General features: G+C 43.7%; 1 protein-coding gene across 1 annotated transcript; it reads left to right on the top strand.

The window, feature by feature from the left end:
• The first annotated feature begins 58,176 nt into the window (after positions 1–58,176).
• LOC144493649 (ammonium transporter Rh type A-like) lies at positions 58,177–107,052 on the top strand. The gene is made up of 10 exons (XM_078212930.1): positions 58,177–58,526; positions 74,010–74,196; positions 76,598–76,748; positions 84,042–84,189; positions 87,705–87,871; positions 89,242–89,379; positions 94,981–95,114; positions 98,021–98,130; positions 101,042–101,115; positions 104,364–107,052. The coding sequence occupies exons 1-10, from the start codon at positions 58,352–58,354 to the stop codon at positions 104,439–104,441; spliced, it is 1,362 nt and encodes a 453-aa protein (XP_078069056.1). The 5' UTR covers positions 58,177–58,351; the 3' UTR covers positions 104,442–107,052.
• The last annotated feature ends 502 nt before the right edge of the window (positions 107,053–107,554 follow it).

The raw sequence follows: 107,554 nt of genomic DNA, 5'->3' as shown, positions 1-107,554 counted from the left end.
TGTTCAGGGTTATAGAAGGTGCTGATAGTGGCATAAATGCAATGTGTCAATGGAGAGCAAAGGTCAGTGATAAGTGAAAGCAAAACATAAGAACAGTGACCCGATGGGGGTGGAGGGGTTGCGTTTGGATGAAAACTTTTGGATTAAACAAAAGGGGTCAAGATGGAGGAGAAAGTTCACTGATTAAAACTGTTGTCCTCAATGTTGAGAATAGAAGGCTTACAATCAGAAGATTAAGTGTTGTTCCTCCAATTGGGTGGCATAGTGGCACAGTGGTTAGCACTGCTGCCTCACACCTCTAGGGACCCGGGTTCAATTCCGGCTTCGGGTGACCGTCTGTGTGGAGTTTGCATGTTTTCCCGTGTCGGCACGGGTTTCCTCCGGGTGTTCATTAATGCCCTTTAGGGAAGGAAATCTGTCATCTTTACCTAGTCTGGCCTACACGTGACTCCAGACACAGTCCAATGTGGTTGTCTCTTAACTGCCCTTGGAAATGGTGTGGCAAGCCACTCAGTTCAAGGGCAATTGGGAATGGGCAACAAATTCTGGCACAGCCAATGATGCCCACATTCAATGAAAGAATATATTTTTAAAATCAATCGGTGCCTTGATTGTGAGCTTGTTCACCCAGGCCCATCATACAGAATAAGTCTGCACTGCGATAAAGTCAGGAGTATAAAAGAATGTGTGAAACTTTTATTAAATAATGCCTTTGTACTGCAGTGAAAGTCATTTCTCAGAGTTCCCTTGTGACTTTGCCATTTAAGACAGTGATTCACATAGTCGTACACGAGGAACCACAGGTTTCTGCTGATTCCGCTGGGATGTGAGTATTGCTGCTACAATTGGCTTCGCTAACCCTGCACCAAAGAGGGGAATATTGGCAACAGTTCCCATTCCTTCCTATCCAGTGACCTTGAGGGCAGTGCTTGTGTAAGGATGTTGTGTGACCACAGCATCAACTTGTGATGCCTCATGTGCTGCCCACACCCAATATCTACTGACATGCACAAAAAGTGATGAGTTGAAAGAGGTTCTGGAGATTGACTGGTTACAGTGGAGCTGTGTCTGACACACGTCAATATCTCAAAGAGGACAAAGTTCACACAGGAAAGGAGTAAATAAAAAACCTATACTCTGGTCAACAAAATTTAAAATGCACCTTTTTCAGTCCATTCTCTGTGAATTTAAAAAAAAACTGAAATGTTTAAAACCATTTGAAATTTAATGAGCCTTTTCTAATAAGTATGTAATGGAATTTACAACCGAAAAGCAAGTTATTCAAGGTGTAATTGAAAAAATACCCTCCATTCTGGTTGTTGCGAATTTATGCAGTTTTCCTGGCACCTATTACATAAATGCACATATCTTTAGCTATTTAATTTCTATCTAGAATCATAGAATCCGTACAGTGCAGAAGGAGGCCATTCGGTCCATCGAGTCTGCACCAACTCTCTAACAGAGCATCTTACCCAAGCCCTATCCCTGTAACCCCACATATTTACCCCACTAGTTCCCCTCACCTATATATCTTGGGTGCTAAGGGGCAATTTAGTACAGCTTTGGACTGTGGGAAGAAACCGAAGCACCCAGAGGAAACCCACGAAGACCAAGGGAGACTGTACAAATTCCACACAGTCACCCAAGGTCGGAATTGAATCTGGGTCCCTGGCTAACCACTGTGCCACCGTGCCACTGGTGTCTCCCTGTCAACAGATTGGCTGAAGGTTATTATCAATTATGGGGAGGCAAGTTTTACCCGATATGTTAGCTTCAGCAGTGCAGAATCACTCCCGCCTCTGCATCAAAATGTCAAGGGCTCAAATACTATCCAAAGTACTTGTGGACATAACCTTTCTCAATACTTCAGTGTATTAATAAGAGAGTGCCACAGAATTGGAGATGCTGTTCCTTAACTGAGGCATCAAACTGAAGTTTCATCTGCTCTCTCGGGTGGATGTAAAGGATCCCATGACACAATTTGAATAAAACCCATTGTGTCCTGCCCAACATTACTAAGCAGATGATCTAGTCATGTATTTCATTGCTGTTTGATGAATCTTGCTGTCACGCTGTACATCATAACAGTGAATGAAACAGCAATTCTCAAGGTTATATGTGGGTTTGTGATACTTGACTTGTGCATCATATTCACCAATGCATTGTCAGTCATTTTCACTGCCATAATCCACAAATTCTCTCCCGACACAGTGTCTTCATTGTCCAAGGGTCATGGCCCAATGATATCGCAACAGGAACAAGAAGAGGAGGCGGGCCCCAAGAAGTATTTAACTGGTGTAGGGATTGATCGCATATTGTCAGCCTTATCAACACCATGCATGAACCAACTCAGCTAACCAGCCATGCAAAAGCCAAGTTTCACCACATTAACTTTCCAACACAGAGTAGAACTACGTCATGGTTCAACCTCAAAACTGTTCAGAATTTGTAGCTTTGAAAATTTTTAGTTGAACTGCCCACATTCTACTTAAATAACTAGAAATTGATACTTTCAGCTCACTGACACAAATACTTAATCCTACAGTGAAAAATATAAAGTAGCAGTCTGTCAAATCCACTTCACAGAAATATTTTTACTGTTTACCTTTTTTCAAAAAAATAACTGGGCTGTGTAAGAAACTACGCTGCAAATGTATAATGAGTTAGTTCAAAAGTAAATGTCAAAACAGACAGGAAAGCAATTAGTTACTTCACATGCATGTTTTCTGATGCTTCTTAAAGAGCAGTGCTGATTTTGAATTTTGCAAGTGACATCCTTTTTGATATTTTCAAAGGGTGAACCAGTCGAAGGAAGGTCAGATTGTGACTTGAATATTTATGGTTTTCCAAATTCTTGTTAACACACAAACTAACGTATCTCTAGTCAGATGAGAGTCTGAAAAGCACTCGCATCACTTTGACCCTTCAAATAAGAGGAATGTGCCTTTTCTTTTTAATTGGCAACGGATAACTGATCCCTGTTTCACAGTGATAAAGGTTTCCTGTCTCGGCCCTCCCATATCTCGAAATACCATTTGCATTTCCCTCATGTTGGGCAGCAGATCAAATCTAATTATGCAACTCGAAGGTACAACAAAGTAACGCGTTCATAAAGTTTCATTGCTTAAAAAAACCCCAGCAAATCTGTTTTCACAAAGAACCTTTCTGAGAAATACTGAACCATTTCTAAATTCAACAATTATAGATTCCACTTAGATGTGCATCAGTTAGAATGTCACCTTGTGTTGAGTTTATACTGAGATGAGGCTGGGACTTGGACTCTGGGCCTTTTATTAATATATGCACGAAACCATTATGTGCTCCAGCTTTACAGAAGTTAATTGCATGCAGACTCTTGTACATTTTCCCACAGGTGAACCACCAGAAACGAAATGTAAATATGTAATTTCCTAAGAGTGCCAAAACGCAATGGAAGCGGAATTAGAAATTGGCCAAACTGGCCAATAGAGAACCAGGAACTTATTTTACACACATAAATAAAAATTAGGCGGGTGTAAAATAGGCTGTCAATTCTTTATCATCCATTTTACAGTATCTTTGAAAACCAATATTACTTTCAGTAATTTTAAAAAAAATTAATTTTCTCCTGTCCTCTCCTGAAGGCATGAGTTCCCCTCAAATTGCCAACATTCATGGTGCTCTGGTACTTCGTAGTTGAGCTTTGACAGTGAGTGCCCGCAAGCTATCTACTGTGGAGGGCAGCAGAGACAAGCCCTCATCTAATGTATACATGGGTGAAGATTTAACTGAGAACATTTAGTTAAATAAGAACGTTGGGCAGAATACTCCGCTCTGAACTCTAAGTTCAGTGGTGCGTGGAGAAGTTGGATTTTGATTGGGCAGAGGAATGGCTAAACACAAGCAATCTTGTGTTGTTCAGCTCATTAGTTATGCATCTATGTGGAGCACTGCCAATCACAATGCAGGACAGGCAGGAAGTCGCTTGCCCAGCCTTTACCTCATGGGGTCGAAGGTCCAGACACTATATTTGAAAGTTTCCCGGACATATATGCGTTCACAGTAGGCCAGGAGCTTGGAAACCAACATGGTCCAAGATATTGAAGAGGCAAAAGCAACCCTGCAGCCCCAGAGGTTAGCAGTGACACCCTGGAGAGTCTCCTCCAGGCCATCCAGGAAAGACAGCAGGTCCTGTCTCCCCAGAGTGGAAACAATGTGATTGGCTCTTAAATGCCCTTTGAAATGGCCTAGCAAGCCACTCAGTTGTATAAAGCTGCTATGAAGTCTGAAAGAAATGAGAGAATCAAACCAGATGGTCTCTGGGCATCAACCTAAACATCAGAAACAACAACAGCAAACTCAGCCCTGTTGACCATGCAAATCCTCCTTCCGAACATCTGGAAGTTTGTGCCAAAATTGGGAGAGCTGTCTCATGGACCAGTCAAGCAACAGCCTGACATAGTCGCACTCATGGAATCATATCTTAGTGATAATGTCCCAGACACCACCATTACCATTCCTGGGGGCATGTCCTGTCCCATTGTCAGAGGTGGCAGCACAGTGCTATACAGTCGGGAGGGAATTGTTCTTGGAGTCCTCAACATCAACTCTGGACCTCATGAGGCCTCATGTTATCAGACCAGACATGGGCAAGGAACCGTCCTGCTGATTGCCATCTACTTCTCCCCTTCAACTGTTGAATCAACACTCCTCCATGTTGAACAACACTTGAAAGAAATACTGAGGATGATAAGGGTACAGAATGTACTCAGGGTGGGGCACTTCAAAGTCCATCACCAAGAGTGGCTCGGGTAGCACCGCCATAGACCGAGCTGGCTAGGTCATAGCTGCTAGACTGGGTCTGCAGCAACTGGTGAGGGAACCAACAAGCGGAAAAAATAGCCTCACCAATCTGTCTGTCCATAACATTATCAGTAGGAGTGACCACTGCACAGTTCTTATGGACACGAAGGCCCGACTACACATTGTGGATAAACTACATCGTGTTCTTTTGCATTACCACTGTAGTAAATGGGATAGATTTCGAACAGATGTCGGAACTCAAGACTGGGCAGCCATGAGATGCTGGGGATCAATCAGAGGAGCAAAACTGTACTCAATCACATAGCCCGGCATATCCCTCACTCCACTGTTACCACCAAACCAGGGGAACAACCCTGGCTCAATGAAGAGTGCAGGAGGGCATATCAGCAGCAGCACCAGGTGAACCTAAATATGAGATGTCAACCTGGTGAAGCCTCAAAACAGGACTACTTGCGTGCCAAACAACATAAACAGCATAAACAGAGCTAAGCGATTCCACAACCACCGGGTCAGATCTAAGCTCTGCAGTCCTACCATATCCAGTCATGAATGGTGGTGGACAATTAAACAGCTCACTGAAGGAGGAGAGTTCACAAATAGCCCCACCCTCAATGATGAAGAGCCTTGAACATCAGTGCGAAAAATAAGTTGAAGCAATTGCAACAATCTTCAACTAGAAGTGCTAAGTGGATGATTCACCTTGGCCTCTTCCAGAGGGCCTCAGCATCACAGATGCCAACCTTAAGTCAATTTGATTCACTCCACGTAATATCAACAAACAGCAGAAGGCACTGGACACGACAATGGCTTTAGGCCCTGACAATATTCTGGCAATAGTAGTGAAGCCTTGTACTCCCTTAGCTGTTCCAGTATAGCTACAACTCTGGCACCTATCCAGCCAGATGGAAAATTGCCCAGATATGTCCTGTACACAAAAAGCAGGACAAATTCAATCAGCCAATTGTCACCCCATCAGTCTGCTGTCAATCATCAGCAAAATGATAGAAGGGTCATCAACAGTACTATCAAGCGGCACTTGCTTAGCAATAACCTGCTCTCTGACACTCAGTTTGGGTTCCACCAGGGCTACTCAGCTCCTGACCTCATTATAGCCTAGGTTTAAACATAAAGAGCTGAACTTCAGAGGTGAGATGAGCTTGACTGTCCTTAACAGCAAGACCACATTTAACCAGTAAGAAATCTCACGACACCAGGTCAAAGTCCAACAGGTTTATTTGGAATCACGAGCTTTTGGAGCACTGCTCCTTCATCACCTGTTGGACTTTAACCTAGTGTTGTGAGACTTCCTTACTGTGCCCATCCCAGACCAACGCTGGCATCTCCACATCACATTTAATCAGTATTAGAGAGTATTAAATTCTGGCTCAAAGTTGATTATCCTGAGCCCTCAGATGAGGGGAACATTCGATGAAGAGAGTGAAAACATTTGGCCTATTTCCCCTGGAGTTTAGAAGAATGACTAGTGGTCGAATTAAAATATATAAAATTCTTGAGGGACTTGACAGTGAATGCTGAGAAAATGCTTCCACTGGCTGGGGAGTCTGGACCTGGGAGTTCACAATCCCAGAATATGGGGTTGACCATTAGGAGAGGTGTTTTCACTCAAAGGATTGTGAATCTTTGGAATTCTCTACCCTGAGAACTGTGAATGCTCAGTTGTCAAACATATCCAAGACAGCGGTCAACTGATTTTTGGGTACAGAGAGAATTAAGGAATATGGGATAATCCAGGAAGGTGGAGTTGTGTTTGAAGAGCAGGCATGATCTTGAGTGGTGGAGCAGGCTTGAAGGGCCAAATGACCTTTTCCAGTTCCTATTTCACATGTTCTTACATGGGAAATTTGAACATGCAAGTTTCCATCTACCAACAGGTGAGGCTTTCCTCCAGAGATGAGCAACTTTAAACAGCCTTTAATATTTCTACTTTACATTGGTGCTTTTATTTAATCTTTCAATTTTGTTACTCATTCAGGTCTTTCTTTAGATTAACTCGGTGTTCCTCACCTCTATTCATAGTCCAATGCTTTCAGTCTTTTTGTACATTTGGGAAATGTCCTAAATCCCCCCCAGAAATGTTTTTGTGTTGCTCCACAATTGAATCCAATTATGGAAGGTTTTATGGATAAAATGTAATTTATGTTCTGTGTGCTACTGCACTATTTTCCAATCTCATTGTACACTCCAAGTTTGGACAATCAAACTTTACTATATCTAAATGTTGAACTGCCTGGTTTGTTGTTGGAGCAGTGTTAAAGATGATTATTGGAGAGGTTGTCATTCTTCGTTCCTATTAAAGAAACCGCAATCTCAGGGATGTGGCTTTGAAAATTATGTTCCTGATTTTCTTAATTGTTGATTGATGTCTACAACATTAGACAATAAAAGTATAAGGCCCTTCATCCACAAGATAAAGGAAGGAATAGTTAAAACAGCAAAACGATATGGTATTTTTAGCCAGAAAAACGGAGAATCCAGGAAATACTTGGCAACTAAGCTACATAAGTACAAAGCAGTGCAGTGTCTTGAAAAGTACCGTGTAATAAGAAACTACAAAGGGTTGTGAACGAAGCCCAGTCCATGATGCAAACCAGCCTCCCATCCATTGACTCTGTCTACACTTCCCACTGCCTCGAAAAAGCAGCCAGCATAATCAAGGACCCCACGCACCCTGGATATACTCTCTTCCACCTTCTTCCATCATCCCAAACGACTCAAGAACAGCTTCTTCACTGCTGCTATCAGACTTTTGAATGGACCTACCTTATATTAAGTTGATCTTTCCCTGCACTCTAGCTGCGACTTTAACATTACATTCTGCACCCTCTCCTTTCCTTCTCCCCTATCTACTCTGTAAATGGTATGCTTTGTATAGCGCGCAAGAAACAATACTTTTCACTGTATGCCAATACAATAATAAATCAAATCAAGGTTTGTTCTGGAATAAATAACACCTGTATGCAGCTGGGCAGCAATTTTTAAAGGGGCAGTGTACTAAAAAAAAGGAAACACAGCAACTAAATTTTAAAAGGAACGTTACTCGCCAGGTCAGGAAGCATCTGTAGAGGGAGAAATAGAGTTAATGCCACAGGTCAGAATTTTGTATATTAACAAACTCTTTTCAGCCAGTTCTATAGAATATAGAGTCTTGCAGAATAGAATTTTTTTTTTATTGGAAATGCAATATTATGCTTTGCACATAATGGAAGACATACTGCTGTGACCGCTGGGGCTTCTGGGAGTGAATAGCTGTTGTTTTTATATTTCCTTACGATTACATTCAATTGCTTATTGCCCTTATCTAATCACACACAATTGAAAATAAGGCAGTTCTTCCTAGTTCCTTTGTTTCAAATATTGACAGCTTTGGGTTTGTTTTTCATCTCACTGCAGAAAAAATATTAACAAATATTTTCCAAGTAATGCAATTCCAAAACATAGTCCCATGTGGGGCCACATTACCAATTTTGCTTAAAAGTTACCACTGGCAATAATCCAACGTTTCTGTAATTTTAAATATCCATCAAGTTCCAAACTGAGTCTGAACAGAAAAGCACAAGTTGACTAAAATACCAAATAAGAATGTATTGGGAGGGACTTTTCTTTGGTGAGATGTGGGCATCGCTAGCAAGGCCAGCATTGTTCCCATCCCTACTTGCTCTTTGAACCATATGTCTCATCGGCCCATTTCAGAGGGTAGAGTAAACCACATTGGTGTGGGTCTAGACTCACGTAGGCCAGACCGGATGAGGATGGCAGATTTCCTCCCCTAAAGGACATTAGTTAACCAAATTGGTTTTCACAGTTGTAATAACACGGGAAGCCTGACTGGAAAGGAATGGTATTTATTGTAAAACCCAAAATAAAACCACTGCTCCATGGCATATATACATAAGTCCCTACCGGGACAACAGTTCTGCAGACCCTTCCTGGTGTCTGCCTTGTAAAGGGCTCAGGTGCTGAGTTCTCTATGGGCAAGCCATTGGCTGTTAGCAAGGGAACTCACACTCAACAAGCCCCACAGGGAGATCAATTAAAGATTTCCCATGGAACTCATGGAGGTTATCACACCCCCTCCCCCTCCAAGTTCAAGAGTTCCCCCTTGCTCCTATGGTGATGGGGCCATTTTTTGGCATTTGGCCTCATTTCTGTCATTTCAACGGTATGGTCGGGGGGCATATACTGAGTGGGCAAACATCACTTCCTAGTGGAATGTCGAAGGGCCACTGTAGGAGGGCTCGTCCTCAGTGACAATCTCTGACTGCGACTCCACTGTCTCCGTCTCTATTTCTGAAGCTGAGTCCTTGTAGACCTCTCTTGTGCTTTCTGTGGGTGGAGTTCCCTGTCCGCAGGCCGGTGTATAAGGTGCTAATAGTGGCATACCTGATGCAGTACTTGCTCTCTCTGGAGGGTTCACAATGGCGGAGGTGGTTGACTTGTTTTTTTGTAGTTTTCTCCCTAGTCTTTACTGTGTATGACATCAGTCCCGTTTTTGAGAGGACAATTTCTGGGATCCATGGGAAGCCATCTCCAAAATTCCATTCTTGGATGGTGTCTCCCAGTTTGAAGGTCCTGTCAGGCTTATGTTAATTGTGGCTTCTTGTTTTTCTTCGATTTTTGCCGCCCACGTTTGGGAAAGTGGTCCGAATGTGTCGGCCATGGTGAGATTCGAATGCATGCCCTAGAGCATTAGCCTGGGTTTCTGTAATACTCTATTATACACATCGTCCACTCCTTGCAGCATGGAGCATTCACGTCAATTCCCCCCCTTCCCCCAGACTGCTACCTCCATGGAGGCTCACAACAAAATGCTGGTGAGACTTCAAAGTCTTTCCTAATTAGGGCCTTAACCATGTTAATTGGCCTGCCTCCATTAAGTGGACAGCCATCCCATTTTCCAACCACCCCATGGGAAACCTTCCCAGCAGTGGGAATAGGTCGGAGAGTCATCCCAAAGTGGCACCCTCCTATTTTCCAAGCTCTTTCCCCTGCCTCCCCCGCCTCACCCCCACTCCACTCCAACTCCAAACTCACTCTCATAGGGGCAGGGAAATTCAGCCCTTTATTTCTAGTCTATATAGCAAATTGAAATTTTTTTTAAAATGTTGTCAGGTAAATTATCAGCGCAGAACGCTGCCAGAAAATGTTGGAGATAATCAGTGCCCTTGGAGAATAACTGTTGATAGAAATCTCTGTTTAAGTCAAGTCCAAAGATGTGCATTGCAGATGGCCTTACAGTGACCTGTGGCTTAATCTAACACGAGGAAAGTCAAATGCTGCAAAACCTGCAACACTGAAATCTGATTTTTAGAATGAATACTGATATTTTTTAAAAATGTTGTGAATAACTTTCCCGGTCTAGGCCTGTTGGCGGGAGCAGGAAGTTGGAAAGACTTCCACTGGAGAGCAGGGTGGGTGAGCACGATGGATCATGCACTGCTCACCTGATTAATTCACCAGCACAAGGCCAACCCAACTCACCACAATGTCCTGGGAGGAGGTTGCTAGGATGGCCAGTGACATTGGGCGCTCTGCAGTACAGGAAATATTAGAATGATTTAATCCGCACCACCAGTGTACATAAACCCTCTATTCTCTATACTCACCTCAACAATTTCTGAATCTGTCATGGGTCTTGGGCATCAATGACAAGGCCAGCATCTGTGTTGCCCATCTATAAGAGCCCTTCAGAAAGTGCTTATTGCCCCACTGCAGACCACATGGGAGGCAACTGTGGGTTGCTGACCCAACCACACTGAAGGCACATCCATTGTGGGGGGGTGTAGGGAGGAGATTGGAGTAGAAGGCAACTTTCAGATGCTGCTGATCCTATGCCTCTACTGCCCTCGTCCTTCTAACTACTAGAGCCCGCGGGTCTGGAAGGGGCTGCCAAAAGAGCCCTGGGTCTAGCAGTAGTGCATCTTTCACATTACACACACATCTTCCAAGGATTGTGCAGGGATTTGCTGTTGATGGTGCTGGATGGGGTGCCAAATAAGCGGCCTGCTTAATCCTCCAGCTTCCTGAGTGCTGTGGTTCTGCAGGTGAGTGGACGGTATTCCCTCAAACACCTCACATGTGCCTGGTACACAGTGAACAGACATGGGGAAATCACAATATCACATTTCAGTCACAGAACTAATAGCATGTGACCTGCTCCGACGTCAGAAAGATTCCAATTTGCATAAAGGCAGTACACAGCAGGCGAGAGAGGGAGAAAACAGGAGAGGGCATGTCTGACATCGGCCCCTCACACAATTTGAGGAGCAGGTTGCCGAGTTGATGGTGGAGGATTGTGACCGGGCCTGTGCTGAGCGTCAGATCAGCCTCCCCCAGCCATCCATTGATGAAGTATGGTCGCATTGGCCTTCTACTGCCAGTACCCAGGGTTCGTCCTTCCCGCAAGATTCCAGCATCGACACCACTGACCCCTCCCTCTGAACTTTCCACCCTTTTCAAGGCTCCCTGATTCCCCTCCCCCCCCCCCCCCAACAACCCCTGTCTTCCGACCACTCGCCTCCCCATATCTTCCAGCAACCTCCAATTTCATCCTGTGTACCCACCACCCCAACCGTGCCTCCCAGCACGCATCCCACCCTAACCCAATCATTTCCTTGGCATGTGCCATACCTGGGGCTATGGGGTGCTCCAGGCCTGCCTAGGCTTCTCAGGTAGGTGCCCTTTCGCCACGCGAACCTCTCAATTGTCTGGCCATGAATCGGACCAACATGAATTCCCAGTGGAGGATATGCCAGCAGGGGCGGGTGGTTGGGGATCATCCCGGATTGTTGCTGATTTAAATAACATTAAGCACGTGCAAATCCAGTTCCCCACAACGTTCAGTGAGAATGGCGATCCGCCATTATTCCGCCATGACAGTCGTGACTGCAAATTCCCGTCGTAATTTCTCACCGTCAGGAAATGATCTTTTTTCCTTTGGGTCACATTCTCCAATCCGCCCACCATGAACACTGCCATTGTCGGGAAGGGAAAATTCCAGCTGTTCGAACTGAACAAAAGTTAGTATATTTGTTCATGTACAAAGGAAGGGTTTGGTTTTTATTATTCTCCAAGGTTTATTCATGTGAAAACTTTGGAATGACAACATTATGAAGTCTGGCCCTTGTGGAGTATATTTCAGTCGGGTAATGTTCTGCTGATGCAGAAGTGACTCTTGCTGTTCAGTTCAAAGATATTTTGTAAAACTGTTTCATTCTTGGGTTTTTGTTTGTGGCATCGGATGAAGATAGGAAAAGTCGTCAGAAGTAAGATTGCACAATAATCAAGTAGTGCTGATACTATTAATATGAAGGTTTTTTTTGAAAATATAGAATATTCATCACACTGCACTATTCAGTACTTTTCTATTTGTTTTTGGATGTCAGTGACATGGAGAACCCTTCATTTATTGTTCATTTCTAGTTCTCCAAGAAGTTGGTGATGGTTCCCCAATGATAGTAGTGGGGGTAGAAGATTTAGGAAATTGACCCAAAGATGAAGAGTGAACTGTGATATTTGTCAAAGTCGGCATGGTGCTTGACTCACAGGGGAAATTGGAGGGTACCTTGTTCCCACAACATTGTTATTCTTCTCAGTGGTAAAGATCATGAGACCCGTTGGAGGACGGAAAAATTGAACATTAATGACCTCAAAAACTGCAGAAGGAATCTGCTCTTTGATACACTAGATGCTCAGCAGCAGATGGAATGTATTACCCTGAGAAGTGATTTAAATTACTGTAATGCACAATATTAATACTGGGAAAAGACAACAGGTGTCAGCATGTGATCTAGCATGATTTGACATTACAATGCTTTTCCCTGTTGTTTTAAACAGGAACTTCCTCTGCTTACCATAACTGCACGTAATGCATAGAGCAAAGCTTCTGATTTATGGGCCTCTTCCCCATTTCCTCATCACAATATTCTAAACAGGAATGCATACAGGGCTAAAATAAGAACTGCACAATGGGAATGAAATTCAACATCAGGTGGGGTGAAAAATGGATGGTAGCAAATCCATAATACATTCTGCCTGATTTTCCATGTCATTGACTGCAGCCCTCCATCTTTCCACGTCACCCCTGCTCCTCTACCATCCCTCAGATGTTACCCACATGACTGTTAGCCCAGGTGTGTCATCCTGAAAATCCTTCCAACACACTACTGGTTGGTGGTAATAGTACAAAAGACTCCTGATCAGCCGCACTTGATGTGGAGAGGCGCCCTTCAAACTATAAACCCCTGGTGATAGACTAGTGACCTGTTCCGGGAATTACTAGCTGTGGAATCAGACAAAAGTCTGCCTTAGTGCACCACTAGTTGCGGGAAGAGAATTGAAATGTCTGTTAGCCCCTTTTTAAGGAGACAAAAAGATTCTTGGTGGGATTTTCCAGCCGCGCTTGCTCTAAAACTGGAAAATCCTGTCTGAAGTTAACAGACTTTTGCAATGGTCTGCCCCTTGCTCACTGCGATTCCCAAGGCAGGTGGGATGGGAAAACTTCCCCCACAATCTTTAATATCTTTAAGGACGCAAGGTCATGAACCAGTGTACTTGCTTTCACTTGGTGTACCAGCTCAGTACCCATCTACCTGGTGAAAAAAACATTCAGTTTGGGGATTAGATTCTTCCCAACCACTCCCTTTACAGTAATCTCCTTGTTGGAGGCAGGTGGAGGCTTCGTTCCGAAAGAGATCTTGCAGGAACTGCTGTAGAAGATAGGGACCCAGTACACTCAGGTTCCAGGATATGACTGATGCTTCTGGCTAACTTCTGCTAGAGTTAGGGCAGGAAAATAATAGGAAAATCCAAAGTTTTCTTTAATAACACTATTCCCATGGAGATGGCTGGGTAATTCTACCAACTTGTCTGGAGCTAGCATTTCTATAAGTGACTGGAATTGGTGTTCTTTTCTTTAAGGATATGAGTGTCACTGGCACAGCCAGCATTTATTATCCATCACTAATTACTGTTGAGAAGGTGGTGATGAGCCACCTTGAAAAGCTGCTGTCCATGTGGAGTAAATGGATCCGGAGTGCTGTTAGGTAGGGATTTCCAGGTTTTAATCCAGCAGCAGTGAAGGAATAGTGATTTTGTTCCAAGTCAAGGTGTTGTGTAACTTAGAGGGGAACTTGCAGGTGATGGTGTTCCCATCTGCCCTTGTCCTTCTAAGGCTTAAAATTTGGAAGATACTGTTGAAGGAGTGTTGGTGGCCGGAATTTTCTAGCTGTTCATGTCTGGTCCTGCCAACGGCACACCAGGGGCGTGGGGTGCAGTCAATAGGAAATCCCATTGACAGCTGTGAAGCCAGAAGATCCTGCTGCTGGTGAATGGCATGCCACCTTCCCTATGGGCGGCACGGTGGCACAATGGTTAGCACTGCTGTCTCAGCGCCAGGGACCTGGGTTCAATTCCCGGATTGGGTCACTGTCTGTGCGGAGTCTGCACGTTCTCCCCATGTCTGCGTGTGTTTCCTCCGTGTGCTCCGGTTTCCTCCCACAGTCTGAAAGAGATGTTGGTTAGATGTATTGGCCATGCCAAATTCTCCCTCAGTGTACCCAAAAAGGTGTCAGAGTGTGGCGACTCGGGGATTTTCACAGTGATTTCACTGCAGTGTTAATGTCAGCCTACTAGTGGCACTAATAAATAAATTTTAAACTTAAATACCATGAGAAACATGCTGTGGGGAGGCCAGGAAATCCCCCCTTGTGAGTTACTGCTGTGCATTGTTATAGGCACATAACTTATAGTAAGTGTGGTGAACCATCGTTGGTTCCCACCAGGTAGTACTGAGCCAGGGTCTGGCCAGTACTATGAGTCTGTATATATGTTGCTGTTGGGGTTAGGGTTGGGTTGTTCTACTTGTTACTGTTGGGGTTAGGGTTGGGCTGTTCTACCTGTATTATAGTTATTATGGTACATCCCAGTCGGGCTCCGCCTCCTGGGAGAGGTATAAAGGTCACTGCTCTGTCTGGGACCCCCTCAGTCTGGGATCGTGTACTATATATAGTAGCTCTATTGTAATAGTTAATAAAAGCCTTTATTTCCTCGAGCATCTCTAGCCTCGTGAGTTATATCGCGCATCAATTTTATTAACTATTAATTGAACTCTCGTCGTTGGAACAAAAAAAGGAAAACGATACAGAGAGTATGGAGCAAATGTTAAAACCCGAACGTCTTACGCTGGACCCACGTGCGGCGGGTGCCTCTAACACCTTCAACCACTGGTTGAAATGTTTTCAGGACTACCTCGCAGCCTCCGCAGCGGTCACCACAGACGACGACAGACTCCGGGTCCTCCACGCGAGGGTAAGCGACGCTGTATATTTAGCGATCCGTGCGGCCACCGACTACAAAGGGGCCCTCGAGCTTCTTAAGAAGCGCTACATTAAACCGCCAAACGAGATGCATGCTCGATATCTTTTAGCCACTCGACGACGGCAGCCCGGCGAAACGACGGAACAGTACGCGTGCGAGCTCCTACAGCTAGCTAGGGGCTGTAACTGCAAAACAGTGTCGGCAGACCAGAACATGAATGACCTCGCTCAAGATGCGTTTGTGGCGGGAATCGGATCGTCTTATATCCGACTCCGACTGTTGGAGCAAGGTAATCTCGATCTCACTAAGTCTATAGAACTAGCGGATACGCTAGAAATGGCCTCCAAAAGCCTAGCGATGTATCCCGAAGACCACGTGGAGACAGCATGGCAGGAGCAGTCGCAGATCCCACCTCGTCCCTCGGGTCCGAAAAGCTGCGTGATGGCGTGCCCACACTCAGGCCTGACGACGGCAGCAGCTCCAGGCGGCCCGCGGTGTTCCTTCTGTGGGGGAGTGAAGCACACTCGGCTAAAGCGGTGTTGTGCTCCACCTGCGGAAAGAAGGGGCATTATTCGAAGGTAAGTCGATCCAAACTTACTTCCAGGAACAGCAGTGCGGCCTGCGACTCCCCGGAGCCGGGTTCCTCGTTGTCGGCGTCGTCAAGGGTTTCTTCCACGTGCGAGGCCAGGACGTCGCCATTACAGATGACGGAGTCGCAAGAGACGCGCGACCACCAGAGGTCACTGATTTTGGCGCCATCGCCCACGTGCGACCTATGGGAGCAGCCATTTTGGTCGGCACGACCGCGAATGACCAGCAGGGGTCATCATCATCCATTTCAGCTGCCTGCAGTGGCGCTCACGAACCAACGGTGGCGTCGATCATCCTGGACCAGGCAAAGCCTCACAGACTCGACAAGTCCATGATGGACATACAGGTAAACAAACGCTTGATTTATTGTCTGTTTGACAGCGGGAGCACGGAGAGCTTTATTCACCCAGACGCTGTGAAGCGGTGTGGCCTCCAGATCCAACCTGTCAAGCAGACGATTTCGATGGCATCAAGGTCCCGGTCTGTCACCGTGCTAGGGAGTTGCGTGGTAAATCTAACGGTGCAGGGCACGGTTTACGAGAGCTTCAAGCTCCTGGTTTTACCGCACCTTTGCGCGCCAATACTCCTCGGACTAAATTTCATGGTCCACTTGAAGAGTGTAACCCTACAGTACGGTGGGCCACTCCCTCCGCTTTCAGTGGGAGAACAGCAGCCTCCAAATTGCCCAACGCGCTCCACCTGTAGCCTCTCGATGCTTAAGATCACCACACCCTCCCTATTCCAGAATCTTGTGCCAGGCTGCAAGCCCATCGCGACTAAGAGTAGGCGTTACAGCGCTGAGGATCGGATCTTCATTCGATCTGAGGTTCAGCGGCTCCTCGAGGAAGGGATCATACAATCTAGCGCTAGTCCTTGGAGAGCGCAGGTCGTGGTGGTCAAGAGTGGGAACAAACCCCGGATGGTCATTGACTATAGTCAGACCATTAATAGATACACGCAGCTGGATGCGTATCCCCTCCCGCGCATATCTGACATGGTCAATCAGATTGCGCAGTACCGGGTGTTCTCCACCATTGACCTAAAGTCTGCCTACCACCAGCTCCCCATTCGCCCAGAGGACCGACAATACACGGCTTTTGAGGCGGATGGTCGCTTGTACCATTTTCTAAGGGTTCCTTTTGGTGTCACCAATGGGGTCTCGGTCTTCCAGCGTGCTATGGACCGAATGGTGGACCATAATGGACTGCGGGCTACCTTCTCGTACCTGGATAACGTCACCATCTGCGGCCATGACCAGCAGGACCACGATACCAATCTCCTTAAATTTCTACGCACTGCATCTCGCCTGAATCTGACCTACAGCAGGGAGAAGTGTGTATTTCGCACGCGCCGCCTAGCTATCCTCGGATACGTGGTGGAAAACAGGGTCATCGGCCCTGATCCAGACCGTATGCACCCCCTCCTCGAACCTCCCCTGCCCACTAGCGTAAAAGCACTGAGAAGATGCTTAGGCTTCTTCTCTTACTACGCACAGTGGGTTCCCAATTACGCGGACAAAGCCCGTCCGCTCATCAAGTCTACCTCTTTTCCCCTTGCACCAGAGGCTCGTTTGGCCTTTGAAAAACTAAAAGCCGACATCGTGAAAGCCATGATGCACGCTGTCGATGAGTCCATCCCCTTTCAGGTGGAGAGCGATGCATCTGATTTCGCCCTGGCCGCCACACTTAACCAGTCGGGCATGCCCGTCGCCTTTTTTTCTCGCACCCTCCAAGGCCCCGAAATTCGACATTCAGCGGTGGAAAAGGAGGCCCAGGCCATTGTGGAGACCATCAGGCATTGGCGCCATTACTTGGCGGGAAAACGGTTCACCCTGATCACGGACCAGCGGTCCGTGGCGTTCATGTTCAATAACACGTTACGGGGCAAGATCAAGAACGATAAGATCTTGAGGTGGAGAATCGAACTCTCCACCTATAATTACGACATCATGTATCGTCCAGGGAAACTCAACGAGCCCTCGGATGCCCTGTCGCGTGGAACATGCGCCAGTATGCAGGAGGACCGTTTGCAGGCTCTCCACAATGACCTCTGCCATCCAGGGGTCACTCGGCTCTACCACTTCGTAAAAGCCCGGAATCTACCCTACTCGGTGGAGGATGTCAGGTCCATAACTAGAAGCTGCCGGGTATGCGCGGAATGCAAACCGCACTTTTACCGACCTGACAGGGCACAACTCGTTAAGGCCACTCGTCCCTTCGAAAGACTGAGTGTGGACTTTAAGGGCCCCCTTCCCTTGACAGATCGGAATGTGTACTTCCTCAACATCATTGATGAGTACTCAAGATTCCCTTTTGTCATTCCCTGCTCTGATACAACCGCTGCCACGGTTATCAAGGCATTTCATGATCTTTTCACCCTGTTCGGGTACCCCTGTTACATCCACAGCGATAGGGGCTCGTCGTTCATGAGCGATGACTTGAGGCAATACCTGCTCTCATACGGGATTGCCTCTAGTAGAACCACGAGCTACAACCCTAGGGGTAACGGACAGGTGGAACGTGAGAATGCTACAGTCTGGAAGGCTGTCTTACTGGCGTTGAAGTCAAAAAGCCTTCCAGTCTCCCGTTGGCAAGAGGTACTCCCTGATGCGCTCCACTCCATACGCTCACTCCTGTGTACGGCAACCAACGCTACTCCCCATGAGAGGCTGTTTTCATTCCCTCGGAAGTCTTCCTCTGGGACCTCATTACCGTCTTGGTTGACGTACTCAGGACCTGTCCTCCTGCAGCGACATGTTAGGGCCCGCAAGTCCGACCCTTTGGTTGAACAGGTCCATCTCCTCCACGCCAACCCTCAGTATGCCTATGTGGCATACCCTGACGGGCGAGAGGACACGGTCTCGATTCGAGACCTGGCGCCAGCAGGGGACTTGGAAACCCCTGTCGCTCCCATACCTCCTGTTAGAGACCCCCCAACTATTGTTTCCCCTCCTGACACGGCGCGGGCAGCATCGGGACCATCACTTAACCCTTTTACTCCCGTGTACAGCTTGCCTGAGTCCAGGAGATGGTCGCCACTTCAAGGCGTATCCGAGCTCAACGGATTGTCGTCACCTCGGGGTCAACCGGCCCGTGAGACAGTGGAGGAGCCGTTGGACACCGCCTTGGGGAGAACGCCACCGCGAGTGCCTACTCCGGTGTCATCGCCGGTGTTGAGGAGGTCACAACGACGGTGCAGTCCCCCTGACCATCTGAACTTATAGACTGATGACCAATTATTCTGAGTTTTTTTTGTACCCCGCCGGCCTTTGTCTTCAAAGGAGGGGTGAATGTGGTGAACCATCGTTGGTTCCCACCAGGTAGTACTGAGCCAGGGTCCGGCCAGTACTATGAGTCTGTACATATGTTGCTGTTGGGGTTAGGGTTGGGTTGTTCTACTTGTTACTGTTGAGGTTAGGGTTGGGCTGTTCTACCTGTATTATAGTTATTATGGTACATCCCAGTCGGGCTCCGCCTCCTGGGAGAGGTATAAAGGTCACTGCTCTGTCTGGGACCCCTCAGTCTGGGATCGTGTATTATATATGGTAGCTCTATTGTAATAGTTAATAAAAGCCTTTATTTCCTCGAGCATCTCTAGCCTCGTGAGTTATATCGCGCATCAGTAAGTAACTTCTTCACTCATTGCATTTTGCTAATGAAATTATAAAGAAGTATTCTTCATTCGGTGCATGTTGTCATATAGACAAATAAATTGTCTTTGTATCATTCATCTCTTCATCACTGGCATTTATCAAAAGAAGTTGCTGCAGCTTTGGCCATCGAATCATACAATCACGTAGCACAGAGCTTATTGTGCCTGTGTCAACTGTTTGAAAAAAATATCCAATTAACCCCATTCCCCTGTTCTTTCCTCACAATCCAGCGTTTTTTTCTCTCTTTCATGCATGAATTCTGTTTGCTTCAGCTCATGCAGACTCTTTTTAAAATAGTTTTTTTTTGTTTTGCTGTAAGTCCATCATAAGTCCCATTCCTTCTCCAACTCATGGGCTGACACAATGGTGTCAACAGGCACTCCAAACTCTGGGTTTTTAATACTTTTAATAATGAACACCAGTGCTTCTTCTGAACATCAAGTCCACAAATTCACCCCCACAATCGTTTATCTATCGATGATTCACTTCTCTTACATTATTCAGCTTTCAACAAATATAATGTATATTTGAGTTTCAAATCCTGAGGAACAATGGATGGTTAGCAAGACTTGTGAAGCGCAGAACATAGGCTTGGCAACGTGTAAAATGACATGGATTCAACGAAAAGATATTTGATTTTGGAGGGAAAAGAACAGGTGGATTAAAAGAACCACACATCACCGAACTGCCAGTGGAAACAAGGTAAATGTTTTTTAAAATGCCTTTGTTTAAAAAAAGCAGCCAATGAACTGTTAACATATTAATAAGCTTGTTACAAATATGTCTCAGCATGATTTCGGGTCCTGTGTATATCTAAACATAAACAGCTGCAACATTCGTAAGTAAAGCATTATCTATCACATGCTATATTCTTTTCAGTGTTATCTCAAATTGCAAGAATCCCTTGGAAAAACACTGCAGAGGAAAGATATAATAGAAAAATCCTGTGCTCCACCCACAAAATATGATGCTGCAGGGATCCTTCATATTTTTTATTAATTCATGGGATACGGGTGTCACCGGCAAGGCCAATATACTATCCATCCTTAACTGCCCTTGAGAAGGTATAGTGAGCTCCTCATTGAACTGCAGTCTATGTGATGCAAGTATTCCCACAGTTTGTTAGGAGTTCCAGGATTTTGGAATCTTTCAGTGACTATGAAAAAACACTGAAAAAGTTCCAAGTCAGGATGGTGTGTGACTTGGAGGGGAATTTGCGGTGTCCCCATGTGACTGCTGCCCTTATTTTTGTAAGTATAGGTTTGGCTGTTGCTGTCAATTATGAAGCCTGATATGATATATATCTAATTAAGAAGCCTGCCATGCTTCTTGTAGATGGTACACCATGTAGCCACAGTCTAATGATGGTTGGGGAGTAAATGTTGATGGGGGTGGATGGGATGCAAATCAAGTGGGTTGCTTTGTCCTGGATGGTGTTGACCTTCGTAAGTGTTGTTAGAACTGCACTTATACAGGCAAGTGTAGTGTATTCCTGTCACACTCCTGACTTGGGCCTTGTAGATGATGGAATGGCTTTCGGAGTTAGGGAATACATCACTCACCAGAATTCCAGGCCTCTGACCTGCTCATATAGCCACAGTATTGCATGGTTGGTCTATATGTTTTAGGTCATCCACTTTGGTAGGAATAGCAGCAAAATGGACTATTATTTAAATGGTAAAAAATTGCAGCATGCTGCTGTGCAGAGGGACCTGGGTGTCCTAGTGCATGAATCAGAAAAAGTTGGTTTGCAGGTGCAGCAGGTAATTAAGGCGGCAAATGGAATTGTGTCCTTCATTGCTAGAGGGATGGAGTTTAAAAACAGAGAGGTTATGTTGCAGCTGTTTAAGGTGCTGGTGAGGCCACACCTGGAGTACTGTGTACAGTTTTGGTCTCCTTACTTGAGAAATGATATACTGGCACTGGAGGGGGTGCAGAGGAGATTCACTAGGTTGATTCCAGAGCTGACAGGGTTAGTTTATGAGAAGAGGCTGAGTAGACTGGGACTATACTCATTGGAATTCAGAAGAATGAGGAGAGATCTTATAGAAACATATCAGATTATGAAGAGAATAGATAAGATAGAAGCAGGGAGGTTGTTTCCACTGGCAGATGAAACTAGAACTAGGGGGCATGACCTCAAAATAAGGGGGAGCAGATTTAGGACTGAGTTGAGGAGGAACTTCTTCACCCAAAGGGTTGTGAATCTGTGGAATTCCCTGCCCAGTGAAGCAGTTGAGGCTCCCTCATTGAATATTTTTAAGGCAAGGATAGATAAATTTTTGAACAGTAAAGGAATTAAGGGTTATCTTGAGCGGGTGGATAAGTGGAACTGAGTCAGATCAGAAAGATCAGCCATGATCTTATTGAATGGCGGAGCAGGTTGGAGGGACCAGATGGCCTACTTCTGCTCCCAGTTCCTATGTTCTAATGTTAGGTTATGTCAATGGTGACCTTCAGGATATAGAAGGGGGGAAATTTGACATTTATAATGCAATTGAATATCCTGGAGAGGTGGTTAGATGTTGCCTTATTGGAAATATGTGGTGCAAATTTTACCTGCCATTTGTCAACCCTAACCTGAATATTATCAAGGTCTTACTGCATGCAAGCACAGAATGCCTCATTATTTGAGGAGTTGCAAATGGAACTGAGCATCGTGCAATCATCAGTGAATATTCCCGCTCCTGATCATAGAAATCATAGAAACCCTACAGTACAGAAAGAGGCCATTCGGCACATCGAGTCTGCACCGACCACAATCCCACCCAGGCCCTACCCCCATATCCCTACATATTTTACCCACTAATCCCTCTAATCTACGCATCTCAGGACACTAAGGGGCAATTTTAGCATGGCCAATCAACCTAACCCGCACACCTTTGGACTGTGGGAGGAAACCGGAGCACCCGGAGGAAACCCACGCAGACACGAGGAGAATGTGCAAACTCCACACAGACAGTGACCCAAGCCGGGAATCGAACCCAGGCCCCTGGAGCTGTGAAGCAGCAGTGCTAACCACTGTGCTACCGTGCCGCCCCTATATGATCTTGCAAAGGAGGAAAGGCCTTTGATGAAGCTGCTGAAAATGATTGGGATGAAACGTTGCCCTGAAGAACTCTGGCAGCAATATCCTGAGACTGAGATGATTGGCCTCCAAGAGTCACAACCACCATCTTTTGTGCTAGCTATGATTCCAGTCAGTGGGGAATTTTGTCTCCTGATTCCTGGCTGTAATTTTGCCTGGGTTCATTGATGTCACAGTCAAGGACAATCATTCTCACTTCACCTCTCAAATGTAGCTCTTTTGTGCCTGTGTGGAACATGGTTGTAAAGAGGCCCAGAGCTGATTGGCCCGAGTAAGTGTCATTTGCAATTTACTCCCCCCATCATCAATGGACTGTGGCTGCAGTGTGTACCATTTACAAGATGCACGACAGCAACTTGCCAAGTTTCTTTGACAACACCTCCCATTCCTTTGCTTAGAAGAACAAGGCACATTAGAATACCTTAATCTCCAAATTCCCCTCCAAGTCAAACACCATCCTGACTTGGAACTATGTTGCCATTCCTTCACTGTGAAACTGCCAACATCTTTCATTATTTTGCTGATGATTGAGAGCAGCCTGATGCAGAAGTGATTAACTGGATTAGATTTGTGCTGCTTTTTGTGGGCAGGGCATATCTAAACAATGTTTTACTTTTTCAGACAGATGCCAGTATTGTAGCTATACAGGAACAGCCTGACAAGGGGCATGGTTAGTCCTGGAGCACAAGTCTTCAGCATTACAGTTGTCCGTAGCCTTAGCTGTGCCAATGCACACAAACATTTCTTGATATCATGCAGAGTAAATTGAATTGTCTGAAATCTGGTTGCTGTTAGTGAATAACTTATGGGAAGATCAATGCCATGCTCCTTCCAGGTAGTTGTCAGGCTTGTCTATAAAAAACACCTGATAATTAGTTCAGCAACTGTAAATCAGATATAGTTGATGCGGTATTGAAGCTGTTATTATAGCTCCTACTTTACTCCGTAAGAACGAGTGCAGTGATAAGGAATTTGAGCTCCACATTCTGTCCATAACTCGGTCCTTTACCTGAAGAGTCTGCAAGGCGCCCACGCTTCTCCTTTAAAAAGTCAGATTAGAATCTCCAGAGTACTTTATGGAGACTGCCCGAACCATAAGTTTTGCATCTTGAATTTGGCTAGAATAAGCATGCTATGTTTCATTTCAGGTATGATTCAACAACCCACTAGGGAGCTTTTATCAAACAAAGTTTATTTAAGAATATAGTTAACATGTATAGAAAGAAAATTAGCAATACCTTTTAATAATTACAAACAAAGAAAAAACAGAAAGTAAACCACAATAATATATTAACCCTTAATTGAATTTTAAAGCTGTTCCAACAAACCAAAAACCTTTCATAGACAAAACCCTTTATGCAGGTTTAACACAGCATAGTTTAAAATCTCACTGGACTGGAATTGAGTCTTTTCGAAGCCTGCACTTTCCTTCCAGAAGGCAAAACGTTGCCTTGAGATAACCAGCAGAATTTCCAAACAGAACAAGGAGACAGAGACTTCAGCTTGATGCCCCTGCTAAAACTAATAACTAAATTACAGCCTCAGAACTCTCAAAATTGAAACCTTAAACACACTGGGGAAAGAACTGTCCAAAAACACATGACCTTTTCTCCTAACAATGCAGGATCATAAAACTAATCCCTGAGTAAACATAAACAACCCCATTTAAACCACTTAAGCAATAAAAGGACAATTCCCATCAAATCGGCAATAATGACATCACTAAAGCTGTAAGCTAAGAAACCACAAACTGTGAGAACTGCAGAAATCATGATTTTAAAAAACCTTTCTTAAAGGGACACTAATGTCACAGAACCAATCCCCACCCTCCTAATAAGCATCCGCTGTCTGGCTGAACTAGTTTTGACATGTAACTTTTCCTTTAAATCTATTCACTTCCTCCAGATAAAACATGGCGCAATGGGAACCCAGATGGGTTTTACCTATGCCTGAACACTTTCTGTTCCAGTTCATCACAGGTCCCCTCCCTCACTTCTTTTTTTTCTTTCCATCAATAATGTTTCAGTGCTGATTCCTGCTTTAACCTTAATCTAGAGAAAAACACTATTCCTTGACATTTTCATTCATATCTTATCCTTACGTAGTTTATCCCTCACTCTTATCTTCCCTTCAAGGACATCCCACTCTATGGGCAGGATTCTCCAATCTTGTTCGCCCTGCCACTGCAGCCAGTGAGAATGGAGAATTTGGCGCTCAGCCAAAACTCCATTCCCTGTCGCAGTGCCGGAGAATGTCAGCCACAGGCGATGTGAGGGATTTCCGGGGTTTATTTTTTGAGATTAGCTTTCCACAGAGCTTCCAGAAATGTCCACGCTTTTCCCAGTATTCCCCACCATTGTGGTAGACAAGTGCCTTGACAGGAGTTATCCAATTTCCATGGCTTCTACTGCCAACCTTCTTCACCCAACAATAGTAATAGAGGCCAAAGTTTTACCAGCCCGCTCACCATGGAAATCGGAGCAGGCAAGGGCCGAAACGTGGGAAGGTCCATTGACCTCGGGTGGGATTTTATGGTTTCGGGACAAGCAAGGCTGGAAAATCCCACCCAGAGTGTCCCTCATCCACACTTGCTTCCACATCCGACACATCAATTTCTACTATTTCCACCATCTCAAACATGATCACATCACCAAAAAGATTTTCTCCTCCCATCCCCTTCCAACATTTCAAAGGGACATATTGGTTCACCTTCCCATTACCCATACCACCAGCTTTCTTTCACCTAGCACCTTTGCAAGAGACCCGTATTCCAAACATTCCTTCTTTGTGAGGCAGCAATTTATGTATACTTCCAGTTATACTATATTCTTGGTTCTGTCTGCTCTACATAGGGGCAATTAAATGCACACTTTTAAACATGGACATGGCTCACATGATGGCTTTTATTGTTTCTCCTTGAATGTTGCGATCCGTGTGGTACTCTTTTTACGTTACTAAGTGGCTTGATAGACTACTTTAGAGAACACACAAGAGTGGAGCTGGGGTTGGATATAAACTAGACTGAGTAAGGAGGGCAGGTTTCCCTCCCACAAGCACATTGGGATTTCCTGAAAATTTGACTGAACATCGGCTGCATTGAACTGGAAAGGTATGGATGCCAGTCAGACATTCCAAAGCAGCTCACTGGACAGGGCTACAGGAAAATCAGCTGGCTCCAATACCCAGTCAGCCTGCAGGCAAGCCCTTGAGCTTAATGTGAGGAGATGCCTGGGTTAGTAGCGTCCTTCATTGAAAAAAACTTGACCTTTCACTCAGCCTAACAGGCTAAGCATGCTCTGTTCAGGTTATGCCACATTTTGCAGCGGGGTTTTTAAAGAGGTATTAAGTTTTAGGACACTGAATAGCATTTTGAAGATGCCTAGAATCTGTTTCATGGGGGCGCCCTTGGTTTGAAAAGTAGTGGGCTTCCACTTCAATAGTTATCAAACATGTTGAGTAAATGATGACAAATTTCCCCCCAAAATTGCTCAAGAAACAGGTACAACTGGGACAATTTGTGCCTGCCTAAATCTTCTATTTAATGCACATACAAACCATAAGAAAATCAGCTGCTTTGGCCCTGTTGTAATCTCCCTTTGTTGTATTCCATGTAAATACGCGATTGCCGTCATAATGGTTTTACTGCTAACAAACCAGAAATCCTTGCACAAATCATGGAAATTGCTTTTTGTTTCTTCACAGTAGGAGGCCATCAGAATTTCAGAGTTATTGCCAGGAATGAAACAAGTACACAGATTTTAATGTGCAATTATTTGCAATGTCAGGTATTATTACCATGGGTATGCATCTCTTTTTAATGTCTTTCAGTTATTTGCTGTTTTGGAATTGTAATATAGCACAGCACAGATGGAGGCCAATCAGCCCATCAAGTCTACACCAGCTCTTTGAAGAGCAATTTATTTGGCCTCTCTCCCCTGATTTTTCTCTTTATTCCTGGAACCTTTTTCTTCTTCAATTATTTTTCAATTCCCTTTTGAAGGTCACTATTGAATCTTTATCTACAATGCTATAAGGCAGCATATTCCAAATCCCTCATATCACCTCTGGTTCTTTTACCAGTTGCTTTAAATCTCTGTGCCAGGACATTGACCCTTCAGACAATGGAAACAGGTTTTTTTCTTTATTCACTCCATCTCATTCCATCATGATTTTAAACACCTCTACCAAATCTCCTCTTAACCTTCTCTACTCTATGGAGAACGTGTTCAGCTGACTCAATTTCTGAAGGAGAAAACGCTGGAAAATCTCAGCCGGTCTGGCAGCATCTGTAAGGAGAGAAAAGAGCTGACGTTTCTAGTCCAGATGACCCTTTGTCAAAGCTAAGAGGCATAGAAAGTGGGAGATAAGTGGACAAAAAGGATTATCCTGGTAGGCCCATTGTGTCAAAATGCTCCTGCCTCACTGAACTTATTTCCTCTTACCTTGACTCCATCCTCACCCCCCTGGTCCATTCCCTCCCCACCTACATCTGGGATTCCTCTGATGCCCTGCGTCATATTGACAGCTTCCAGTTCGCAGGCCATAACCGCCTCCTATTCACCACGGATGTGCAATCTCTCTACAGCTCCATCCCACACCAGGACGGCCTGAGAACTCTTCGCTTCTTTCTTGAAAAGAGGCCTGAACAATTCCCATCCAGCACCACTCTCCTCCGCCTCGCTGAACTCGTTCTATCTCTCAACAACTTCTCCTTTAACTCATCCCACTTTCTCCAAATCAAAGAAGTAGCAATGGATACCCGCATGGGTCCTAGCTACGCTTGTCTTTTTATGGGGTATGTGGAACATTCCTTGTTCCAGGCCTATTCATGTCGCCTCCCACAGCTCCTTTACCGGTACATCGATGACTATTTTGGTGCCACTTCATGCTCTCGTCCAGACTGTGAAAAATTCATCAACTTCGCTTCCAGTTTCCACCCCTCCATCACCTTCACCTGGTCCATCTCAGACACTTCCCTTCCCTTCCTTGACCTTTCTGTCTCCATTTCCGGCAATAGACTATCTACCAATATCCATTACACGCCCAATGACTCCCACAGCTATCTGAACTATAACTTTTCACACCCCACATTCTGTAAGGACTCCATCCCTTTCTCTCAGCTCCTTCGCCTCCGTCGCATTTGTTCCGATGATGCCACTTTCCAAAGTGGTGCTTCTAATATGTGCTCCTTTTTCCTCAACTGTGGATTCCCATTTACAGTTGTCGACAGAGCCCTCAACAGCATGCAGTCCATCTCCCGTGCCATGGCTCTCATCCCCTCCTGTCCCTCCCAGAACAAGGATAGAGCCCCCCTTGTTCTCATATTTCACCCCATCAGCCTCCGCATGCAAAGCGTAATCCTCCACCATTTTCGCCAACTCCAGTGTGATACCACCACCAAACACATCTTCCCTTCACTCCCTCTGTCAGCATTCAGCAGAGATCATTCCCTCCGGGATAACCTAGTCCACTCCTCCACTATACCCAACACCTCTCCCGTCACTCATGGCACCTTCCCATGCAATCGCAGAAGGTGTAACACCTGCCCCTTTACCTCGTCTATGTTCACCATCCAAGGTCCAAAACATTCATTCCAGGTTAAGCAGTGTTTCACTTGCACCTCTTTCAATTTGGTCTATTGCATTCGCTGCTCCCAATGTGGTCTCCTCTATATCGGAGAGACCAAGCGTAGACTGGGTGATCGCTTTGCAGAGCACCTTTTGTCTGTGCGCAATCAGGACCCTGATCTTCCGGTTGCTTGCCATTTTAATACACGATCTTGCTCCCATGCCCACATGTCTGTCCTTGGCTTGCTGCAATGTTCCAATGAAGCTCAACGCAAACTGGAGGAACAGCATCTCATCTTCCAGCTAGGCACTTTACAACCTTCCGGTCTCAACATCGAATTCAACAACTTCAGATGATTTGCTCTACCCCACCTCAACCCCTTTGTTTTCATTCTATTTTATTTAATTTTTTACTGTTCTCTATCTTTTTATTTCTTTATGGTCTTTCTTCATTTTTCTTTCCCTCCCCTCCCCCCATTCTTTCCTTCCCCCTACTTCAGCCTCCTTCCCTTACCTTCTCTCCGCTCTGCTTATCCTTTTCTACATTCTACCTCTGTCCTATTTCCCCCCTCCCCCAACATCTTCATCTGTCGCAGCTTCCAGCTTCTCTGCTGTTTGGCCATTCACACCCTTTATTCTCTCTGTGGACAGCTATTAGCTGTCTTTTCCCCTGGTTTCTATGGCTATGACTCATCCTTCATTCCCTCACCTGCAGTATAAATATCTCCCACTTTCTATGCCTTTTAGCTTTGACAAAGGGTCATCTGGGCTCGAAACGTCAGCTCTTTTCTCTCCTTACAGATGCTGCCAGACCTGCTGAGATTTTCCAGCATTTTCTCTTTTGGTTTCAAATTCCAGCATCCGTAGTAATTTGCTTTTATGACTCAATTTCTGGTCGGGCAGGCTGTAAAACAGGGAGGTCCCATAACGCATCCAAGAGGGAGGAGGGGTGCCAACCAGCTTTCCTGGGAGCATCCTCACAGGGCACTTCCACAGTTAACAGCTTCTCCTCATTCCACTTCCCCCTCCCCCTCCACCCACTGCTGGTCGTGACCCCAGATCCTCCAGTAGGCAAGGCCGAGGAGGCTGCCATGGCACCCAGTAGGCCGAGATCTCCAAAGCCTCAGGCCAACAGAGGATGTCCACAAAGGTCCCCACATACAAAAGGCCATTGATTTCAGCATTCTGCTTCCTGCTCAGCTACTGATGTTGGAGTCACACCAAAACAGAAACAAAAATGTTCGGACTTTATGAGGCCACACTAGTGGCACGGGCGTTCAGACTGCGTAAAATTATACACATATATGTATATATATATATATATAAAATGTCACAACTGCATGAATCTTCCAAGCAGTGACAATGACAAGCAATTTATCACTGAGCTTATAAATTCCCCCAGCTTGACGCTGCTGTGAGTTTCTTCCAGGGTGTTCTGTTCCCAGCTTTCACAGAAATACACAGCACAGTGTTTCTTGGGGGAGCTGTGCCGAAGTGGAGTGGAGTCGGGAAGACAGGACATGGTCCCTTTTTAACAGCTCTAGCTGCCACATGAAAAGTTTAAAAGTCCAGTCATTGAGTGTTAGTGAATGGATGAGTGAATGGATGAGTGGGTAGGTAGGGAGATGAGTAGGTGAGTAAGTGGATAGGATCTGAGGAGGATGAGGTGGGTTAAATGCGTAGGGTGGGCAAGTGAGTCGATGGATGAGATGCGTAGGTGGGTGCATGGGTGAGGTGCATAGGTGGGTTAGTGGGTGAGGTAGATAGTGTGGGGAGGTGGGGTAGGTGGGTTGGTGAATGAGTGGGTAGTTAAGACGGGTCAGCTCATGGAGTAGTCAGGTAATTGGGAGGGAGGAGGGGTGCCAACCAGCTTTCCTGGGAGCATCCTCACAGGGCACTTCCACAGTTAACAGCTTCTCCTCATTCCACCTCCCTCTCCCCCTCCACCCACTGCTGGCCGTGACCCCAGATCTTCCAGTAGGCAAGGCCAAGGAGGCTGCCATGGCACTCAGTAGGCCGAGATCTCCAAAGCCTCAGGCCAACAGAGGTTAGGAAGTTGGGAGGGGTTACAAGTCGTGGTTGTTGTCAGGTTAAGTCAAGGGTGGTTGGTCAGGTTAGGATGGGGGCTAATTGAGTCAAGGGGTACCCAGATTGTTGGAGGGGCAGCAGTTTTATTGGGTTAAGAGGGTGGCCAGCTTGGGTCAGGGAATCCGTCACGGGGTTGGAGTTTAGTCAGGTCTGGGGATAGTTTGGTCAGAGGGTTAGTCGGATGGTTGGGGTTTTTTGGGTTGGGGTGCATCAAGAATCAGGTCATCAGGGGTAATTGGGTTGGGGAGTGGTCAGGTCAGGGGGCCAGTTGGGTGGTTGGATGTATCAGGTTGGCCCTAGAAGCTAGTGGGATTGGGGGTTAGCCAGGGGTTCAGGGGAATAGTCAGGAGTGTCAGAGGATAGTCGGGGGTAAATGGAGGAAGGGGGTCAGTGTGTGAGTGGGGAGGCAGACAAGAGCATGGGAACTCCATCACCTGCAAGTTCACCTCCAAGTCACTCACCATCTTGACTTGGAGATATATCATTGTTCCTTTATTGTCATGTGGTCAAAATACTGGAATTCCCTCCCTCACACCATTCTGGGTATACCTACACCATGTGGACTGCAGCAGTTCAAGAAGGCAGCTGACCACCACCTTCTCGAGGGCAGTTAGTGATGGTCAATCAATGCTGGCCTAGCCAGCGATGCCCACATCCCGTGAAAGAATAATCAAACTCTGCTGCTGCATGAGGAAAACTGAGCCAATTTGTGCACCTAAATGGAAATCAGAACCATGTACATCAATGCTAACTATCTCATCATCAACCACAACACCTTTAATTCTGCGGCAATCAAATTATTATTTAAATTACATTGGGAATTCAAAGGTGCTGCTGGAACACCAAGGATCCCCTTGGTGTTCCAGCAGCACCTGACAGGTACAGACAATCACAAGCACCATTATCAAGCATACCACAAGGATTCGGAACAATAATCAGTGTTGCTTTGAACAGTCAGTATACTGCCAAGATTTTCCAGCATTTTGCGTTTTTGTTTCAGATTCCAGCATCTGCAGTATTTTGCTTTTATAAGACCTCCTTGGAATTTGATTCTGGACTCTGGCATCCATGTGAAACAATAATTATTTTCTCTGTGGTCTCTGTACTGGAATTCTTTATTTTCTCTATTCCTTTACTCCCTGGATACAAGGGAGATGTTGTGAATCCTCATTTGCACTTTGAGTATGTGCAAATAAACTAACCCTTTGAGTTCATCCTATATCAAATCTGTTGTGGGGTTATTAATAGAAAGTTGGATTGCACCAAAGCCAAGGGGTTGGGAAATAGGCTACCATTTAAAAAGAGGGAAACAAATCAAAACCCCTTTCTGTTTACAGAGGGGTGATGAGAGGAGAAATTTGGAATGTATGAATTTACCCCCCTTGTTTTGATTGTTTCTGTACATAGGGTTTTCTCTTCAATGGGCTGGCAGGAAAAGCAACTTTTTCCCCGCTGACCACAATGACACATATTTCTGCCCAATTGTCTGCCTCAATAAATATGCATCAATGGAAACTTAATGCTTAGCCTTTGGGCAGACTGTGATTCACCTGCCCTGCTGAGGTCGCAGCAGTTGGAGACCTTGGGACATCCACCCAGGTGATTCCAGGAGTATCCAGCCAATTTTAATCTCCTCTGCCTGTAACCTCATCACCGCCAGCTCCACAGGCCGAGGAGGGTGCACCTGCCCTACATCTGGACACTCCAATTCTCGGCCCTCCAGAGGACACCCGCCAAACTCATCACAGACAGGAGGGCATAACAGTCAGCCGCTGTCTCCACCTCCACTGTGGATGTCGGGGATGCACCAAGTTGTAATGGTAAGGTTAAGAAGATAAAGAAATATTAGGAGCACAATAGTGACATGGGTGTTCACCACATGTATATACTTTCCACCAGCGTAAATCGAATCTCACCCAATAACATATCTATTGTTTATGCCTTCTCGGTATGCTGAGTTGTGTTGTGTTTGATCAGATGTCACACCATATTTCTCCTCACATTTATTGCTGATTTTTCATCATGTGCCTCAGGTCGATGTGGTTGCAGGCTCCTCATCACAGTGTATGTCCCTTCTTAGTTGATTATTGACATCAGTGATGCCTCACCCTCATTGTAAAGTGTGCTTGTGCAAGACATGTATTGCAGGTTTAAGTGATGATCATTCTTGACTGTGTAAGATGGAGGGTCATGTAGTCCCCCAATTCACCCACATTGTGGAGAGGTAAAGGTATAGTGTCGAAGGAGAGATGTAGATGCCACATGTAGAAGGGTAATCTTTTCTTGTACTCCATTAAAAACAACACCCCAAACTCAGGATTCCCAGCATTGCTGGTTTTCTCAGGCCCTGCCCCGCCAGCCTGATGGCGTGGGCCACACCTGCAAATTTTGTTTGCACCAAGTGCTGGATTATCTGGTGAGAAAAGCCGACTGTGCAGCTGGACATTGCTTTTCTCTCCCCAGCCAGTGCTTGGTCCAAAAATAGGAAATTCCGTCCTTGGTATTGAGAAGCACCAACATGCAGCATTTCTGTGAGCCTCATCCCCCAGGTCCAGAGAGGGTTCTATTGCCATTTGGTGGTCAGGGTGAAGCTCGTTCCTTTAGTGAGCCTGGCACTGTGGGAGTCGAAGCTGGTCTGGAAATAAAACCTGAGGACCACCATCTTGGAATCTCAAGCAATGGAGCAGCAGGAAGTTAAACTATGAAAACATGCTGTTGGGGAGTCAGTTTTGGCTTCTGGAAGGAGCGGATCACAGTCCTACGGTCGGGGGTGGGTGGTGATTAAATGCACACTTGTATTATCACATGAGGAGGAGTGCACATCTGAGACATGTCAGTAACTGATAGGGTAATCTGGAGTCGCACATAATAGCCATATACACGTGAGATTAATTCCAATGTGTTCCAATCATCAATCTCCCTGCAATAACTCATTGTACCAATTGTGCTAATTCCACAGTGTGTGATAATGACTCCAAAAACAGGTGGGCCCTCCTGCCTGCATGTGATGATGCAGGCACATTAAATTCACCCTCCATCTTCCTGAAAGTGTCCTCTCTGCAGAAACATTGAAAGAAACACATGGCTAAGCATCAGCCTCCAAGGTTTTCATTCTGTCGCTGACTCCTGAGTGATTGTGGATTCAAGGACTTGGTTACAACCTAGGCAGCTATTAGCCAATACAATTCTACCCATCGCAATGACCGAGCTCAGCGTCACAGTATATTTCCTCCCCCCACCCTATTTCTGTGGACCTACTGGTTTGCGGTAGGTCCACAGGCATTTGGATGCCCCACATTTATTTGAGATGCTAAATTACTCATTCAGTGGGCTCTATGACTACATCCATTGGAATGCATAGGAGGACACATGCTCTGTGAGGGATGGGATTCTTTTAGGGGATCTGGGAGTTTCCATCTCTGACCTTGACAGCTGCAAAGATTTGAGGTGGGTTTCCAAGATGCTTTTCCTGTTTGTCCAGGTGCCCACCTGTTTTTGGAGTCATTATCACACACTGTGGAATTAGCACAATTGGTACAATGAGTTATTGCAGGGAGATTGATGATTGGAACACATTGGAATTAATCTCACATGTATATGGCTATTATGTGCAACTCCAGATTCCCCTATTAGTTACTGACATGTCTCAGGTGTGCACTTCTCCTCATGTGATAATACAAGTGTGCATTTAATCACCACCCACCCCCAACCGCAGGGCTTTGATCTGCTCCTCCCAGAAGCCAAAACTGCCTCTCCAACAGCATGTTTTCGTAGCTTAACTTCCTGCTGCTCCATTGCTTGAGGTCCCAAGATGGTGGTCCTCAGGTTTTATTTCCAGACCAGCTTCGATACCCCCTCCCCCCCGCCCACCATGGAAATCCTTCCCATCATCCTGGAGGGGCATAATGTACAGATGTCCCTCCTCTCACACTCGGTCCTCTCCCTGTGATCCTTGATCCCATTGTAATTGTGGTTGATTTCCCTGTGTTAACCCCTGAGTTGTTTGAGGTGAATGTGCCTATGCTCCATGAGGACCTTACCCCTCCCTACCTTAAGGCCTACTGCACCATTATATCTAGGGACCACTCCACCCCAAGCCCCATGAGACCATTGAGTGCCTGTCTCTACACTATCTGTTCCCCATCGCAAGATGCAGCTCTGCACACTATTATGAAATGATTTAATCATTAAGTTATCACTTTATTTACTATTCAGTAATGGGCGGCACGGTGGCACAGTGGTCAGCAATGCTGCCCCACAGTGCCAGGGACCCAGGTTCAATTCCTGGCTTGGGTCACTGTCTGTGTAAAGCCTGCACATTCTCCCCATGTCTGTGTGGGTTTCCTCCGGGTGCTCTGGTTTCCTCCCCACAGTCTGAAAGACATGCTGGTTAGGTGCATTGACCTGAACAGACGCCGGAGTGTGGCAACTATGGGAATTTCACAGTAACTTCATTGCAGTGTTAATACAAGCCTTATTTGTGACTAATAAATAAACTTTTTTGAATGATTATATAAACTATAATCATAGAATCTGATCAAATACTATAACACGAGGGTGTAAGCTTAACATATGTCTGTATATATATTTTTAGTAAGAAGTTTAACAACACCAGGTTAAAGTCCAACAGGTTTATTTGGTAGCAAAAGCCACACAAGCTTTCGAGGCTCTGAGCCCCTTCTTCAGGTGAGTGGGAATTCTGTTCACAAACAGAACTTATAAGACACAGACTCAATTTACATGAATAATGGTTGGAATGCGAATACTTACAACTAATCCAGTCTTTAAGAAACAAAACAATGGGAGTGGAGAGAGCATCAAGACAGGCTAAAAAGATGTGTATTGTCTCCAGACAAGACAGCCAGTGAAACTCTGCAGGTCCACGCAACTGTGGGAGTTACAAATAGTGTGACATAAATTCTGATTCTAGGATCGCATGATAAAGACTCAGGAGGAAAAAAGCAGAAATATTTATGTGAAATAGTGTGACATAAACCCAATATCCCGGTTGAGACCGTCCTTGTGTGTGCGGAACCTGGCTATCAGTTTCTGCTCCGCGACTCTGCGCTGTCGTGTGTCGCGAAGGCCGCCTTGGAGAACGCTTACCCGAATATCAGAGGCCGAATGCCCGTGACCGCTGAAGTGCTCCCCAACAGGAAGAGAACAGTCTTGCCTGGTGATTGTCGAGCGGTGTTCATTCATCCGTTGTCGCAGCGTCTGCATAGTTTCCCCAATGTACCATGCCTCGGGACATCCTTTCTTGCAGCGTATCAGGTAGACAACGTTGGCCGAGTTGCAAGAGTATGTACCGTGTACCTGGTGGATGGTGTTCTCACGTGAGATGATGGCATCTGTGTCGATGATCCGGCACGTCTTGCAGAGGTTGCTGTGGCAGGGTTGTGTGGTGTCTTGGTCACTGTTCTCCTGAAGGCTGGGTAGTTTGCTGCGGACAATGGTCTGTTTGAGGTTGTGCGGTTGTTTGAAGGCAAGAAGTGGGGGTGTGGGGATGGCCTTGGCGAGATGTTCGTCTTCATCAATGACATGTTGAAGGCTCCGGAGGAGATGCCGTAGCTTCTCCGCTCCGGGGAAGTACTGGACAACGAAGGGTACTCTGTCCACTGTGTCCCGTGTTTGTCTTCTGAGGAGGTCGGTGCGGTTTTTCGCTGTGGCGCGTTGGAACTGTTGATCAATGAGTCTAGCGCCATATCCTGTTCTTATGAGGGCATCTTTCAGCGTCTGGAGGTGTCTGTTGCGATCCTCCTCATCCGAGCAGATCCTGTGTATACGGAGGGCTTGTCCGTAGGGGATGGCTTCTTTAACGTGTTTAGGGTGGAAGCTGGAGAAGTGGAGCATCGTGAGGTTATCCGTGGGCTTGCGGTACAGTGAGGTGCTGAGGTGACCGTCCTTAATGGAGATGTGTGTGTCCAAGAATGCAACCGATTCCGGAGAGTAGTCTATGGTGAGCCTGATGGTGGGATGGAACTTGTTGATGTCATCATAGAGTTGTTTCAGTGATTGTTCACCATGAGTCCAAAGGAAGAAAATGTCATCGATGTATCTAGTGTATAGCACCGGTTGAAGGTCCCGTGCGGTGAAGAAGTCTTGTTCGAACCTGTGCATGAAGATGTTGGCATATTGAGGTGCAAATTTGGTGCAATCATGGTGAACAATCACTGAAACAATTTGGTGCAATCATGGTGAACAATCACTGAAACAACTCTATGATGACATCAACAAGTTCCATCCCACCATCAGGCTCACCATAGACTACTCTCCGGAATCGGTTGCATTCTTGGACACGCGCATCTCCATTAAGGACGGTCACCTCAGCACCTCACTGTACCGCAAGCCCACGGATAACCTCACGATGCTCCACTTCTCCAGCTTCCACCCTAAACACGTTAAAGAAGCCATCCCCTACGGACAAGCCCTCCGTATACACAGGATCTGCTCGGATGAGGAGGATCGCAACAGACACCTCCAGACGCTGAAAGATGCCCTCATAAGAACAGGATATGGCGCTAGACTCATTGATCAACAGTTCCAACGCGCCACAGCGAAAAACCGCACCGACCTCCTCAGAAGACAAACACGGGACACAGTGGACAGAGTACCCTTCGTTGTCCAGTACTTCCCCGGAGCGGAGAAGCTACGGCATCTCCTCCGGAGCCTTCAACATGTCATTGATGAAGACGAACATCTCGCCAAGGCCATCCCCACACCCCCACTTCTTGCCTTCAAACAACCGCACAACCTCAAACAGACCATTGTCCGCAGCAAACTACCCAGCCTTCAGGAGAACAGTGACCAAGACACCACACAACCCTGCCACAGCAACCTCTGCAAGACGTGCCGGATCATCGACACAGATGCCATCATCTCACGTGAGAACACCATCCACCAGGTACACGGTACATACTCTTGCAACTCGGCCAACGTTGTCTACCTGATACGCTGCAAGAAAGGATGTCCCGAGGCATGGTACATTGGGGAAACTATGCAGACGCTGCGACAACGGATGAATGAACACCGCTCGACAATCACCAGGCAAGACTGTTCTCTTCCTGTTGGGGAGCACTTCAGCGGTCACGGGCATTCGGCCTCTGATATTCGGGTAAGCGTTCTCCAAGGCGGCCTTCGCGACACACGACAGCGCAGAGTCGCGGAGCAGAAACTGATAGCCAGGTTCCGCACACACAAGGACGGCCTCAACCGGGATATTGGGTTTATGTCACACTATTTCACATAAATATTTCTGCTTTTTTCCTCCTGAGTCTTTATCATGCGATCCTAGAATCAGAATTTATGTCACACTATTTGTAACTCCCACAGTTGCGTGGACCTGCAGAGTTTCACTGGCTGTCTTGTCTGGAGACAATACACATCTTTTTAGCCTGTCTTGATGCTCTCTCCACTCCCATTGTTTTGTTTCTTAAAGACTGGATTAGTTGTAAGTATTCGCATTCCAACCATTATTCATGTAAATTGAGTCTGTGTCTTATAAGTTCTGTTTGTGAACAGAATTCCCACTCACCTGAAGAAGGGGCTCAGAGCCTCGAAAGCTTGTGTGGCTTTTGCTACCAAATAAACCTGTTGGACTTTAACCTGGTGTTGTTAAACTTCTTACTGTGTTTACCCCAGTCCAACGCCGGCATCTCCACATCATATATATTTTTACACATATATACATATATGTATAAAAATAGTTCAGCCCTCTGGGTTCAAAGGTAATTGGAAGAGACAAAATATATAAGGGACCCAAACTATGTCAACGGAAGCACCAGACAATGGGGGTAAAGGTTACAGGATCTGAAACAGGAAATATTTGACTTAAGCTTTCTCTATCACAATGTTTTGGAAAATGCTGATTAAAACAGACTTGTCAGTACATTTGTGCTCCAGGAATAGCTCCCTGCTGCTTCTGTTTGTAGCTGCCCTTGCCGGCAGATCTGCTGTCATGGTGTATTACGCTCATCTATCTTGGGACAGCTCCAGAAATCCATTATAGCTTGACTGCAACAACTCTGTGACATCCATCATCTAACCATGGTGAAGTCGACCCCTCTTTCTGCTGCCCTCCACTTTTCTCTCTACAAGAGATCCATGTAGCTTTTCAGCTCTGGTCAATTGGCCATAATACTCACATTTTCTTTTCCAGATGACATTTTGTTAGGGTTCTTTTCATTCTTGCTATTTCAAGTTGCTCTTCATTTATCTTTGGAATTTTTAGAATGCATCTGAGCATCCACATCTCAAAGGCCTCTATTTTCTTCCATATTTTATTTTTGCCCAAGTTTCTGAGCATACAGGAAAGTGGATAGAATTTAGTGTCTTATGAGTTTTTCACCTTGTTACAAGCTTGAGTTTTCTTGTTGTCAATACATTTTTCATTTTCACAAAATTACTTGTGGCTATCTCTATCCTTCTTCTAATTTTTGCATCACACCTGCCATTTTCTGGTCTCATTTGTCCTAATTATACTTATTCCAGTGTGACACCAGCTACTTCAATCTTCACTCTAGTTTCCTCTAATATATTCCTTCTACCATTGTTTTTGTGTTTTGGTGTACATCCATATTCTACTTCTGATTCTGTGTCATCAGCATACCACAAGTTTATGTTCTTTCCTCCAATTGTTTATCCCTGGAAGTACATCTAATTTTCTGAATATTTGTCCTGTGTACGGATTGAATGATGTTGGCAATAGCATATTGACTTGTCGTGCTCCTCTCTTCACTTGAAATGTATCTGATTGTCTCTCTAGCCTGATGCTTGCTATTTGGTCCCAATATAGGCTCTGGATAAATCCCACATCTTTACTGTTAATGTCACATTTTAGCAAAACATCTATCTACTTTTGGTGATAAAAATGAATGAACTATTTTTCATCGTCTATGAAGTATATGTAAATATTTCTGTTTACTTCTGAATATTTATTGAAGATTGTTCTTGGGTTAAAATTCTTACAGCATTCTTACATTACCATAACCTGTTCATGCCACAAATTGGATCTGTCTCATTTACTAGTTTTGTGTGTGTAGTTTTCTGCTTTTTAATTGTGGCTGGCACGGTGACTCGTGGGCAGCACGGTGGCACAGTGGTTAGCACTGCTGCCTCACAGCACCAGGGACCCGAGTTCAATTCCCAGCTTGGGTCACTGTCTGTGTGGAGTTTGTACATTCTCCCCGTGTCTGCGTGAGTTTCCTCCGGGTGCTCCAGTTTCCTCCCACAGTCCAAAGATGTGTGGGTTAGGTAGATTGGCCATGTTAAATTGCCCCTTAGTGTCAGAGGGACTAGCTAGGGTAAATGCATGGAGTTATGTGGATAGGACCTGGGTGGGATTGTTGTCGGTGCAGGCTCGATGGGCCGAATGGCCTCCTTCTGCACTGTAGGGATTCTATGATTCTATAGTTGCTTTCTGGTTTGATTATTTTACCCATCACATTTCACAAAAGATATTGGCCGGAATTTACCAGCCCATCTTCCACGGGAATTGAAGTGGGCGAGGGGCAGACAATGGGAAGATCCATTGACCTCCAATGGGATTTTACAGTTTCAGGATGAGCGGGGCAGTAAAATCTCGGCCAATAAGCGGAATTCTCTAGTCTCCCTGTGGCATGTTTCTCGCAGTGGGAGGTGGCAGGCCGTTGGTCGGCAGTGGGATCTTCTGGTCCCGCTGCTGTCAGTGGGGATTCGAGTTGAATCCACCCCACACCGCCGGTAACATACGGCAGAGGATGCACCACCGGAGGAACCAGAAGATCCCACCAACATGAATAGCAGGAAAGTTCTGCCAATGAATTATATAGTAGAAGGAAAAATATTAATCAAGTTCTACAACTAATCATGTTCTATGGAAACCAATCTATCACATATTTGAATTGCATTCCATACATCCCTGTGACACAGTCAACCCCCATCTTTTCTGTTCTCAGGTTCCAGCTTCCTGGCTGTCTGCTCCAGCTCCTCATCTCGAGCCAGCACACCCTAGGATCATGTTCTCACCTGGCTTCAGCAACAGATTTTAGGCCCAATCTCTCAACTTCGTTCTGCCGGTGGAGTTAAATAAAGATAAGTTATTTAACTAATTTATCTTGCACAGTGGTTAGCACTGCTGCCTCATATCGCCAGGGAGCCGGATTCAATTCCAACCTTGAGTAACTGTCTGTGTGGAGTTTGCACGTTCTCCCCGTGTCTGCGTGGGTTTCCTCTGGGTGCTCTGGTTTCCTCCCACTGTCCAAAGATGTGCAAGTTAGGTGGATTGGCATTGCTAAATTGCCCCTTAGTGTCCTAAGATGTATAGGTTAGTGGACCAAAAGAGAAAGACTTGGTCAAAGCTTTGACAAAGGGTCATCTGGACTCGAAACGTCAGCCCTTTTCTCTCCTTACAGATGCTGCCAGACCTGCTGAGATTTTCCAGCATTTTCTCTTTTGGTTTCAGATTCCAGCATCCGCAGTAATTTGCTTTTATTTATATAGGTTAGGGGAATTAGTGGGGTAAATGTGTGGGGTGAGGGGTTATGGGGATAGGGCATGGGTAAGATGCTCTGTTGGAGAGTGGGAGGGCGGGGGGGGGCGACTCGATGGGCCGAATGGTCTCTTTCTGCACTGTAGGGATTCTATTAAAAATTACCTCAATGTATATGGAGGTAGAGATGACCCAGCAAAGGCCAGTCATGACTGGCATTGTGGGAGGAAACCTGTTGTGGTCGATTAGGACCTCGGTGCTGATTTATTTCTAGCCTTCGATTCTCAGCTTGTATATTTTTAGTCAGCTTGCACCTAGCTCCAACATTAGCCTAATTAATCAGCTGAATTTAATGCAAAAATATCTAAAGGCATAACTAACATAATTCAATAATATTTGTGTTATCTTCGCTCATGTAGGTGATGTTCTGATTTTGAATAAGAACAAGCCCAGCTCTTAAATGAACGTGCTCTTAAACAGCTTTGGAAGAACTATTTTATAGCATGTAAAGCTCTTTTATAATGAAATGCTTTACGTCACATAAAGCCCATAAAATAAGCTGGGTGTAAAAATATCAAAATGCATAACTAACATAATTCAATAATATTTGAGCGCTTCTTTACACTCTGTGCACAGAATGGAAATTTCTACCCGATGCCTCATCGTGAAATGGTCCCTGATCAGAAAGCAGAATGCGAGCTGACACAAGTCTTCTAACCTCACAACAATCATACGTGTTAGCTATATTGCTGTAGCATTTGCCACTTTATATGCTGAGCTATCATAATAATTGCATACAGAAGCAGTACCTGAAAACCAAAAACATTCAATGCCTGCAGACTCTGGCTGTCCCAAAGACCTTTACAGCTAATGAGGTACATTGTTTTGAAGTATAGTCACTAATTACAGCAGTCAAACTGCGCCCAGCAAAGACTCCCAAATTGCAATATGATAATGCAAGATATTTTGTTTTAGTGCAATTGTTTGAGTGTTAAATTTGGTCAGGACTGTGATGGGATTTTTTTGCATCTATGTGGGCGGATAAATAGTTTAGTTAATATCTCAACTTAAAGACAGCACCTTCAATGGTGCCGCATCCCCTTGGCAGAGCACTCAAGTCTCTGGATTTTATACTCAGCTTTACTGAGGTATGGCTGCAGGTGTACCTCATGTCAGTATCCAGCGCCTAACATCTTCAGCTGCTTCATGAATGATCTTCCCTCTGATGTAAACTCAGAAGTGTTTGCTGATATTTGCGTGCTGTTTAATTCAATTTGGAATTCCTCAGGTAGTTAAGCAGTCTGTGCTGCATGCAGCAAAACCTGGACAACATTCAGGTTTGGGTTGATAAACGGTAAGTGATGGTCTCTTCAGTAAGTATCAGGCATGACTATCTTCAATAAGGGAGAGTCCACCTCCCCCTAGCATTCAATGGCATTACTATCAGGGCGGCACGGTAGTACAGTGGTTAGCACTGCTGCCAGGGACCAGGGTTCGATTCTGGCTTTGAGTCACTGTCTGTGTGCAGTTTGCACGTTCTCCCCATGTCTGCATGGATTTCCTTTAGCTGCTCCGGTTTCTTCCCACACTCCAAAGATGTGCGGGTTAGGTCGATTAATAAATCAATGATAAATTACCCCTTAGTGTCAGGCGGACTAGGAGGGTGAATATGTGGGGTTGTGGGGATAGGACCTGGGTGGAATTGTTGTCGGTGCAGGCTCGATGGGCCAAATGGCCTCCTTCTGCACCGTAGATTTTATGATCATTGAATCCCCCACCATCAATCTCCTGGGGGGTTATCATTTATCTGAAACTGAACTGGACCAGCCATAAAAATACTGTGGCTACAAGAGCAGGTCAGAAGCTGGGAATTTTGTGTTGAGCAACTCATCTCTTAACTCAGCAAAGCCTGCTATACGGCTCAAGTCAGGAGTATGGTGGAATATTCTCTGAATTCCTGGATGAGTGCAGCTCCAACAACACCCAAGAGGCTTGACACCATTCAGGACAAACAGCCCACTTGCTATCATCCCATCCACCACTTTAGACATTCACTTTGACCACCCCAGCGCACTGTGGTGGAAATATATATCATGTACAAAATGCACTGCAGAAACTCACCAAAGTTTATTCGACACCACCTCCCAAATTCATCTTGTCTACCACCTCCATAACAACACTTTGCCTACCTTCACTTTACAGACTGTAGCGGTTCAAAGAGTTTATTTATTAGTGTCACAAGTAGGCTTACATTAACACTGCAGTGAAGTTACTGTGAAAATCCCCTAGTCGCCCCACCCAGCGCCTGTTCGGGTACACTGAGGGAGAAATGAGCATGGCCAATGCACCTAACCAGCACATCTTTCAGACTGTGGGAGGAAACCGGAGCACCCGGAGGAAACCCATGCAGAGACGTGGCGAACGTGTAGACTCTGCATAGACAGTGACCCAAACCGGGATTCAAACCTGAGTCCATGGCGCTGTGAGGCAGCAGTGCTAACCACTGTGCCACCGTACCGCCCGTTGTCTTTCCAATTAGTTCTCAAGGGCTATTGTGAATTGGCAATACATTTTAGCCTTGACAATGACCCCCTCATCCTGTAATGATTTTTTAAGAATCATTTGATTAGGATTTAAACATACAACCTTATGACTCAAAGCAAAAGTGCTGCCAACTGAGCCATGGTATAACAAGGCTAATTACCTGTTAGAAATTCTGCTGAGAGCTTAAAGCTCCCATTTTATTTATGGGCACAACTATGTTTGTGGATAGAGCTTTCTTCAAACTTGTGAATTTGATGTGTGATCATTCTCAAACAATCTTAAAGGCGTAAAAGCAAAATATTGCAGATGCTGGTATCTGAAACAAAAACAGAAAATGCTGGAAAACCTCAGCAAGTCTGATAGCATCTGTGGGGAGAGAATAGAGCCAAAGTTTTGAGTCTGGATGACACTTCGTAGGAGCTTCGGCCGCTCTGACAAAGGGCCATCCAGACTCGAAACATTAGCTATATTCTCTCTTCACGGATGCTGTCAGACCTACTGAGGTTTTCCAGCATTTTCAATCTTAAAGGAGCCTCTGTTGCTCCCAAGAGCACAGTCCCCTTCTGTCCCACAAAATCAACTGTTGGAAAATTAAGCATGCTAGGAATTTAAAAAGTCACTCGTTTAATTTTCTAACCCAGGCCTGATGCTTGTGAGACACCAGACAGTCAGAAAAACCTTGTAAAATTGAAGTCTTTCTGGATCTGTGTACCAGCAGAAAGTTGTCTAAACACCCTTAAGAGTTGGAGATCAACCGACCCCTGCTCACTCAGTTTCCAAACATTCTGGCAACCTCAAAGGCTTTTGGGTAATTTACATCTTTAAAGATAAAGAAGGAGCAAATCAAATTAGCTCAGGAATGATCGTATCTCGCCCATACAATGACAATATCCAACTGTTTTAAAGCGGGATTTGCTTTCATTCTATGAATGTTCAAACGTGATGAATGATTATCCTGATAAATCTTTCTTTGCACTAACACATGTTGTATATTTCAGAGATTAATGGAGTAATCTTTATCTGAACTGTTTGCAATAAATAATGATTACATTACCACTGCATAATCAATAACCAGCTAATAAGCACAAATCATAAATCTTTACATTTAAGCTTCAATGAAATCCTACTTTCCATAAATTATCCCCCAAGCTGTTATTTATTGTTTATATTAAAATTCCAAAACATAAAACATTTTTCACGAGAATTATTTTAAAAATGGAGTGATCATTCATTCTCCAGATGTTGAAGTTCCTCAGTAATTCTCCCCACCACATCACATTATGGTTACTGTTGGAGCGTAAAGAAGACATTCCCATAGATCATCAGTGAGAGGTTTTTAACAGTAAGTAAGGCACCCAATGTGTAGCTGATTGCAAAAATTCCAATCCGCTCTGCACTACCACTCATCCCCAACTAAAAGCAGCACTTGAGGCGTTATAATACATATTAACAAATACAAGTAAACATGACAACACACATTGCTGCAAGAATACAAAATGGACTCCAGAAGGAAATCATACACATTTCTCACAGTCTGTGATGGTTTTCTCATTTGCTAAACACCAGACACTTTCCCAAAGACACCAGGACCAAAAGAAATGCATGAACAATGATAACAAAACCATTTAAAAAGTATCCAATTCTTGACATATGACACCAGATCATTGAAAAATAATCAGTGGCTTGAATGAAAGAAAAGTAGAATATTTACAATAACAGGACTCCCTCCTGTAGCAAACATAATCCAGTCTTTCTAGCATTGCTTCTGTTATTCTTTGACAGGAATGTTATTGAGAGTTTGGAAATAAAAGCCTGCTGCAATAATTTGTGAATTTTGGGGGGTTTAACAGAAGCCAATACTCAAAAGGCAAAATAATATTAATCACTTGCATGCATATAGTTTTGAAATGTCTCAAAATATTTGACATAATGATATATTCCTTTAAAGTGACTGGTATTAATAAAGCCACATTCTGTACAGCAATATCTCTGAACACCCATTAAAATCAATGTAGTGAAAATCAGGAGAGATGTAAAGCGTGTTAATTTGCAACTGGCCATTTTACACTACGTGCGAACATAAGGACTGGGATTCTCCCAGTCCATGGTGCTGCTTGGGCAGGAAACCGGTGCAGAGCTGATTATCAGGCCTGGGCCCGGGACGGCATTCTTCGTCTCCACCACCACCACCACGAGCAACCCACCCCCCAGGCCCCGTCCCCCATCCCCCTACCTCGGCCGGAAGTGGTTCCCACCAGCGAGATTTACAACTGCTCTGCACTAACAGAGAGCAGGCGTCCTCACCCCTCTGGTGGGGACAGAGGCCATTGAGGCCCCCTGGGAGGTCGGCGGCAAGAGGGGAGTGCCCCTTGGGCAGTGCCAGGATGTCAGATTCAAGCTAGGTGACAGAAGGATTAGAGGGGACATGAGGAAAAACCTTTTTACACAGAGGGTGATGGGGTGTCTGAAATTCACTGCAAACTCCACACAGACAGTCACCCAAGGCCACAATTGAACCTGGGTCCCTGGCGCTGTGAGGCAGCAGTGCTAACCACTGTGCCACTGGGCCGCCCTCTGCTTTAACTGTTCTATCTCTTCCAAATTCATCACTGGGTTGTACAATAGAATTCCCATACTGAATACAATACAGTGATTGCTGCTAATGAAGCTTCTGGTGTCAACAGCAGTGCTTTTGGAAAATGCAGCAACAAACAGCAAAAGTAATGCATTAAAGGTAGTAGGATATGAACATAGCAGCTGGCCATTCAGCCCTTCAATCTCCTCCACTGCCATTCAATGAGAGATCATAGCTAATCTGGTTGTGTTCTTGTGGTAAACCACTGTTAGCTTATTCCCTGTAGATGTGACATGCCTGGACACATCCCTGCCGGCCCTACCCGAGACACCTCCCCCCACCCCACTCCCCCTCTCTGGTCCAGGTATAAAGACGACTGCTCCCCACCCCCCTGCCTCAGTCTGGACCAGTTCATCGGCATGGGTGTGCTCCAAGTCTTTTGCTAATAAAAGCCTATTTGTTCTTGCATACAAACTAGTCTTTGCTCGATTGATGGTGCATCAATTTTATTAGCAAAAGTTTTGGGATGGAGCAGATACTGAAACCCGACAAACTCGAACTGGACCCTCAAGCTGTAGGAGCCTCTAACAGCTTCGATTACCGGCTGCGCTGTTTTGAAACTTTCCTCACCTCCTCCTCTGTCGTCCGGACCGAAACTGACAAACTACACGTGCTCCATGCCCGGGTAAGCGATCAAGTATTCTCAATGAGTAGAGACGCTCAAACTTACAAGGATGCGATCGAACTTTTAAAGGCCAGTACAACAAACAGTCTAATGAAATCTACGCCAGACATCTTCTGGCTACTCGCAGACAACAGCCAGGAGAATCGGGTGATCAATTCCTGCGTGCGTTGAAAGCACTTGGCAGGGCTTGCAACTGCAAGGCCGTAACAGCCGCCCAAAACACTGAGGACTTAATCAGAGATGCCTATGTCACGGGTATCAGGTCAAACTATATCCGACAACGACTGCTGGAACAGGGTGGGCTGGATCTACAAAAGACTGTGGCGCTTGCCGACTCGTTAGAGGTGGCCTTCCGTAATCTCGAGGCCTACACCTCCGACCACGGGGGCGCATCGTGGACACCGCAGCCGCCGCCACCTCTGTACTCGGGATGGCTGCAGGCCTACGCCACGTCCCACCAATGACCCGACCGCTGCGGCAGTCTCCAGAGGCCCGAAGTGCTACTTCTGCGGCCTGGGGAGGCACCCCGGACAACGCTGCCTGGCGAAGGATGCGATCTGCTCTGGGTGTGGAAAGAAGGGCCATTATGTGAAGGTATGCAGAGCGAAATCGACCTCCAAGCCCAGTAGCGCTGCATGCGGCCCGCGGGGGGCCGGTAGCCGCTTGTGAGCCATGCAGGCCGCCATCTTGGATGCCATCAGCCGCTGTGGGCCGCCATCTTGGACGCCGTCAGTCGCGTGCAACTGCTCGCACAATCCAACGGTGGCTTCGATTACGCTGGACCAATCCAGGCCTCACCAACTCGCCAGGTCCATGATGGACATCGAGGTAAACAGTCACATTACAAACTGTTTGTTTGACTGTGGGAGTACGGAGAGCTTTATTCACCCTAACACAGTGAGTCGCTATGCCCTTTCAGTACTGCCAGTGAAGCAAACGATCTCCATGGCTTCAAAGTCCCACTCGGTAGATGTCCTCGGGTACTGCGTGGCGACCCTGACTGTACGGGGCACAGTGTACAAAAATTTCAGGCTCCTCGTGCTGCCACAACTCTGCGCTGCCGTACTCCTGGGGCTAGATTTCCTGAGTCACCTTAAGAGCGTCACCATGGAGTATAATGGGCCTTTTCCCCACTCTCCGTTTGCAATCCACAGTTCTTAGATCGCCCACTGCACACCACCTGCAGCCTCTCAACCCTTAAAGTTGTCCCTCCCTCACTGTTTGAAAATCTCACCCCCGATTGCAAGCCCATCGCCACCAAGAGCAGACGTTACAGTGCTGGAGATGGAGCTTTTATCAGGTCCGAAGTGCAACGGCTCCTAGGGGAGGGGATCATTGAGGCCAGTACCAGCCCCTGGAGAGCCCAAGTAGTAGTTGTTAAAACTGGGGAGAAACATCGCATGATCATTGACTACAGTCAGACCATTAACCGATACACGCAGCTGGACGCGTACCCCCTTCCCCGCATATCTGACATGGTTAATCAGATTGCGCAATATCGGGTGTTCTCCACCATCGACTTAAAATCTGCATACCACCAGCTTCCTATCTGCCTGGAGGACTGCCAATATACTGCCTTCGAGGCGGATGGCTGCCTCTATCACTTCCTTAGGGTCCCCTTCGGCGTCACCAACAGGGTCTTGGTTTTCCAGCGTGAGATGGACCGAATGGTAGACCAGAACGGGCTGCGGGCCAACTTCCCATACCTGGATAATGTCACCATCTGCAGCCATGATCAGCAGGACCACGACGCCAACCTCCACAAATTCCTCCACACTGCCACACTCCTAAATCTGACCTATAATAAGGAGAAGTGCATATTCCGCACACACCGCCTCGCCATCCTTGGTTGTGTTGTGGAAAACGGGGTCATCGGTCCCGATCCCGACCGCATGCGTCCCCTCCTGGAACTTCCCCTCCCCACCAGCCTCAAAGCACTGAGGAGATGCCTGGGCTTCTTCTCGTATTACGCCCAGTGGGTCCCCAATTATGCAGATAAAGCCCGTCCGCTCATCAAATTAACCTCTTTTCCGCTGACGGCAGAGGCCCGCCTGGCCTTCGACCGCATCAAAGCAGACATCGCGAAGGCCATGATGCACGCTGTAGACGAATCCATCCCATTCCAGGTGGAGAGCGATGTGTCTGACTTCGCCCTAGCCGCCACCCTTAACCAGGCGGGCAGACCCAGGGCCGCCTTCTCACGAACCCTCCAAGGCCCTGAAATTCGACACTCCTCTGTCGAAAAGGAGGCCCAAGCCATAGTGGAAGCTGTACGGCACTGGCGCCACTGCTTAGCTGGTAAACGATTCACCCTACTCACGGACCAACGGTCAGTTGCATTCATGTTTAATAACACGCAGCGGGGCAAGATCAAAAATGATAAAATATTGAGGTGGAGAATCGAGCTCTCCACCTACAATTATGACATCCTATACCGGCCCGGGAAGCTCAATGAGCCCCCAGATGCCCTGTCCTGGGGAATATGTGCCAGCGCACAAATAGACCAATTGCAGACTCTCCACAACGACCTCTGCCACCCGGGGGTCACCAGGTTTTTTCACTTCATTAAAGCCCGTAACCTGCTCTACTCCATTGAGGAAGTCAGGTCTATAACCAGGCACTGCCAGGTCTGCGCAGAGTGCAAGCCGCACTTCTATCGGCCAGACAGAGCACACTCATAAAAGCCACCTGCCCTTTCAAATGCCTAAGTGTCGACTTCAAAGGCCCCCTCCCCTCTTCTGACCGCAACATATACTTCCTCAATGTCATTGACCAATATTCACGTTTCCCCTTCGCTATTCCCTGCCCGGATATGACCTCGGCCACGGTCGTCAGGGCCCTGCACAGCCTCTTCACCCTGTTCGGTTTCCCTAGCTATATCCATAGCAACCGGGGATCCTCCTTTATGAGCGATGAGCTGCGACAGTACCTACTCTCCAAAGGCATAGCCTCGAGTAGGACCACCAGCTACAACCCCAGGGGGAACGGACAGGTAGAGAGGGAGAACGCGACAGTCTGGAAGGCCGTTTTACTAGCTCCGAGATCTAAAGGTCTTCCAGTCACCCGCTGGCAAGAGGTCCTCCCTGATGCACTACACTCGATTAGATCACTCCTTTGCACAGCTACCAACGCTACCCCTCATGAAAGAATGTTTGTTTTCCTCAGAAAGTCCTCCTCGGGGACCTCACTACCATCGTGGCTGATGTCCCCAGGCCCTGTCCTGCTCCGGAAGCACGTGAGGACCCATAAGTCGGACCCCCTGGTCGAAAGGGTCTAACTCCTCCACGCCAACCCCCAATACGCTTATGTGGTGTACCCTGACAGGCGGGAGGACACTGTCTCTATTCAAGACCTGGCATCCGCAGGTGCCCCAGGAACCACTACAACCCACAACCCCACACCCCCAACCCCCAACATTGTCCATACAGCACCAGGGCCACAGCACGCTCCCCCAGCCCCTGTATACAGCACGCCTGAGCCTCAGGAGCCGCCACCACACACCCGACAATCTGAAGGGACTACAGACGACTCGAGCGACTATGACTTGGCGCCTGAACCAACACCGCGGCCACCTGAACCGACACCACAACCGGCACTACGCCGGTCGCAGCGGCAGATCAAGCCCCCAGAGAGACTAAATTTGTAATTCTGTAAATATCGTTCCACCCACCACACCCCCGCCGGACTCTTTTTTTAAAGAGGGGGTGAATGTGGTAAACCACTGTTAGCTTATTACCTGTATATGTGACATGCCTGGACACATCCCTGCCGGCCCTACCCGAGACTCCTCCCCCCCCCGGTCCAGGTATAAAGGCGACTGCTCCCCACCCCCCTGCCTCAGTCTGGACCAGTTCATCGACATGGGTGTGCTCCAAGTCTTTTGCTAATAAAAGCCTATTGGTTCTTGCATACAAACTAGTCTTTGCTCGATTGATGGTGCATCTGTTCTCAACTCCACTTTCCTTTCTGCCCTGCCATAAACCTTGACTCCATTGTCTTCCAAAAATCTGTCTAACTCTGCTATGAATAAATTCAATGATGCAGCCTCCAGTGTGTTTTCTCTGGAAGAGAATAGAACTAACGACTGAGAAAAAAAATTCTCCTCACTTTCATCTTGAAAGAGAGATATCTTATTAAAGTGCAGATAGAGCAATGTGAAAAACAAATATAAAGTTTGAACACAATACTGATGATCAACCTAAGGGAGATAATCTCCCTCTGCTTTGCAAACAAATGAAAAGGATTCCTGATTTCAGCATGGCATCAATTTAAATGTGATTACCTAAAATTAAGAGCACAATGACATAGGAAGATAATAGATGGGAATAAAAGTAGATCATTCGGCGCCCGACGTAAGAAGTGGTGTTGGGTTTTCCTCAGAAACAAAGTTTATCTGTCTCTTGTGGTCCCCTTTAACAGAAACCAAATGGTAGAAAACTGTTAGGGATCTCCAAGCATACTGATGCCAACTGCAACTTCTGTTCTATTCTATTGTGTTGTTTAAGGTCTAGGTTGCAGGAATTCCAATGTACAAAACCCAATCCCACCTTCTCTTCCATTAATGACTATGTCTGGGAAAGGTGGAAGCTCAGTGCTTAACATGCCATCCTCGAAACTTTAACACTAGACTGGGAGCTGGTGTTTAATTGGTCTTACTTCTAGCCATGTGAATGGGGGTATTCCTGACAGGCATGGATGTTCATGGCATTTAACCATTCAGAATTGTTTTAAAGGGAACACCTTATTAGTAAAACGTTGAAAGTTTCAAAGCTAATCCTAACACCTGACATTTTTCAAAACACAATCTGTAAAAGAAAATTGTTTGCACAATTCTTCAGAGCTGACAGATGTCCAAGGGTTGGATCTGTGCCGCAACCTACAATAACTCCAATGATTTTTTCCAGTACTCATAATTATTAAATATGTATTTTACACCCCTCACGCTTTGAAGAATCTGGGTTTCGAAGCACAAATTGAACTATGAGTAGATTCTATTTTAAATCACAATTTTTTCTACTGTTTCAAGTCATTTACTTCAAGTAAAGGACATGAACTTTACTTCCACAATTCAGTCTACCCTTCTTTAATCAGTCCTTCAAATGAAGTCTTGTTAATGAGTCTCAAGAGAATATTCTTCTATTTCCTTTTGGTTAAATCCATTTTTTAAAGCGCTGAACACTTATTTTCCTAACAATGTACTTTTCTAGGATAGCTTCAATTGATAATGAGCAACATCTTTCCTATAAATCAAACAACTAAATTTGATCTTTTCTTCCTTTTAGGTAATTATCAAGCTCATTTTAATGAAATTGTTTTGAGTCAAATCTCCACCCTTTTCCTCACAGGGTTGTAAACAGTAATGAAAGTCTAATCGCACAATCTTAATGAAAATCACAAGGCTCATATTTCCCATGAAACTAGGAAATTTCTGGGGGAAAAGTTAAAACATCCTGCTTTGGTAACTGAGAGATTGTGTTATCTTTTGGTACAGGAAGGAAAATGTATCTTTTGCACTAATTAGCTTGGTACAAAAGAAGATTTTCTGTCACGCTACGGAGTAGACTTCAAGCAATTTAACTAGCAGCATAAATAATTAATCAAACTGTATTTTCATGCTTGTCTCCTTTTTGAGACTATGCAAATCTCTAAATTCTGTCATGTGAAGCACTAAATTATCTTGTTATTGCATGTAAACATTGCAATGCATTATAAAAGATTTGTTTGCTGTTGCTTTTTGTGTGGTAGAAACCTTAAAAGCAGAATGAATGAAACTATGCACACAAGTCATGGCTCACCCCATGTCAACCTGAATAGCACTGTTTCCATAGATCAACATTTTAACCTCGCCAGTAGCAATGTGGCAATATCACAGGCTATCCAACAGAAACCCTGGCCAAAATTCTCCCATCTCGCACGCTGCGAGAATTGTAGCAGGCGACAGAAAATTCGGCAGACCATTTAAAGGTCCATTGAGCTCGGGCGGGAATTTCCGATCTTGGGGGATTGTGCCCCATTTCCTTAATTTGTTATTCTAACACTAATCCAATTAAAGCCAGCCTGATGTCTCCAGTTTCTTTTCATATTGATGTCTGAACTGATAAGGATACAAGTGGGACAAAAATAGAAAATTTTGCAAACACTCAGCAGATCAGGTAGCATCTGTTTAATGTTGGTGATGACCCTTCATCAGAGCCTGAGACGTGCAAAGTAGTATTGTGTATTCCAAGACCAATGGAGGTGGGTTCGTCCCCACTTTCCAACTGAAGGGCAAGGCTGCAACTTCTGTGTGAAATCCAATCCAATAACACAAAAACAAACCTAGACAAGCCCAGATGTCAAATGTTCCTAACATCCAGCAAAGTATTGGTTCAATAAAAAAATCTGGAATTGGAAATCTACTGATGACCATGAAACCATTGTGGATTCACTAGTTCACTAATATCCTTTAGGGAAGGAAATCTGCCATCCTTACCTGGTCTGGCCGACATGTGACTCCAGAGCCACAGCAATGTGGTTGACTCTCAATTGCCCTCGGGCAACTAGGGATGGGCAATAAATGCTTGTCAGCCAGCGACGCCCGTGACCCATGAATGAATAAAAAAAGGATGCAGCTTAGTGCAGATCAGTGATACCCTTGAAAGGCCACAGATACGTATCTATTAGCCTCTTCAAGGCAGCAAACATGCTGGTATCCAACACCCACGCAGCTGTGATCATGGCCTGCATCACTGGTTTGATAGCCATGATTGAAGTTCCATAGAGGCCCCAAAATGTGACAATGATGTCACTCAGCATAATTATTATTTTTGCTTATTGCTGAAATCAAGATGGCAGTGTGGTAATTAACAAGATAAGAAACCTATTAATGGCATTGCCTCTACAATGCCACTCAACTTTGTCGGCCCAGAAATAGAGCAATTCAAATTGTGAAATCTCATACTGCATGGTATTATCCATTTATTATTCAGCCTTGGGATGTGTGCATCACTGGCAAGGCCAGCAGCTATTGCCCATCCTAATTGCACTTGGAAAAATGGTGATGAGCTGCCTTCTTGAATTGCTGCAGTCCATCTGGTACAAGTACACTCATGGTGCTGATAGAGGTTGAGGAAAATTCCAGGCTTTTGACCAAACAACGGTGAATCTACCATGATATAGTTCGAGTCAAGATAGCGTGTGTGGCTTGATGGGGAGCTTGTAGGTGATGCCCTTGACCTTCTAGGTGGTAGAGGTCATGGATTTAGAAGTTGCTGCTGAAGGAACCTTGGTGAGTTCTTCAGTGCCCCTTGTTGCTGCGAGACATTGCTGGGGAGGGAGTGAATTTATAAGATGGTGGATTAGATACCAACCAAGTGCAGTGTCTTGGAAAGATGTCAAGCAATAGTGTATTTTATGCTCTATCTTTCAATCCAATCTTTCTTCCTACATTTCTTCTGTGTCTAAGTTAACTCCAATTCTTCTTCAAAGATGTGCGGGTTAGGTTGATTGGCAATGATAAATTACCCCTTAACGTGAGGGAAATTAGCAGGGTAAATCGTGGGGTTATGGGGATAGGGCCTGGGTGGGATTGTTATCGGTGCAGGCTCAATGGGCCGAATGGCCTCCTTATGCACTGTAGGATTCTATGACTCTATTCTAATTCACCTTCCTTCTCTGTCATTTCTCTGATTTTCTCTCTCAATCCTAAGATCTTGTTGGTTAATTTGTTGGGGTGGGGGGGTGGGGGGAGGAGGTGAAGTGGTGTAGACTGTTGATCCTGTAATTGACCAAGGTCACAGATACCCGGTTGCCCTGTTATCAGCTCTATTCCCTGAAATTTGCAGCATAGGACCTTTTGCAAGCTGAAGGGTGAGGAAGAAATTCTAATAAACCAGGCACTCTGTGAGATGCCCCACACTAGCAAACACAGGGCCAATAATTTCTAGTGACCTGGAATTGTAAAGCCTCACAAAGCATATGTCGTAATTTGTACATTGTTGTCCTATCAGATGAACCAATTTTTTCCACGTCTCCTGGCGCAGGAAATAGCTGCACTACATTATAACCAATGTTTGTAACTGAGGAATTCCAGCTATGTCATATTTCTGCAAAAATAAATCCCAAATCATGGGACATGATCTTTTAGTTTTAGTTGCTTATCTTGGCTGAACTTCAGATAGAAAGGTTCAAAAGGTTACAAAGTTGTTCTTCAAAGTCCATCCATTTTCATAGCTACAAGAAAGACATTAAGAAAAGTTTGAAAAGAAAATCAATGTATTTCCTACCAAATGAACATAACGTTAGATTATTGTTGAAGTAAATGACGAGGTATCTGGTCTTTTTGATTTTTAGAAATACAATGATGTCGGCTTGCTCTATTTTACTTATACTAATTTGAAATCCGATCACCTACCTTAAGAGATAAAGGCAAAATACTGCGGATGCCATTTAAGAGTCAACAGCATTGCTGTGGGCTTGGAGTCACCTGTAGGCCAGACCAGGTAAGGGTGGCAGATTTCCTTCCCTGAAGGGTATTAGTGAACGTGATGGGTTCTTACGATAATTGGCAATGGTTTCATGGTTATCGTTAGACTTTTTTTTTCAAAGCAGATTTCCACTGTATATTCTGTGAACCACCTGCCATGGCGGGATTTGAACCCAGGTCCCCAGAGCATTACCCTGGGCATCTGGATTACTAGTCCAGTGACAATACCATTACACAACCACCTCCCACCTGCTTCGTTTCCCTCATTAATTCTTAGAAGGAAATTTTCGAGGCCTAAATTTGTCTTTCTTACAGAGTAAGTTGTGCTAAAACAAATCTGATCACAAGTACTGCAAAAAGAAAGTGCAGGAAATGTAGCATAAACCGATGAAGATTTAAAAATGAGAAGCTACATTTAAACAATGATATTAAGATCAATAATCATTGGAACAGGTCATTCGGCCCAACCAGTCGGTGTCTATGTTTCATTCAAGCCTCCTCCCATCATTCATTATCTCAATCTATCAACATAAACCTATATTTCCTTCTCCCGTTTATCAAGCTTCTTAATGGCATCTATACCATTTGTCACAACTATTTCTTGTGGTAGTGATTTCCAGATTTTCTCCATTCTAAATAAAGAAGTTTCTCCTGAATTCCCTCTTTGGGTCCCTGATGAACATCTTATATTGCAAGGCCCTTGTTTCACTGACCAAAATGTCAGGATCAGAAGATCCCATTGGCATGAACATCCAGAAAGTTCTGACCTCTGTTACCTATCTGCTAGTCAAGGGGAGGCAGCGGTGTAGCGGGATTGTCACCGGACTAGTAATCCCAGAGTAATGCCCTGGGGACCTAGGTTCAAACCTATATTTTATAAATAATTTATTTTTTTTAAATTTGGAATCAAAAGTCTAATGATGAAACCATTGTCAATTGTTGTGAAAACCTGTCTTTAGGGAAGGAAATCTGTTGTCCTTACCTGGTCTGGCCTACATGTGACTCCAAACCCATAACAATGTGATTGACACTGAAATGCCTTCTGAAGTGACCTAGCAAATCTCTCAGTTGTATCAAATTCCTTCAAAGTCTAAAAGGAATAAAACTGGACAGACCACTCGGCATCAACCTAGGTGGCAGAAACAACAATGGCAAACTCAGTCCTGTCAAACCTGCAAAGTCCTCCTCACTAGCATGTGGGGGCTTGTGCCAAAATTGGGAGAGCTGTTACATAGACTAGTCAAGCAAAAGATTGATAACATTGAGATACTCATGAAATCTCTGAAATGACCTAGCAAACTGAGTGGTGTTACTCGGTCATTTCAGAGGGCATTTAAGTGTCACTCACATTCATCGTCATGAGAATATTGTGTAAAACATTCCAATTATGCCGCCAGCTTTTTAAAAATTATTGTCCAGCTTTATTTTAATTACACTCCAATATGGCTCTCCAAGGTATTCTCAGGATAGCCTTTACAATGAGCAAAATTTGAAAATCAGGAAATCGCTCCTTTCCAATGAAAACAACTTTATTATTAGCTGTTTTAATAAATGATGCCTAGTAATGTACTTCAGTTATGGATTGTATTATAATGACTTTGTTGTTTATATATGGAGGATTTTGAAGCATCATGGATAGTCCATGCAAAGACTTTGTTTCAAAAATATCCAAAATATCTTCAGTACTGTGTGATACTACCCCTGCTTTTGAAGGGACTGCCATTAGTTTAATTTTTTCTGTGCACTTTACATGCAGAAAGAAGGGCATACGTCATGGGGGGGACATCACAAAGAAAATTTGGAGATCTCTGAGTCATTAGAGCATCCAAGATAAATTTTAATCTTGTAGATTTAGCTCAGCCAAATCTTCATTCACTGCAGCGAGACTGGAGAATCCCAGCTTCAGGCAAGGTTAGAGAATCCGGCCCATAAGTTTTAAACTGTTTCTATTCTCCCCCTGATTTATTATGTGCTCGCCAGCCTAAAAATTAAATCTGGCTGGGAAAGGCCTGTAAAGTGGCCATTAAGGGCTTTAATTGGATCAAGGGCCTATTGCCCCACTATAAAATTTCATCCAAATCTGGGTGGATGGGATCCCAGTGAGAATCCTATCCATGCAATTTTGTGCTCCTCCCTCCTCCACCTCAAAGCCCGCTGGGGGACAGCATAAAACTCAGGCCTGGATGTTTTCCTATTTTCTCCATCAATAGAGGTTCTGTTATTTTTCCTACTCCCAATGTTGAACTATGCTCTACATTTGACTGGACATATTCTAGCACTCTTCTTAAGGACAAGTATATTTCACCATCTTTGGCACTGCATCTTTTTCTCAATAAATATTAAATATTTGCAATAGTGCCTCTGTTATCTCTAACCTAGATCCTTTGGGGTTTTATCCTCTTTGTGTTTGATTAGTTTATTCAATACTTCTCTTTTTCCTTTAAATGTGTTTATATAATTTCAAGTCCATCTTCCAATATCCTGTCCAAAATATCATGCCTTGCTAAAGTAAAATAATCACTTAATTTTTTTTGCTCTTTCGCTATAGCTCGATTTTATCTTGCCCAGCCCTTAATGATCCAATTCCCATTCCAACCTTCCACCTTTTGTTTCATGCTGAAAATGTTACTATTTTGCTTTATGTTCCTTGATATGTTCATTTACATTCTCTTTGCCCTCCTCATTATTTCATTGACTTCTCTTTTTACATCCTCCCTTGTCCTGCTTCCTGTGTGCTTGATGTAAGCCCCTTTTCTTACCATCATTGTTTCCCTTTTGTCGTTATTCAGACATGATGTTTCATTAGTGTTGAATTTTGTGTTTTACTTAGTGGAACATATTGTTTCCTGGGCCCTGTTGAATACTTTTAAAAATATTTGCGGTTCTGCTTCATTGTTCACCAACATCGATCTCCACTTTAGTTCCCAAGTTCTATTTTCAGCCTTTCAGAATCAACTTTATTCCAATCTATTATCCAGCTAACGTCTTCTCAACTATTATCCTGAACCGTATTATATGATGGTCACTATTGGCAAGTAAAAATAAATTATTTATTTGTTTTCAATATTTCCCATTTACTTTTGCACTTATAATTACTTGGTTTGGAATTTTATCATTATCCAGAAAAAAAATTTAAGCAAAGGGCATGAAGCCAATTTAATACCTTTTTTTTAAAAAAAGAAATTTATTTTTAGCAAAACATGGAGGCGGGCAGTTTTTCTCATGCTGTTTTTTTGTCATATTTGCCACATTTCTTGGGGGCTCAACCTTATTGTTCAGAAAGTTACAAAAGTAACTTTTTTTTTGCAAAAGTCTTACAGAATTGAAGTATCTAACAAACGCAGTACAGCTATTTGAACATTTGCCAAGTGGCCCCACCCTTTCGTGATGGGTGTGAACTACCGATCATATTCTGCTGCTATTGGCTTCCAGTTACTAAAAGCCACAGTTAAACTCCAGCAGTATATCTCAGAAAGTTTGTTCAGGCAAAGATGCCTGCATCTTACTCCACCAACATGCGTTTTAAATTTCCTATACTGGCTATAACATTGGAAGCTGTGATCATTATTTTATATGCAGTTTTCATTACATATGATGATGGAGCTAATTCTAAGCTGGCTCTTAATGGAACTATTACTCCAGATCTATTCTACAAAATATATCCAAGTGAGTATATCTAAGGTAGACAAGCAAATAGCTAAGCTTATATTGTTGTTTACTGCTATGTGAAGCACTTTTAAAAACCAGTGTTGTTTTTCCAATAGATTAAGCTTTAAAACTTGTTTGCTTTTCTATGATGTGCGTCTTTCAAGGTATAATTTATGTAGGTGTTTACATAATTCCATTTATTAAAAAACAGTTTATTTCACTGAAATGAAAGTCTATCTATGACAAGAGAATATAAGAAGAGGGTTATAAAAAGGTGTAAAGTAGGGTTGTTTGCTATGGAATTGTTTTAAATCTTCCCTGTTGTATTGCACGGATAACTTGTTTAGTAATCTGCACAAAACTAGATTATTGATATATATAAATTCTTCATATTTAGGTTAATGTATCTATGTGGTACACTTATGGAAAAAAATAATTTGGAAGAAAATTTGTTTGATTCCATAACCAACCTGGTTCTGTAATTTAAGTGTTGCCAAAACGTTGTGCTTCATAAAATGGAAGATTACGGAGCAATCTGCAGAGTTGTGCGTTTGTTTTTTATCTCTGGGTTTTTGTTTCCAATTGCTAAAAGACATTGGTTTACTTCCTTAGCTTTTTTCTTACAAATCTAACTTAAAATTTATCGCAAACATTGGTTAAATTTCAACTGTGACTGTATGTAAAAAGTAATGTTGCGTAAAAAGATGCAAGTCAAAATATCAAGTTGAATCTCTTGTAATATGAGAAAGTGTATTTCATAAAAATAATCCAAATTCTCTAAAGTTCGTTTCTCAAGTCATTTGAAAATTCTTCTCAAATTCCAGAAATGCAATAGTTACAGTTAGAGATAAAAATTAAAAAGATCAAATACTACATACTGAAATTAAAAATAGAAAATAGCTAAACCTCTGTTAGCATCTGAAAAAGAATGCATATTGAAATATTTTCATTTCTGATATTAATGTACTGTTATTCACCCTCTGTGTTCATTTTGGTACACAAACATCCTGTTTCTGTAAATGTATATACCAGTAAAACAAACTAGAAATTAGCCTAAATCTACACATTTAATGTAGAAAAATGTATCCTGCACATAGTGCTAAATGTCCAATTATGATTCAGTTCAGTGAAACAAATCAGCTATCCTTTGCTGAAGTCACACAATTTTCATCCCCTTAATTGCAATAGAATAAAAATTGAACAGATCCTATAACAGGCGAGTGATTCACCAAATAACCACACAGTCAGTGAAATCAAAAATGTAACCCTGTTATCTCTATCTGTGTGTGTGCATAAGTCTGCATTTCTGTGTGTAAAGTATGCAGAACAAGAAAATATATTAAGCTGTAGACATTGAAATAACTTGAGAGTGAAGCCCAAACCTTTAATCAACATTACTCAAAGCTCTGATGCTCTGTTATTTATGGTATAAAGTTGAAGCTTGTGAGTCAGTTTTCTCACCAGTGCCCCCTGTTATTGGAGACTGCGACAGATAGCATTTCGTATGATTTAAAGTGGTTCTGCTGGACTGCATGAATTGCATTGAATTTTATTTCATTGGGTGTACCAAGGAAAGTCAGGCTCTGCATATACTATGCAATGATGTAAGGTAGAACAAAGGAAAGGAGAACAAACAGGGCACTTCTTAATGAATAACCTTAATATAGTGAGTTTAGTAAGGATATAGGTGGGTTCATCAAAATCCATAGTTTTTTCCTCATTTGTTTGTCCCTATACATAAATTAACAGAAGATGATTTTTCTGATCCATTCAGTGTGACTGAATGCTGGCTAGCATTTTAAAAAAATCATTGTTGCAACTTTTACATTATTGGAACCAAAGTACTGGGTTTTGTGGCAATTCCCAATTTGGACAAATCCACCCCAGCAAGACTCACCTTCCATACCATAAATTGCTGTATGTCATATTCAATAAATCTTAAATCCCCACTCACATTGTAGATATTTGACCCCAATTAAAATAAATTGTGCCTTCTGCTGGATTACACAAAAGTATTAATGCACACTTTTAATATTCATCAATATGTTCTGCATTTCAGGCATCTTCTATATTTATTCATCGAGTCTTAGGAAAAGGGAATGGTTTCCTCATTTTAGAATTCAATGACAAATTCTAGTGTCCTGTGAAAGTCTCTTGCAAGTTCAAAGGGAAAACCATTGTAGTGTGAACAAATGTATCTAGATAACTAAATCGCTTTTAGTGTTTAATTGCAATGATCAGCCTTAATTGAGAATTGCTATAAAATGCAGTATTTGACTAAATTAAGATAAAAGTTGCAACAATGATATCTCTGTTGCCAGCAGTCAGAATCTAAGTCACACTGAATGTATCATATCCACCTTCTTTGGATCATCAATGTTTAGGTATGAAGAATGACAGGAAAAGATTTTGATGAACCCAATTAAGACCCATTCAATATATTTAAATTCCTTCAACTACTTAATCTGTTTGAGCAGTTTAGGCCTATACTCACTGGAGTTTAGAAGAATGAGAGGTGATCTAATTGAGGTATATAAGATACTAAAGGGGAATGTTAGGGTAGATGTGGAGCGGATGTTTCCGCTTGTTCGACATTCAAGAACGAGAGGCCATAGTTTTAGGCTAAGAGGTCGTAGATTTAAAACAGAAATGAGGAGGAATTACTTCATTCAAAGGGTCATCAATCTGTGGAATTTTCTACCCCAGAGTGTAGTGGAACACTAAACAAATTTAAAGAGGCAATGGATAGGTTTTAATTAGTAGGGGGATAAAGGGTTATGGGGAGCGGGCAGGAAGGTGGAGATGAAGCTGAGATAAGATCAGCCATGACCATACTGAATTTTGGAGCAGGCTCAAGGGGATGAATTGCCTACTTCAGCTCCCAGTTCTTGTATTCTTTCTAAAATCAAACCTTTCATTCAAGTACTTAATCCCTTATGAAAGCACATGTTTGTATTCATAGTCCCACATCTTGAACTAAATAGTGAGGAAAGCGATCATGTGAGAGGAGATGTAGTAAATAAAAAGGAAACAATGAGGTAATAGAACAGGGTAGCAATTTGGGTAATGATGACCCAGGATGTGGTAGGAATGGACAGAAAGTACAAACTAAAGATTGCATTAACAGGTAAGACCACAGATTGTAAAAAATTGGAAAGAGACAGTGTTAGGATCCTTGTATCTGAATGCACCATTCATAACAATATGAATGAACTGTTAGCACAGATAGAAATAAATATGTATGATCTGATAACCATCCCAGAAACCTGGTTTCAGGATGACCAACGCTGAGTGTTGAAAGGTATTTGATGTTTCAAAAGGGTAGAAATCTAAGAAAATATGATGGGGTAGTTCTATTAATTAAGGATGCCATTAATACAGCAGTGAGAGATGAGCTTAACTCAAAAGACCAACATGTAGAATCAGTTGGATAGAGGTAAGTAAAATGAAAGGTAAGATTGGTTTATAGGTTCCCTAACAGTAGTTACACTGTAGGATAGGCTATACAGGAAGAAAGAAATGGGCTATGTAGGTGAATCCTATTGCAAAGGTAGTTTGGAAAATGAGCTCTTGAGTGTATTTGTATCCTGGATCAATACATTCTAGAACCAACAAGTAAGCACGGCATTCTGGACGTGGTAATACAAGAACAAAGAACAAGAACAAAGAACAGTACAGCACAGGAAACAGGCCCTTCGGCCCTCCAAGCCTGTGCCGCTCCTTGGTCCAACTAGACCAATCGTTTGTATCCCTCCATTCCCAGGCTGCTCATGTGATTATCCAGGTAAGTCTTAAACGATGTCAGCGTGCCTGCCTCCACCACCCTACTTGGCAGCGCATTCCAGGCCCCCACCACCCTCTGTGTAAAAAACGTCCCTCTGATGTCTGAGTTATACTTCGCCCCTCTCAGCTTGAGCCCGTGACCCCTCGTGATCGTCACCTCCGACCTGGGAAAAAGCTTCCCACTGTTCACCCTATCTATACCCTTCATAATCTTGTATACCTCTATTAGATCTCCCCTCATTCTCCGTCTTTCCAAGGAGAACAACCCCAGTCTACCCAATCTCTCCTCATAGCTAAGACCCTCCATACCAGGCAACATCCTGGTAAACCTTCTCTGCACTCTCTCCAATGCCTCCACGTCCTTCTGGTAGTGCGGCGACCAGAACTGGACACAGTACTCCAAACGTGGCCTAACCAGCGTTCTATACAGCTGCATCATCAGACTCCAGCTTTTATACTCTATACCCCGTCCTATAAAGGCAAGCATACCATATGCCTTCTTCACCACCTTCTCCACCTGTGTTGCCACCTTCAAGGATTTGTGGACTTGCACACCTAGGTCCCTCTGTGTTTCTATACTCCTGATGACTCTGCCATTTATTGTATAACTCCTCCCTACATTATTTCTTCCAAAATGCATCACTTCGCATTTATCCGGATTAAACTCCATCTGCCACCTCTCCGTCCAATTTTCCAGCCTATCTATATCCTGCTGTATTGCCCGACAATGCTCTTCGCTATCCGCAATTCCAGCCATCTTCGTGTCATCCGCAAACTTGCTGATAACACCAGTTACACCTTCTTCCAAATCATTTATATATATCACAAATAGCAGAGGTCCCAGTACAGAGCCCTGCGGAACACCACTGGTCACAGACCTCCAGCCGGAAAAAGACCCTTCGACCACTACCCTCTGTCTCCTATGGCCAAGCCAGTTCTCCACCCATCTAGCCACTTCTCCTTGTATCCCATGAGCCTTAACCTTCTTAACCAACCTGCCATGTGGGACTTTGTCAAATGCCTTACTGAAATCCATATAGACGACATCCACGGCCCTTCCTTCATCGACCGTTTTTGTCACTTCCTCAAAAAACTCCACCAAATTTGTAAGGCACGACCTCCCTCTTACAAAACCATGCTGTCTGTCACTAATGAGATTGTTTCATTCTAAATGCACATACATCCTGTCTCTAAGAATCCTCTCCAACAACTTCCCTACCACGGACGTCAAGCTCACCGGCCTATAATTTCCTGGGTTATCCCTGGTACCCTTCTTAAACAACGGGACCACATTCGCTATCCTCCAATCCTCAGGGACCTCACCCGTGTCCAAAGAAGCGACAAAGATTTCCGTCAGAGGCCCAGCAATTTCACCTCTCGTCTCCCTGAGCAGTCGAGGATAGATGCCATCAGGCCCTGGGGCTTTGTCAGTTTTAATGTTCCCTAAAAAACCTAACACTTCCTCTCTTGTAATGGAGATTTCTCTAATGGGTCAACACCTCCCTCCGAGACACTCCCGGTTAACACGCCCCTCTCCTTCGTGAATACCGATGCAAAGTATTCATTTAGGATCTCCCCTATTCCCTTGGGTTCTAAGCATAATTCCCCTCCTTTGTCCCTAAGAGGTCCGATTTTCTCCTTGACAACTCTTTTGTTCCTAACGTATGAATAGAATGCCTTAGGGTTCTCCTTAATCCTGCCTGCCAAGAACATCTCGTGACCTCTTTTTGCCCTTCTAACTCCCCGTTTGAGATCTTTCCTACTCTCTCTGTATTCCTCCAGAGCTCCATCTGTTTTCAGTTGCCTGGACTTAACGTACGCCTCCCTTTTCATTTTAATCAGATCCTCAATGAGACAGGATTAATCAATACCTTCATGGTAAAGGAGCCTTTAGGTGACAGCAATCATACCATGATAAAATATTATGTCCAGCTTGAAGTGGAAAAGTGTCAAAGACTCAGGTTTTATAATTAGATATTGTAAACAGAGCTAACTAAAATGAGGTGGGAAACTAGGTTGAAAGGTAGGACAATACATATGCAGTGACTGATCTTTAAGGAAATATTAAACAACCCTCATCAAAGATTTATCCCGGAGAGAAAGAGAGACTTGTTCAGAAGGATGCGTCATCCATGGCTGAATAAGGAAGTTATCAAATTGAAATAAACACTCTACAAATCTGCAAAGTGTAGTGGTAGGTTAGAAGATTGGACAGATTTTAAGAAATCAGAAAAGAATGACTGAAAAGTAAACAGAGAGAAAGTAAAGTAGGAGAGAAATGTAGCTAATAATATAAAAACTCATAGTAGGTGTTTCTACAAATGTTTAAAATGTTTAAATAGGAAAAAAGTAACTAAAACTAGTGTTGCTTCCCCTAGCAAGTGGGCTGGGGAATTGATAATGGAAAACAAGGGAATGGCTGAGGAGTTGAACAGGTATTTTGTGATTGTCTTCTCTGTAGAAGACTTAGAAAACTTCCCAAGGATACTTGAAAATCAAAAGGCAAACAGGAGGGAAGAACTTAAAACAAGTACCATCACTAAAGACTAAGAAAACTATTGGACCTAAAGGTTGACAAGCCCCCATGTCTACATGCTAAGGGGTATTTTCAACATGGAGAATCCAATGGGAGTCCCCTTTTACGTCAGTGGGAATTCCCATTCAGATGGATCCTGCCCTCTGTCAATGACGTAATGGGGTTCCTGCCCATGAAGATTGGGAACCCAATTACCATACATTTAGATATTATTAGCTTCCCTACTGTATTAACCATAACATCAGGGGTTTACAACAGGTCCTAACAAACAGGGAATTGGCAAGGAGAAGCTGCGGGGGTGCACAGGTAAGTACAACGCCCAAGGCGAGAAGGCCATGCCCAGATAATATCTTGGTAGGGCCCCTGGCAGTGAAAACTTCCATTGGGGAGTGTGTGGGGGTTTCCCTAGTGGTGGTGGTGGGGTGGGGGGGGGTCCCATTTTCTATGGGAGAGGGTCCCACATCCTTGGGGAAAGTTCCTTTTTTTTTTACTAGGGTGGGCACCCCAAACTCAGGAGCTGAGATTGCTGGTGGGAATGATACATTGGGCGGCACGGTAGCAAATGGGCGGCACGGTAGCACAGTGGTTAGCACTGCTGCTTCACAGCGCCAGGGTCCTGGGTTCGATTCCCGGCTCGGGTCACTGTCTGTGTGGAGTTTTCACATTCTCCTCGTGTCTGCGTGGGTTTCCTCCGGGTGCTCCGGTTTCCTCCCACAGTCCAAAGATGTGCGGGTTAGGTTGATTGGCCAGGTTAAAAAAATTGCCCCTTAGAGTCCTGGGATGCGTAGGTTAGAGGGATTAGCGGGTAAAATATGTGGGCCTGGGTGGGATTGTGGTCGGTGCAGACTCGATGGGCCGAATGGCCTCCTTCTGCACTGTAGGGTTTCTATGATTCTATGATTCAGAGCCCACCCCACCAGCATGATATCATGGGATCTGCCTCTTCCATTTTTTCCCCTAAGTCTCTAAGAACATACGGTGTGAAAACCTGGCAAACAGCTGGCAGGCTGCTCTCTGCTTTTCCTGCCGGAAACAACAGTTAGAAAAAAATTGTTAAATTCCACACTGAGAGTCATAAAGAAGTGGCCACAGAGGAACTAGATGCATTGGTTATAAACTTCCAAAATTTCTTAGATTCTGCATTAGTCCCAGTGCATGCAAAATTGCTAATGTAACACTTTATTCAAGAAATGGGAGAAAGCAGAAAGCCAAAAACTACAGATCAGTTCGCCTAACATTGGCCAGAGGGTAATTGCTAGAATCCACGATTAAGGAGGTTCAGGAAGGAACCATAATAGAATCAAATAGTGTCAGTATGGCTCTCTGAAAGGGAAATCATGTTTAGCTATTTTGTTAGAGTTTTAAAAAATAAAATTAACATGCAAGCTGGATAAAGTGAAACATGTAAATGTGGTGTATTTGGATTTGATAAGGTGTTATCAAAGGTTACTACACAAGATAAGAGAACATGGTGTAGAGGGTATATTATTAACATGGATAAAGGATTGGTTAGCTAACAGGAAGCAGAATGTTGAGATAAATGGTTATTTTTCAAGTTGGCAAGTTGTAACCAGTGGAGTGTCTCAGGGAGCCACGCTGGAGCCCCAATTGTTTACATTTCCACATCAATCTTTGGAATCTTCTGTTCTGGAGACAATGGGCATGATTCTGCGGGCCCGTTCAACACGGGTGCAAATCCTGCTGTGGCCGCTAAATCTCACGAGAGGGCCATAACGGGATTTGCGGTGGCAAGATTTCAGTTTGAGATCTTCCCTGTCCCCCAAAAATTGGCATGAACCTGATTTCCATGAATTTGAATGAATAAAAATATCATTATACAGCTTAACGCCGTAGCTTCTGGCCTCATTAAATGTTCTCCCCGCTCCCCCCAAACCCCACCCAAACCCCCTGGTGCGATGCCACGTCGGTGGGAATCGCTACTGATTTTCATCACAAAGGCGAGTATCGCCCCCGGGTGGTGAGGGACATGCCTGACACCCTTGAAGAGCCAGCATGGCATTGTCAAATTGGCATTGCCAGGGGCGTGTCTGCTGGGTAACCCCATGGGGCGGTAGTTTCCTCTTATGTGTATGTGTGCGGTGGGTGGGGCCCGATGGTTGATGGGAGGGAGGGGGTGGGAGACTGAATGGAGATGGGCACGGAGACTGTGGGGGTGGGGGCTGCCCCAATATCTGCAGAGGGGTCGAGTCACCTGATGTCTTCGTGGTGTGGGATGATTGCTCTGATCATTGAGTGGTGGGAGAGAGATTACCCCTCTGTATTCGAGGGTTCGGGATGTTCCCCTTGTCTGCCAAGGGGTCCCAGTGTCTGTGGTGGTTGTGTGGGGGCTGGTGGGTGGGTTATTTTTAACTTTACTTTGAGATTGAGGCACCCTTTAAAAAAAGATCTCTGTGGAGCCGGCCTTGCCGTCTCTATCAGGCCCCGTACATTGACGGTGCAAACCATGTCCCTCGATTTTCTTTGCAAAGTTTCAGAAGATCGGTGTGAAAATCTGGCTGTGTTTCTGGAGAGAAACACGTCCGTTTGCAGTCAGAACCTGATGCTTGCGTTTTTTTTTAGAAAATTCCACCCAATGTCTGGTGGCATGCAGGAAAGTCAGAGTGATTCCCGCAGGATTGTTGAACATATGCAATCTTCTGCTGTTCAGCTGATGAATTATGCATCCACAAGGAGCTTGATGAATTTAATCGCAGGATGGTCAGGAAGTCATCTACTCCAACGTTACCTCATGGGATCAAAGGTCCTGTCATCTTAATTAAATGGCACCCAGACAAGCTTTCACCCTTTCCGGCACAGGCTCTCAAACATGCTCCCCAGACAGTCTTCTGCCCTTGCCCTCTATTCCTTCCTCCGTCCCCAGTCCTGGTTCCATCTCACACTTCAAAAGTAACTTCTCATATCCTGGTGGGTGTGTGCTTTTAAACTTTGCTATTGCCCAAAGACAGCTGTTAAATAAATATTGTATGAACTTGCCAAATATATATTCATGGCAAGAAAAACAAACCGTTCTCAAATTTATGTTATTGCGACTATATTCTGTTCTATATAAAAGGACTGGATCAACCCATAGAAATTATGTCACAGTGACCTCTTGTGGACAGTATTGTTATGCAATCAAGTGTGTCTTCTGCAAAATGCATCATTTAATCAGTAGGCATGTTTTGCAACCCTGAAGTCCAATTCTATTAAACATTAATACCCTTTGCATAAGCATTGTCACCATTCCATTTGCTTTTTAAGTAAATTTTCATTTGTGACAGCAAAATGGCCTCACATTTGTTGCAATTCATAGCATGATAGAAACTATTTCCTTTGCAATTCACTGGAAAGGGCTTTGCATTTGTTTGCATTCAATGCAGCTTTGCAATATCCTCCTGTTCTTCTTTGGCTGATATGTGAACACAAATAGTGAATAGTTAACTGATATATAACATGCTGCATTGAATTCAACGACCCTATAGGATAACTTTGAATTAGTCAATTCTTTTAATTTAAAAAATATATTTTGCTCATGAAGGGAATTTATCAGCACTGGGAATGAGTGTTTTCCATTTCAGTGTTGGTGAGATCTTCAAGGACTCCGAGAACACACAAAGCAATTTTAATGGAGAGTGTGGTGAACCATCGTTGGTTACCACTGGGGGTTGTTCTTATGTTACTGTTGGGTTAGGGTGTTGTCACTGTGGGGGTTGTACAATGTTGTTGGGTTAGGGTGTTTACCTGTTGTAAATGTTATTATGGCACATCCCGGTGGGGCCCCGCCTCCGGAGGAGAGGTATAAGACCCTCTGCTCCGGCAGGACCCCTTCAGTCTGAACTGGTGTATTCGTGTTAGTTAGTTCCATTGTTAGACAATAAAAGCCTTCAATACTGAAGCCTTGTTCCACGTGCTTGATTGTCGCGCATCAATTTTATTGTCTAACAGAAAACTCTCAGCTGTACAAAAAAAGAGTATGGAACAGATCTTGAAACCAGATCGTCTGGCGTTGGACCCACGTGCGGTCGGTGCCGCTAACACCTTCGACCACTGGTGGAAGTGTTTCGAAGACTACCTGGCTGCCTCTGTAGCTATTACTACAGACAGCGACAAACTCCAAGTCCTCCACGCAAGGGTAAGCGACACGATTTATCTCGCGATTCGTGCGGCTACCACTTACCCGAGGGCCGTCGAGCTCTTGAAGAAACGATACACGAAACCACCCAACGAGATACACGCTCGTTACCTCCTCGCTACACGACGTCGGCAGTCGGGCGAAACCATGGAGGACTACGCCAATGAGCTCCTGCAGCTTGCCAGGGGTTGCGATTGTAAAGACGTATCAGCCGAACAATACATGTACGACCTCGCCCGAGACGCGTTCGTAGCAGGGGTAGGGTCCTCGTACATCCGGCTTAAATTACTGGAAAAGGGGAACCTCGACTTGACCCAAGCGATGGAGATGGCTGAGATGCTGGAAGCGGCGTCGAAAAGCTTGGCGCTGTACCCTGAGGACCACATGGAGTCAACATGGCAAGAGCAAGCTCAACTACCTCCTCGCCCCGCAAACTCGCGCTCCCAGATCGATCCGACGACGGCGGCAGCTCCAGGCGGCCAGCGATGCTATTTTTGCGGTGGGGCCAAGCATCCACGGCAACAGTGTCCGGCAAGAACGGCAATCTGCAGCCAGTGCGGTAAAAAAGGCCACTACGGTAAAGTTTGCAGGTCGAAGTCCAAAAACGGCAGTGCAGCTTGTAACCCTCCAGAACGGAGACAATCTCCTTCGGCGTCGCAGTACCCACGAGGTCCGACCACGTGCGAATCCAGGACGGCGCCATCGTGGCTGACGGAGGAGGAGGAAGACCACCAGGAGTCGCTGCGTTTGGCGCCCTCGCCCACGTGCGATTCATGGGGGCGGCCATCATGGTCCACGACGACTAGGAGCGACCAGCAGGGGTCCTCAGCATCAACATCGGCGGCATGCAGTGACGCCCAGGGGCCAACGGTGGCGTCGATCTCCCTGGACCAGACTAAGCACCACAGGCTTGAGAATTCAATGATGGATATCAAGGTAAATGGTCGAACTGTGAATTGTCTGTTTGACAGTGGGAGCACCGAGAGTTTCATACACCCTGACACTGCTAAAAGGTGTGGACTCCGGGTTCTCCCTGCCAAGCAGACAATTTCCATGGCATCACGGTCCCGGTCTGTACCGATCCAAGGACGATGTATGGTAACTCTAGAGGTACAGGGCACAATTTACGAGCAATACAGGCTCCTTGTGTTACCTCACCTTTGTGCGCCAATTCTCCTCGGACTAAATTTTATGGCCCACATGAAGAGTGTGATCCTACAGTACGGTGGGCCACTCCCTTCACTGGCAGTAGGGAATCAGCCGCAGCCTCCAAATTGCCCAAAGCGCCCCGCATGCAATCTTTCCACTCTGAAAATCACTACACCATCCCTATTTAAGAATCTGGTACCAGGCTGCAAGCCCATCGCTACTAAAAGTAGGCGTTACAGCGCTGAAGACCGGATCTTTATTAGATCTGAGGTTCAGCGGCTCCTCAAGGAAGGGATCATACAGGCCAGTGCTAGTCCGTGGAGAGCGCAGGTCGTGGTAGTCAAAAGCGGGAACAAACCTCGGATGGTCATCGACTACAGTCAGACCATTAACCGTTATACGCAGCTGGATGCGTATCCTCTCCCGCGCATTTCTGATATGGTCAATCAGATTGCGCAGTACCGAGTGTTCTCTACCATAGACCTTAAGTCCGCCTACCATCAACTCCCCATCCGCCCAGAGGACCGACAATATACGGCTTTTGAGGCGGATGGTCGTCTATACCATTTCCTCAGGGTTCCATTTGGTGTCACCAATGGGGTCTCGGTCTTCCAGCGTGCTATGGACCGAATGGTGGACCAGAACGGGTTGCGGGCTACCTTCCGTACCTGGATAACGTCACCATCTGCGGCCATGACCAGCAGGACCATGACACGAATCTCCAACACTTTCTGCGCACCGCATCTCGCCTGAATCTGACCTATAACAGGGAGAAGTGCGTATTCCGTACGCGCAGGTTAGCCATCCTTGGATACGTGGTGGAAAACGGGGTCATTGGCCCTGATCCAGACCGTATGCGTCCCCTTACTGAACTTCCCTTGCCCGCTAACACGAAAGCACTGAGGAGATGCCTCGGGTTCTTTTCGTACTATGCGCAGTGGGTCCCCAACTACGCGGACAAAGCTCGTCCGCTCATCAAGTCCACGACCTTCCCACTTACGCCGGAGGCCCAATTGGCCTTCAAGGCTTTGAAAAGCGACATTTCGAAAGCCACGATGCACGCGGTGGATGAATCCATCCCTTTCCAGGTGGAGAGTGATGCATCTGATTTCGCCCTAGCCACCACACTAAACCAGGCAGGCAGGCCCGTCGCGTTCTTTTCCTGCACCCTTCAAGGCCCCGAAATTCGGCACTCAGCGGTGGAGAAGGAGGCTCAGGCCATTGTGGAGGCAGTCAGACACTGGCGCCATTACCTGGCGGGGAAGCGGTTCACTCTGATCACGGATCAACGATCCGTGGCGTTTATGTTCAGCAACACGCAGAGGGGCAAGATCAAGAACGATAAGATCTTGCGGTGGAGAATTGAGCTCTCCACCTATAATTACGATATTATGTATCGTCCAGGGAAGCTCAATGAGCCCTCGGACGCCCTCTCGCGCAGAACATGCGCCATCATGCAGGAGGACCGCTTGAAGGCCCTCCACAATGACCTGTGTCATCCTGGAGTCACCCGACTCTACCATTTCGTCAAAGCCCGCAACCTGCCCTACTCGGTGGAGGATGTCAGGTTAGTGACGAGAAGCTGTCGGATTTGCGCAGAATGCAAACCACACTTTTATCGACCAGACCGGGCACAATTGGTCAAGGCCACTCGCCCTTTTGAGAGGCTGAGTGTGGATTTTAAGGGCCCCCTTCCCTCAACGGACCGGAACGTCTATTTCCTCAACATAATAGACGAGTACTCCCGGTTCCCGTTTGTTGTCCCCTGTGCGGACACGTCGACTGCCACCGTCATCAAGGCATTCAGTGAGCTTTTTACCCTGTTCGGGTACCCCTGCTACATTCATAGCGACAGGGGCTCGTCGTTCATGAGCAACGACTTGAGGCAATTCCTGCTCTCATTCGGGATTGCCTCTAGTAGAACCACGAGCTACAACCCTAGGGGTAACGGACAGGTGGAAAGGGAGAATGCTACAGTCTGGAAGGATGTCCTACTGGCACTGAAATCCAGGGGCCTTCCAGTCTCCCGTTGGCAGGCGGTCCTTCCAAATGCGCTCCATTCTATCCGCTCCCTCCTGTGTACGGCAACCAATGCTACTCCCCACGAGAGGATGTTCTCATTCCCTCGGAAGTCGTCCTCGGGGAACTCATTACCAGCCTGGTTGACGTACCCAGGACCCGTCCTTCTGCGGCGACATGTGAGGGCTCGCAGGTCCGACCCCTTGGTCGAACCAGTCCAACTCCTCCACGCCAACCCTCAGTATGCCTATGTGGCATATCCTGACGGGCGAGAGGACACTGTCTCCATTCGAGACCTGGCGCCCGCAGGGGACGTAGCAACTCCTGTCGCTCCCATATCCCCTGTCACGAATCCCCTACTACTCATTTCTTCCCCAGACGTGGCGCGGTCAGCACCGGGACCAGTGCATAACAGTTCTACTCCCATGTACAGCTTGCCTGAGACTCTGAGATCGGCGCCACCACCGAAGGTTCCAGGATCCCCTGCACCATCGCCTCACCAGGGCCAACCGGCCCGGGAGTCCTTGAGGGGACAGCCGGACGTTGTTTTGGAGAGAACGCCACCGCAAGCACCTGCTCCGGTTTCGCAACCGGTGTTGAGGAGATCACAGCGACGGTGCGGTCCTCCAGACCGTCTGGACTTGTGAATTTTGTACATATGACCTGTTTTTTTGCACCCCGCCGGCCTTTGTTTTTAAAGGAGGGGTGAATGTGGTGAACCATCGTTGGTTACCACTGGGGGTTGTTCTTATGTTACTGTTGGGTTAGGGTGTTGTCACTGTGGGGGTTGTACAATGTTGTTGGGTTAGGGTGTTTACCTGTTGTAAATGTTATTATGGCACATCCCGGTGGGGCCCCGCCTCCGGAGGAGAGGTATAAGACCCTCTACTCCGGCAGGACCCCTTCAGTCTGAACTGGTGTATTCGTGTTAGTTAGTTCCATTGTTAGACAATAAAAGCCTTCAATACTGAAGCCTTGTTCCACGTGCTTGATTGTCGCGCATCAGAGAGTAAATTTCTTTTCAACTTAGCTAAACATAGGAACATAGGAATTAGGAGCGGGAGTAAGCAAATCAGCCCTTCGAGCCTGCTCCACCATTTAACATGATTATGACTGATCTTATCCTGGTCTCAATTCCACTTTCCTGCCTTCTCCCCATAGTCCTTTATCCCACTTTTCATCAGAAATGTATCTATCTCTTTCTTGAACTTGTTGATTGACTCTGCCTCCACTGCACCCTGGGGGAGTGGGTTCCACAAATGCACAACCCTCTGTGAGAAGTAGTTTCTCCTCATCTCAGTTTTGAACCTACCTCCTCTCACTCTATATCTATGATCTCTTGTTCTAGACTGTCCCACAAGGGAGGGAACATCTGTTCAATGTCCACGTTATAAATCTCCGTTTAGCATTTCTATACATCAGTCAGATCCCACCTCATTCATCTGAACTCCAGTGAGTACAAGCCCAAGCTTTTCAACCGTTCCTTGTACAACAGCCCTTTCATCCCTAGAATCAATCTCTCAGAACTCTCAGAAGCGTTCCCATTGTTGTATAGGAAAACCCCTTCAGATCAAAGGGTCTGGGTACCTGGCAGAAAGCCTAAGAACCCCAAAACACAAGCAGTAATCTGTATCCAGGTTATCCACTGGATCTTAGGGCCATGGTGCCTTCTCACTGTTGCTCCCTCACAGCAGCTAGAGTGCCCTGAGGCTAATAGGCAGGAAAACAGCTTCCTGTGCCTGGACAGGTAAGATGCACTTTAGATGTGCTAATCCTATCCAGCACTGAGGCGTGGTAAGTCAAGAAAATCAGCCCCTATGTTTCTTTATAGTTTTTAAGATAAGCTAATGGTAATAATAAGTGATATTTATTTCTTATTCAGGTTTCCAGGATGTACACGTAATGATCTTTGTTGGATTTGGCTTTCTGATGACTTTCTTGAAGAAATATGGATTCAGCAGTGTTGGATTTAATTTACTCATTGCCGCGTTTGGTCTTCAGTGGGGTGCACTGATGCAAGGCTGGCTGCACCATTTTCATGATGGAAAAATTAAAGTCAACATTTTCAGGTTTTTTAATTGATTAATTGCTGATTGAATGTTTGTATTAAAGCTTGAACACGTCTTACGATGTCCAATGATCATCTTGTATATTTAAATCAATGGATAAAAATTCCCGCAGAATTCCCAATAAGAGAACTCCAGAGTATATTCGTAAATCTACCCTGTCATTTCAGTTAGAATATGTAATATACTTATATTTGTTCTTTTCATATTTCTCATAGCGATTAAAGAAACAGCCCAAATGAAATATGCAACTGATACAAAATAGCCTTATAAGATGTGCACTGCACCCCAATGCACCGCAAAGATTAGAAGTACAATGAAGTTCCCTGACACATTATCCTAACCATAGTCTCAGAAAAAGAATCAGTACTTCACAGAAATGTCCTATGGCATTTCTATACATCAATCAGATCCCACCTCATTCTTCTGAACTCCAGTGAGTACAAGCCCAAGCTTTCTGAAAAGGCATTGATTAAGATTAGGTGGCCCCTTTAGGGGACAATTGTTTGTGGGTCACATGACCCTCCTGGGGCCATCAGAAAGAAGCGCGCAAACCCCAGCCAATCTGGTGTGAGGGCGTGGGTCCTGATAAGCGGAACCTGCAATGTGAGCCTAAGAGTCGGTGGGATGAGACCTGTATCTCTATTGAGATTGTTTGTATATAGTTTTAACCGTTGATCAATAAATCACCGTTGTGATTCAAGACTTCCTTGTCATGTTACCTCGTGCTGCAACAACTGCCACTTGCAGCTTCTGCTGCATATGGAACAGGATTAGCCTGCACTAGAGCAGGGTGGTTTAAAAAGATTTATGGGGTTCAGGTTGTTTGCAATTGTAAATTAAACCAGGTTCGCCAAAACCTAATCATTCGACAACAATGAACACTTTAAATGGTGAATTCAGAAGGTTTATTGACCATTAAAAAGTATAAAGATGACAAGTCAGAACGAAAAAATGAAAAGTGTCAATTAACAGTAATTAGCAGTAATTAATAGTAAGATGAGAAAGCTTAACTTTAACAATTGAGCAGACTTCTCACCACCCTCCTTGGTTGATCCGCACAAGACGTGAAGCGATGGCTCTAAAAATATGGATAACAAGTTAACAAAGATGGTTTCTCAAGACCGTTATTTTATATGTTAAAGATGTTGTAAACCCACCTTAGCCAAGTTGTTGTAAATAACCAATTGGTCCATAATTTGTCAATAATGAAATAAGAACTAGCCCATTAGTTTTAGTTAATTACACACAATGGGTGGGATTTTTAAGTCCCATTTATGGCGATCTCCCAGGACGCAAACAATGGGAAACCCTTCCTTCCTGTTCACAGCGGTGGGATTGGAAGATCTCACCACCAGCCAATGGCAGGCTACCTCCATTGCTGCAAAACACATGACGGGGAGCAGAAAATCCCGTCCACTGTCTTAAGCTCAAGACAATGGCTTCCCTTAAGCTATGTCACTTATCTTGAATTAGCCTATGCACCAAACTATGATTGGTTAATTTAACTGGCTGTCAATTTATGATTTGTTCAGTCCAGGCCAACAAAGGTTTCGAAGTTCATGTTATCTCCCCAGACTAGTTGTGAAGACAACATTTTACAGTTCTGACCAGTGTACTTAGAATCAAGTGTTAATAATGTATAATTTATAAAACATAACAAACTTAATGTGCCAGGCTATATTACCAGCCTTTCTGATACATTTATTGATTAATTGCTTATTTTTTTAGCTGTTTCACAATTAAGGCTGTGTATTTTACTGATCTTGTGTTTGTTTCCAGTAATGCCATAACTGGTTTACTCATTGACATGGCTTCTTGCCTCAGTGTGAATACAAAATGGCATTTTAACTTTTCATTACAATGCACATAAATTAAAAGTTGGATTATACTAAAAATATTGATTTTGAATCTACCAAGAGTGATCCAATTGCTAAGTAAATACTTTTAGAATCTAGCACTAATTTTTTGTAGAATATAATGTGGGTGAACGGACCTCATGTGCATTTTGAATTAACAAACATCCAGCGCCAAGGAAGTAAAGCAAGTAATGATCAAAAACTATTCACACACACACTGCTTTCATTTTATCATTTTACCAACAAACTCACAAAATGGTTAATTATGTATGTTTATACCACATTAAGTTGGGTATTAGACCACATGCCAAATGATGGTGTCTATTCTGAAATACAATAACTCACACTTGGATTCCCAATCAGCTACATTTACCTAGTGGCTGACATGGATATGAGTTTTAACGGAAATAATTTATATTCAACTGAATATAAGCTACAAAACAACGATTAACAGTAATCATTGGCCACCAATGGCACTTAATAGCCGCTGAACTGAATTCAGAACATAAACAATGGAAAGTAATGTAAATATTCTTATTCTGTAGCTTAATTAATGCAGACTTCAGCACAGCAACTGCTCTGATTTCATTTGGAGCAGTCTTGGGGAAGACCAGTCCAATCCAGCTTCTGATCATGACTCTGCTCGAGATTACGATATTTGCTTGCAATGAGTACCTAGTTGCTGAGTTCTTGAAGGTACGTACGCTTCACTTTCTGAGAGACCAAGGCAAAATGTCAATGGTCACATAACTCCATCTAAAAAAAGTTAGATTAATTGGAAGTGAAATTGATTAGGTGAAGAAAGTTTAGAATTATCTTATGGATTTTAGAAAGATAACAAAAGATTGAGGGATGAGAAATGTTGAGGATCTGGAAAGAAATGTTAAAATGAGTAACTGTCAATGAGTCATGGCCGGTGCAGGCTTGGAGGGCCGAAGGGCCTGTTCCTGTGCTGTAATTTTCTTTGTTCTCTGAGTCTTGGTGTCATCATCACCATTCAGGAGGCGAGAAGGTGAAAAAAGTATTCAGGGGATCTTAAAAGGGATAATAGAGGCAAATACCCAGAATTCACAATGGGCTGAATTGTCTCAGAAATTGGTAAAGTCCAATAGCGGGCAGGAAGGGTGCCATTGTCCTCACTGATGACAATGCCAATTTTTTCCATCCTATTTTTTGTAAATAGAAAATAATTTGGTAGCACGGGTTCCACATCGTATCACTGGTAGGCAACCTCTAATTTGCCCATCTCACCATCACCTCAGCACTTCAATGATCCAGGCACCACATTTATAGGCCACCCTTGCACACAGCTGGCAGACTTCAGAGATTGCTGAGAAGTGATAGCCGCCAAACCCAGGAAACATTCTGTCCCCAACTTCACCCCTGCCCAACCCCCATTCACCCCTTGTCCTGTTCACGCCCCACCTACCCCCTCTAACTTATCCCTCCACTCTACCCCCATCCCCTACAAGACATGGAGCTGCTCCACAAGCACAGCATCAGCTTGAGTACACTCACTCCAAGCTCCCTTCAGAGTTCTGCTCACCAGGTGCATGCTCTTTGAAACCAGTTAGACATTGCATCATTCTGAGATCAGGCCACCGTGGATGCATTGTTTGACATGGGGGATATGTATGATTCCAGCGTATGGGCCCAATAATTATATGTTAATGTATTACAATGAGGTTCCCAATGTTGAACAGCGGGAAACGGGATCCACCACTGATAGGGGGTGGGGACAGTTATGTCCTGCATTTACGACATGAAATGCCACTAAGGCCTTTTCACAATATTTTCCATTCTCGCTGCCAAACCTGCCTGATGCAAACAGGAGCAAACAATCCCGGCCAATGTTACAACATCTCTGGAACACTGTGTACAGAGCAAGTTACAATAACATAAGGGGCCAAAACTGTTCCTCATGGTACAAAACCGGAAGAACTTACATTTATGTGCCTTTCACATTCACAGTGCATCAGAAAATGTTTCACAGGTAATTAAATGCTGTGATGTGCTGTCACTATTGGATTGAAGGAAAATACAGCATTCCAATTGACACAGAGAAAAATCCCATAGCAACAGAGAAAAATTACCAAGACACTTTTGGGCCTCCATGAAAACAAAACACAGAGGAATATCAAACAAAGGTCTCAAACATTCGCTTGTTATTCTTAGCAACAGTAATTTCTACTCCAGTGACAGATTTTCAGTTGTCTAGTAGGTCATCAGGGTGAGGTGTATTCCAGGTGAAAAAAGCAATACAGTTAACATTACATAATAAACCAAAATAATGTAAATAAGATATAGAAGTTTTGAGTGTTAGCAGATCTAGTGGGTAGGAAGATTGTATAATGAAAGTTAATAATCAGGAAATTCAGTTGGCTGCATCTGGGAGATTGCAATGCCTGACTTTTCAATTTGCTTTAGTTGGGACGCATTAACTTGTAAAATTTGCACCATAAAATATAACTGATTTAGGACTATGAAGTTTACAAGTGGTTGCTCTCATAAAATAAAGAACAGATTAATGGCCCAAATGTTCAAATCCATCAATATTTTGTTCAAAGCACAATTCCTCTCAGATCACGGCATTGCTTTTGTATCAGTGGAACCCTCTAAGCTATAGCTGCCCTTTTACATAGAAACATAGAAAACTACAGCACAAAACAGGCCCTTCGGCCCCACAAGTTGGTGCCGAACATATCCCTTTTAGGATGAATGCATTACATTTTGGATTTATATTAACAAATAATTTGTCGTGGTTTACATCATTAATTAAAAAATAATTTGCTTTATAAGACCATGAGACATAGGAGCCACTCGGCCCATTGAGTCTGCTCCGCTATTCAATCATGGCTGATTTTTTTCTCATCCCCATTCTCCTGCCTTTCTTGTCATTTAAAATTTATTGGTTTAAATAGAGCACTGTAATTTGGTTAGAAGGTGGAAGAGAGACAAAAGAAACTAAATGATATAATTTTAAAGGGTACACATACAAAAAAATCTTAGACACTAATAGAACAAAATCAATGGGATCTGTGGCTTTAAAGACAGGTATGCAGTACAAAAGAAAGGAAGTTAAGCAAAATATTTAATAACCACTTATTAGGCTCGAGCTGGAATATTGCGGCCAATTCTGGGCACCACACTTTAGGAAGGATGTTAAACCCTTCGAGACCATCCCGAGGAGATTTTTGAGAATGGTACCAGGGATACAAGACTTCAGTTATATGGAGAGATTAGAGAGGCTTGGGTTTGTTCTCGCTAGAGCAGAGAAGGTTCAGGGGAGATTTCACAAGAGGTATTCAAGGGTTTTGTTAGAATAAAGAAAATTTGTTTCCAGTGGCAGAAGAGCCAGTAACCAGAGGTCACAGATTGAAGATGGTAAATGGCAAAAGAACCAGAGGCAAAATGTGGAGTTTTTTTTTAGCAGAGTTGTTGCAATCTGGAATGCTCTGGCTGAAAGGGAAATGAAAGCTGTTCAATAATAACTTTCCAAAGGGAATTGGATAAATACGTCAAGGTGGGGAGAAATTGCAGTGCTCTGAGGAAAGGGCAGGGAATGAGAATTGGATTGCTCTTTCAAAGAGCTGGCACAGGCATGATGGGCTGAATAGCTTCCATCTGTGAAGCATCGTTCTACAATCTGGTGAAAGCTATTACAAAAAGGCACTTGATGATATGCAATTACTTTATGCACGGAGTGAAGAAATCATAAATACAAAATCAACAACATTCTTAAGATAAATCTAAATACAATGGATCCTGGAGATCTGAAATAAAAACAGAAAATGCTGGAAATACTCAGTAGGTCAGGCAGCATCTGTGAACGTTTATCTGACAAGAGGACATCAACTGTCTTGTACCTGTTAATTCTCAGATACTTTCGACCAGTTTGCTTACTCTAAGGTTTTATCCCGGTGTCCTTATTTGCAAGATGGACAAAGGACAAACACAAGTAAAGGTTCAACAAGTTTATTAATAATAACACTATTAACCCTTAAATTACCCACATAAAACAAGAGGATACCCCAGATTCAAGTATACTACCTGCAAAGATGGTTTGGTTGAACTGCAGGTCCGATTCTCTGAGTCCCTCTGGTCCGTAGTCACGAAGGTGAGTCTCGATGGCAGCTTCTTCCTTCCCTGGTCAGTCTTTCGAATGGTCAAGGTCATCTCCCTCGTCGTGTCTTAGGTTGGGGGAAGGGGATCAAAGTGACGTGACTGAGAGTGAGGAAGGTAGCTCGCAAACAGAGCAGGGTTATAGGCAGTGCAAGAGGGCAGGTGGACTGGGAACAGAGAAGGGGAGAGGTCAGACCATAGGATTGAGAGGTGTCTACTCTAATGCCAGGAGTATAGTGAATAAACAACTAGCTAAAGGAGGAGAGGGCTTGGGAGATGTTAGTAGCGCTTCAACAAACCGGGTCCAGATAAAGGCTGGCATAAAGACACTTTGCCTGAATGCACGAAGCATTCGAAACAAAGTAAATGAGTTGATGGCACAAATCCATACAAATGAATATGATCTAGTGTCCATCACAGAAACGTGGTTGCAGGGTGACCGGGACTGGGAACTGAATATACAGGGTTATCAGGCATTTAGGAAGGATAGACAGGTAGAAAAAGGAGGTGGGGTAGCTTTGTTAATAAAGGATAATATCAGGACGGTAGTGAGAGATGACATAGGCTCTAAGGAGCAAAACGTGGAATCGTGGTGCGTGGAGATAAGGAATAGTAGGGGGAGAAAGACACTGGTAGGCGTGGCTTAGAGGTGGGGAGGGCTGTAAACAAGCAAATAATGGATGCGTGCAAAAGTGGAACGGCAATTATCATGGGGGATTTTAACCTACATATTGATTGGTCAACTCAAATTGGATGTGGAGGGCTTGAGGAAGAGTTCTTGGAATGCTGTCGGGATTGTTTCATTGAACAGTATGTTACAGAACCTACGAGAGAGCGAGCTATCTTGGATCTGGTTCTGTGCAATGAGACAGGTAGGATTAAGGATCTTCTTGTGAAGGATCCTCTTGGGATGAGTGATCATAATATGGTGGAATTTCTGATACAGGTGGAGGGTGAGAAAGTAGGGTCCCAAACCAGTGTCCTCTGCTTGAACAGAGGGGAGTACGATAGGACGAGGGTGGAATTGGCTAATGTAGACTGGGCGAGCAGACTGGTAGGTAGGACAGCTGAGGAACAGTGGAGGATTTTTAAGGAGATTTATTTAAGTACTCAGCAAAAATATATTCCGGTGATAAAGAAGGACTGTAAGAAAAAGGATAACCGGACGTGGATAACAAAGGAAATAAAGGAGAGTATTAAAATAAAATCAGATGCGTACAGAGTGGCCAAAAATAGTGGAGAATTAGTGGATTGGGAAAGCTTTAAAGAAAAACAAAGAACGACTAAGAAAGCGATTAAGAAAGGAAAGATAGATTATGAAACTAAACTAGCTCAAAATATAAAAAATGATAGTAAAAGTTTTTACAAGTATATAAAAAGGAATAGAGTGGCTAGAGTGAATGTTGGACCCTTGGAAGATGAGAGGGGGGATTTAATAGTGGAAAACGAGGAAATGGCTGAGACTTTAAATAAGTTCTTTGTGTCGGTCTTCACGGTGGAAGACACAAATAGTTTGCCGAATACTAGAGATCGAGAGTTAGTGGGAGGGGAGGTCCTTAATACAATTACTGTTACTAAGGAGGTGGTGCTTGGTAGACTGATAGGACTGAAGGTAGACAAGTCCCCGGGCCCGGATGGAATGCATCCCAGGGTACTGAAAGAAATGGCTGAGGTAATAGCAGATGCGTTAGTAGTAATTTATCAAAATTCGCTGGACTCTGGGGTAGTGCCGGCTGACTGGAAAACAGCTACTGTTATGCCGCTGTTTAAAAAAGGAAGTAGACAAAAGGCGGGTAACTACAGGCCGGTTAGCTTAACGTCCGTAGTTGGGAAGATGCTAGAGTCCATTATTAAAGAGGAAATAACAGAGCACCTGAATAAGAATGGTTCGATCAAGCAGACGCAGCATGGATTCATGAAGGGAAAGTCGTGTTTGACGAATCTACTGGACTTTTATGAAGATGTCACGAGTGCGGTTGACAGAGGGGAACCGGTGGATGTGGTGTTTTTAGATTTCCAGAAGGCGTTCGATAAGGTGCCTCACAAAAGGTTGCTGCAGAAGATTGGGGTACACGGAGTTAGGGGTAAGGTGTTGGCGTGGATTGGGGATTGGCTATCTAACAGGAAGCAGAGAGTTGGGATAAATGGGTGCTTTTCTGGTTGGCAGTTGGTGACCAGTGGCGTGCCGCAGGGATCGGTGCTGGGGCCTCAATTGTTTACCATTTACATAGATGATCTGGAGGAGGGGACTGAATGTAGGGTATTCAAGTTTGCTGATGACACGAAGGTGAGTGGGAAAGCGAATTGCGTGGAGGACGCGGAAAGTCTGCAGAGAGATTTGGATAGGCTGAGCGAGTGGGCGAGGATCTGGCAGATGGAATATAACGTTAGCAAATGTGAGGTTATCCACTTTGGAAGAAATAATAGTAAATTGGAATATTATTTAAATGGAGAAAAATTACATTGTGCGACTGTGCAGAGGGACCTGGGGGTCCTTGTGCACGAATCGCAAAAACTCAGTCTGCAGGTGCAGCAGGTGATCAAGAAGGCGAATGGAATGTTGGCCTTTATCGCGAGGGGGATAGAATATAAAAGCAGGGAGGTCTTGCTGCAACTGTACAAGGCACTGGTGAGGCCGCAACTGGAGTACTGTGTGCAGTTTTGGTCCCCTTATTTGCGAAAGGATATATTGGCCTTGGAGAGAGTGCAGAGAAGGTTCACCAGGTTGATACCGGAGATGAGGGGTGTAGCTTATGAGGAGAGATTAAACAGATTGGGTCTGTACTCGTTGGAGTTTAGAAGGATGAGGGGTGATCTTATAGAGACATATAAGATAATGAAGGGGCTGGATAGGGTAGAGGTGGAGAGATTCTTTCCACTTAGAAGGGAAACCAGAACTAGAGGGCACAGCCTCAAAATAAGGGGGGGCCGGTTCAGAACAGAGTTGAGGGGGAACTTCTTCTCTCAGAGGGTAGTGAATCTCTGGAATTCTCTGCCCATTGAAGTGGTGGAGGCTTCCTCGTTGAATATGTTTAAATCACAGGTAGATAGTTTTCTGATCGATAAGGGAATTAGGGGATATGGGGAGCAGGCGGGTAAGTGGAACTGATTCGCTTCAGATCAGCCATGATCTTGTTGAATGGCGGGGCAGGCTCGAAGGGCCAGATGGCCTACTCCTGCTCCTATTTCTTATGTTCTTATGTCTTCGCTGCTGGTGTGTCTGAAATGTGTTCCTTTACCCCCTAGCTGCTTGCCTTTCCAGAAACTTCTCTGGCTTCCGGCCAATGAGGTCCCAGGAGGGGGTTCCAATACCCAGTGGGTTTCTTGATGTCTGCCTGACAGGACACCAGGGTCCGCCCCCAGGTGACCATCTCCATGTTGTTGCTTACATGTAACTGCAGGAACTTTCGGTGACGAAAGTCTGGCCTGATCTGGGCATCTAACAATAGGCTGGTGCATTTCAATGGGATGCAATGATCTCCTGCTAAGTATCAGTAGAGTGCAACGACCTTTGATGGGTGGTTGATGGGTCAGGTCCAGGCATGTTTGTGTATTTGTACAATTGGCCTGCCTGAGGTTTGACTGTGTTTGATTTCAATGTGCCCAATTCTTTAATTTAGGATATCCAATTTTATCAGCCTTAAAACTAGGCCCTGTTTATATCACCACAACTGAAATGTGAACTCTTTCTCTCTGTGGACATTTCCTGGCTGGATGAATATTTCCAGCAGTTTCAATTTGATTTCTTAAGGGCTGTCGACGAATTAGGGATACAAATGCAGCTTTCACTTGTTTCAGATAATTTGGAGTTTAATGTATGTTCACTAATCTAGATAAAGCAACAGATAGTTTTTGGATCTTTTACAGGCCAAAGATGTTGGTGCATCAATGACTATTCATGCTTTTGGTGCATATTTTGGCCTGGCCGTGTCTCGTGTCCTATATAGGCCAGGATTGCAAGGCGGCCATGATAACGAAGGATCTTTGTATCACTCGGATTTATTTGCTATGATTGGTAAGTAAAAATGTACAACTCATGGCAATCATTTTAGAACATAACATGCACATTTTGCACTAACCAGCAAAACACCTATATCTGATCTACTAGAGTCATAGAGGTTTATAGCATGGAAACATGCCCTTTGGTCCAACTTTCCATGCCACCCTTTTTTTTAACCACTAAGCTAGTCCCAATTGCCTGTGTCTGGCCCATATCCCTCCATACCCATCTTACCCATGAAACCGTCTAAATGCTTTTTAAAAGACAAAATTGTACCCTAATTGTCTCTACTATTGCTTCTGGCAGCTTGTTGCAGACACTCACCACCCTGTGTGTGAAAAATTGCCCCTCTGGACCTTTTTGTATCTCTCCCCTCTCACCTTAAACCTATGCCCTCTAGTTTTCGACTCCCCTACCTTTGGTAAAGGAAGTTGACTATCTATCTTATCTATGCTCCTCATTATTTTATAGACCTGTATAAGATCACCCCTAAGTCTACTACGCTCCAGGGAAAAAACAGTCCCAGTCTATCTGGCCTCTCCTTATATCTCAAACCATCAAGTCCCGGTGGATCCTAGTAAATCTTTTCTGCACTCTTTCTAGTTTAATAATATCCTTTCTATACTGTATCTTACTCAAACGTACTGCTACAATCTGCTCCAGCACTACATACTATGCCAGCTCTATTGCTTTGATGTTAAATTCTCATACTCTTGCTCGAATCCTTCCATGGCCTCATCCTGCCCACTCTCTGTAACCTCCTCCAGACCTACAACCCTTTGAGAATTCTGCATTCCTCTAATAAGGGTCTCTTGTAGATTGCCCATTTTCTTCATCCCACACTGATGGCCTTATCTTCAGCTGACTAGGCCCTAACATCTAGAATTATCTCCCCAAACCTCTTTGCTTCATCATCGCACTCTCCTCCCTTAAGATGCTGCTTAAAACCGAATTCTTTGACCAAGCATTCAGCCTCCTCTCCTAGTGTCAATTTTATGACCCTATATCAATTTTTGTTTGACTATTAGCTACTGAAGGACCATGGAACATTCTTCTACATTAAAATCATTATGTAATTGCAAGTTGTTGTTCTTGTTTATTTCTGACAACTCAAGTGTGGTCCTTGAAGTCTATATGCATCGTCCGGAGGGTACACTTGCTTTGGCAATAAAACAGAAAGTGCTGGAAAAACTCTGCAAGTCTGGTAGCATCTGTGGAGAGAGAGACAGTTTTTGCATCAAATCCAATATGATTCCACTTTGGAATTTGCTTTGGCAATTCTTTCATGTGTCTCATCATCATAAACAGGGTGTGCTACGATAATTGAACTTACCTACTGCTCACAGCTTCTTGTCATGAACCTTAGGCTCAAGATAGGGATTTGCTGCAGCAGGATGTGACATTACTTCAGTTGCCGATCATAAGACCAAAGCTGTCGCATGTATGCAAGAACAAGTCCATACTCCGTTGTGTGTCCAGCTCTGAGCAGACAGTGACTGCACAGTCATTGGTAAACAGGAAATCATGAAGTATGTCCTTGGAGACCTTGGCCATTGCCTGGAGTTGTCTCAGATTGAGCAGCATTCCATCCATGCAATATCTGATTTTGATGACAAGATCAGAATGTTTTGTTCCGCCGTACTCTCCAATGCCTACCATGATGGCAATTGTGGCATTAAAATCAGATATATTGCATGCACAGGAAACTGCTCAATCTGATACATTTTGTATTTCAAACATCTTAAGACTCGATAATAACTTATTTTAAATATTTTAAATAATTGTTGTCTTTATTAAGGTGAACGATAAATGCGTTTAAGAATGGAACACTTTCATTTTGGTTAGCTTGTGACAGCATCAGGGACTAACTTCATGTCAGAGGATGAGTACAGTGACCAGATTAAAAGGCTTGGTTCGTTTCCCATAAGAAACCTCAGACTAGTTCTTCTGAGTCAATCAGTAGCTCATCTATATACAGTTGAATCTTCCGACTATGTTAAACTCCCGTGCCCACCCCACCCTGTTCACCCAACCCCCGACCCCTTCACCTCACCCTCACCCCATCATCCTCCTTATCTTCACCCCTCACTCTTATGCTTTCAGGTTCTTTCAACCCCCTCGCCCTTCTCAAACTCCCACCCTGCACACTCACATATTACCCACTTTATTATAAGAACTCATAAGCCCTATTATAACAATAGGGAACCATTGAATATTTCATAAACTCCCTGAGTAAGCAAATAGATTCTTCAAGGTAACTGTGTAAACAGTGCAAAATACTTGCCAAATGATTAGGCAGTGGAATTGCAGCAAATAGCCCATAAATCTCCCGAAGCAAACAAACAGAGTTCACAACTTCTACCTCAAAAAGCAATGAGAAATGAATCAACATCAGTTATACTTGACTACCCTTTCAATCGTGCGAAATGTATTCTACGTTTCTTTCCGTTTGATTGACTTTTTAAACTCGTACTTTTCCATATTTATAATGTTGATCTTTTGCGTGACAGGTTGCTTTCCGGCAGAAATAACAATCTAGCATTTACATTATTTAAGGGATAGCTACATCTCCCAATCATAGCACTCTCATGACTCACCTTAATGAGTGCGGATGCAACTCATGCTACGGTATTTAATGGTGAACAGTAAAAGAAACAAAACCATTTTGCTTACCTTTTACTGTTCTCACCTCCAATCCATGGTTCATGCCTTCACGCAGCTGGAAAACCTGACAGCAGCTAACGTCCGGCCACCTCCATGAATTTTTTTTAAAAATTACTTGGGGCAGCTCTCAATATGCCCACAATGCTTTCAGTTATCTCTTTCATAGGAACGGCAGTTTCTATGTCCATTCCCTCCCACGCTCTCATGAAAATGGTCAAGGGTGGGAACAGAGGCAAGACCTCCAGCCATCTTGCTCGGCAGCCATTTTTTCTGGTTCTATCTCCATATGGTCCTGTTTAGGACCATGGAAATCTAGTCCTAAGACTACATACAGAAATAACGGTCCACATATGTTATCCTAACAGTGTCTCAATTCAAACCTCAAGAGTGCTATCGACCAGGTCAGTGTGATGTTTATTAATTTGCACATCACAATCTTGCAAGATTGTTAAATTAGTAACAACTTGTACCAAATAAGGGGGATTTGAGTGCTATAGACTCGTATAATCTGGCAACTGAATTGATACTGCCAAATTAATGTCACATAGCTTGCAGACAAAACGGATTTTACTGTTGAGTTGCTTTTGAACCCAGATTCCAATCACTAGTTTAATCAAACATGTGATCTTAAATAATTAATTTTTTTTGAGGGCTTGTTTTTGGATAGTAACATTTTTGCACAATTATGTAATGCTCAATGCTAAAGGTACCTCTGCCAGTTTGTTTTAGTTTTTAATATCGGTGTATTAACTCGATCAGTTCATCTTCTAAATATAACCAATAATTTTCAGATTTCCCTTTGCCACATAGACTATTGTTTTTATAAAGCTCCAATATATTTACATATTGTTCTAAATATGTTACAGGTACTCTCTTCTTATGGATGTTTTGGCCAAGTTTCAACTCTGCCATTGTAGAAAACCCTGATGGACAGTACAGAGCCATTATCAACACTTATTACTCATTGGCTGCATGTGTGCTCACAGCCTATGCCCTCTCTAGCTTGCTTGATAAGAAAGGAAAATTAGATATGGTGAGGATGAATATTTTCATATTTGTTAATTTTATCATAATTACTGACTCTACTTTGCATCAGCACTGTCCTCTCTGAATAGAGCAATTCCTGAAACACGACTCCTTCATTCATTAACTCTTTGAAATTTTGGGTGTAATCTTGCTGAGTTGTCAGGAATGTTGCCTGCAGGCAAGAAACCCAGCAAGAGACCAGCACTGCCTCTTCTTGGGAAGGCCTACCAAGCTACATTACAATCAGGCAGTGATGAGGTCAGCTCATTAATGATGGAGGGAGGGGGTTGGTTCGCAAGATGGGGGCTGTAGGGAGAGTGGTAAAGGAGGGTTGGTGGTGGCTACCAGTGGGTGCTGTCCTCTCCCTTCCTGACATCCAGTCCTTCAGTTAGGAACTGAGTGTTTTCAATTGAGGACCCCTACCCACCCTAGAAGTGGCAAGTTTGTTGTACAATTTTACCAATTGAACATGATGCATGCCAGTAAGCCCACCTGCAGTTGGGTTAATAACAGTGGTGACAGGATGAGGCAATTAAGTGGTCATTAATTGGCCACTTAAGAGCCCCAATTGTTGGCAGAGTGGTTAGGCAACAACGGGGGCCTTCCCACTCAGAATTCATTTCTGGTAGATGTCGGAAGGTGTTAGAGTTCTGGTTTGTCACCATCCCACCTAAACAAATGTCCTTCTGGTCTCCAAGCTTGCCACCAGTGAGAGCAAAAGGTTCCATTTCTTTCACTGCTTGAAGTAGAATAACTCAGCTATTGACCACAAAAAGGATTTATTTTATCCATTGTCATTATAGCAGCAAATGTAATAGGAGGAAAAATCACCTCATTTTAACCAAGTGCTCAGAAATGAAATCCTAAACCTCATTGTCACTCCAATTTAGTCATCCCAGAATGAATTCTGGGAGTTTCTGGTATTTCATTAGTTGCATCAATCTATTTTACTAGTCTTGCAAAACTGCGGTATTCAATATTCAATCTACAGGAATTTGAGAAGGGAAGGATTTTGTAGACACGATTTTCTGCCAGGGGATCAGGTAATATTTTCTAATGCAAAATTTGAAGATTAATTTTCCTGTGTGATCTCCTGTTGCCAGGCTTCAGTTAGACTTCAAATTGAACATTAATAAATTTTAGTTTAATCTTTAATCCTGGTTATCTTGGTTAGATATTCTTATGGGGTTATACTGTATCTTTTTGACATTGCGTAATCAAAGAAAAATAATCATGACAGGCACTTTTTCCAAAACGATAGCCTTTAAGAGAACCACTTCTTCTAAATGACTCCTACAAATTGGGTTAATTTTAAATGTGTCAAGTGGCACTGTGCTTTCTCTCAGATGAAGTGAGTGTTTGTTTTCCTTTGTGCAGGTTCACATACAGAATGCCACGCTGGCAGGTGGTGTCGCTGCAGGGACCTCTGCTGACATGATGATCTATCCCTATGGAAGTCTGCTGATTGGATTTATCGCTGGAATAATCTCCACCGTTGGATTCAAATATCTGACAGTAGGTTTTGGCTTTTTGCATTATTGAATCTCTCATTTTGGGCAAGCATCTACGCTCAACTTGGCTGAGGATCAGTTGATCAAGTTGACGATCTTTCTATGTCTCGAACCGAGAAAGGAAAGAGTAAAATCCCAAATTCCTGAATGGTCCGCATCACAATGCACAACGTACAATCTCACCAAAAATTACAAACTGATTTTCTCTTTTAAAAACTTCATTAAGATTGTGTATTTTGTAAACTTTGATGCAGATATTTTCTCGTAGCATAGTGGCCAGAATTCTCCAACCTCGCTCGAGGCTGTGTTTCTCCAGTCCTGCTGCTGTGAATGGAGATTTGGCTGAGGGGCAAATTCTCCATTCTTGCTGGCAGCGGTAGCGGGGCCTGGGAGCTGAGAGAATTCCGGTCAACATCTTTGAAAAATATAATTGCAATCGTAATAGCTGCAAATAAATTTTATCCATCATCATCACAAACCCGCTTAATAGCCAATTGAATTAATGTTAGTGGAATAGATCTGCAACTTATTTATAATATATTCTGCACATTCAAACTCCGATATTAGTCCAGAAACTACTGGAAAGATAATGGTGAATTCATGGTGCACATCATTATGAATGTATCAAAAAGCCAGCAGTTTGTGGCAAAGAAGAGATCGGATTTGAGAATTGCCAGAAACTGCTGGATGGTTTGTGTGGTGTTTATCCCTTTAAGGGCAACACTGGCTTGGGTGAGCAATTGAAAAAGTTTTTAAAGTTATTCCACTAACATCTATTCCACTAACATTAAGTTTATTTATTAGTCACAAGTAAGATTTACATTAATACTGCAATGAAGTTATTGTGAAAATCCCCTAGTCGCCACTGGCCGGTGCCTGTTCGGGTCAATGCACCTAACCAGCATGTCTTTCAGAATGTGGGAGGAAACCGGAGCACCCGGAGGAAACCCACGCAGACACTGGGAGAACATGCAAACTCCACGCAGACAGTGACCCAAGCTGGGAATCGAATCCGGGTCCCTGGCGCTGTGAAGCAGCAGTGCTAACCACTGTGCTACCGTGCTGCCCAGACTCAGAGTGGGACTCAGAATGGGTAATCATCCCAGGGTTGAAGTTCCCTTAGGCAGGAGACATGTGGGAGCAAAGCGCAGCCATGAGGCTGCTGTTTTCTTATCAATAAATCCTTTTTGTATTCACAAATGAAATCTCAAAGTGCATCTTTACAGTTTGTGATACTCTGGGTGAGATTTTTCCGGAAATCAGCAAAGGCTGATGGTTGGCAGGAAATGCTGCATTGAAGCCACTGACAGCAATGGCGTGTTCTCTGCTGTGTATAGTCTGGGACTTGTTCAATGATTGGATGCATCGCTGATGGGGCAGGCTCTGATTCGATTGCCTCACCAGCAACTTAGACAGCTGAGGGTGCCATTTTTAAAGGCTGCTCCAGTACAGGGAGAGCAAAGTGTTTCACCCTGGAACTCCCGGCACTGCCCGGGCATGATTCTCTCCTCCCCTGAACTTTGCACTTCCTAAGCTCCCCTGTGATTTGTACTGAAAGACGAGACCTTCTCAATGAGTTCTCAATGTTATGCCCCACTCCAAATTCTAGACCATTATTTTAATCCTCTATTGGCATATTAGTGATTAACCCATGGATATTTACAACTATTCCAAATTGACTGTAAATGTTACCTCTATTCATTCTTTCACCAATAAGTAATGACATGTATGTGGATAATTTTAACCCAACACTCAGCTGGAGACTGATTGGATCATGTCAACTGCCCATTTTACACTCAGAGTCATAGAGGCCTACAGAATGGAAACAGGCCTTTTGGCCCAACTTGTCCATGCCGTCCTTCTTTTTTAAAACCCTTAAGCTAATCCTAATTGCCTGCATTTGACCCACATCCCTCTATGCCCATCGAACCCATGTAACTATCTAAATGCTTTTTAAAAGATAAAATTGTACCCGCCTCCACTACTACCTCTGGCAGCTTGTTCCAGACACTCACGACCCTCTGTGTGAAAAAATCGCCCCTCTGGACACTTTTGTATCTCTCCCCTCTCACCTTAAACCTATGTCCTCTAGTTTTAGACTCCCCTACCTTTGGGAAAAGATATTGACTATCTACCTTGTCTATGCCCCTCGTTATTTTATAGACCTCTATAAGGTCACCCCTCAGCCTCCTATGCTCCAGAGAAAAAAGTCCCAGTCTATTCAGCCTCTCCTTATAACTCAATCCATCAAGTCCCGGTAGCATCATAGTAAATCTTTTCTGCATTCTTTCTAGTTTAATAATATCCTTTCTATAATAGGGTGACCAGAATTGCACACAGTGTTCCAAGTGTGGCCTTACCAATGTCTTGTACAACTTCAACAAGACGTCCCAACTCCTGTATTCAATGTTCTGACCGATGAAACCAAGCATGCCAAATGCCTTCTTCACCACTCTGTCCACCTGTGACTCCATTTTCAAGGAGCTATGAACATGTACCCCCAGATCTCTTTGTTCTGTAACTCTCCCCAACGCCCTACCATTAACTGAGTAACTCACCTGATTTTACTTTATGTTGACTTTAAAATTAAATCAAATGATCCTCCATTACTTCTATATCACCTCCTCCAATCACAAAAACAGTAATGTTAAATTTCCTTATATCAAATATTCGAGTTCAATTATTTTCTTTTATTATATGACTGTAAATAAAGGAGACAAGGGAAAAAGGACAGAAATATTGTTCTGGACGACACGGTTAGCATTGTTGCCTTACAGCGCCAGGGAGCCCGGTTTGATTCTTGGGTCACTGTCTTTGTGGAGTTTGCACATTCTCCCTGTGTCTGCATGGGTTTCCTCCGGGTGCTCCGGTTTCCTCCTACAGTCCAAAGATGTGTGGGTTAGGCGCATTGGCCATGCTAAATTGTCCCTTAGTGTCCCAGGATGTGTAGGTTAGCGGGGTTAGTGGGGTAAATATGTGGGGTTGCAGGTATAGGGCCTGGTTAGGATTGTTGTTGGTGCAGACTTGATTGGCCGAATGGCCTCTTTCTGCACTGTAGGGATTCTATGATTCTATGACATTTATTTGTAGATCCCCGTACCTCCTTTTGAAACATGTTATAGGTGTTGTGAAAGTGTGAGCTAATGAAAAATGTGTTTGAAAGCTCATTAAACATCATCAGGGCAATTCCAATATGCTGTTCCCAGTCCACACTCAGAACGCCAGAACATTCCTTTCCATGTGAAAACATAGAGTATGGCATTTCCTGAAAAATTAGAATGATGAACTGGGAGCAACACCAAGGGAATTCCCAATCATTGGGCTGATTTTCCGTGATCCTGCTGGGCATGTTTTCGCTGGGGGGTGGGCATGTAAAATAGGATGGGTGGGTTTCCAAATCAGCAGCCCGTCCACCATATTTAAATAGATAATCAAGGGTTAAAATTGTTAACAAAGCAATTGTCCATAATAATACACTGCCCATGCCGTAACAGTTGGCATGGGCAGTGGGCCAGAGCTTTTTAAAAGGCTGGGAAGGAAGGGGGGGGTTACTATCTTCAGACAATGCCATTTGCGAATCGGGGGTTCTATCTGCCTTCTCTATAAAACATGCCATTCCAACCCATCCTAAGCTGCCCAACTCCTCCACACCAAATAACTTGGATTAACTTGCTCTAGAATCTTCTCCTTGGGCCTGCTTGTCATCGCGGCAGCACTCTTGACACCTAGCATCCATTGCATTAGCTCCACATGGACTTTGCTTCCAGGGGAGCGAGACTACCACACCCTCACAAGATTCTGTCCATTGTCTTTTCGTATCAGAACTAATGTTTACTTTTCTGGGAATTTACACCAGGTCAGTCAGCATCTGAAGGAATTATAGAATCATTTACAGTGTAGAAAGAGACTATTCAGTCCATCAAGTCTGCACTGACAATAATCCCACCCAGGCCCTACTCCCATGACCCTGCTAATTCCCCTGACACTAAGGGGCAATTTAATATGGCTAGTCAATCTAACTTGCAAATCTTTGGATTGTGGGAGGAAACTGGAGCACCCGGAGCAAACCCATGCAGACACGGGGAGAACGTGCAAACTCCACACAGACGGTCAACCAAGGCCAGAATTGAATCCGGACCCTGGTGCTGTGAGACAGTAGTGCTAACCACTGTGCCACTATGATTAAGACAGGTTAGCAGTTTGGAGCTTCCTCAGTGTACCCAAACAGACGCCGGAGTGTGACGACTAGAGGACTTTCACAGTAACTTCATTGCAGTATTAATGCAAGACTACTTGTGACTATTAAATAAAGTTTAAAAGTCTCATTAAAGAGACTGAACATGGTCTCTTAATGGAGTTGTCCCAAATGGGGCAAAGAAAATAACAGACAGAAACCAAGAATGCAAATTACTTTTACCATGAGGCAGCTAATGGATCCGATAATCTGTGAATAGATTTTACAATGTAGGAAAGACAAAATGGAGTAAAAAGGGTTATCAGACATGAGAAAAATGCAAAAGATTAGTTAAACAAAGCTTCAACATAAAAAGGAAATAGTCAACATTGATGGGAAAATTCAGCAGGAATAATAATCAAGGAAGAGAAAAACATGACAGTTAATTGAATGTTGATGTGAGAAGTCATTTTGAACATTTTTGCCTGGGTGGTAATGTAATGCATCAGATTGCTGTTACATAGAAACTAGAAGCAGGAGTAGGCCATTTGGCCCTTTGAGTCTGCTCCACCCATCATTTTGACCATCAAATTCAATATCTTGATCCCTCCCTGCCCCCCCCCCACCCATGTCCCTTGATCCCTTTAGCCCAAGAGCTATATCTAATTTCTTCTTGAAATCAGGCAACATTTTGGTCTCAACTACTTTCTATGGTAGTGAATCCCACACATTCACCACCCTTTAAGTGAAAAAATTTCTCATCTCCGTTCTAAAAGGCCTTCAAACTATGACCATTAGTTCTGGACTCCCCCACCATAGAACATTCTATCTGAATCTACCCTGTCTATCCCTGTTAGAATTTTATAAGTTTCTATGAGATCCCCTCTCACTCTCACTCTTCTAAACTCCAGTGAATATAATTCTAACCAACTGTCTCTCTTCATATGACAGACCTGCCATCCCAGGAATCAGCCAGGTAAGCCCTCGCTGTACTCCCCCTATAGCAAGAAAATCCTTCCTCAGATAGGGGCACCAAAACTGCACACAATACTCCAGATGTGACCTCAGCAACACTCTATACAATTGCAGCAAGTTATTGAATTCTTTCACTTTATATCCCATTGATTACTCCTTCAGACAGAAGCAAAGTGTCTCGCAAAATGATTCTGATGAAGAATCTCATTGGTTAACCTGCTATGTATTTCCAACATTTTAAACCCCTTTTTATTTCTGCCTTTCTCTTCGTTTGATGTCAGTCTTGCTCCATCTACAGTGATGTGCTCATGTAGAATGGAAATGCTTTATGATTCTGTATTGAGTCATATAATAATGTTCGATTCCCATTTGTGACAAAAATCAAAAATGAATGCTTCCTTTTCTTAAAGAAAACCATCAATTATTCCACTAATTACATTCTTTTTCTTTTTACAGCCACTTTTTGCATCTAAATTGAACATACATGATACCTGTGGTGTACATAATCTTCATGGCATGCCCGGAATACTTGGAGGTCTGGCTGGTATAATTGCAGCTGCAATGGCCAGTCAACAATTGTATGGTGACGGGTGAGATACAAACTGTTGTGTGTTGTTGGGTTCTATATTATAAACAATTAAATCAAAAGCTGTGAATAGTGTCACCTTGCAGATATCAAATTGTGGGTGGAGTATTCAAAGAATAGAAAATAGGCAAATTCAATTGTTCATTTCATTGCAAACGGTAGTGGGGAAAATTCTACAATCCATTATCAAAGATTTTAGAGAAAAACTTGAAAAACAGTGGCAGAACTGGATAGAGCCAGCATGAATTTCTAAATGGGAAATCACACTTGACAAATCTACTGGAATTCTTCGAGGATGCAATTAGTAGAGTTAATGAGGGGAGTCAGTGGATGTGGTTTATTTGGACTTTCAGAGGCTTTTGACAAAGTCCCACATAAGAGATTAGCATGTAAAATTAAAACACAAGGGATTGGGGGTAATGTATTGAGATGGATATAAAACTGATTAGCAGACAGGGAAAAAAGAGGTGGAATAAACCGATCTTTTTCCAAATGGCAGGTAGTGACTAGTGGGGTACTGCAGGGATCAGTGCTGGGACCCGAGTTATTCACTAAATATTTTAATGATTTAGATAGGGAACTAAATGTAATATCTCCAAATTTGCAGATGCTACAAAGTTGGATGGGAGGGTGAGCTGTGTTGAGGATGCAGAGATGCTTCAGTGTGATTTGAACAAGTTGAGGGAGTGACAAATGATTGGCAGTTGCAGTATAATTTCGATAAATGTGAGGTTATCCACTTTGGTAGCAAAAACGAGAAGGCAGATTACTATCTGAATATCCATAAATTAGGAGAGGGAAATGTGCAATGAGACCTGGGTGTCCTCGCAACACCAGTCTGCTAAGTCTGAGACTATCGGGGAGGTATTTCCAAAGAAATCACACCAAAGGCAAGCTACAGGAACAATAGGGTTTATTGAAGAACTGTACTCCTCGCACTCCAGCCCTCAAGTGGCTGTAGGTGCGGTTCCCGGGCAAGTCACCCCACACCCCAGGTCACCTGACCCATCCTCTTAATGGGGCTTTGCCCTGCATACATAACACAGTCACTGAAAGTAAGCATGCAGCTGCAGCGATAAAAAAGAAAAATGATATGTTGGCTTTCATAGCGAGAGGACTCAAGTACAATGGCAGGGATGTCTTTTTACAGGGCCTTGGTCAGGCCACACCTGGAATATTGTGTGCAGTTTTGGTCTCCTTATCCGAGGATGTACTTGCTCTCGAAGGGAGAAGGTTTACCAAACTGATTCCTGAGATGGCAGTACCGACGTATGAGGAGATATTGAGTTGGTTAGGATTGTGCTGGAATTTACAAGATTGAGCAGGGATCTCACAGAAACTGATAAAATTCTTCATCTCCTGTGTAAATCCTCCCTCCATGCCTTCCAATCTCATAGTTCCCCAACTACAAACAGCTCACATCTATCTCCTTCCCAAGATCCACCATTAGGGCTGCCCTAGTAGATCCATCATTTCAGCCAGATTTGTCCCATGGAACTCATTTCTTCTTACCGCAACTCACCTTGAGTCATCTCTTCCCACTTAAAACTGTGATTCTTCTGAAGCCCTCTGCCATTTGAGCATTTTGCCATTTGAGGGGAGACCTGATAGAGGTCTACAAAATTATGAGAGGCATAGACAGGATGGATAGTCAGAGGGCTTTTTCCTAAAGTGGAAGTGTCAATTACAAGGGGGCACAGGTTCAAGGTGAGAGGGGGGAGTTTTTCATAGAGAGTGGTAGGTGCCTGGAATGCGCTGCCAGAGGAGGTGGTAGAAGCCAACCACATTAGCACCATTTAAGAAGCATCTGGATGGGTACATGAATAGGGAGGGAATAGAGCGATATAGACCAAGTAAGGGCAGAAGGTTTTGTTTTAGTTTAGTTAGGGCATCATGATCGTCACAGACTTGGAGGGCCGAAGGGCCCGTGCTGTACTTTATTCTTTGTATTTTACTGTTTCCCGGCTCTAACCGTCTCCTTGAAAATGAGCATTCCATCTCTTTACACCTCCATTCCCAGAGTTTTCTCCACGACCATAAAAACAGCAACTAGGCAGATGGACTCGAGTTTAGAACAAGGAAAGTGCATGAATTGTTTTATTATCATTTGCAGGGGCTGGTAAATGTGTGGAATGGACCAGTGGCAGATAATGGCAGATAGTGTGGAAATGTAAAGGAGAACTGAATATATAATGAGAGAATGGAAAGTAAGAGTTGTAATCTTTTTGAACCATTGGGATGGATAACAGACATTCCCTATATTTTCCCATTCTTCTACTTAATGTGGATGTTAAGCTCTTATTCAGCTGAACAACCATTTGGTGATTCTATAATCCCATGATTGCAGCAGGGAATTTGCAATCTCAGAGTGCATGTCAGCTAGAGCTACAAGACTGTGCCTCCAAATCTTCATCACATGATCGCAACTCTTCTCTTCAAGTATCTAGAAATCTTGTATTGTGGTTTCATCCCAATTTTGACATTATAGTCCATGGATGATCAGTGATTAGCCTTTTTTGGCAGGTGAAGGCAATAATGACTTGTCCAATCATGGTGCCTGGCATGCGTACATAATGTGGAGTGTCAGTGTTACTGGCATTCTGGGTTTATGTATGAGGAAGTACCTGTCTGAGTGTTACTTACTATGTAAATAAATCTAAATTTGGTGAAGGAACACCTGCCACGGAGGAGTTATTTCACACTCCACCTTGGAGAAAAACTGATAAGACCTCAGTATTGACAACTTCTGCAGCGACAAGTTCTCAAATGAATCCATCCTCTTAGGTGAAGGAGGAATCATACTGGTACCTATTAGCTGATCTCAGGGGAGGGGATTAAAGAGAAAAGAAAAACAGAAATTGAAATCTGTTGAAAGAACGGAACTTCTAACATTCAACTTTTTTTTTTCAGACTTCGTTTAACTTTCCCAGAACCAAGATCTGGTATTGAACAGGCTGGATACCAAGCTGCTGGACTGGGTGCTAGTCTTGCTGTGGCCCTCATTGGAGGAGTTATCACAGGTCAAAAAATGAAATACTAATACTTTGTTCCATGCACAGTTTTGTCACAAATACAAACTTCAGCATGATGTGCTCACAAGACTCAATCAAGTTGAAAATAATTGTTTGGATTGCAATTTTTGGTCTTGATATAGGCCAAGGAGCCATGTGTTGGCCATTGTAAAAGTCTATTTATTCCATTTTAATACTTAAACTTGGGTTCCCCATTCAAGCTAAATATGACCATATTCAGACTAGTCAGATTTTAAAGGCCTGATAGTCTGTTAGTCAGGATGGTGATGGAAGGTTGCAAATTTACATGTAATTTTTAACTCTTAGCATCACTTTGGCAGAATTGAGTATTACCAGGACAAAAAGATATATGCTCATTATCTAGCCAAAACTAAATTGATTAAATAATTTTGTGTTGATTCTCATGTTATCACCCAAACCTTGTATGATAAATGGACAAAACTAATATAATCATAATCTAGCCTGCCCCAACAATGTAATTTTATCATGACTTCATGGTATTTTGACATTCATCAGAATACAGGCATATAGACTGCCTTCATGGACTACCTGATGTATGTAATCATCAGAGTAACCAGTAAATCAAATGTACTGATGAAAACTTGGACAAATTGTCCCAAGTAAGATCAGTTACAAAAACACAAGAAATTCAGATTAGTCTAGATTTGTTCCTCAATCTGAAATGTTAATCCTGTTTCTCTCTCCACAGATGCAGCCAGGCCTGCTGAGTAATTCCACTTTCCTGTTTTTATTATAAAAGAAGTCCCTGTTTATAGAAGTAGCTACAAATATGTTACAGGGTCCTCGGGCATTAACTTTGGGCAGATTTTGGTTGGTAAATTGATGGAAAGGGTCCTTAGGGATGGGATTTACGACCATTTAGAAAGATGCGGATTAATCCGAGATAGTCAGCACGGATTCGTGAAGGGCAAGTCGTGCCTCACAAATTTGATAGAATTTTTTGAGGAGGTAACTAAGTGTGTTGATGAAGGTAGGGCAGTTGATGTCATATACATGGATTTTAGTAAGGCGTTTGATAAGGTCCCCCATGGTCGGCTTATGATGAAAGTGAGGAGGTGTGGGATAGAGGGAAAGTTGGCCGATTGGATAGGCAACTGGCTGTCTGACCGAAGACAGAGGGTGGTGGTCGATGGAAAATTTTCGGATTGGAGGCAGGTTGCTAGCGGTGTGCCGCAGGGATCAGTGCTTGGTCCTCTGCTCTTTGTGATTTTTATTAATGACTTAGAGGAGGGGGCTGAAGGGTGGATCAGTAAATTTGCTGATGACACCAAGATTGGTGGAGTAGTGGATGAGGTGGAGGGCTGTTGTAGGCTGCAAAGAGACATAGATAGGATGCAAAGCTGGGCTGAAAAATGGCAAATGGAGTTTAACCCTGATAAATGTGAGGTGATTCATTTAAATGTGGATTACAGGGTCAAAGGTAGGGTTCTGAAGACTGTGGAGGAACAGAGAGATCTTGGGGTCCATATCCACAGATCTCTAAAGGTTGCCACTCAAGTGGATAGAGCTGTGAAGAAGGCCTGTAGTGTGTTAGCTTTTATTAACAGGGGGTTGGAGTTTAAGAGCCGTGGGGTTATGCTGCAACTGTACAGGACCTTGGTGAGACCACATTTGGAATATTGTGTGCAGTTCTGGTCACCTCACTATAGGAAGGATGTGGAAGCGCTGGAAGGAGTGCAGAGGAGATTTACCAGGATGCTGCCTGGTTTGGAGGGTAGGTCATATGAGGAAAGGTTGAGGGAGCTAGGGCTATTCTCTCTGGAGCGGAGGAGGCTGAGGGGAGACTTGATAGAGGTGTATAAAATGATGAAGGGGATAGATAGAGTGAACGTTCAAAGACTATTTCCTCGGGTGGATGGAGCTATTACAAGGGGGCATAACTATAGGGTTCGTGGTGGGAGATACAGGACGGATATCAGAGGTAGGTTCTTTACGCAGAGAGTGGTTGGGGTGTGGAATGGACTGCCTGCAGTGATAGTGGAGTCAGACACTTTAGAAACATTTAAGCGGTTATTGGATAGGCACATGGAGCACACCAGGATGATAGGGAGTGGGATAGCTTGATCTTGGTTTCAGATAAAGCTCGGCACAACATCGTGGGCCGAAGGGCCTGTTCTGTGCTGTACTGTTCTATGTTCTATGTTCTATCACATGATTGGCCATTTCTGAAGCCACCCGATCAATAATGTATAACTAAAGTATGCAACTATTATACATATTTATTATATGATTGTCTGAAAGAGACAATGTGATTGACTGATTATGCCTATTGATATCGTAAAGCATGATTTATGCAAAACTAATAAAAGTTACTCAGTTTTACAAAAAATGTCTGCATGAGCACATTAAAACCTAACTAACTTGTACTCAGAAGATATGGTGAAATATTGCATTCAAGGTGCGAAAATATCCTTAACTATGGATAACTGTCTAAAGATTGAGTCGCGGATGCTACCCTGTGCTCAGCATTTTTCTTTAACCAACAAATTAGTATAGGGCTGTTACAATTTTCCATTGGAATCAAGTATTGTTAATCAAGCAGCAAGTATTCACACAAAGAATACTTCTCTTGCATTTTTTCAAACCAAGATTAGATTAATTTGAAAACCAATCATTTATTAGTTTGATGAATAGATTATTATGGCAATAACTTGTATTTCAAAAGACCTTGATAAACAAAAGCCACTTATTAAGCTGGCAAAATACTACTGTACTTCAGAGGTAAACGTCAATAAACTGGGAACTGTATATGGTAGGCAGAAAATCGATGAGCTGTGCTATGATGGGATTCTCTCCTTTCACTATGTAGAGAAAGAAATGTCCTAATGAAAAAGATAAGTTGCTCTTTGAATTATAAATCATTATCCTCTCTTCATAGGATTCATTCTACGCATTCCATTTTTGGGGCAACCACCAGATCAAAAGTGTTTTGATGATCAAACTTATTGGGAGGTATGTAATTGTACGATATTCATATAAAGTTTCACATAAGAGTGTCACCTTTTTATCTTTATTTGTGGCTTATAAACAAATTTTGCATTTTATTCTGCTCATGTGCTGAATGGGTATTTGTCATTTTGTTTTTAATGAATCTAATGTTGCCTTCATACTTCAATTATGATATTGTCTTCCACATGGCTTGAGTACTGAAACTCAGAAATGAGTATTTAGAATCCTACAGTACAGAAAGAGGCCAATCGGCCCATCAGGTCTGCACCGACCACAATCCTACCCAGGCCCTATCCCCATAACCCCATGCATTTACTCTAGCTAGTCCCCCTGACACTAAGGGGCAATTCAGCATGGCCAATGCACCTAACCCACACATCTTTGGACTTAATCTTTGGATTTAATAGACATTATTACTGCTGAACTTTATCCTGGGGCAAATTTACCTGAATTAGATTTGTTCCATCAAGGATAGTGGAATTCATTTCTAATATAACTGTAACTAGCAATCAATTCACCTAAGTCCTTGCATAAAAACTGAAATATATTCAAGGGTGAGATCTTACATATAGATGAGTATTAAACAATCCATCAATCCCATACTCCCTCAAAAAATATTTTAATACAATAGATATACCAATGTCATAATTTAGATATGAATATATGAATTAGGAGGAGATGTAGGCCATTTGGTCCCTTGAGTCAGCTCTGTCATTCAATAAATTCATGATTGATCTGATTGTAACCTCATCTCCACATTCCTGTCTACCCCGATAACATTTCACCCCCTTTATTAATCAAGAATCTGTCTACCTCTGCCTTACAAATATTCAAAGACTCTGCTTCTACTACCTTTGAGGAAGAAAGTTCCAAATATTCACCATCCTCAGAGGAAAAAAAATTCCTTTTCTCTGTCTTAAATGGGCAATCTACCATTTTTAAACGCTGACCCCTAATTCTAGATTCTCCCATAAGAAGAAACATTTTCTGCACATCCACCCTGTCAAGAGCCCTTAGGATATTTGTGTTTAAATCAAGTCACATCTTCTAAACTCCAGTGGATACAAGCCTAACCTGTGCAACATTTTCTCATAAAACAACCAGCCCATTCCAGGTATTAATCTGGTAAACCTTCTCTGAACTCCTAAAGGGAGCTAAAGATAACTTACTAGTCTGTTCAGCTGTTGTTTAAATCGTAAGATAAATTAACTTTGGAATAATGAGAGAATCTACTCTGAAAATCAACAAAGTGACTTCTGGTAAATATTTTCAATATGTTTTGGATTAATACATTAGACTGGGAATTAGAATTTTCCAATTCCAGTCATTATATATGTGTAATCTCACTGAATTGAAATTTGTAAACTGAATTTAGTAGTGATGAGATAAGCTCCATTAATTGCAATAGCAATTTAGGAATTTAATATTCAATCATATTTTTTACCATTTAAAAAGTGTTTTTCATGAATACAATCTTCAGGCATTACAGAATTTTAAAATGTAAATTATAATTCTATAAATTGCTGAGCTAAGTAAAATTCTTTCAATACCCATCTTTGGTCTCACTTTCTCTCTTCTTTGTCTCTGAACTCACATTTTGTGGCACATCTTTATATTAAAACAGGCTGATACCACATTTCATAATTAGAATATTGACATGGTGACAATCATTCAATACATCATGTGATGAGTTAGTCCCGTGTGCCATATCCCAATTCATAAGTATTATTTTCTCGGTAGATATTTCATTTCTGCTTTTATGTAAAAGAGGTTACTTAACAAATCTGAGCAGCACGGTGGCACAGTGGTTAGCATTGCTGCCTCACAATGCCAGGGTCCCGGGTTCAATCCAGCCTTGGGTGACTGTGTGGAGTTTGCACATTCTCCCCGTGTCTGCGTGGGCTTTCTCCAGTTTCCTCCCATACCCCAAAGGTGTGTGGGTTAGGTTGATTGACCTTGATAAATTACCCTGTAGTGTCAGGGGGTCCAGCAGGGTAAATATGTGGGGATCACAGGGATAATAGGGCATGGGTAGGATTGTTGTCTGTGCAGGCTTGATGGGCCAAAAGGCCTCCTTCTGTACTGTAGGGATTTTGTGATTCTATGAATAACTGTCAAGCCCAAGACTATGCACTTCAACATGGACCAGAACTAAATTTACATTTGCACATTCAGAAGCAAAGTTTTCATCAAATGCTTCATATTTGTTGATGTTCGATGTAAGCTCTATGATAGCTCTAACCATAACCTTCTGGTCCAGATATAAAATTGTGATGTAAACAATTGTTATTTCTCCGCGGGCTGAATAATACAGTGGCAGATAAGTGGCGGAGGGTGTTGTGGATGGTATGCCTTCCCCTTGCCCCCAGAAACCACAGCATAAAGTACAATGGGGCTGATTAATAAGGGTCAAGTGGGACTTCAGCCCTGTTTATTGGTCCTGTCCTCTACAACTAATCCAGTTTCAGCTGCACCACGAAGGTGTCATGGCTGCTGCTGGGACTACTTATGAAGAAAAGACCCCACAGCCTTGGATCCAAGGAGCAGGTAAGTCCGAGGTCCTGGGCCAGGAGGATTTGGGCAAGTGAAAGAGAGCAGTTGTGGTTGGGAGGTGTTTATGTGAGGAAACTGGTAGGAAGGAGCCTAAGGGAGGCTGTCCCACAATTGGCAAAGGGCAGCCCCCGAAGAACCTTCCTTTCCTTCCTTATTAAGAAGTTGTGGTGAAAAATTAGGTTTCCTGCTTGTTTTAGGGTGTGGGCAGCATATTATCAGAGACAATTGGTTTGATAACAAGCCTAATTGACCCTTAATTGTTCATTTCAATATGGCAGATGGACTGCAATGTGGGGGTGAACTCAGACGTGGAAGGATGAGTGCCTACCCCATATATGTGCTGTTTCTTCAGAAGGAACCCTTCAAATGCAGATAATGAAAATATAACAAAACTTACTCCAACTTATAAATCAAAGAAAGGGTTTAATAAAGAACCTTCATTACTCCAAACTCGGGGCCTCGCCCTGGGCACTCCAAGCTCCCCATAATTCCACACAGGTTCTTATTTATAGTGAGTCAGCTGACTATTACATCATTCTGTAATTAGTTCCATGGTTTCCTGGGTCAGCTGACGCTTATCTTGTTACCATTGGTCACATTACATCCAATACAAAGTTGTCACCGGTTACATTCTAACATGTGTCCCCCTCCACCACAGGAAACACAAAACATTCTGTGATTCTTTTGCTTATTCATAGGTGCCAAATGGTGAAAATGAACAACAAGATCTGCTTTCTTCAGAACATGGAAGGCAGAAAAGTAATGCTGAAGTATGAGGCAGCATGAATTTTTAAAGAACTACATCCGCATTTAGAGCCAACCAAAAGGAAGTCTGCAGTGTTTCTTACAAAATATTTTACTTAGTATAGTCTATTCAAATGTATAACAAAATAAGTTTGCAGTTTATAACAGAATTAACTTTCTGTACTTACAAAAATGTTTTCTAAAGTAAAATAATCAGACAAAAATGAAATATGTTCCTCCACTGGGTAAATATGCAATCTTTTCATATTCCTTTTTAGTCATGTCTTTCTTAATTTGCTAGAACCCCATTTGTTTTGCCTATAAATAACAGCTAGAATTCTCCTTTTTGGGTTGTAGTTGTGTGGAGGTAGCACTTCAGGTGACTTGTGGATTCATCCACACTACAGGACAAATTGACTGACAGTGTGATATTGAGTGAATGCTACATTGCTGAAGTTGAAGTCATCTGGATTGAATGGTGCAGTTTAGCTTGTCAAGTGTAATGGCCTAGCAAATCGGTTGATGGGAAATTCGAAATGGGCAACAAATATTGGCTTTGCCAGTGATACCTACATTCCACAAAAATAGAAGTGGGGAGTTGTTCCAATTTGCAAGCCAACATTAATGTGCCAACCAACAACACCAAACCATTTGGTTATTCATATCATTGTTTGTGAGGCTTCACTGTGTGCAGATTCCGTGGCCATGCGTAACAACAGTAACTATATTTCAAAATAAGACATTATTGCATGTAAAACAATTTGCATGTCCCAAGGATATGAAAGGCACCATATGAATGCCAATTTCTTTCTTATGTTATCTGATATATACTAAAACAGGGGGGGTGTATGCTAAAGTCAACTTCAATGTCCCTCAAATAAGGAGTAGAAAATAAATAATCCGGGGTTCTGAATCCTGACTGGTATCCAAAGATCACGTTGGGAAATGTACATGCACATACAAGGAGGAATTTGGCTTGTTTATATTTCTCATATGGTCAAATAACCTGCCATTACTTACTAGATTTATGTACAAAGAATGGCCACTTTGGTCAAGTATTGGACAGGCTACTCATACTTAAGAAATATTTTCCCAACATGAACCAGTGCACTGAAAAGAAAAGGAAATTGGGAAAACTAAGTTTTAACGCAAATTAATTAAGAAAAGTCTGAAGTTGGTGAGTGAACTAAGGTCAAATAGCAAAAACAGCTTTACCTCATTGGTTGTTGTATTGACAAAAACTTTCAACACAAACTCCTTCTGAGAATGACGTACATGTAAATTGATACCAAATCAAATGAGGATTGAGGCAGGTGACTAAGGCCTTAGTTAAAGAGGTAGGTTTTAAGGATTGGCTTAAGAGGAGAGAAAGGTGGAGAGATGTAGGAAGGGGATTCCAGTGTTTAGCAGTTACACAGTTGAAGGCATGGCCATCAATACTGGGGCAAAAGAGGTGGGGCAGGTTAGTGAACAAGAGGACAGAAGTGGAAGAATGCAGAATTTTCAGAGCATTTTGGAGCTGGAGGAGGTTACAGAGATAGAGAGGGATGATTTGAACAGGAGGATGAAAATCTTAAACTCAAAGCAAGCGTATCACAATTTCTCATTGCGGATGGAAAGGATCATTATAAACTATTTAAACTTTTTAATAATAAATGTACTCTGCAGCTTTTGAAATCTATACTTTTATCTGTAGTATAAAACATTTACAAAACAAATTTTCTGTAGATTTGTAGCAGTGAAGAGTTAAAACTATATATTGAAATAAAATGATGCATAGAAAACTGGTAGCGTGGTGGCACAGTGGTTAGCACTGCTGCCTCACAGTACCAGGGACCCAGGTTCAATTCCTGGCTTGGGTCACTGTCTGTGTGGAGTCTGCACGTTCTCCCTGTGTCTGTGTGGGTTTCCTCCCACAGGCCAAAAAGATGTGCTGTTTAGGTGCATTGGCCATGCTAAATTCTCCCTCAGTGTACCCGAACAGGCGCCGGAGTGTGGCGACTGGGGAATTTTCACAGTAACTTCATTGCAGTGTTAATGTAAGCCTACTTGTGACACTAATAAATAAACTTTTTAAAAATGGTAATCTTGATGGTGAAAAATATTGTGTAAATGAACAACAAAGTAATCTTATTGTTGATGAGCATTGTCAAAGGTTAAAATGTAGGTATGTGTTCTATGAATGGACCCTCATATTACTGATTTCATTATTTTGTGTAAAATTCTACAAGACTTTCATAATAACTGTGAATCCAATATTCTCCAGTTTTAAGATTAGTGATTTTATATATGCTGTGCAAATTAAACACATGCTTACATCAGGTTATGTAATGTAAATACTAACAGTGAGCCTGTAAAAAGAAATACAAAATTAATAAAAAATAACAGGTAGACTCAGAAGGTATACCCTAGCTTGTGAAAAACCTTCAATGTAATCCATATTGCGCACTTAATAGATTAATACTTTCTAAAAGTTACAAAATTCCCATGTAACAATGTGCTTAATAATTTGTACAAGAAATGTATGTTCAGTTTTTATGGAGATTTTCTAACTGCTGATTCTTACATTTTTATCTAGTTGTTTATATTTCTTTGATGTTTTATAACACAATTACTTTTTAAAATAAAAGGTATGGCAGCCTAGTAGTTATTGTATTTGACAGATAACATGGAAGTTGAGAGTTCACATTCTACCATGTAAAACCATGAGACAAAATTCATGGTTTTACAGTAAAAGAGGAGGCCATTTGGCCCATCAAATGTGTGTGCTAGCACCAGAAAAATAACCAGGGAAGCTACTTGATTCTTATGAAAATCCTGTCATCTCTACCGGGATTGACCTACATGTGACTCCAGTTTATCCCTAGGGCGGGATTCTCCAATTTTGTCCGTGCCCAGCCTCATTGCCAGCGAGAGTAGTGAATTTGGCACACAGCCAAAACTCCATTTACTGCACTAGCACCAGAGAATCCCAGCGTACAAGGTCAGAGGTTTCCAGCACTAGTCTTTATAGCAAACCTTTAGACCTAGCAAACTACCCCAACTGGAAACAATCATTACATTGTACAGTAGTGTACAATCAGATGGAGTGGTGTAGGTAGTGATGAAGTTATTAATCAAGAACACAAGATGTAGGAATAGGAGT

Source organism: Mustelus asterias, chromosome 5 (genome assembly GCF_964213995.1).
Source record: "Mustelus asterias chromosome 5, sMusAst1.hap1.1, whole genome shotgun sequence".
Taxonomy (NCBI): Eukaryota; Metazoa; Chordata; class Chondrichthyes; order Carcharhiniformes; family Triakidae; genus Mustelus; species Mustelus asterias.
The sequence above is the reverse complement of the archived record's forward strand: the minus strand, read 5'-3'. Positions and strand labels throughout refer to the sequence as shown.

Coding starts and splice junctions, on each gene's coding strand:
- LOC144493649 (XM_078212930.1), top strand. CDS start 58,352: ATGCCTGCATCTTACTCCACCAACATGCGTTTTAAATTTCCTATACTG. Junction 58,527..74,009: donor ATTCTACAAAATATATCCAA/GTGAGTATATCT, acceptor TTTCTTATTCAG/GTTTCCAGGATGTACACGTA. Junction 89,380..94,980: donor TTGGATTCAAATATCTGACA/GTAGGTTTTGGC, acceptor TTCTTTTTACAG/CCACTTTTTGCATCTAAATT.